The sequence below is a fragment of the Tenrec ecaudatus genome, chromosome 10, assembly GCF_050624435.1.
Source record: "Tenrec ecaudatus isolate mTenEca1 chromosome 10, mTenEca1.hap1, whole genome shotgun sequence".
Taxonomy (NCBI): Eukaryota; Metazoa; Chordata; class Mammalia; order Afrosoricida; family Tenrecidae; genus Tenrec; species Tenrec ecaudatus.
The window spans coordinates 108,105,880-108,250,058 of record NC_134539.1 but is presented as its reverse complement, the minus strand read 5'-3'; the positions used below and the strand labels follow the sequence as shown (position 1 = coordinate 108,250,058).

Sequence of the window (144,179 nt, the reverse complement as noted above, 5' to 3'; positions counted from 1 at the left end):
CCCTATTCCTCCCTCAGAATAGCTAGTGGTTTTGAACTTAGGATGTTGTGAATCACAGACATTATGGGTTACAGCCCAATATGTAACCACTAGGCCACCAGGACTCCTCAGTAGAGCTAAGTAAACATCAAAAGTTCAAGCTGCTGACTCCCTGAGACAATCACTCAGGGATACTTTTTAAACCTTGCACCAAAACCCTGACATCACCTTTTTGTCTAATTACAGGTTGGAACACAAAATAAACACCCTGAGTATGGGTGCTTCAGTTTTTTTTAAAAATCTATATGAGAACAAAAGTCAACAATTGCTCAAAGGCAAAGATGAGAAGATAAGGAGGCAGGGAAACTAGGGGACTGGAAATGGAACAACCAGAAAGATATTAAACAGAATGTTGACACAGAGAAGCATCCTCTAGCAGACCTCTATATGCTCATGAGTACACTGCTCTTCACCTTCCCACATCTGTTCAACTTGCATATGTACCTACCTGTAGATTATTGTGCATTGTAACTGTTATCATCAGTCTGTGTTGTTATTGATGTTGTTATCAGGTGCATTCCAGCCTGTTCTGATTCATAGCAACCTGATGTACAACACAACACTGCCCAGTCCTTATGATCATTCTTATGTTTCAGCCCGTTGTTGCAGCCCCTGTGTCAATCCATCTTATCGAGGGCCTTCCTCCTTTTCACTGCCCCTCCACATTACCAAGATCGATGCCTTGTTCATGGGCTGGTATCTCTAGATAGCATGTTCAAAGCACTTGGACAAGTCTCACTGGCCTCACTTCTAAGAACCACTGTGGCCCCACTTCTTCAAGACAGATTGGCTGCTTCGTTTGACAGTCCGAGCAGGTTTCCATAGTCTTCATCAGCACCATAATTCAAATGCATTGTTTCTTTGTCTGTCCTCCTTTTTCAACACCCAGCTTTCACATCCATACGAGGCAATTGAAAATACCATGGCCTGGGTCAGATACACCTTACTTCTCAAAATAATAGCCTTTAGAGACTTTAGAGAGGTCACCCAAGGCAGTGTTTCTTTTGAGCTCTTGGTGCTGGTTCCAAGAACATTGGGTGTGGATGTAAGCAAGGTGAAACCCTTGACAACTTCCATCTTTTCTCCATTGATCATGGTGTGTCCTATTGGTCCAGTGGGGAGAACCATTGAGTTCTGCACCACACTGAAGGCTGTATAAGTAATAGCATTCACCTTGGTTGTCTTTTCCTCTGGGGCACCTCCTGGTGTCATTCGCCTTGGCTGTGTTGTGCTGACTACCTTTTTACTGTATATTGCCTTTCCAGTCCTATACATCTCTTATCTAGATAGTGATTTATCCTCCCGTCCCCTCCCATCCCTGGTAATAGTAAAAGAATATTTCTTTCTGTGTGAAAATCTGTTCTTGAATTTTTATAATAGCCCTGTCATACAATATTTGTTCTTTTGTGACTCATAGGTTTCAAGAAGTATTGTGCACTACAGGCTCATCCGTGTTATGAGGTGCTTAGTGGAACCTTTCTTATGTTTAATGTATTCCTTTGTGTGTGTATCATAGGTGGTTTATCCATTCATCATTTTGTCATAGTTCATTGTTACATATGTATATATACATATATATTTGCTATAGTGAGTAATGCTGCAATGAACATGGGTATTCATATATTTATTCAGGTCATGGCTGTCAATCCTCAAGATTAAATACCTATTAGTGAGATAGCTGAATTATAAGGCATTTCTATTTAAAACGTTTTAAAGGAACTAATGCCACAAAACCATGTAATGATAACTCATACTTTTCAATCGGGAACACAAAGAGCAGCCAGTGGGTCACCAAGAACCCCGTATCAACCATAGTTCAACAACACAGTTCCATTTCATCTCTTTTATATATGAGAAATGTTTTACTATTTTATGACACCAGACATTTCCACGAAGATAGTAAAAAAAGTCTGAAATAATGTCTTAAATTTGATATCAATAAAACTAGTAATAGTGTCTTAAATTTGATATCAATAAAACTACTAAATAAAATAATGTAAATCCCCAAATCATGAAACAGAGAGAGATTTTCTTTTACAAAAGATTCTTCTCATGGCTCCTTTCATGTCTCTGTTCCTCAGGCTGTAGATGAAAGGGTTCAGCATGGGGGTCACCACAGTGTACATCATAGCCATCACAGTGTCCTTAATGGTAGAATTATCTGCCGATGGGCATAAGTAGAGGCCAATAACTGTCCCATAGAACAGGGACACCACAGAGAGGTGAGAGCCACAGGTGGAGAAAGCCTTGCGGATGCCCCTGGCAGAAGGGACCTTCAGGATGGAGGAGACGATCCGTACATAGGACATGATGATGAGTAAGAATGGGATGACAAGAATGAGTCCTCCCATGACAAATATCACCAGCTCATTCACCTGAGTGTCAGAGCAGGCCAGCTTGAGCAGAGCAGACATATCACAGAAAAAGTGGGGAATCACATTGTCCGCACAGAAAGACAACCTGGCCATGAGCAGAGTGTGCAGCATGGCATGGAATGTGGTCAGCACCCAGGACAGTGCCACCAGGGAGAGACAGAGCTGGGGGCTCATGATGGTGGTGTAGTGCAGGGGAAAGCAAATGGCCACGTAGCGGTCATAGGCCATGGCCACAAGAAGGAAGCTTTCCAGGTCACCAAAAAACAGGAAGAAGTACATCTGAGTCAGGCATCCCCCATAGGGGATGGATGGCATTTGGCTCTGCATGTTCTGCAGCAATTTAGGCATTGTGACAGAGGAGAAGCAGAAGTCAGAGAAGGACAAGTTGCTGAGAAACAAATACATGGGTGTGTGCAGGTGGGAGTCCAGGCGAATGATGATGATGATGGTGAGGTTTCCCAGGACTGTGGTGAGATACATGACCAGGAACATGGCGTAGAACAGGTTCTGCTGCTCTGGCTCAATGGGCAGGCCCAAAAGGAGGAACTCTGAGATGATGGTTTGATTCTCCCCTGGCATACTGTGTCACTAATATCTAAGCAAGACAAACAGTGTTCATTAAAACCTGAATTAAAATATACATATTTATGCAATATTAGATGTTCTGTAATAATGCTTGTTTTTCTCATGAAAACAAGGACAATTTTTATAGTCTCTATCAGTTTCTACAATTAATAATGATCTTTTTTCTTTTTATTTTTTTGAATATAAAACTATATTCCTTCCTTCCAAAATCATTCATATCTCTTAGCTTCTGAGACATTCAAAGTATTGGTCTCCTTGCTACTCACTTGGCCATTCATTTGTTTTTAATGATGAAAATTACCTTCTGCTCTATCTGTACTTTACCTGTTGTTCTCACAATTATTTCCTACGCATAGTTCCCTTATACAGAGAAGCTACCAAGCCTCCATATGTTGCCACTTAGTTCTCTTGTTAATTCATCCATTGTTTTAAATCCCAACTGCTACTTCCCTCCACCGAGCTGACATCATATCTTGCCTGGTATATGGAAATAATTGCAGAAATATCTCCCAGCTACCAGGCTTGCTCTACTTCCACCTTTTCATTCTCACTGTAGCATTTACTGATGAGAATCTGATCACCTCTCCTTCCTGTTAAACTTTCATGGCTCTCCTCGTTCTTAGGATCAGGGTTAAACTCCATTCAGGGCTACAGATATAGCACACAGCTAGACCCTTAATCTATTTCTATAGCCTCTCCTAACCACAAAAGGACACTGACATCCACTATTCAGGAATGCTGCACTGAAAACTCATTATTTTTTGAGATAACCTAGCTTTACGCAAGGTTTCAGTGCACCACAGTCTGTGGCTTCCAGAAAGACCTTCCCCACTGCAAAGATGCCCCAAAGGAAGGTCAGCTCTGCCAAAGGGGAAGTCAAGGAGCCCAGGAGGAGATCTGTAAGGTTGTTGCCAAGACCTGTGCCTGTAAAAATGGAGATGAAGCCCAAAAGGGCATCAGGAAAGGACAAATCCTCGGACAACAAACATGCACGTCCAAGGGGGAGCAACTGGAAAACGGGCTGGAGTAACTATCAAAGAAAGTGAAAGATCCACCTGCATAAAATGGAGAAAAAGGAAACGAAGAGAATCCAGCCTCTGATTGAAGCAGGAGAAAAAGAAACGAAGTCTGAATGTTTCTCTACTTATATCTAATCAGTGGGTCCTGGGCTCTCCCTTCTTATACAATCCAGAGGAACATTTGTATCAACAACTTCATAAATTCAAGATTTCTGTGGCTCTAGAAATATTTTTAAGAAAGAAGAAATCCCACTTCACCTGTGTAAATTATTTTTAATACATAAAATCATTTACCGACTGGTTATTTTTTAGTACAATCAGAAAATAGGAAGATGTTAAATTGTGGGAAGATTTGACTGTCTCCAGTATCAATGTAACATTTCATTGAATGGGGGGTGTTTTTATATTCCTAATACAAATACACTTAATGTCAATTTGAAGTCAACACCATGTGTTTGTATGACTTGAACATTTAAAAGTCAGTTTCCATGTTGTTGTTTTTTTAGAATTTTATCTGAAAACCATTCTGCCATCATGGTGTTCTTGTCAGAACTATGTGCACATTCAGCAACACCATTGATCGTGATAGTCCAGTGTTCCCAATATCTGTTATGTGCTGTGAAGGGTTGAACATTTGAGTGTGTGGTGTTTATGTGACATTACATTGTGAATTAGTGGGACTTAAGATGTAACACTTGATCAAAATTTGAAGATAATGGTGCTTGATATCCTCTTAAGGAAAATTTGCCTCCAAATTTAAAGCTGGAAAGTCATTGGAATTAGAAAATAGTTTAATCTGCATGTAATTTTAGCTTGTGAAGACTTGCATTAAGAATTGTGTACAGGAAACGGGGAATAAATGGCGACCTGACAGGACTTACCCGTCCGTAGCTCCTGCTGCCACACCAGAAAATTGGGAGGTAAGGAGAAGGACACGGGGAAGTGGTGTCCTGAAATTAGAACTAGGGCACTAGGGTCTCTCCTGAACCTCTTTTTTGCATGTTATTTCCACTCACAAAGCAAACCATGAACGCTTTAAAGCGCTGTCGGTTTGGCGAGCCCACAGGCGCCAGCTGCGCCCTTGCCAGGAGCAGAGATTTCTCCAGGTTTACACTCTAAAGGCGACAGAATCCCAGACACAAGGAGAACCACACGCAGGAGCTCTCCACTCGGTTGGCTGCCTTAAGCTCACAGTCTGGGGAGTGGCGGTGTCGAATAGTCATAATTTAGAGTAGAAGAAAAAGCAGATTTTTATCTGAGGTTGATCGCGGTGTGGGAGAAAATAGGCAGATACTCGGAGTCCAGGGAGTGAATTTTGTTCTAATTGGCCAAAGAGGAAACAACCCCTTCATAAGCTGGATATCCCCCTCTGGGAGTAAGCCTGACAGCGCCCAAATCAGAGCACATCACACGCATAATTTTTAAAAAGGTGAAATATATCTTATTGGTTAAAAACTCAAACCCCAGTCTGGTTGCTCAGCTCCAAGGAGCACATGAGGGGGGTGGGGGCGTTAACATAAATCAGCAAAAGAAGAAACATAGCTAAGGAATGCTAGAACTCAGCTACAGGGCCTGGTGACATTTTGCATAACAAAGACCCTCTGTAGTAAATCTCAGCTTCAAATAGCACAGAGTTGCAGCCCAGAGACTGTGGGAGACAACTTAATTTGATTTTATTCCAGCTGACCAGAGGGATAAAAAATTAAAACTTAAATTCTCCGATCTAGTAGAACACCAGCAGTCTAGATAGGACAATAAGTCCAGGTTCCCTCTCAGTGATTCTACACATAGCTGGGGAGGCCCTGCCTGTCCTGGGGCCCTAGCCAGGTCTGTGGGAACACCCCAGCCCCCACCCCTGCTGCAGTGCTACATACACCACAAGGCAGGTAAACCAGTGAACTCCAGCACTCAACTGATGCCTGGTCATGGGTGCAAACTTGCCTTTGAAAGCAACCCCACACAACATCTTTGGAACACTACATCAAAAGGGTACAACACCCCACTACCTTGAGGAAGAGTTGGAACTCCTCCAGCCTCACAGGCAGGTGATCGAGTGTCAGTTATCTCCTTACCTACTACTCTATTTCTTCCCACTTTATTCACTAGCCCTTTTATCTTTCCCACCCCTGTCAGTCTCAATGAGCTCAGGTTTGTATTGGGGTTTTTCTCTCTTTCTTCTTTTTCCCTCTTTTTTCCCCCTTTTTCCCTCTTTCTCCTCTTCTCTCCCACTCTATCCTATCATACACCATGACTGGCTTCCAGGTCACTAACCTCCACTTAGGGCAAATCAACCCAAATAGCAGGAGGAACTCCAGCCTGCCATCCGTAGGAGTGTTGTACACCACACAGGGAGCTGAGACAAACATTTACTCTGAGCTGCTGAGGAAACCTCCGTTGAACCTCTAAGGCGATCTTGTCAACTAGGGAAATTCTGCCAAGCATCACTGGGTCCCTGCATTTAAAGGGCACAACAACCTGCCATTGTGGGGCAGGGTCTAAACCCCTCTGGCCCCAAAATCAAGCAATCAGGGATCAGCTATTTCTTTATTCTTCATTTCCTCCTCTCTCTCTCCTCCCTCTTTACGATCACAGCCTATCTTAGTGAACACAGTTGGGTTTATTTCCCCTTCTTTATCTTTCTTCTCATTCTCTTTCTTTCCTCTTTTTTTTTTTTTTGTTTGTTTTCTTTGCTTCTCTCTCTGCTAGTATGATTCTCTATTCTCCCTCTCATTCTTTCACATGCTACTGCTGGTTCCCAAACACCTACACTCTGTCTGGGCAACCCTGTCTTCCCAGTGGGCAACCTGAATCCTATGACAGTTCTCCACACAGGAAGAGTCAGTGCTACACACAGCACAGCACGGGATCAGCTATTTCTTTATCTATTTTTTAAATTCTCCCTAATTCTGTTTCTTATATTCTTATTTTTCTTACTTTCTTTGTGTTCTTCTTGAACTTTTTCATCTTTTCTCCTCTTCTCCTAGCTCTTCTCTATTTCCTACCACAGCCTCAGCAGATTCAGTTCTCCCTTTTTATTGTTTTCTTTTATTTATTTATTTTTCTTTAAAAAAATTTCTTTACTGTTTTAATGTTTACTCTGTTCACTTTACGTGTGTGTGAGAGAGAGAGAGAGAGAGAGAGAGAGAGAGTTTGCTTGGCATTGTTGCTCCAGTCTGTGTCTTCTTCTTTCTCTCTTTTTCCTCTCCTTTCACTCTCTTTCCTGTCACAAGCCACTGGCGGCCTCCAGCCTACTCCCCTCTGCCTAGAGCAACTCTGAAGGCCCAACTGGGGGAGCTCCCACCTTCATTTATTAGCTTGGCAGGCAGCTGGGGAATTCACGCCGGTCCTCTTCCACACAGCAAGCACAGGGATTCTCCCCTACAAACAGTGAGAGCATCCCCAGTCTAAATTCCGAGGCCTTACAAGTAACTGGGGGAAACACCTGACCACCACTGTTGGGGTTCCACACTACTATGGGTACATACACCCAATCTCCAAGGCAATCTCTCTGTCTAAGGTAATTCTACTGCCAGCTACAGAGCTCTTCACCAAGAATGGTATACCCACTGGCCCATCTCAGCACTCCAGTTGCAGAAGAAAACACCACAGGCCAGCCTAGGTGCTCAAAGAACAGTGAAGTCTACTTAGAGATCAGACAGGGAAGCAACGCCTTCGTGGGCCTGCAACAACCTGACCTGTGTCACATGAAAGCAATATCCAACACACATTCCAAATAAAGGAATACTGGATGGCTCAGATAAGAGTGAAAACACAGGAAGATATAGCAATAGCCTGAACCCTCAATGCATCCACCAGCAGGTAGTTCATAGAAGTACTCATATGAATTCCCCAAGAGAGAGCCCAGGGCTCTTCAACTCAGGAAGATGGCTCCAGGCTCCTCTAAAACAACACGTAAACAACAACTAGTTCTAACAGCTAAAATGAAAAATCAGGAGAAACAGAAGACAATGACGGAAGAACTCATGAATCTAACAATGGGAATAGAAGAAGCAGATATTGACCTGCCACAAAAAGAAATTTTCAAAATGCTGCATGAAGTCATAAAGGATATGAGTGAAGCAATACAGGGGGGAAAAAGATGAAATGATAGAGGAGATAAAGGCAATTCACAAAAAGGTAACACAAGAATAAAAGGATGAAATAACAAAATACAGTGACAAATGTACAGACCTTGACAATAGGCTTGAGGAGGCAGAGAATCGCACCAGTGACCTAGAGGATAACCAAGCAGACCTCAACGAATGAGAAAAACAGTCAAATAAGACCATCAAAATAGCTGAAGAAAACTTGAGGGCTATGTCTGATGCTATGAAAAGACCATATTAGAATAATTGGATTACTGAAACAAGACACAACAAGAATGTCAACAGCGATAATAGCACGGGAATTCTTAGAGGAAAACTTCCCCAGTTTAATAAATGAAAATCAGGCAATCATTCAAGAGCCTTAACGAAAACCAGCCAGACTGAATCCCAAGAAGAAGTCATCAAGACACATAACTGTCAAATTATCCAACTATGAGGAAAAGGAGAAGATCATAAAAGCAGCTAGGGAAAAGCAAACAGTCACATATAAAGGTACTCCAGTAAGAGTATGTTCAGACCTATCACCGGAAATGAAGAAGAGGAGGGAATAGAGTATCATATTCCAAAAATTGAAGGAAAACAACACAAACCCAAGAATACTTTACTCAGCCAAATTATCTATTAAGATATATGGAGAAGTAAGAGTCTTCCCAGACAAAGACAACCTCAAAGAATACATAAAAAGAAACCCAGCCCTACAAAAGATTCTGGCTGATCCTGTATGAGAAGAAGATCAACACCCACTGAGGGAAAATAAGAGACCATCACATAGAACAACTCCACCCATAGGACAACAAGGAGGAGACATCTCCCAGGATAGCATCAGCTCAGTAGTGGAAAGAATGCAAACATAAACCACACACACAACACAAGTGGATATGATAGGTAGACAGGAAAATATCCAACACAAAAGGTACAAGATGACATCACAGAGACCACAGATGGATATAATAACACTGAATATCAATGGCCTGCACTCAGGCTTTAAAAGGCAGAGGCTAACAGACTGGCTCAGGAAACATAACCCATCGATCTGCTGCCTCCAGGAGACTCATCTCAACCTTGCAGACAAAAGCAGGTTGAGAATTAAAGGCTTGAGAAAAATATACCAAACAAGTGGTAATGCAAAAAAAAAAAAAAAACAACAGGGGTAGTGATCTTAATATCTGACCAAATTGACCTCAAGATACAGGCTATAACAAGAGACAAGGAGGGACACTAATGCTCAAGGGAACAATAAACCAAGAACCAGTGAGCATAATAAACATATATGCCCCTAACGAGAGACCTGCAAAATTCGTAAATCAAACACTCCAAAACATGAAAAAAGAGATCACAGGCTCAACAGTTATACTTGGTTACTTTAATACACCACTCTCTGAAAAAGAGACATCATTGGGAAAGAAACTCAAAAAGGAGGCCACAGATCTAAATAGCACAATTAGATGACTTGACTTGATAGATATTTTCAGAGCTTTCCACCCCCATGCAATAGAATTCACATTCTTTTCAAGCTCACATGGCACATATGTGAAAATAGACCACATGATGGGATATAGGAAAGGGCCATTAATGAAAGAATTGGGACAAACCTGAGAACCTTGATACAGGGAATACATAGGCTATCAGAAATAGGGAAGGATACAAATACAGAGGAGACACAAATAGACAAGTGGGATATACTGAAGATAAGACACCTGTGTGCATCGAAAGAATTCACCAAGAGAGTAATAAGAAAGTCCACCAACTGGGAAAATATCTTTAGCAATGACACATCAGACAAAAGCCTTATTACTAAAATCTACAATACTTTGCAAGCTTAAAATAAGAGAAAAACTAATTGTCCACTGAGAGGGGTGGTCAATGGACCTGAACAGAAGTGTCACAGAGTCTGAAGTCCAAATGGCCAATAAACATATGAGAAAATGTTCCCAATCATTAGCCATAAGGAAAATGCAAATTGAAACAACTATGAGATACCATCTAACACCCTCAAAGATAGCACAACTCAAAAAATCAGAAAGCAACAAGTGTTGGAGGGGCTGTGGTAAGATAGGAACCCTCATCCACTCCTGGTGGACGTGTAGGTATGTACAGCCACTATGGAAATCTATTTGGCGATTTCTAAAACAGATGGAAATTGAGCTACCATATGACCCAGCAATCCCCCTACTGGACATATACCCAAACATCTGTGCTCCAATGTTCATTACGGCACAGTTCACAGTTGCAAGGAGTTGGAAACAACCCAAATTTCCATCAATAGATGAATGGATTTTAAAACTGTGGTACATACATACAATGGAGTACTATGCATCACTAAAAAGCAGTGATGAATGCATGAATCATATCACTGCATGGGAAGAACTGGAGGAAATTATGCTAAGTGAAGTAAGCCAAACACAAAAAGACAAGTATAACATGAGTCCACTGAGGTAAGTATATATAAACATGAGTTCTCAAAGGGATCAGGTATCAGGCATCAAAGAACAAAAAAATCATATCATTGTAAATGTGGGTGAGTGCAGAGTGGAGACTCAAAGCCCATCGGTAAGCAACTAGACACCCCCTTACTGAAAGATTGTGAGGAGGACATGAGCCAGTCAGGGTGTAGAGTAGCAACGATGAAACATATAACTTTCTTCTAGTTCTTAAATGCTTCCTCCCCTACAAGTATCATGATCCCAATTCTGCCTTACAAATCTGACTAGACCAGAGGATGTACATTGGTACAGATAGCAACTGGAAACACAGGGAATCCAAGACAGATGACTCCTTCAGGACCAGTGGTGAGAGTGGTGATGCCTGGAGGGTGGAGGGAATGTAGGATATAAAGGGGGAACTGACTACAAGAATCTACATATAACTTTCTCCCTTGGGGATGGACAGCAGAGAAGAGGGTGGATGGGGGAGACGACTGACCATGTAACATAAGACAAAATAATAATAATTTATGAATTATAAAGGGTTCATGCGGGAGGGGGATGGGGAGAGAGGGGGTAAAGTGAGCAGCCGATATTAAGGGCTCAAGTAGAAAGCAAATGTTTTGAGAATGATGATGGCAACAAATGTACATATATGTTTGACACAATGAATGTATGTATGGATTGTGATAAGAATTGTATGAGCTCCCATTAAAATGATTTATAATAAAAGAATTGTGTACAAATTGTTTATAATGTCTCCGTACTCATCTCAAACAATAAATAAAATACCTGTTAAAATTTTTGACGTCATAATTTCTTGCCTTAGCCTTTCACATTTGCTATTCCTCCTGACTAGATCCTCTTTCCTCTGCTGTCTGTTCACTTAGGTTAGCCCAACTTCACCTTCAAGTATACTATCACATGCCATTTGCTCAGCCAAACCTGCCCTGTCTTTCAGATGAGGTCAGGACCCACTGCTATGTTTCCACTGCATCCTGTATTAATCCTGATAGCCCTCAATGCATTTGAAGTTACTATAGCATTTTCCCTACCAGATTGTGAACTCCACGCAGGAAAGGCCAAGTCTGAATTCTGGATTGCTGTAGCACCAACACCTGGCACAGTACCTGACACGAACCGATGTTTCATGATATTTACTGGGTGTTATTCCATTGTGATATGCATTGTTTTGAGTTTAAAGACATCCAAGATTATATTTTGAACTTTACTTGTTTTTGCTGCATAAGTATGATGATACAAAATTTGCTCATGGATTTGGACCACCCATCTAGAGGTTAGTGCCCAAAGCTTTCCCAACATCACCTCCAGGGCCCCCAGTTAGAATAACTGCTCCTATTAAATTCTCCCAGAACCGGTACTGGCGAACCTGAACCATTTTGCACTAAGTTTTGCCATTCTATTACAAACTTCACAAATGTAATGCTCATTAAAGAATTAGGGAACCTCAAACAATCTGACTCAATTTAAGCATCCTTATGTAACTCTCCATGGTGTCATTTATATGGTTGTGAATAACAATCTGATGGGGACTTTTGGAAATATGGGATGAACAAACCAAGAAAAGATAATTTCTACACTGATCGTCTCATTTTCTCCTGAAACCTGTATTCTTCCCCAGATATCCATACTTTGATATGCTTCAGAATTGGACAAAGAAAATCATAAAGTGAGTTAAGAATATGGGAATCTCATCACTGAAAAAGGCAACATTGAGTTCAACTACCAGGCTTTTCATCCTGAGGATGCTGTTCTATCCAGCAGCATTAAGAGTTGTATATTAAATATTATATCCGGACTCTGTGGTGGGAAGAAACATCTCGGGAACAATCCTATGAGTATGCTTGGTTTCTCATCATTTTGCTTCCCTGGTAAATGAGTAGGCTCCATCTCTACCGTCAAGAATATGACAAAGTATCACAAAGTAGGGAGATATCACGTCCAGACACTGCCAAGGGGGAGGTATATGTAAACCCATTAAAGCAACTAGATCTCAGCCTGAACTTCATATTAGAATCATCTAGGGCTGTGCTTCTAAAATGTTAACGCTCATGCAAATACCCTGAAGGTTCTGTTAAGGTACTGATTTTGACTCCATGGGAATGACTATACATTTGTTAACAGAGAGATACTTGTGTTAAGTGCTCAGCAGGGCAAAGACAAGACACACACATATTATCCAGATAAGGGAAACCATGAGCACAAAGCCGTAAGGTCTCTCTGATTGCACACTTAATAATCATCCAGAGCATCCCAACACTGCTGGTCCATTGACGATCCTTTGACATGCGATACTTTTAAAATATATAAATGACTGATGCTCTTCATTGACATGTAATCAGAATCTATGGGAGGGAAACCAGTGTAAAGTTTACAAAGCTGTCTACAAAATGGAAAGTTGGGTAAAGGTTTAACTGCCTACCTCCTAGACCTATTGTTATGCCAAAATGATACCATTTGGGGAAGACAGATTACATAGTATTTGATATTTATAAATGTTATCATTAACAAAGAGATTACAAATGATAAACATTAGTTTTTCATTGTTTTGTTGGTATAGAATTTACATATCATAGTTCAACCATATTAAGAGTAGTACAATCATTAGCACATACAATTTCAGAACATTTTTTCCTTTTTTATACTCATTGTTTACTCCCTATTTCCCCCCAACCTCCCCTGCCTCATTCTTCTCACTGCCATCAAGTCAATGGTGATCCTTAGTGAGTCCCTATGGGTTCCGAGACTGTAACTGTTTATGGGAGTAGAAAGCCCAAGATTTCTCCCAAAGAGCTGTTCCTGGTTCAGAACTGCTGACTGTGCAGATCACCTAGGTCATTATTAATCCAGTTATTGTCTCTATAGGTTTACCTATCCTGGATGTCACATAAAGAAATCCAGGATATGTAAATAAAATTCAAACAAGAAACAACAACAACAAAACAAAATTGGAGGGGGTTAATTTTAAAGAAAGCAGAACATAAGAAAAACTGAAACAACTTTAAAGTAGGTCCAAGGAAGGATCAAATGATAAGGTGTTATTTTTAACCTAAAAACATGTGCCACGATCTACTTTACCAGGCTCTTTATCTGGCAGCAAGGCTATTGACATCTCTGGGCTATGTTCAGAGGGGATTCGTGGGAGGCTTCATTTGTGTGGGGACCCTGTAAATGAATTTCGGGTTCCACCATCATTGATAAGCTACTCCAAATGAGGTGTCTATAAATTAAGCTCTGATACCATTCCCTCCTTTGGATTTGGTTTTTATTATTTAATAGCCATGGATCAGTGTATTTCACAGGCTGGTATACTTCTTCCAGGTGGGCTCAGTTAATTCCTTACTTAGATGAGGAAAAGGGTTTAAAGACAAATTTTTAAGACTCCAGATGCTATTATTTCGGATACCCAGGCACCATCTGTTTTCTTTCCCACACTTTGCTATAGCACCTATATCTTCCATGATCTCTTCAAGAGAAAGTGTATCAAGTAGGGCCATGTCATAAGAATTAACTGTTCACAGATGAGGGCTATGAATAACTGTGAGACCCAAATCCACTCACATACTCAAGGTTACATATGCTTCTGGTTCACGTTAGATATATTATTATCATGTTATGATAGTGATAATAATAACAGTTAGCAGTGAGATCCTTGTGTTAAGTGCTCAGCAGGACAAAAGACAAAACACAGACATATTACCCAGATAAGAGAAACCATGAGCACAAAGCATAAATCATCCCCATGAGGACTGAGGTATTCCTATTGATAGTATCATTAATATAGCCAATGGTATAAAATTTAAAACACTATTAGGAAAAGGAAATTATACATGCATAGGTCAGCAGGAATTGTTGGCATATACAAATTAAATGTTAAGTGACTGGTAACTGTTTATACGAACAGTGTGTGTCCATGGTGAACGCTAATTTTTAAAATATTTCTAGAAGGTTGGAAAGTCTTGGAAAACAGAAAACCGGTGGAGAGATGGACTATACTACCTAAAAATATTACCTGAGTAGCCCTGGTAACACTGAAGCACATCATACAACCTGGGAAATCAAGACCTTCAGAGGGACTCCAAAGGCTTATTCAACCCCTGTCCAACTTACCAGTGTGTCTGAGGGTAACACCAGGCCCCAACCCAAAATTCCCCTTCCCTTTAATTCACTGTAAGCTTGTGGAGCAATTGCCTTGCTAGTCGTTCATTGGCTTTTCTACACCATCCTTTCTTGTATCTCTTGTTCTACATTTCCCTGGTCCTAAGGGACCCTGGATCCCGGAGGAGTCTAGATCCTAAAGGAACTCATTATAGACAAAATAATTAGTAGATGTCCCCAGGACAATTTTTTTCTCAGAGTCTTGTAACAGTAAGTAATGATAGCCACTGATCATGTGTCTATACTTTCAGAAAAAGTAGGTAAGGAGAAAAGCTCGAGTGCTATTGGTCATTTTCTGCTTAGGGAAAGGATAGTAGTCCTGTATGGCTGGAGTCTACATTATAGGACATGAGGGCACATAATGGAAGAATCCATAAAGGTAAGCAGAAATGTGTAAACTGACCCTGAGTGACCTAAGGTAGCTTAGTATTACTGTTAGAATTTAAATTAAATCTTATGGACAACAAAAAGCAATCATTAGTTTTAAAGCAGAGAACCACCAGGAAAAGACCCATGTTTTGTAAAAGTTCCCAGGGTATCCGAATCTTTCGCTACAACCCAATCTCTCACGTGGCACTAAATAGACTGCACAAAAAGGCACTTGTATATGGGGAAGTGTCATCTTGTTCAGCCTCATGTTACATGCCATGTGACTAGAATCAATCATCACTCTCATGTATGCAAATGATCCTGGCTGCATTGCGAGCATTGATGTTAGAACTACAAATAAGTTTTAACAAGTAGCCAAATTTGGAAATTTGATCTGCAATAAGGACTCCAATTTGCGGATGAAATGGAAAAATTTCCAGAAAAACACAACTTATACAAAATAAATATGGGAGTCGTTTGTTTAATAACTTCACATCTATTAAAGAAATCAAATCTATAATTTAAAACCCTTTTGTGTCTATGCTTTCATGGGATATTAAAAATAGCTTTCTTGCAATGTCTTTGTGTGATCTTTGTATAATGGTAATTCTAGCCTCAAAAAATGAGTTGAGAATTATTTCCTTCTTTTCTATGTTCTGGATGAATTGGCACTAATTCTTCCTCAAGTGTTTGCTATAATTACCTAGTAAAGCCTACAGTTTTCTTTGTCACACAGTCTATACTCCATATTCAATTGCTATTTGAGTGATGAGCTATTTAGGAGTTTGTTGTTTCCTTTCCAACTATTTGATTTATGCTTTCTTCATGCCAAACATAAAAATCATTTCCAGACCTTGATCTATCCAGGAAAGGCACCCACAATACACGTGAACAATAATGTTGCTATCTGATAGCATGTGTGCCAGCGTAGAACTGTATTTCATAAGATTTAAATGGCTTATTTTTCTTTTTGTGTTTTTGTGTCATTTCACCCTTAACAGTAACTCTTTATTTTTTTAAAATCATTTTATTTGGGGTGCTTACATCTCTTATAACATTCCATACATCAGTTGCATCAAGCACATTTGTACATATGTTGCCATCATTATTTTCTAGACATTTACTTTCTATTGAACCCTTGCTATCAACTCCTCTTTTTTCCCATCCCTCCCCCACCCCAACCTCATGAATCCTTGTTCAATTATATATTGGTATTATTATTTTGTCTCCATTTGTGTTACTCTGAGCTGATTAGAGAAACAAATATGTGTGTGTGTGTGTGTGTGTGTTATATGTAAGGGAGAGCTTTCTATCAAAGAGTAAATGTTTATTGAGAAAGCATCCAACCTGGTCCAGTCCAAGCCCTTAAGTCTGATATTAACCCATATGCCCAACACCAATATATAAAGTCCTCTTAAGACTCACAAAACACAAGCAATGACAGGAAAATCACAGCCAGAGGGTGGGAAGTCTTGTGAATCCAGTGGCATTGTAAGCATCTCACCACTGGCAGGGGTCTCCCTGTGGTTTCTCCAGCACCCAGGGTTGCATCAGGGTAGGTCCATGTGGCTTCTCCTCCGGGATGTCTTGCAGGAAGTGAGCCTTGTCAGTAGAGATTCTCCAAAGGAGTGAACAGAGAAAGAAGGGTCTTCCACCTCCAAGGAGGAAAATACAGGAGTTCCCAGAATTCTCAAGAGAAGGCCATTGACAGACTAGACTCCAGACCTTCACTCTTAATCCTGTCAAGTCCCATATTGACACCAGAATTTGTAACTACCACACCTTTCACAAATAACAGAAACACCCTTTCTGTTATTTGTCCCCTTGTAGGGTGGGGGGAGAGCTACATGGCCAAATCTGTGAGGGGTTATCCTTTCTCCCCCTTTCCCCTCCCTGACCATCCCCCTACTCTTATGGTATTGCTATTCCCACTACTGTTCCTAAAGGTTAATATGTCCCGAATTCCATGTGTTAAGAACTCTTATCTATACCAATGTGTATTCTGAGATATAGCCAGATTTATAAGGTAGAACTGGGTTCTGGTAGTGGGGGAGGAGGAAGCATTCAGGAACTAGAGGAATGATATGTGTTTCATCAGTGTTATACTGCACTCATCTGTTCCTTATAAATGTTCTGTGGGGGATATCCAATTGTCTACAAATGGGATTTGTATCTCCACTCCAAGCCCCATTGTTAGCATCAATGGAGTTGCTTGTTTTGAGTCTTTTGATACTTGATACCTGATCATGTTGACATTTCATGATCACACAGGCTGGGGTGCTTCCTCCATGTGGGCATATTTGCTTCCCTGCTTGATGGCTGCTTGTTTAACTTCAAGCTTTTAAGATCCCAGATGCTATATCTTTTGATCGTAGGTCACCATCTGCTCTGTTCACCACATTTGCTTATTCACCCATCTTGTCTTCAGCGATCATGTTGGGAAGATGAGTATCAAAGAATGCTAGGTTATTAGAACAAAGTGTAATTGTGTTTAGGGTGGCCTTGGGTGGAGGTCCAAAGTCCATCTGCTATCTTAAAACTTAACATATATATGTATATGTATATACATATATAGGTGTCTATCCCTTTCATTATAAATTAGTATATTTTCATATATACATAGCTAAAGCTATAACTCTATAAATAGTTTTTGCCCCCTATTTCTTTCCTCTATTTCCTTTCACCTTCCTCCTATTTCACTGTCATACTCATCCTCCATATGGCTCTCAACAATTCCTGTCAGATATATTGTACTTGATTAAACCACACAAGGCATTATATACCTTCCTCACCATCAATTTTAGATCTCTTGTTGTTCCCTTATCTCTGAGTTTGTTGGCTCCACAGTCCCCCTTCCTAATCCCTTCTTTCCCATGTCCTCCAGGAGCCTCTGTTCCCATTGTTTCCTCCTCGGGATTGTTCATCCTGCCTTTCTTATATAGATAGACATAGGGCAAAAGAAAAAAGAAAAAAACAAGTCAGATAACAAATAAAAAAAGAAAAATAAATAGTCCCAGGTCTGTCTGCTGACCCTTATGTATGTTTTCCAATCAAGGCTGATGAGGTGCCACAACCTGTCTCCCAAGTCAGGAGTCTATTTTCAAGATTCTTCATGGACTTGGTTACTTTGAACCCCTTGCTGTCCTGTTGCACCCCCTTTGCATTTTACCCTACTGAGCATGGGGCAGGCCAGGCACACATTCTATGCAATGTCCCCAGTGGTGTCCCCCATAGCACTAATGTCAGTAAGGGAATGCTATGTTTCATGGTGGGCTGACCCTAAAACCCTCTCTGTGCATTGGCTGCTCTGAGAAGGAATGGTATCCCCAGGGCTTGGTGGACCATGATGGAGTCTATTCCCTCTCTCTCTCCCTCTTTGTTCACTCCCATGTGGTCTGGACAGACCCGCCTCTATCCCCAGACTATATATTCAGAGCTGTCTTCTATATGGCCTTCTTCTGGGGAAGGAGTCAACATACCTCTGCTCTGGCCTGGCTCCATCATCCTCCCTGTTATTTCACTGCTCCATGCCAGTGTATTGCCCTCAAAGCTTGGCGCTCTTGGATGTGGTCTGGTCCCTCTATCCCTTTCCTGTGGAGACATAAGCAATACCATTCCTGTGTGTGTACTAGTGCCCTGTTCCCCATCACCCATAGGTTTTGTTGTTGTTGTTGTTGTTGCTGTTTGTTTCCTTTTTTCTTCCCCCTATCTAATCCCCTCCTTTTACTTGGCTGCCATATGCATTCCTGAATTGGGTCAGACACCTGAAATGGCTTATTTCCTGAAGTAGGTCCTTGACCTTTATTTGATACACAACTGGGTGAGCTCAAATTTTGAACCTTTCAGTTAGCAGACAAGCACATTAAAAAATGTATACCAACCAGTGTCTCTTCTATAAGATAGCAAAAGAGAATACTATCCAAACCTTTGGGGGCTAAGAGGAATATTTAATTAAAAAATAATAAGAAACATCTAACTATAAGGAAAATTATTGATAAAATTACTACTCTAATATTTTAAAACTATCGTGAAAAACACCATTAAGAATGAAAGATATACAAGAGGGACTCTGCAGAAATCAGTGCAGAAAATTACTAAGAGAGATATTCCACACTGCTTGGTTGCAGGAGGAGCATCATAAACATAAACAGGCACAGACACACTGGGTTTTGAGGAGATGGGGTCTTTTGCCTTACCACAGTGACAGCCGGCTTGGATTTGACCTTAGTCCTGACACTGTCTTGGCTGGAGCGGGGATCATTTGGAGCCACCACAGGGGCGTTATCTCAACAAAACCAAAGCTTTATGCTGCCTCGGGCCGGGATTAAAATTCTCCAGCCCATGGTCAGGGATCCAGGCTCAGCTACATGATTATTTTTGTTTTTGTTTCTGTCTCTTCCCTCTATTGTCCCAAGTCTCAGTGGACTATATTTTTGGTTTTTTGAGGTTTTTTTTTTCACTTTTTCTCTTCCCTTTCCTTTTACATTTCACTGCCGACCTCCAAAGCACTCCCCTTAGCCGAGGGCATTTATGTCTGCCCTCCACCCAGCTAGGAGAGCCCTATCCTCTGAAATTTGATCTGAGGCTGGGTAAAGACTACACACTATTCACCAGGGGAAATACCACCCACCTTCTTCCTGGGGATATTCTACCACCCCACCACCCCACCCCACCACCCCCATACACACACTGCAGTGTGGCGGTATTTCCACACATGGCTGGGGAAATCCCACTCACCTTCTATGGGACATTTCCTGCCTGTATGATTTGGGGAGCTCCTATTTGTCCTCTGTGGTCCCACATGACTGAGGGAACTCCTCATGCCTGCCCTAGTGCCTCACACAGCCTAAGGCAGCTTGAACAACACTTCCCAATGTTCCAGGTTGCTGCGGAAAGCTCTACCCAAACTCAGCAGCGATCTCCCAGATCAGGGAAATACTGCCTACCATTCACAGGGCTCTAGAGAAAAGCGGGCGACACACCCAGTTTCTTTGCCACTCCCATCGCAGCAGGCACTCCCACATGTCTGCTGTGGTGCCACAAGATGTCATGGTCCACACCATCACAGCTTCTTGTGAGATTGCCCAGTGCAACATCATCCTTACGGGTAGACAACCACACAACCAGCATCCCCTGAGAGGACTGCTCAAATTGCCCACCAAACAACAGAATACTCAATGACTAGGGATGGAGTGAACCAGCAGGAGGATAAAGTGGTAGGTAAATTCCATAGTGAAAATAGCTAAAGGAAGTTCGAAGAAGCATTCCTACGAGTCTCCCAGAGAGAGCTAATGCTTCTTGACTCCCTGCAAACTGACACCTGGCTCCTCTAAAACAACGCAATACAAACAACAATCAGGTCCAATCAACTCAACGAAAAAACAGGAAATGCAAAAGGGAATGTCATAGATGTCCTGACCTAACAACATGCATAGAAGAAGCAGCCATTGGTCTGCCACAGAAATAAAATTTCAGAATGCTGTTTGGAGTTATACAAGATATGAGGGAAACAATACAGAAAAAGGATGAAATGATAGAGAAGATAAAGTTCATACACCAAAGGGAAATGCAAGAGTTTAGGGACGAGATAACAAAAACCAGTATCAGATTCACGGACTTCCCCAATCAACTGGAGGAGGCAGAAAACTGCAGCAGTGATACAGAGGTCAGCCAAGTGGACATTAACAAACGTGAACAAAAATCTAATAAGATCATCAGAGAAACAGAAGAACACATAAAAGCATTGTCTGAGGCTATGAAAAGGAACAACATCAGAATACTTAGATTACTGGAGGAAGACACACAAAGAAGTCATCTGCAACAATAGTGAGAGAATTCTTGGAGGAAAACTTCTCCAGCTAAATGAACGAAAACCAGGCAACTATTCAGGAGGCTGAATGAACACCAGCTAGACTGAATCCAAAGAAGAAGTCACCAAGATGCATAACAGTTAAACTATCCAACTTTGAGGCAAAGGAGAAAATCATGAGAGCAGCTAGGGAAAAACAAGCAATATCATTTAAAGTCTCCCAAATAAGAATATGCTCAGATCTATCAGCAGACACTATGAAGAAGAGGAGAGAGTGGAATAACATATTCCAAAAATTGAAGGAAATAGCATAAACCCAACAATTCTCTATCAAGTCAAATTATCTATCAAGATAGATGGAGAAGTAAGAGTCTTTCCAGGCAAGGAAATGTCAAGGAATATGATAGAAGAAACTCAGCACTACAAAAGAAGCTTGCCGGCGCAGTATGGGCAGAAAAACAGCACTCATCAAGCATAAATAAGGGACTGCCACATAAAATAACCCCAAGCTGAGGCCTACAGAGAGAAAACAGCCCCCAAGACAGCATTGGCTTAAGATTGGAAAGAAGTCAGGAATGAAACACACACACACACACTCACAACACACTGGTAAGAAAAGGAGGTAGGAAAACACCCAACACACAAGGTATAAGATGACATCACAGAGTCCACAGATGGAGATAATAACCCTGCATATCTATGTACTGAACTCTGGCATTAAAAGACTGAGACAAGCAGACTGGCTTAGAAAACACAACCCATCAATCTGCTGCCTACAGGAGACACAGCTCAAGTCTACAGACAAAAATAGGCTTAGAATCAAAGGCTGGACAACAGCATACCAAGCAACCACAATTCAAATTAAAGCACGGTTTGAATTCCTAATATCGGATAAGTTGACCTCAAAGTGCAAACCATAAAACAAAATAAGGAGGGACACTATATAATGCTAAAGGAAACAGTAGACAAAGAACCACTGGGCATTTTAAATACATATTCTCCCAATGAGAAACCCACTGAATATGTCAACCAAACACTCAAAATATGAAAAAATAAATCAGAGCTTCAACCATTATGGTACATGACTTCAATACACTGCTCTCTGAGAACGATAGATCACAGGGAAAGTAACTCAACAAGGAGGCTAGAGATCTAAATATTACAATTAGACAATTTGACCTGATAGATATTTACAGAGTTTTTCATGCAAATACAAAAAAAAATTCACATTCTTTTAAAGCCCACATTGCACATATTTAAAGATAGACCACACGCTGGGACATAAGGAAAATCTATATAAATTGAACCACATTGATATCACACAGACTTCTCCTCTGACCCCTGTTACATCAGGCTGGAATTCAACAAAAAGAGGATCAAGAAAACAAGAGCAAATAAATGGTGGATGAATATCGCTCTGTTGCAAAAGGAGTGTGTACTGGCCCAGATCAGAGATGAAACTAGGAAATTTCTAGAAACCAATAAGAATGAGAACACTATGTATCGAAACTTATTGGACACAGCAAAGGCAGTTATCAGAGGAATTTTCATAGTAATACATGCACACCTGAAAAAGGAAGAGAGACTCATGATTGATATGCTCGCACAAAATTTACAACAACTAAAGCAGAGTCAGCAGGACAATCCCACTAATAGCAAACAAAAAGAAATAATTAAAATCAAGGCTGAAATTCAGGAGAGTGAAAATAAGAAAACTATGGGGGTTGGGGGAATGCTGCTGAAAGGATAAACAGAATTGACACACTACTGCCAAACCTAACCTAAGAAAGGAAGGAACAAATTCCAATAGCAAAGATGAGGGATGAAACAGGGGACATTACAACAGAAACTAATGAATCAAAAGGATAATTACACAGCACTACAAACGACTGTACTCCAATGAATCCAAACACTTGGAAGACATAGACAAATTCTTGGGGGGGAAAAAATCCCTCCCTACACTATAGCATATGGATATAAAGAATCTCAACAGACCCATAGTAATAGAAGAACTAGACAAGGTTATCTGGAGATTAAAACAAAAAAATTCCCTGGACCAGATTAGTTCACAGGAGAATTCTACCAAGCATTTAGGGAAGAATTAACACCAATTCTAAAGAAAACTCTTCCAGAACATAGAAAAAGGTGGTAAACTCCTGAACTCCTTCTATGAAGCTAGTATAACTCTGATACCAAAATCAGGAAAGGATCCCACAAAAATTGAGACCTACAGAATAATATCCCTAATGATCATCGATGCAAATAGCCTTAACAAAATACTGGCCAATAGAATACAAAAGTATATAAAATAAATAATTCATAATGACCAAATGGGATGCATACCAGGGATGCAGAGATGGTACAACATATGAAGCACCATTAGTAACATTTGCCACATTAGCATGAAAGACTAAAACAACATGATAATATCTATAGATGTGGACAAAGCATGCGACAACATTCAATGCCAATTCCTATTGAAGACACTCAGGAAGACAGGAATGGAAGGGCAATTCTTCAAAATAATACAAGATATATATGAAAAACCAATAGCCAACGTGGTACTTAATGGAGAAAAGACAAACACAATCCCACTGAAAAGGGGGACCAGACAAGGATGCTCCTTCTCCCCACTCTTACTTTATATGATGCTGGAGGTTTTAGCTAACAGCATAAGGCATAAAGAGAAAAAAACATCAAAGGTATTTGCCTGGGTAAGGAAGAGGTGAAAATATCGTTATTTGTAGATGATATGATTTTATATAACGAAAATTCCAAAAGGTCCACAAGGGGACTACTGGAAACAATAGAGGAGTTTGGCAGCGTGGAAGGATTCAAGATCAACAAATAGAAGTCATTTGGACTGCTATACATATCAGATAAGACCACATAAGAGGAGATCAAAAAGGTGGTACTTTTCACAATAGCCAAGCACAAATTGAAATATCAAGGGATAAACCTGACTAAAAGAACAAAATATTTATATCCGGAAAACTACAGAACACTATTACAAGAAACCAAGAGTGACCTCAACAAATGAGAGAATACCCATGCTCGTGGATTGGAAGACTCAATATAGTAAAGATGTCAGTTCTGCCCAAGCGACTGTTTAAGTTTAATGCAATCCCGATACAATTTCCCTCATCTTTCTTCAGAGAAATGGAAAACCTGATTACCAACTTCATATGGAAGGCAAGGAGCCCCAAATTAGCACAGAATTCCGCAAGAAGAAGTACTCAGTGGGAGGGCTTTGCTTTACCTGACTTTAGCACATACTATACAGCCATGTGGTCAAACCACATGGTATTGGTATAATGACAGATACGCAGCCCAATGGAAAAGAACTGAAAACCCAGAAATACTATCATCATCATACAGACTATCAATCTTTTGGATAAGGGCCACAAAAATATCAAATGGGAACCTGATGCTCTCTTCAACCAGTGATGCTGGGGGAAATGGATAACTACCTGCAGAAAAATTAAACAAGACCCTTATCTCACTCCATGCACAAGAATAAACTCAAGGTGGATCACAGACTTCTAGGAAAATCTCAAAAGTATTAGGGCCATCAAGGAGGAAATTGGGACCAACCTGAGAACTTTGGCACAGGGAATACATAGGCTATAAGAAATATGGAGGGCGACACTATCGCTGAAGACAATGCGGGTGCATAAGCAAATGTGGTGAAAAAGCTGATGATGCCCAGCTATCAAAAGACATAACAGCTGGGGTCTTCAAGGCTTGGAGGTAAACAGCAACCATCTATCTCAGAAGCAACAAAGCACACATGGAAGAAACACACCAGCCTGTGTGATCACGAGATCTCAAGGGGATCAGGGATCAGGCATCATCAGAACAAGAAATCATATCATTGTGAATGAGGGAGAGTGCAGAGTGGAGACCCAAAGCCCATATGTAGGCAATTGGAGATCCTCTTACAGAAGGGTCGTGGGGAGGAGAGGAGCCAGTCAGGGTGCAGTGTAGCAACGATGAAACATACAACTTTCCTCTAGTTCCTAAATGCTTCCACCACACCCCCACCCCCACTATCATGATCCCAATTCTACCTTACAAATCAGGCTAGACCAAAGGATATACACTGATACAAATAGGAACAGGAAACACAGGGAATCCAAGGCAGATGATCACTTCAGGACCAGTGGTGAGAATGGCGATATGGGGAGGATGGAGGTAAGGTGGGGGAGACAAGGGGAACCGATTACAGGAATCTACATATAACCTCCTCCCTGGGGGACGGACAACAGAAAAGTGGGTGAAGGGAGACATCTGACACTGTAAGATATGACAAAATAATGATTTATGAATTATCAAGCGTTCATGAGGGAAGGCGGAGCGGGGAGGAAGGGGGAAAAATGAGGAGCTCATTCCAGGGGCTTAAGTGGAGATCAACAAATGTTTTGAGAATGATGAGGACAATAAATGTACAAATGTACTTAACACAATTGATGCATTTATGGATTGTGATAAGAGTTGTATAAGCTCCTAATAAAATGATTTTTAAAAAGAAAGCATGCCATATTGGCCAAATTCCATGTTTTCTTTTATAATAAACATAGTTTTCGCACACACACACACACACACACACAAAGAAATAGGGAAGGCACAAATACAGGTAAGTCACAAATTGACAAGTGGGATATACTGAAGATAAAACACTGGTGTACATCGAAAGAATTCACCAAGAGAATAATAAAAGAGCCCACAAACTGGGAAAACATCTTTAGCAGGAACATATCAGACAAAGGCCTTATTACTAAAATCTACAGTACTCTGTTAACTTACAAAAAGAAAAAAACCAATTACCTACTGAGGAGGTGGGTAAAGGACCTGAAAAGAAGTTTCACAAGGGTAGAAATCTGAAGGGCCAATAAACATATGAGAAAATGTTAGCAATGATTAGCCATAAGAGAAATGCAAATTGAAATAATGACATACCACCTAACACCCTCAAAGATAGCCCAATTCAAAAATCAGAAAACAACAAGTGTTGGAGGGGCTATGGTAAGATAGGAACTCTCATCCATGGCTGGTGGACCTGTATGTATGTACAGCCACTATGGACATCGATTTGGCGACGTCTAAAACTGATGGAAATTGAACTACCATATGACCCAGCAATCTTCCTGGGCATATATCCAGAAGAGACAAGAAGCAAGCCACGGCCAGACATCTGTGCTTCAATGTTCGTGGCTGCACAGTTCACAATTGCAAGGAATTGGAAACAACCCAAATTCCCATCAACAGATGAATGGATTAAAAAACTGTAGTACATACATACAATGGAGTACTACACATTGCTGAAAAGCAATGATGAGCTCATAAAGAACATGGACACATGGGAAGAACCAGAGGGAATTATGTTGAGCAAAGTAAGCCAAGCACAAAAGGACAAGTACAACATGAGTCCACTGAGGTAAACTTTTTTTTAAAAAATGCAAAAGGGACATAAGGAAAAGCTACTGTATACAAACATTCCTGAGGTGAGGTCCAGGTAGTATGGCAGGGGCAAAACCAAATCCAGGGATAGATATGGTAGCCAACTTAAAAGGAGAGGGTAAAAGGGGGTGAAAAAAGGACAAACCGATGCTCCAAGATGTGAATGCAACATACTGACATGGAGTAGGGAACCAGTGGAGAGGTCTGAGAGGCTGGCCCCTACCCCAACTATGTGGACAGCTTCCCCTCCCCCCAGAAGAATTTACTTCAGATGACAGCATTGAAACCACAGTTCAGGGAGAGGGACATGTCTGATTAGAGCACACAGGAGCAAATGAAGGGGGAGGAAGAGAGAGTGAAGCATATCCTGGCCCACCGTCTTGAGGATGATATTCCTGCTCTGAGCAGCCAATGCACAAAGAGGACCATATGGCCAGCCTCACTACAAGACAAAACATTCTTCGCTGACCTATAGTGCTACAGGGGACAACACTAGGGACACAGTGGGGGAATTGTGCCCGATCTGATCCCACCACACTGAGGCAAAACACTAATAGCATGCACAAGAACAGTGAGAAGAGTGGAGCAAGGAAGTCCCGAGGGAATACCAAAAATGGACTTTGGGACCAAGGTGTGGCATCCCAACAGACTGAATCAGAAAACACCCCTAAAGGTCAATAAACAGACCCTGAGGTATTTACAGGTTTTTCTTTTCTGCCACTGTTGGGGTGTGTTTGTTTGGTTGGTTTGTTTTGGGGTTTTTTGCTGTTGTTATTGTTTTGTTTTCTTTTGTTGCTTTGTTTTGCTCTCTCTTGTTTTTGTACATATTATTATCTCTGGATAAGACAGGCGGGATAAACCATCTACAGGAGAAAACGAGAGCGAAGTTTCTAGGGGGACATGGGAGAGGGGTAAGTGGGAGAAAGGAAGTGATGTTAACAAACAAAGGACAAAGGAACAATAAGTGATCAAAAATCTGTGGCAAGGAGGGTATGGGAGGCCTAGTAGGGATTCAGCAAGGGCAATGTAACTGAGAGGAATTCCTGAAACCCAAATGAGGGCTGAACATGATAGTGGGGAAAAAGGAAAGTAAAAAGAAATAGGAGGTAAAGCACATTTATAGAGGTCTAAATATAGGCATGTACATATGTAAATATATTTATATATGATGATGTGGAAATAGATCTATGTGCATATATGTATAGGTTTAGTAGCAGATGGAAACTGGGTCTCCACTCAAGTACTCCCTCAATGCGATAACTTTGTTCTATTAAACTGGCATTTCATGATGCTTACCTTCCAAACACAATCTCTGAAGACAAAGCGGATGCATAAGCAAATGTGTTGAAGAAAGCTGATGGTGCCCAGCTATCAAAAGATATAGCATCTAGGGTCTTAAAGGCTTGAAGATAAACAAGTGGCCATCTATCTGAGAAGCAAAAAAGCCCACATGGAAAGCACACCAGCCTGTGTGATCACGAGATGTTGATAGGATCATGTATCAGGCATCCAAAAAAAAATCATATCATTGTGAGTGAGAGGGAGTGTGGAGTGGAGACCCAAGTCTATCTTTAGGAAATTGGACATCCCTTACAGAAGGGTCATGGGGAGGGGATGAGCCAGTCAGGGTGTAGTGTAGGAACAATGAAACATACAACTTTCATCTAGTTCTTAAATGCTTCCTCCCTGCACCCCTATCACGATCCCAATTCAACCATACAAATCCGGGTAGCCCAGAGGATGCACACTCATAGAGACAGGAACTGGTAACACAGGGAGTCCAGGACAAATGAACCCCTTAGAACCAGTGATGAGAGTGGTGGTACTGGGAGAGTGGAGGGAAGGTGGGGTAGAAAGTGGGATCAGATTACAAAGGATAACCACCTCCCTGGGGGGTGGACAACAGAAAAGTGGGTGAAGGGAGGTGTCGAACCATGTAAGACATGACAAAATAATAATAATTCATAAATTATCAAGGGTTCTTGAGGGAGAGGGGTGGGGAGGGAGGGTGAAAATAATGAGCTGATACCAAGGGCTCAAGTAGAAAGAACGTGTTTTGAGAATGATGGTGGCAACAAATGTACAAATGTACTTGACACAATGGGTGTATGTATGAATTGTGATAATAGCTGTACTAGCGCCCGATAAAATTATTTTAAAAGAATGAAAAGATAAGCCACAGTGCAACACACAATGTTAAAAATGGCCCAGAATGAAAATCTACTGCAATCCAGAATTGATGAAGAACTCCTACTAGTTAATAAGAAAAAAGATAATCTAACAGAAAATGAATAATAGAAATGTGCATTTTGCTAAAAAGAGAGAGAGAGAGAGAATGCATCAAAATGATCAGTTAAGATGAAAAGATACTCAACCTCTTTAGTCAAAAAAGAAGTTCAGAGAAATAAGATACCGCTAAACACCCAGCAGATTGGGTAAAACTTATTTTTAAAAGACCATCACTATTAAAAACAAATAAACCAAACTCACTATCATTGAGTCCATTCCCACTTGTATCAAGCCTATAGGACAGAGTCGAACTGCCTTTGTTGGTTTGCAGTGTTTTTTTTTACAGGAACAACAAGCTTCCTCTTTCTCCTGCAGAACAACTGGTGGATTAGAAGTACTGACCTTGCAGTCAGCAGCCTAACACACAACCCCCTACATCACCATTGACCCTTCAAATGTTCATTAATATGCCAAGAAACTGGAAAACTCATATAGCTTATTGGTGGGCAAGTGAGTGTGTTTTTAAAGTCTTTTGGGTAATATCCCATATAATTCACCTAGAAGCCAACAAATTCACCCTTAGGTATATATACAACAGAATATGTATGTATCAACAATAGACACACACAGAGACACACAAAAGTCCTTAGCGGCATTATTTGAAATAATCACTCCGAAATGAAAAGGAAAAAACTACCAATACATACAATCACATGAATTTCAAAATCATACTGAGAAAAATAGCATTAAAGACACAAAGAATAGATATCATCTATATAAAGTTGAGAAATAGACAATTTAATCTGTAGTGATATAAACCAGATCCTTAGCTCGAGACAACGCATAAAAGGTTTGATTGCAATGGGTCACAAAGAATTTGTGGAATGAAAGAAACGGTCTACATGTGAGTTGTGGTTAGGTTGGGGTTACATGGGTGTTTACATTTAGCAAAACTCATTGACCTATACACTTAAAAGAAGTAACCTTTATGGCGCATAAATTGTACTTAAATTAAAAATATTTTGAAAATATACAAAGGAGTACCCTCACACACACCCCCAAAAAAAGACTTTTTGCAACAACCAAGCAAATGCTGAATCAAGAAAACGACTACAAACTATAGTTTAATTCAACTAGCAAAGAATTCTGCTCTGAGTATTCCACTATTTTAAGATCTATCTGTGTGGCAGTTACATAATCTGATGTTAACTTGTAGAGGGGTGGAGTCTAGCCTGTCAGGCAGGTCACAGCTTGATGACCTCATTTGGATGTACCACATAGATAAATAGCTCACTGGAGGCCAGATAGACACAGACTCTCTGGTTCGTCTTCCTCCAGACAAGTGACATAGAGCTAGGCTGATGGCAGGCAGAGCCTCGAAGCTGGAGAAGCCACGTGGGGACCCACGCCAGTGCTAAGATGCTTCTACCACCACTAGATCCACAAGATTTTCCATACCTGGCCTGTGATCTTCCTGCATTCGTGTCATTGCATGTGTTGTGTGGGTCTAAAGAGAAATTTATAGAGTGGTATTGGACATGTGGGCTAATACTGGAGTTATGGAGTTGATCTGGACTGTGCTGGGATGTTTTCTCAATATTCGATTGCTCTTGTGTATAAATCTCTTTCTTATACACATGAGTGTCTGTGAATTTGTTTCTCTAGTCAACACAGACTAGCACAATCTGTATACGGTCAAACTGACAGCAGCAACTCAAAAGATCAGACTGAAAGCTTACGGGGCTTTATGTCAATGCAGGAGGGCAACTTGAAAAAGGAGGGGGAGAAAGGTTTTGCAGCTGGAAGAATATAATCAATATAGATAAATTGTACATGTACAAATTGTCGCATTGTGTATGTTCTGCTGTATTTTCAACAATCGCAATAAAATGAACAATGTTTTAAAAGATACCATGAAGTGATTTTTGAAAAGAAAAAGGGAGAAGAGGAAGATGGCCGACAGGGACACCCGCATACTCTGAGAGCTCCTCCAAACAAAGCGGGATTGGCGACCAGGTAGCTGAATAGTAAGAGTCTGGTGAGTGAAATATCCCCCTGGGTCAGCACCCCAGTCCTACCCCACGTATTTGTCCGGAGCAGGGGTCTAGGTGAAAGAGGACCGGACTAGTGGGACATCTCAGGCCACTAAGCTGCCGTGAGCTCACTGGCGACCGGCTTAGGCTCCATCCCCAAACCCGGCGCCTAGCCCAGAGCCACTTGCCTGCCCTGCCTACTCCAGCGGCCCACTCCCCACTCCCCATACGCGGATCCCCACGGGGAGAGAAGCTTTCCTCTCCCGCAGTTCCCCTCTCCCCGCAGGGCAGCGATCTGCCCTCGGGCCCACGTCCCTCCCTCCATTCATCCAAGCTCAGGGGAGCGGACCCGCGGGTTGTCTGGCGACCCCCACGGGGGACCATCCACCCGCACCGCTGCCGCGGACCTCTCCACCTGCCCTCCGTGCGCTGGCCTCCCACCCCCGCCCGCCCCCGCCAGCCCCTGGCAGCCTAGCGCCAGCTCCACTCCTGGCGGGGACCCTGCGCTGAGCACTTCCCGCCAACAGGAGCCATAGCCCAACCCGCGCCTGTCCCGGACCCTGAGCTTCCGCGGAGCGCCGCGCCCCGCGCTGCTGAGTCTGCCCACCAAGGGCCCCCCCCTGCGCAAGGCACAAGAGTAGGTGCCCTCCCCAGGGTGCTGCGGGGACCCCGGCGGCCGCGACTCTGAGCCTGAGCAGAGGAAGGGCGCCATTGCCTCCTGCGGTTTCGCGCCAAGCCTACTTTGCCAGCGCCATTACCCCCTGCGGTTTCGCGCCAAAAGGGCGGAGAGCGAACACCATTGTTCCCTGCAGTGTCCCGAAGCTGCCTGCGCAGCTATCCAAGGGGCCCGCTCACAGCCCGGGCAGATCAAACACTCCACCTGCAGTCTCGGCTTTGCAGTCCCTGAGGAGCCGTCAGTGAGCTCCAGCCAGCTCTCACCACCTGGGGTCCTGTTGGGTCCCCAGTGCCAGCCCTAAGCCTGCCGCAGCCCGCCCCAGCCACCCCAGGAGACGGCACAGTGGCCTGAGCCTCCACACAATAAGGTTACTCCTGTCTCCCAGAAGCATGGGGCCTATTAAAGGATCAAGGAAAAATCAACAGACCACATCACTCCCAACAAAAAAATCAGAAAAACGAGGCACTTTAACAGACCTAACGTCACTCATAGAAGAAACAGATATAGATCAGCCACAAAAGGAAATCTTCAGAACTCTACTTGCAGTAATACAGGAGCTAAGAGAAGAAAACCAAAATAAGGATGCAACGATAGAAGGGATGAAATGCACAATAGAGGGGATGAAGTCCACAATAGAGGGGATGAATACTATCCACCAAAAGGAACTGCAGAAACTAACAGAGGAGGTAGCAGAGGCCACACAAAAGGTCACAGAAGCTATATCTAGGCTTGAGGAGGCTGAGAACCGTATCAGTGAACTCGAGGACGCTCAAAACAAACGAAGCAAGCGAGAAAAACAATCAGATAGGAAAATTAAAGAAACAGAAGACAGCCTGAGATCAATGACAGATGCTATGAAGAGGAATAATATTCGAATAATTGGTCTACCGGAACACAACATAACACACAAATCGACCGCCAAGATAGCAAAGGAATTCCTGGAAGAAAATTTCCCCAACCTAACAAAGGAGAATCCGACTCTCATACAGGAAGCAGAGAGGACGCCGGCTAAGCTAAACACCAAGAAGAACACGCCAAGGCATATAATTGTAAAATTATCCAACTTAGAGGAAAAAGAGAAAATTCTACGAGCATCAAGAGAAAGGAAGACAGTCACATACAAAGGAGCGCAAGTAAGGGTATGCTCAGACTTATCAGCTGAAACCATGAAGAGGAGGAGAGAATGGAGCAGCATCTTCCAAATTCTGAAAGATAAAAATGCCTCCCCCAGAATCCTATACCCTGCCAAGTTATCCATTAAGATAGAGGGTAAGATAAGGGTCTTCCAGGACAAGGAAGAACTCAAAAAATATACTGCAAGTCACCCGACCCTGCAGAACATACTGGCTGACTCACTATGGCCAGAAGATCAAGCTCCAACTAGAACCTCCAGGAGACCACCATATATCCCATCTCCATCTAGAAGCCAACATGCCAGCAACACGTACCAGGACAACACGGTCTCAGATGGAAAAGAGGACAGGATAGAAACCCTCCACTCAAACGCAGTACACTGATATGAAGGAAGATAGGCAAAGACCCAAAACACAAAACAGAATATGGCAACCATGAAGCCAGAGATTGTAATAATCACTTTGAATACAAATGGGCTCAATTCATATGTTAAAAGAAAGAGGCTGGAGGATTGGATTAGAAAACATAACCCATCAATCTGCTGCCTGCAAGAGACACACCTTAAGCAAGCAGACAAGCATATGCTGAGAATAAAGGGCTGGCAGAAAGTTTACCAAGCAAATGGTAACTCCAAGAAGGCAGGAGTGGCTATCTTAATCTCCGACAAAATGGATCTCAAGATCCAAAACATAAAAAGAGACAAAGAGGGACATTACATAATGCTCAAAGGCTCAGTAAACCAGGAAGCAATAAGCATACTGAATATTTACGCACCTAATAATGGTGCGGCAAATTTCGTCAAACAAACTATTAAAAAAATGACAGAAGAAATCACGGAAACAACAATAATAGTGGGGGACTTCAACACTCCACTATCAGAGAAAGACAGGTCACAGGGAAAGAAGCTCAGCAAAGAGGCCAGAGAGCTAAACAATGTAATTAGGCAACAGGGCCTGACAGACATCTATAGAGCCTTTCATCCAAAAGCAAAAGGTTTCACATTCTTCTCCAATCCACACGGATCTTTCTCAAGAATAGATCACATGCTGGGGCACAAGGCCAGCCTGAGTAAATTCAAACACATAGATATTATCCAGACGTCTTTCTCAGACCACCATGCCATAAAGCTGGAGATTAATAGAAGGGCACCCAGAAAAGCAAGGGCCACCAATTGGAGAATAAACAACGATCTCCTGCGACATGAATGGGTTAAGGTCCAGATCAGAGAGGATATCAGGAAATTTCTAGAAACTAATGAGAACGAGCATACAACATATCAAAACTTATGGGACACTGCAAAGGCAGTTATTAGAGGTAGCTTGATATCACTGAATGCATACATGAAAAAAGAAGAAAGGCGTATGACAGATATGTTAACACAAAACCTCCAACAACTAGAACAGAGTCAACAGAACTACCCCTCCAATAGCAAGAGAAAAGAAATAATAAAAATCAGGGCGGAGTTAAACCAGTGGGAAGACAAAAGAACAATGCAAAGGATTAACGCAACTAGAAGCTGGTTTTATGAACGAATTAATAAAATTGACACTCCCCTGGCAAAGCTTACCAAAGATAGAAAGGAACAATCATCAATAGCCAGGATGAGGGATGAATCGGGGGGCAATAACAACAGACCCCAATGAGATAAAAAGGATAATCACAAAGTACTATGAAGGTTTGTATTCTAATGAATTCAGAAACCTGGAAGACATGGATAAATATTTAGAAAAACAATCTATCCCTAGATTATCTGAGACAGAGATCAAGAACCTCAACAAACCCATAGCGAAGGAAGAAATAGAGAGTGTCATCAAAAACCTACCAAGGAAAAAGGCCCCAGGGCCAGATGGCTACACAGCAGAATTTTACCAAACATTCAGGGAAGAGCTGACACCGATCCTCCACAAAGTATTCCAGAACATAGAAAAGAACGGCAAGCTCCCAAACTCATTTTACGAAGCCAGCATTACTTTGATACCCAAACAGGGAAAAGACCCCACAAGCGTAGAGAATTATAGACCAATATCTCTAATGAACATAGATGCAAAAATCCTTAACAAAATATTGGCCAATAGAATACAAAGGAACATCAAACATATCATTCACCACGACCAAGTAGGATTCATCCCAGCGATGCAGGGATGGTTTAACATCCGAAAATCCATCAATATCATTCACCACATCGAGAAGAAAAAGGATAAAAACCATATGATAATATCCATAGATGCAGAAAAAGCATTTGACAACATCCAGCATCCATTCCTAATCAAAACACTCATGAAGATAGGATTGGAAGGTAAGTTCCTCAAGCTCATACAAGCTATCTATGAAAGACCAACAGCCAACATCATAGTCAATGGAGAAAAGACAAGAACAATACCACTGAAAAAGGGTACAAGACAAGGATGCCCCCTGTCCCCTCTTCTATTCAATATCGTTTTGGAGGTCCTGGCTAACAACATAAGACAGCGGAAGGACATCAAAGGGATCCAGTTGGGAGAGGAGGAGGTGAAACTATCGTTATTTGCAGATGACATGATCCTATACATTGAAGACCCCCAAAACTCCACAGTTGGAATACTTACAGCAATAGAGGAATACGGAAGAGTAGCAGGATACAAGATCAATAAACAGAAGTCGGTAGGGTTTCTATACACATCGGACAGGGCCATGGAAGAGGCGATTAAGAGGGAAGTACCCTTCACAGTAGCCAAGAACAAACTGAAATACCTAGGAATATACTTAACAAAAAATACTAAAGACCTATATAAGCATAATTATAAAACCCTATTACAGGAAACCAAAAGTGACCTTCACAAATGGATGAAGCTCCCCTGCTCATGGTTAGGTAGGCTGAACATAGTAAAGATGACAGTTCTTCCTAAAGCACTCTACAAGTTCAATGCTATACCAATCCAATTACCATCAACCTTCTTTAAAGAATTGGAAAAACTGACCACCAACTTCATATGGAGAGGGAAGAAACCCAGAATTAGCAGAGAACTCCTCAAGAAGAAGGACACAATTGGAGGACTCGCCCTACCTGATTTTAATGCCTACTACACAGCTACAGTGGTCAAAACAGCATGGTACTGGCACAATGATAGACACTCAGACCAGTGGAAAAGAATAGAAAGCCCAGGAGTAAAATCATCAGCATATAGACAACTGATCTTCGACAAGGGTCCCAAAAACGTCAAGTGGGAAGCAAATGCCCTCTTTAATAAGTGGTGCTGGAAACAATGGATATCCACATGTAGAAAGTTGAAACAAGACGTCTACCTCACCCCATGCACAAGAATACACTCAAGGTGGATCACAGATCTAGAAGTCAAACCCCAAACCATCAGGACCATTAAGGAGGGAATCGGGACTAATCTCAGAGCACTGGCCCAGGGAGCACATAGGCTCACTGCAACAGGGAAGGGGACACACACAGGTGATCTGGAAATCGACAAATGGGATCTAATAAGAATAAAACACCTGTGCACCTCGAAAGACTTTGCCAAGAGGGTGACAAGGCAACCCACAGACTGGGAGAAGATTTTTAGTAATGACACGTCAGACAAAGGGCTCATTACTAAAATCTACAACACCATCATGACCTGCAAAAAGAGGAAAACAGTTAACCCCCTAAGGAAGTGGGCAAAAGAAATGAGAAGAACTTTCACTAGAGAGGAGATCAATATGGCCAATAAATATATGAGAAAGTGCTCGAAGTCCCTTGCCATAAGAGAAATGCAAATCAAAACAACCATGAGATACCACCTAACACCCCTCAGGATAGCTCAGATCAGTAAATCAGAGAGCAACAAGTGTTGGAGGGGCTGTGGTGAAATAGGAACCCTCCTCCACTGCTGGTGGTCGTGCAGATTTGTACAGACACTGTGGAAAGCAATCTGGCGATACCTAAAGAAAATGGAAATTGATCTACCTTACGACCCAGCCATCCCTCTACTGGGCATATACCCGGTTGAAGCAGCAAATAAAACACGACCAGTCATATGCGCTCCAATGTTTATTGCGGCACAATTCACAATAGCAAAGACTTGGAAACAGCCTAAGTTTCCATCGATAGACGAGTGGATTAGCAAACTTTGGCACATACACACAATGGAGTATTATGCAGCACTAAAAAGCACCGATGAGCACATGAAACACGTTATTTCATGGGAAGAGCTGGAAGGAATTATGTTAAGCGAGGTAAGCCAGACCCAAAGGGACAGGTACAACATGAGTCCCCTGAGTTAAGTACAATCAGCATGACAGAAATGGGGCATTAATCCACCCAAGGGGAGGGTATGGTTTATATCTCCACAGGGAAAGTGGGACCAGACTTCAACCCAGTGTCGCAAGGTGTGAATGCAATATCACGGCGTGGAGGACGGAACCGGTGGAGAGGTCTGGGAGGCTGGCCCCAGCACCATAAATTAAGTGGATTCCTGCCCCTCCCCCGAAAAGAACTTGTTCCAAAGGACGACATTGACCCTGCAGCTATGGGAGATGGACATATTTGATCAGAGCACACGGGAGCAGATGAAGGGGCAGGAGGAGAGAGTGGAGCACAGCCTGGCCCACCAGGCCGTGATGATGATGTTCCTGAGTAGAGCAGTCAGTCCACAGAGAGAACAACATGGCTGGCCCTACTATGAGACATGATGCCCCTCAGTGACTAAGGGCGATACAGGGGACAGCACCGGAGACACAGTGTGGGAATTGCACCTGACCTGATCCCACCACACCGAGGCAATGCACTGGGGGAGTGCAGCGGAACAGCAAGGGAATGGAGTGGCAAGGTCCCCAGGGAATGCTGAAAGCGGACTTTGGGGCCAGGGCGTGGTGCCCCAACAGACTGGACTGGAAAACGCTCCTAAGGGCCAGCAAAGATCCCTGAACTAACTACAAGCTTTTCTCTTGTGAACTGTTTTGGTTCTGTTCTTTTTCAGTGGTTTGTTTTGGTTGTATTGTTGTCTGGTTGTATACTGTCGCTTTGTGTTCCTCTGTCTAGTTTTCGTGCATGTTAGTGACCCCACAGGTCTGTCTGAATAGGACAGGCTGGATGAACTATCTGGATGAAAAACAACGGGACCGACAGTTCCGGGGGGACTTGGGGTGGGGGGTAGGGGGGGTAAGGAAGTGGTGTTAACAAACCCAGGGACAAGGGAAAAACATGGGACCCCAAAGGGTAGAGAAGGGGGAGTGGCAGGCCTGATGGGAAATGATCAAGGGTAAGGTTGCTTAGAGAAGAGGTATACTCTAGCCCAGGGGGCGATGAAGCATGGTAGTAGGGCAGAAGGAAGGTCAAGGGAGATGGAGGAAAGAGCTAGGAGTCAAAGGGCATTCATGGAGGTCTAGACAAAGACATGTACATGCATATATATATAGGAGGTTGGGGAAATAGATCTTTGTGTCGATATTTATAGGTCAAGTATTAAGGTGGCGGAAGGACCTTGGGCCTCTACTCAAACACTCCCTCTATGCATGAATACCTTCTTTTATTAAATTGGAACTCTATGATGCTCACTCTCCCGACACAACGGCTGGAGCCAAAGTGTGTGAACAAGTAAATGTGGTGAAGAAAGCTGATGGTGCCCGGCTATCAAAAGAGATAGTGACAGGGGTCTTAAAGGCTTGAAGATAAACAAGCGGCCATCTAGCTCAGAAGCAACAAAGTCCACATGGAAGAACACACCAGCCTGTGTGATCGAGTGGTCCCAAAGGGATCAGTTACCAGGCATCAAAGAACAAAAAATCATATCATTGACTGCACACCTCCATGATAGGATCGCTGAAGACAAATGGGTGCACAAGCAAATGTGGTGAAGAAAGCTGATGGTGCCCGGCTATCAAAAGAGATAGTGTCTGGGGTCTTAAAGGCTTGAAGGTGAACAAGCGGCCATCTCGCTCAGAAACAAATAAGCCCACATGGAAGAAGCACACCGGCCAGTGCGATCACGAGGTGCCCAAGGGACCAGATATAAGGCATCATGCAAAAAAAAAAAAAAAAAAGATATGTGTGTGTATGTATGTGTATATATGTGTATATGTATATATGTATGTGTATATATATATTATATTAAATGAAGGGGGAAGTGCAGAGTGGAGACCCAAGGCCCAAGTGTCAGCCAATGGAGATCCCCTCATAGAGGGGCTTAGGAGAGGAGATGGGTTAACTAGGGTATGAGGTAGTATTGATGAAGAACACAGCTTTCCCCCAGATCCTGGATGCTTCCTCCCCCCAACTACCATGATCCGAATTCTACCTTGCAGGGCTGGATAGGACAGAGGCTGTACACTGGTACATATGAGGGTTGGAGGTACAGGGAATCCAGGGTGGATGATACCTTCAGGACCAAGGGTGTGAGGGACGATGCTGGGAGAGTGGAGGGTGAGTGGGTTGGAAAGGGGGAACTGATTACAAGGATCCACATGTGACCTCTTCCCTGGGAGAGGGACAGCAGAGAAGGGGGGAAGGGAGACCCCGAATAGGGCAATATATGACAAAATAACGAGGTATGAATTACCAAGGGCATATGAGGGAGGGGGGAAAGGGGAGGAAGGGGAAAAAAAGAGGACCTGATGCAAGGGGCTTAAGTGGAGAGCAAATGCCTTGAGAATGATTGGGGCAAAGAATGTATGGATGTGCTTTATACAATTGATGTATGTATATGTATGGATTGTGGTAAGAGTTGTATGAGTCCCTAATAAAATGTAAAAGAAGAAAAGAGAAAAAAATGATTAGGGCAAAGACTGTACAGATGTGCTTTATACAATTGATGTATGTATATGTATGAACTGTGTAAAGAATTGTATCAGCCCCAATAAATTGTTAAAAAAAAAAAAAAAAGAAAAGAAAAGAAAAAGACTACATTTTTTAAAAATCATTTTACTGGGGGCTCGTACAATTCTTATCACAATCCATACGTACATCCATTGTGTCAAGCACATTTGTACATTTGTTGCCATCATCATTCTCAAAACATTTACCCTCCACCTGAGCCCTTAATATCGGCTGCTCATTTTCCCCCTCCCTCCCCACGCCCCCTACCTCATGAACCCTTCACTATTCATAAATTATTATTCTTTTGTCATATGTTACACTGTCTGATGCCTCCCCCTGCCCTCTTCTCCACTGTCCATCTCCCAGGGAGGAGGCTATATGTAGATTCTTGTAATCAGTTCCCCTTTTGTATACCATATTCCCTCCGGGTATCGCTACTCACCACTGGTCCTGAGGGGTTCATCTGTCCTGGATTCTCTGTGTTTCCAGCTCCCATCTGTACTGCTGTGCATCCTCTGGTCTAGCCAGACTTCTAAGGTAGAACTGGGATCATGATAGTGAGGGAGAGGACGTATTTAAGAACTAGAGGAAATTTGTATGTTTCATTATTGTTACCCTGACTGGCTCATCTTCTCCCCACTACCCCTCTGCGAAGGATGTCTAGTTGTCTACAGATGGGCATTGGGTCCCCATCACACACTCGCCTCATTCATGATGATAAGATTTTACTCACCCGCCTTTGGTGCTTGAAACCTGGTCCCCTCGGCCCTTCATGATCACACATGTTGGTGTGCTGCTTCCATGTGGGCATTGTTGCTTCTGGGCTAGATGGCTGCTTGTTTACTTTCAAGCCTATAAGACCCCAGATGCTATATCTCTCAATAGCCAAGCACCATCAGCCTTCTTCACCACACTTACTTATGCACACATTCATTCAGCATTTATGTGGGGAAGGTTATCACACAATGATGGTTTTTGTTCTTTGGTGTCTGCAACCTGATCCCTTCAACACTTCCTGATCACACAGGCTTGTGTGCTTCTTCTCTGTGGGCTTTGTTGCTTCTCAGCTTGATGGCTGCTTGTTTGCCTTCAAGCCTTTAAGACCCCAAACACTATATCTTTTGATAGCCAAGTATCATCAGTTTTCTTCACATTTGCTTATGCACATTTTTGTCTTCAGTGATCATGTCGGGAGGGTGGGTATCATGGAATGACCGTTTAGCTGAGCAAGATGCTCAGGTATTAAGGGAATACGTGCGAGGAGGCCCAATGTGCAGGTGGACACTTTGTTCAGGGCACTGTACTGCCCCATAATATTATTACTCCAAGGATAGGTGTTCCAGCATCAGAAATGGTCTAATGGGAACCTATTCGCTGTGTAAACCCCAGTCACAGACATAAAATGAAGAATAAGCCACACACATCTTTGTTACATCATCTTGATCAGCCTTAATAGAAACAAGGGAATCGTTAGGACAACACCACACTTTTTATATGCTGCGCATGCCCCAATTCTTTCTTCTCTTAGGTCCTATTAAGCTATCTCAAGTCCAACCTCATTTGTACTAGGAATCTACTACCTACGCTCATTAAAACACATTGAGGGTATACTTATTCTACCTATACATAGATGTCTTTTACCCTGAGGAAGAAGTGTGTGAAGGGAAAGGAGAACACAGAGTAAACCAAGACAGGGCCTGGTTTCTTAAAGCAACCAGCCAGGCCTTAACAGAGTGAAATTATAAAGCCTGCTTTAGGTTCTAAATCAGTATGCCTGACAAAAATGTCATATATTCAAAATTACCTTGAAAAGACAGCAAGGTATCCCGTTATAGAATGACATATTGTTTATCAGTAAATCAAACCGCTAAGTTATACTTCATGCTTTAAGTGACTAGTATTTCTTTAGTTGAGACCAGATGGAGTATATGCCTTGTATTGAAGGTCTGTGGTATAAGGAGAAAAAGATAAATACCTCTACACACGAATCTCTTTCACAGCATGTGAACTATGCATAGTTCATTTCCATTCGTTCTCTCCCCCATCACCCCTCCCTGCCCCTCACTCCTTCCCTCTTCCTCTTCCTTGTTCACCCAGGACACTCTCATTGTATTCCTATATTTATGTCCCTTTCACTCTCAGAACGTATTCTAGTTTGAACTATAAAGAAGCATCACACAAGAGTCCCTTTGTGGTAATGGGACAGTTTTGTATCTTGGTTGTGGCAGTGGCTATGCAAATTTTTGCATATGATAAATTCATAAACAAAACAAAGGCATATAAAAAGAAATGGTGCGTGCAAAAACTTGTAGAATCCAAGTAAAGTGTATAGTCTAATTGAGTATTTACGTCAATGTCAATTTCCTGTTTAGAAAATGTTAGCACTGGGCGCAGTAGGGAAATGGGAACTAAACACCTCTCTGCACTATTTTTGAAACTTCCTGTGAGTCAATCAATAATCATTTCCAAAGAAGAAATTTAAACATATAAAATTGAGAGGAATAATATCATTTATAATATCTTTGTAACCATAAGTAAATGGTCCCACCGTTCTGAACTTTGTTGTTGCTTTATGGGGCTCTCCTGAGTTAATGTTGTCTGTGGAGCTAAGTACGTGTGAATAATAAGTTTATGTTCGTGACTTCTTGAGACTATCACCCATGTATACTTAAAACCTTGGACCAAACTCTGAGGTCACCTTTCAGTGAAATAACAGATGAGCACAAAAATAAAGGATATTGTCTCTGAGTATGAAGCTTCAGTCAAAAAAAAGTTTTTTAAAGACATCTAAATGAGAACAAAAAGTCAATGACTGCTCAAAACCATAGATGCAAAGTTAAGGGGCAGGGAAACTAGAGAATTCAAAATCAAACAACCAAAAAACAATTAAACAGAATGTTAACCCACTGTGAAAATAATAATAACGTCACTGAGAATTTTATATAGAAATTATCATGGGAACTTAATCTGCTATGTAACCATTCACCAAAAATACAAAATAATTATTTTTTTAAAGTTCATGCTCCTAGTCTGTACCATAAATTTGAATATACAAATTTATGAAAAGGTTCTAGCTCAACCATTCCCCCAACTACTGTTTTGAACCATGTGATTGTGTTCTGGAGAATGAAGGTCAGACTGATGAATATCACTCCCAGGCCTACACCGCAAAACCTCCCATGTGATCTGAGTTCTTTCAGCTTGATGTCAACACCTAGGGCAATGTTGTCAATCAAACGTTGAAGATGGCAAAGTCTCTATTGACTTGCCAGCATGAGACACAGTGCCCTGGATTTGAGCAAGAACACACACACAAAAAAAAACAAAAAAAACTTTGTCGTATTGTATTTCAGAGTTTATTCATTACAGTAACAAGTTTATCAAGTAACACATGGATAATATTAAATTAATCGGGAAGCAATGTTACAAACAAATGACTACATGGGCAATAACCTGGCTTTGTGAATGCACACAGAGAAAGAGAACGTTCCCTGGATAACTCAGGGGAAGGTAAACATTATGAATCAATATATGGGATGTAGAAAAAAGAGAAGGTTGATGCACACCCTCATAAAGGACGCAGGGAAGTATGAGTGCTACAGCAAAGTGTAGTGAAGAAATTAGATGGTGCCCAGCTATGGCAAAAAAATGAAGTCTGGGATATTAAATTATTTCTTTAAACAAGAAGCCATCTAAGTGAGACATCAGCCAAGCCCACATAGAAGAATCACACCAATGTATAAGAGTTTAAATTGTTAACTTCTGGTTTAAAGAAACCTGTGGATGACAGTGGAATCCCAAAACACATTCACCGATATATCCTTGCAATAAGCCTCCAGTGATTCCCTTCGTACCATAATTTAGAGATGGAAATAACTTGATTATCTGACAGAGAATATTAGAGCAATGATTGTAGTAGATTAAAACGATAAATCTGGCTCAAATGGTTAAAACCCTGTAATTTGATCTTCCTTGGGATACACTGAGCTTGATCTGGTTTTTAATATTTTCTGTTTTGTTTTTCAAATCTAGGCTTATCTCTGCTGTGTTTTGTTGTTGTCAGTAATGTTCTTGCCTCTCTGTTATATATGTATATTTCTATGTTTTTTCTGTAGATGAAACCCAGGTTGGGTGAATCTATAGAGACAATGACTAGATTAGGTTCCTGGGAGACATACCAGGGGAGGAGGAGGGTAATGTGGAGCTGATGTTAAGGAGTTCAGGAAGGAAGAAAATGTTCTGAAAATGATTGTGGTAGTAATTGTACAACACTACTTGATATAACTGAACTATTGAATGACATGATGTCTGGCTTATGTCCTAATAAAATAGTTTAGAAAAGGTAACAGACGGGACAAAATATGAATAATTCAATTTTGTGCATATTAAGATTGTGTATATTGAATATCTTACAGGACAACAAGTAGAATTGTTCACTAGCCAGATGAGAGCAAACATGGATCTGGAGAAAGACTTGGATTTCAGATTGAGATTTGGAAGACAACAAAAAAATGAGAGGATTAAAATGATAGATCTGAAGGCCCTGAATAAGGAAAACAATCAGGATACAAATAGAGTAAACTGTGCCATAACTGGAGTTAATTCTTAAATGAATTACTGTTCATATTTCCAAGCTAAGGGGAGATGAAGAAATCCCGGAGTCAGATTGTCTGGAATCTTAAATCAGCTCAATACAGACCCACTCTGGCCAGGTTTTTGATAAGTCATCAAATTCCTGATTTTTAAATCTGAAAAATAGATAATATTTCCTTTCTTTTTATGTAATCTTCACAAGGGTAGAATAGGATATGGGTGCAAACTTTGTTGACAAATTATAAAATATCAACCAAGGGAGAGGTCTTTAGAGATTGAATTCATTTGCCAGCCTCTGACGTCCTTCCTCCTACCTGTGGGAGTAATTTTCAGGTTCCCTGGGTATTAGTTAGCTTCCAGATAAAGACGAAGCAAACCACTCTAATAAAGAAGGTAGAGAGTTCCTTTCAGGTTCATATGATGGAAAAAGATAATTTGGACATAAAAAGACATCAGAGTCAAAGGTTAACAGACCAAATTGTGTGAACAGTTGTACAGGAAATTATATTAATATACTTGGGCTGAGAGGGGCTGAAAGTTTGAGAGGTTTCGCTTGGTATTGACTTGGAAGGACAGAATACAAATTAGTTCAAGTAGAGTTTTGGTTTTAAAATGTCAGCATGCAAAAAAATAAGTTTGAAAAAGTAAGGATGTTATTTTGAGGAGTAAGTTGCACCTGACCTATGCCTTCATAGATATTTTCAATCAATTCATATGCATGTGAAAATTAGACAATGCATAAGGAAGATGGGAGAATAAAAAATAAAATGTCAACATGCAATAAATTAGTGGGTTAGCCATAGGAGGCAAAAAGATTGCTCTGAATTGTTTTGAAACATGCCCCTCCAAGGTCTCTTGGGAGTAACAAGAAAGGAAGATTTTGCCAGCAGTTCTCTGAGAACTTCTTCATTCAACCAGATAGCCCCAATTCATCTCTTCCTTATTAGATGATTCTGTAATGTTCCATTTTAACAGAATACGCCATGATTTTTGAGTCTGAAATAATACCACAATATTAATATATCTAATAGATAAGATTACATGAAAACCCAACTGTTATCACCATACAGAGAAGGGAAATTTCTTTTTATGAAAGACTCTTCCCAGGGCTCCCTTCATGTCTCTGTTCCTCAGGCTGTAGATGAAAGGGTTCAGCATGGGGGTCACCACAGTGTACATCATAGCCATCACAGTGTCCTTAATAGTAGAATTATTTGCCGATGGGCATAAGTAGAGGCCAATAACTGTCCCATAGAACAGGGACACCACAGAGAGGTGAGAGCCACAGGTGGAGAAAGCCTTGCGGATGCCCCTGGCAGAAGGGACCTTCAGGATGGAGGAGACGATCCGTACATAGGACATGATGATGAGTAAGAATGGGATGACAAGAATGAGTCCTCCCATGACAAATATCACCAGCTCATTCACCTGAGTGTCAGAGCAGGCCAGCTTGAGCAGAGCAGACATATCACAGAAAAAGTGGGGAATCACATTGTCCGCACAGAAAGACAACCTGGCCATGAGCAGAGTGTGCAGCATGGCATGGAATGTGGTCAGCACCCAGGACAGTGCCACCAGGGAGAGACAGAGCTGGGGGCTCATGATGGTGGTGTAGTGCAGGGGGAAGCAGATAGCCACGTAGCGATCGTAGGCCATGGCCACAAGAAGGAAGCTCTCCAGGTCTGCAAAAAACAGGAAGAAGTACATCTGGGTCAGGCAGCCTGCGAAGGGGATGGATGGGACTTGGCTCTGCATGTTCTGCAGCAGTTTAGGCATTGTGACAGAGGAGAAGCAGAGGTCAGAGAAGGACAAGTTGCTGAGAAACAAATACATGGGTGTGTGCAGGTGGGAGTCCAGGCGGATGAGGATGATGATGAGCATGTTCCCCATGACAGTGGTGACATACATGGCCAAGAAAAGGGTGTAGAACAGGTTGTGCTGCTCAGGTTCAATGGGCAGCCCCAGGAGGAGGAAGTCTGAGACGATGGTTTGGTTCCTTCCTGGCATGGTCTGTCTTTCGCAGGTTTAAGAGGAAATAATGGTATCCATCAAGAACCTGAAGGAAATAACCATACTTCTGTGGCACGTGGTTTGTTGGGTTTCTGCAACAATACTTCGTTCACCCTCATCAACCACAACAATATCTATCACATGAAATATCATTCAATCCAAGGCATTCTTCAGACTTCATTTCTCCTTAGCATGAACAACATGGACTCTCCCCTCCCATCTAAAGTGTTCTCCTCTCTTAGCTTCTGCATGGTCACACCGATCTACCTGCTCTTTCCCTGGGCAGTTATTCTCAATGACCACAGTTGGCTTCTCCCCTAGCATTACCTTATATGTTAGTGTTTTCGCTAAACTCTGTTCTCTTGCACTTGCACTTTTATTCCTGTGGTTATCAATTGCAGCCTAATTCTTGAGGGCATAACCCTGTCTCTCACCTTCAGTACTATATTACCCATTTCCTAGTCAGCATGTCTCTAAGAATAGGTCACAAGCATCTTAAGCTCAATGGATCCCAAACTAAAACCCAAGACCTCCCTCTGCATTTCTCCAATCTACTTCTCCTCTAGTCTCTTATATCTCAATGAAAGATATTCCGGTGATCAAATAGAAACCTGGAAGCTTTCTTCTACTCTTTTCTTCCTTCACCATCAACATCTGATTTGTCATGAAGCCCTACAGAGGCTGACACTTCATTCTGTTTCTGTTATCCACTCTTTATCCTAGTTCTCTCTCTCCTAGCCTAGGCTGACATAGTATTTGTTCTGGACTAGTGTTTCTAAAAGCGGACAATACCACTCCATGGGGGGCTCTGAAAATATCCAGTGGGGGCCATACTTACCTGGCAGGGGAGATACCTTGATCACGAAGGTGGTTTTCCCAGGGTGAAGCTATCCATTGCACTCTGGATGTGCTGACCCCTACGATTTCCCCAAATGTGGGAGACTCGACTGCATAATTTGTGGTAGCAGGGGACTACATTCGCACTCTCCCCTGGGGAAAAAATCCAGTGGGGGGGGGGCTGCAAAACCAAATTATTTGCATTTACCCTGGATTATGAGCCATACTACAAAAGGGTTTTTTTTATTACCAGGGAGGCGCTGAGTAACTTTTTTTTCTGAAAAGGGAGTTGTAGGCCAAATACATCTGGGCATCTATGACTCTGAGCTATTAGACAGACAGTCCCCACAGGAACATGCCCCAGCTACCAGCCCCACTCTCCTTCAACCCCTTCAGTTACAAGGTGGCATTCTAAAATGAGAATCTGATCATGTCTCTCTCCTGCTTAAACTCTAGTGATTTTTCATTGTCCCTACGAGTATGGCAAAATTCCTTCTGAGGTGCTTCATGACCTTACCCTTGCCTGCTTCCACAGCCTTACTTACCTACAAAATAGCATTTGAATTCTCTCTCCAGCAATGCTGGACTTAAAAGTCATCATTTCTTGCCACCAGCCTTTCACACTTGCTATTCCTCCTGACTACCACCTACATCCCTCTTCCTTTGACTGAATCCTACTTATCCTTCAGATATAAAATCACACTTAATCAGCTAAACCTTCCTTGTCTCCCATATTAGGTCAGAACCCTCTGCTATGTTTCACAGCATCTTGGATTTGTCCCAATAGAACTTGGGATTACTATAGATGTTTCCCTAACAGATTGTGAGCTCCATGTAGGGAAATCCATACCTGCCTTCTTGATTAGTACAACACCACAATCTGGTACAGTACCTGGTAAGTAGTCAGTATTTCATAAATATTCATCCTGTTGTTTTAATAACCACAACTAACTCCTCACAGAACTAGAAACTCACTAGCCTTAAATACTTAGCCCTTGTTTCAAACATTTTATTATCAAATTCCTGGATGTAACTGAAGACCGATAGAAAATATTAGGCTATCTCACCACATCAAGCTTTGTCACAAACCAAACAGCCCAGAAATGCTGGCCTTTGCTTTTATCTTGAGTGATGTTGATGTGAAAAGGTGAATAATGGAGAGGTTCAACTATATAAAAGAAAGGGTATCGATGATTTTTACTCTTGAGATCTAGTTCCATACCTTCCCTAGATATCCATATCCCAATATGTGCCTCAGAAATAAGAAAGAGGAGGAATATTGTTATGGGATATGGGAAACTCCTTCCCTAAAGAAGCACACAACTGAGTTAAATTTCTGGTAATTTAACCCACTGATGCTGTTTAGCCCAACAATATTTGTGTTTTTTTTACTTTTACTTAGTGTGCTGGTGTTGCAATGAAGGGAAAGCATCAATTAAGGTTTTCATGCACCTGGTATCTCAGAATTTTGCTTCCTGAGAAAAAGGAGTCTTTGGTGTTAAGAGTCTAATATGGAATCACAAAACAGAAAGATGCTACCACTGATAAAGCATATTAGCTCCAGCTACTCCATTCATGAGACCTCTCATCTTCTTCCCTGAAAGAACTTCAGTTTGGAAAGATCTGAGGGACCAGCCTATTCATGTTCCGGCCCAACTTACCCAGTATGCCTGGGTGAGAATCCAGGGACTTGATCCAAAATTCCCCTTTTTTTCCCCTATCGGCATGTGGAGTAACAGCTTCAATAGCTGTCTGCTGCGTCTGCACCATCCCTTCTCAGAGCTCCTGTTCACATATTTCTAGACCTAAGGCCCTTTGATCCCCAAAGAGTCCAGATCCTGGGGGAGCTTATTACACACAAAGTAATTACCTAGGGTCTGTCTAGAGAAAATTCTCCAAGAGGACTGAAAACAATAACAAATGACATATCCAGTATATTTTGTGGAAGGGTGGGGTAGGGAAACCTCATCTATGGCTGTGAGGTCATTGTTTATTTAAGGACTTGACAGTAGTTCTGTATCATAAACACCAACATTTTGGGAGGTGGAGGAGACATAAAGGCAAGCAGGAATCAAAATATTAATATCCTAAAACAACTTTTTGTTGAAAAAGAAAAACAACTTTTTAAAAGAGCACAAATGATGACGATACACATGGGTTTCTCTAGATGGAATACAAAGAAATGAAATTAAGTTTATCTGTGGGAAGAAACAATGGAGGAGCTCAATCTCAGGGGCTAAATACAGGCCAGGGACTGACAACAGAGCAGACTATCAAATGCCCATGTGTAAGTTCAGGTTGAAGCTGAATAAAATTAAAGCAAGACCACAAGAGCCAATATATGACTTGAGTATAACTCATCTGAACTTCAAGGCCTTCTCAAGAATCAATCTGATGTATTCAACACTACTGCCAGAGGACTTGATAAATTGTGGGATGACATAAAATGCATCACACATGAAAAAAAAAGCAAAAGGTCATTAAAAACTAGAAAAGAAATAAAAGATCAAAGTGGATGTAAGAAGAAACCTTGAAACTTGCCCTTAACTGTTGCATATCTAAGGCAAATTGAAGATATGATGATGTCAAAGATCTGAACAGAACATTTGAAAGGGCAGCTCCAGGAGACAAAGTAAAATATTTTAATGAAATGTGCAAAGATCTATAATTAAAAACCCAAAAAGGAAGAACACTCTCAGCATATCTTAAATTAAAAGAACTCAAGAAAAGCTTAAGCCTTGAGTTGCAATATTGAAAGATTCTATGGGAAAAATACTGAATGATGCAGGAAGCATCAAGAGAAGATGTAAATTTATACCACTGGCAAAATTAATAGTAATACCATTAGAACTACCATATGCCCCGTGGTGATAATATGTAATACCCTTCAACAAAATAATAATGATGTCTTTAAGGTGAAACAGAGACATAAATAAATCATAGATATGTAAATGGATTTTGAGCTCATACCTAGGGCCTGTCTAGAGAAAATTCTCCAAGAGGACTGAAAACAATAACAAATGGCATATCCAGTATATTTTGTGGAACGGTGGGGTAGGGAAACCTCATCTATGGCTATGAGGTCATTGTTTATTTAAGGACTTGACAGGAGTTCTGTATCATAAATGCCAACATTTTGGGAGGTGGAGGAGACATAAATTAGTCTTCATGACACAGCCGTGTCCAATTCCTACCCCCATGAAGTGATCGCTAAAGATATGGGTGCTATAGCAAAGTGTGGTGAGGAAAATAGATGGTGCCCAGCTACTAGAAAAAAATAGCATATAGGTCTTAGAGGCTTCTCTTAAAAATAGAAGCTATTTAAGTGAGGCACCAGCTAAGTCCACACATAAGAAGAACACCAGGCAGTGCATTTGGCTTGGGCTCTTTAATACAAGTGTTGTAAATAATTAAAAATACAAATCTGGAAGAGGGAATGGTATTAGGGGCTAAATTCTAAACAGTCAGTTTGCAGAACGCTGGAGATGACTGTGAAAGCCCAAAAACCATTCATAGGGTCCCCCATGCAGATTAAGCCTCATGTGAATCCCTTCTGATTATAAATTAGTCATGGGAAAGATTTTATTATCAGAGTACATTGTACAGCAGATTAGTGTATTTTGGTCAAAATGTGACACCTGGTTATTTGAGTTTCCTCTTGCTCTAATGTATAATTGTTCCAGTTTTTACTATTTTCTACTTTGTTTCCTACTAAAGTTTTTTCTATTTTCACTCTGACATTGTTGTTGAGCCATTTGTTTGAGCTTTGTTTTGATTTTGTATGTTTTTCTGTGTGTAAAACCCAGGACAGTAAAAAGAGGAGCTGATACCAAGGGCTCAATGGGAGATAACTGTTTAGAAAATAATGATGGCATCATAGATACAAATATGTTTGATACAATTGATGTGTGGATTGTTATAAGAGTTGTAAGAGTCCCCAATAAATGATCTTTTAATTTTTTTAAAAACCATGATAGGTAAACCTATACAGACAACTGGATTATTAGTTTCAAAGGGACATGGCAGGGGAAGTGAAAGGGAAAAGGAGAGCACCTAATGAGTTCAGGGAAGAAGAAATATCCTGGTTGATAGTGGTAATGGTTGCACAACTCTTAGGGATGTGATTGAACTAGTGAAACATGTGATATGTAAATTGTATGCCAGTGACACTGATGTACAAAAGTGCTTGACATACTGGATGGTGATAAGAGTTGTATGAACCCCCAATAAAATGATTTTTTAAATGGTACTTATGGACAAAGAAAATCAGCAACCTAATACTAAAATAAACATCAATTTAATATGATAAAAAAGGAAAAATAAACTAATTAAAAACTAATGGATAATTCAATCATTTCAAGAGGTAGCATTGATTAAGAATCAATGGTACTGAAGGAAGCATGGAAAGTGAGACTTGTAAGGAACATTCTGACAGTACTTCCTCATGACAGATATATCTGTTCTTCTTGGAAGTCTGTGTTATTTTCAATATTCTTCACCAATACCATAATTCAAGTGCATCAATTATTCTCCAGATTTTTTTATTCAATGTCCAGCTTTCACAGGGATAGGAGGTGATTGAAAATACCATGGCTTAGGTCAGGCACACTTTAGTCCTCAAAGTGGTATTGTTGCTCTGTAAACTTAAGAAGGCTTGTGCAGCAGGTTTGCCCGATGCAATATTTTGTTTGATTTCTTGACTGCTGCTTCCTTAAGTGTTGGCTATGGAATCACATTTTTTTAAATCCTTGACAACTTCAATCTTTTCTCCATTTCTCATGACATTCTCTTTTGGTCCCTCTGTGATGGTCTTTGTTTTCTTCACCTTGAGTTGTAATCCGTAATGAAGGCTGTAGTCTAGATTTTCTTCAGTTGCTTGAAGTTTTCATCCCATTCACCAAGCAATGTTGTCTTCTGCACAGCATAGGATGATATGAGCCTTCTCCAATCCTAATGCCACATTCTTCTTCATATACTCCAGCTCCTCATATTATTTTCTCAGTATACAGATTTAATTACTATGGTGAAAAGATAGAGTCCCAACACACACGTTTACTGATTTTAAACCATGCAGAACCCCTAGTTCTGTTTGAATCAATGCTTTCTTTCTAGGTAGAGGTCCAGCATGAGCACAATGAAGTGTCCTAGAATTCTCATTCTTCAAAATGTTATTCATTTTGTTATGAGACACACAGTAGAATGCTTTTTATAGTCAATAAAACGTCTTTCTGGTATTCTCTGCTTTTAGCCAAGATCCACCTGACATTAACAATGCTATTCCTTGTTCCATATCCTCTTCAGAATGCAGCTTTAATTTCTTTTGAATGATCGTCATTAAAGTTTTACTTCTTTGTGATTTCAATGTTATTGTTCAATAGCATCTGCATTTTGTTGGGTCATTTTCTTTAGAAAGGTCACAAATATGAATCTCTTCCAGTTGGTTGGCCAAGCTTCAATCCATTTCATTGAGTGCCTTCCTCTTTTTTAAATGTTTTCCAAATTTCTTTATTAATCATTTTATTGAGAGCTCTTACAGATATTATAGCATTCCATAATTCAATTAGATCAAGCATAATTGTACAATTGATACCACCACCAGTTTCAAGACATTTTCTTTCTTCTTGAACTCTTTGATATCAGTTCTCCTTATCCCTTCCCCCACCCTACCCTCCAGGAACCCTTATATTATATATTAGGTTTTGTTTGTTTGTTTTGCTGTATCTTACACCATCCAATGTGCCAGTTCACCTGCAGTTCTGTTATTTGTTCTCAAGTGGGGATATACAGTCATCATTGCTATCAGCTCCCCATTTCCCCACCTCTCTCTGCCCCCTCTTCCCGTACCCTTAGGGAATCATTACTACTGTTACCGTTTCTGAAGGGTTATCAATCTTGGCTTTCATGTATAGGACAATCTTAATTATACAAATGAACATATGCAGGTCTAGCAAGATTAATGAGGAAAAACAAAGACCATAATAGTAAGGGGAGGAAATATTAAACAACTAGAGGATAGTTATGTGTTTCCTCAGTGCTATACTGCATCCTAGATTTATCGTCCCTTACATGTGGCCCTTCTGTGAGTCTGCCCAAGTATGCTACAGGTGGGTTGGGGTCTTCACTTTGTCCAGGCTCATTCACATCAATTTGATTGCTTGCTTTTGAACTTCTGATATCTCTTCCCATAGACACCTAGGCTACTGTGTTTCTTCCATGTGTGTTTTATTTCTTCCTTGCTCAATGGCCACTTGTTTAACTTCAAGCCTTTAAGACCCTCAGACCCTATATCTTTTAATAGCTGGGGACCATCAGCTTTCTTCACCACATTTGCTTATGCACCCATTTTATCTTCAGTGGTCATGTTGCAAAGGTGAGTATCATATAGTGCCACATTGTTGGAACAAACCATTCTTGTATGGAGATTTAAGTAGAGGTCCAAAGTTCATCTAATACTTTGTTGTATTGATATATATAGATATATATATACACACATAGACAAATACACCTACCTTGATATCTACTGGGTCTCTACTTTGTTTTTTATATATTCACATATTTATATATATTTACATATATACATATCTATATTTATACCTATATATATAATTTTTACTTTCTTCTTCTTTCCTCTTTTTCTTTTTTCCTCCTGCTTCTCTATCGTGTTTACCCATCGTTCACCTCTCAGTAATTCCTTTTGGATACATTTCAATTGATCAAACACAACCAGGAATGCTACACCCTCCTTGCCGTCAATTTTTTTTCTTGGCCACAAAAGTTTTTATTAAAAAAAGAAATTAGGACTATTAAAAAATGCATGCCTGTAATAAAACTGAAAGTAGAAATGAAAACCATAGTTCCAAAACATGTTCCTGGATTTCCTTCCAGTCTCTACATAGGCATCAATTTATTCTTTTTTTTTTTAGTCTTTTATTTTTCTTTATTTTTTAATCATTTTATTGGTAGCTTGTACAACGCTTATCACAATCCATACATACATCCATTGTGTCAAGCACATCTGTACATCCGTTGCCATCATCATTCTCAAAACATTTGCTTTCTACTTGAGCCATTGGTATCAGCTCCTCATTCCCCCCCTCCCTCGCTGCTCCCTCCTCACTCATGAACCCTTGATAATTTATAAATTATTATTATTTTGTCATATCTTACACTGCCTGACGTCTCCCGTTGCCCACTTCTCTGCTGTCCATCCCCCAGAGAGGAGGCCATATGTAGATCCTTATAATCTGTTCCCCCCTTCTACCCAGCCTTTGCTCCACCCTCCAGGTATTCCCACTCTCACCACTGGTCCTGAGAGGTTTATCTATCCTGGATTCCCTGTGTTTCCAGTTCCTATCTGTACCAGTGTACATCCAGCCTGATTTGTAAGGTAAAATTGGGATCATGATTGGGGTGACGGGGAGGAAGCATTTAAGAACTAGAGGAAAGTTGTAATTTTCATCGTTGCTACACTGAACCCTGACTGGCTCATCTTCTCCCTGAGACCCTTCTGCCAGGGGATGTCCAGTTGCCTGCAGGTGGACTTTGGGTCTCCAGTCTGCGCTCCCCCTCCTTCACAATGATATGATTTTTTTTTCTTGATACATGATCCCTTTGACACCTTTGTGGGGGGAGGGCCAGCCCCCCCACCACTAATCACGGGTTCCATAGACGCAACTGTACAGCGATAATAAGTAAATATTACAGTAAAGTTATAAAGAGCATGAGAGCTAAAAGAGATTGAAATAATCAAGTCAGATACATTTTATGGTAGCATGCTTACCTCAGCCCCGCTTAGTGGTCCACGTGGAGATAGAGGGAGGGGAAGAAGGACAAGGGGAAAGGGAACAGGTGAGTGAGAACAGGAGAGGAAAGGGGGAACCCTTGAGAGGTCAAGAGAGAAGCCCAAGAGAGCTCTTTATTGCTAAGTCACACCTATATACTTTGGGGGGCGTGCAAGCCCACAAATTACAGGTAAAGACACATATCACAGGAAAGGGTTGCACTATAGGTTATGCAACAATGAGAGGGGGACAATCTAGGGATATACATGCAATAGAAAAGGAGAGATTGGGGGTATACATGTGAAAAGAAGGGTGGATCCTAGATTCAGGGTGGCAGCCTAACTTTGGATGTCACTGAGCTGGTTTGACCTGTTCCCTGGCTCAACTATAGAGACCATTGTCAGTAGTGTGTGAACTCCACCTTTAGGGAGAAGTAGCCCATTGTCCTCAACAGCAGGGAGCAAGCCCTACCATCCTGGGACCAGACAGTTGTCTTGCAACTGACTGCCTTTAGGGAGGATGTTTCTAAGCATCTGACCTCCCACCATATGTTGGCAAAAAGCCCCTAATGTTTGGCATGTCTTCGAGGGAGACAAAGCTGGGGAAATGTCTCTTTATAATGCCACACACTTTGTGATCACAGTATGGCGTGTTTTTTCTATGTGGGCTTTGTTGCTTCTCAGCTACATGGCCGCTTGTTTACCTTCAAGCCTTTAAGACCCCAGATGCTATATCTTTTGATAGCCAGGCACCATCAGCTTTCTTCACCACATTTGTTTATGCATACATTTGTCTTCAGTGATTCTGTCAGGGAGGTGAGCATCATGGAATGCCATTTTCACAAAATAAAGTGTTCTTACATTGAAGGAGTACTTGTGTGAAGGCCCAATGTCCATCTGCTACCTTAATACTAAACCTATAAATAAAGGCACATAGATCTATTTGCCCACCATCATAAATAAGTATATTTACATATGTATATACCTGTATTTAGACCTCTATAAATGCCCTTTACCTCCTAGTACCTTTCTCTATTTCCTTTGACTTTCCACTTGTCCCATTATCATGCTCAGCCTTCATTTGTGTTTCAGTATTTCCTCTCAGTTACATTACCCTTGCTCAGGTCCTACCAGGCCTCTCACACACCCCTTGCCACCAATTTTAGATCACTTATTCCCTTGTCCCTATGTTTGTTAACACCAATCCCTTTCCCCCACCTCCTCCTCTTCCATGTTCCCCAGAACGATCGGGCCTGTTGCTTTCTCCCCAGGATTGTTTATCCAGGTATGTTCCCTTCTTGATCGGCTCCATTTTGGGGGGTTCAGACTGTGCTGCTTCCCCCACCATGTGACCCTGGAAATGTCCTCTGTCGCAGTCTGCTCCAATAAGAGGACAGTGTGACACATGCTATTGTCATTTGCCCAGTCCCCTGTGTGTCTGATTAGCTCCCTGCAGGGACTTCATCCTCAGTCTGTGTGCCAGCATCTCACCGTTAATTTTACCTTTCTATTCCCCTGTCCTGTTCCTAATGGCTCACCTCTCCCCATCTCCTCCCTTTCCATTCCTCTGGCTACCCATCCATTAGTACTATTGCTGTTTCCTCTGGGTTGCTTATCCTGCCTTTCCTATATATCTGGATACAAAGAGGGGAGTGAGAAAAAGAAAAAAAAAGATGATACAAATACTTCCAAGTCTGTTATTCTGACCCGGAGTAGATGAGTATCTCTCTGTTAAATAGCAAGAAAGACCTGCTAAAATCCATCAGTTGAATCCCCTTTTCTTTCAGGGTTCCATATCCCACTAACCTAACAGCACTTACACTCTTTTAGTCCTCAGCATTCGTGATGTAAAGTCATGCCTCCGAGAAGTCCCCATTGCTTTCTGCAGACAGGGATGGAGCAGTCTAGTGCCCTCCCCACCCACCCCACCCCACCCCGATCCCATTACACCTGTAGACATTCAGTGTGGTCCCCTTGTGAGTAATTCCAACCAGTTCAGATGAGGTGCCAAGTGCTGCCCTCAGAAGTCTACAATCAGGGTTCCTTGGGGACAATGTGGTTGTGCTCCCTTGCTGGTCTGTTGTACTGCTCTCGCCCCCCATGTGGGCGGGTCAGACTGGCCCCTCTCCCTGAACTGTATCTTCAGTGCTGTCCTCTGTAGTGCTGTCATCTAGGGAGGGAGCATCATGTCTTGAGCTGAGGCTGACATGGCAGTCCTCTCTTTGAACAAGCTGCTCTGAGCAGAAATGTTGTCCTCAAGGATTGGGGCATGAGAGAGCAGATGGAATAAGGTCTACACTCTCACTTTCCTTTGGAGACATAAACAATACTTTCCCTTATTGTATCAGTGTCCTCTTCCATATTGCCCTTTTATTCTTCCCCCATCCTTAAAGGCATATAAGAGGGGCAGAGGAGATATCTTTCAACACAGGTGCTATCTGCATTTAAAATTTTTTAAAATATTTTTAAAATTTATATGCATCATTGGATTTGGTCTGACTCATGCCAGAGTATCTGGTCCTGGGAACTGTGTTATTTGTGTTCGCTCCTATGGCTGTTCTACTATTTGAACTTACCTCAGTGGACTCATATTGTAGTTTTCGTTTTGTGCTTGGCTATTTTACTTAGCATAATATCCTCCAACTCGCTCCACAAGACAAGGTGCTTTATCTTTTCATCACTATGTTTAAGGATGCATAGTACTCCATAGTGTGTATATACCAGAGTTTTTTAATCCATTCATCTATTGATGGGAATTTAGGCTGTTTCCAATTCTTTGTGATTGTGAACTGTGCAGTGATGAACATTGGAGCACAAATATCTGGTCGAGGTCTGTGTATTTCTTCTGGGTATATGCCCAGTAGTGGAACTGCTGGGCTTTAAGGTAACTCGGTTTCCATTTGTTTTAGGTATCATCAATTTACTTTCTACAGTGGCTGTATGTATCCACAAGACAACCAGCAGTGAATGAGAATTTCTATCTCACCACACCCCTCCAACATTTGTTGCTTTCTGATTTTTTGAATTGGGCTATCTTTGTGGGTGTTAGGTGGTATTTCATAGTTGTTTCAATTTGAATTTCCCAGATGACTAATAAATGGGAAAATTTTCCAATGTGTTTATTGGCCATTCAAGTATCCTCCCTGTGAATCTTCTGTTCAAGTCTTTTGCCCACCTTCTCAATGGGCTAATTTTTTTTTTCATATTGTAAGCTTGCAGGATTCTCTTGAATCCTATCTTCTTGAGTTTCTTAATTAGGTATGGGTGTTGATTGTTGTCAAAGGCTGTGTCTATTGATATTATCATGTGGTTCTTGTCCTTTTTCTTGTCAGTGTGATGTATAATGTTGATGGATTTTCAGATGTGGAACCATCCCTGATATATGAATTCCACTTGGTCATAATGAATTATTCATTTTATATATTTTTGTAGTCTATTGGCCAAAATTTTGTTAAGGAGTTTTGCAGCAATGGTCATTAGACATATCGGCCTGTAGCTCTCTATTCCTGTGGTATCCTTGCCCAGTTTCAGTGTCCATGTTATACTAGCATCCTAGAATGTGTTTGGGAGTTTACCATTCTCTTCTGTGTTCTGTAAGAGCTTGTGTAGAATTGGTGTCAGCTCTTCCCTGAATGCTTGGTAGAATTCTCCTGTGAAGCTATTTGGGCCGGAACTGTTTTTAGTTGTTAATTCCTTGATAACTGTATCTCTTTCTTCTTTTCTATGGATATATTCAGGTTCTTGATCTCTGAGATAATCTGGGGAGGGTTTGTTTTTCCAGGTATTTGTCCTTGTATTCCAAGTTGTTGTATTCATTAGAGTACAGACCTTTGTAGTGGTGTGTAATTAGTCTTTTAATTTCATTAGGATCTGTTGTAATTCCCCATTTCATCCCTCATTTTTTTATATTGATGTCTGCTCCTTTCCTATCTTTTTCTAGGCTAATGGTTTGTTGTTCTGGTATTCCTTGAAAAGGACCAGCTATTTACTGAATTGATTTTTTTTGCATGAGTTTCTTGTTTTCCCACTCGTTTATCTGTGCCCTTATATTTACATTTATTTTCTTTCTTTCTTTTTTCTGTTTTTGCTATTAGAAGGATTATTCTGTTGTCTTTGTTCCAACTGCTGAAGATTTTGTGACAGAGTATTGACCATAAGTGTATTTCATATGTGCATTTATTGATATCAAACATCCTCTGGTAACTGTCTTTGCTGTATTCCATAAGTTTTGCTATGTTGTATTCTCATTCTCATTAGTTTCTAGGAAAACTCCTTAATTTTGTCTCTAAGTTGGGCCAGTACCCAATCCTTTTGAAGAAGAAAATTATTCATCCTCCAAATATTTTCCCTTGTTTTTGTGATTTTTCTTGTGTTGATTTCCAGCTTTATGGCATGGTGGTTATAGAAGGAAGTCTGTGTAACCTCTATATGTTTGAATTTACTCAAACATGACACATTTCCAAGCATGTGGTCTGTTTTTGAATATGTATCATGTGTACTTGAAAATAAGGTGAAGGTGAATTTTTCCGCCGTTGGGTGGAGAGTTCTGAATATTTCTATTTTTAGAGTTCAGTTCTTAGCCTCTTTGTTAAGGTTCTTTCCTACTGATATTTTTCAAAAAGCAGTGTATCAAAATTTCCTATTATGATTGTTGATCTTTTTTTTTCATCTTTTGAAGGATTGTTAAATTTCACGTTCTCTCAGGTGCATATAGATTTATTATGCTCACTGGCTCTTGGTCTACTGATGCCTTAAGCATTATACATTGTCCATACTTATCACTCATTATATCCTGCACGTTGGGATTGATTTTGTCAAAGATTAGAATTGAAACTCCTGCATTTTTAAGATTGCCATTAGTTTGTTATACTTTTCACCATCCTTTGAGCCTTAACCTGTGTTTGTCTGTGGGCCTGAGATGTGTGTCATACAGACAACAAATTGATGGGTTTTGTTTCCTAAGCCAGTCTGCTACCCTTTGTCGTTTAATGGCTGAGTTCAGATCATTGGGCCAGCTTCACTGCAGATTCAGGCAGCATTTCTATTTCACTGAGGTTGACTCCTTCCCAAGACAGCCAGAGCTATCTATTTTGAGGGCAGTGTGGGTGGCTCTCTCAGGCAGCGCAGGCAGAACTATAAGGGTGGTACTGGGAAGGCCTATCAAACACAGTGTGAACTTATACTCACAGGCTGCACGGTATAGGTGGGGTGGGGTGGGGAGGAGGCTACTTATGGGACCTGGGTAAAGACTGGTCGCAGGTGCCAGTTCAGAGCAGCAGCTCCAGTCTGATTGCAAACAGCAAGGGAAGCACTAGACAGGCTGGGGGAAGGAAGATCTCAGCAAGGTTCCACTGCATTCCCAATGGGCAAAAATCTGGGTGGGAAGTCTAAATCACTCCTGCAGTGTCCTGATTAATCCAGTTTCTAAATTCCCTGAGTTTTCCTGATTCAGGGACAGGGTCGGTGGAGGGCATGAGAGAGAGGAGGAGCTTCAGCCAGCACTAGAGGGAACTACAATGTGCAGGGAAAGGAAGACCTCAGCGAGGTTGCCCTGTGTTCCTGGTGGGAGAGAATCTGAGTGGGTCACTCCCGCAATGCTCTGACCTCATGTTTTCCCAATGCAATAGTTGAATGTCAACCATTCTTTGGGTACATGGCTCTCTAATTTCCTTCCACTTAAAAAAATCATTTTATTGGTGCTCATAAAACTCATCACAATCCATACCCTTCCACTTTCTTTTGATGCTTCCTGCATCACTCAATATATTATTCATAGAATCCTTCAGTATTGAAATTCAAAACTTGAATGTTTTCTTCAATTCTTTCAGCTTAACATATACTGAATGTTTTCTTAACTTTTGGGTTTTTTAACTACGGGTCTTTGAAATTTTATTATAGTGTTTTACTTCTTGAGCTGCCCTTTAGAATGCTCTGTTCAAATCAAATTTTCAGAGTATCTTCTGACTTCCACTTCGGTCTTTTATTTCCCATATTTTTAATGAACTCTCATTTTCTTCATGTGTGACATTCTTTGTTATCTCACAACTTTTCTTATTTTTAGCCATTCGTGTTCAATAAATCCAATCTGTTCTTGAGATATATTCAAGGTTATATATTGGCTGTAATTAACTTGTTTTAATTTTCTTCAGCTTCCACCTGAACTTGCATATGACTCATACTACCCCTTTGGAACAGAGTAGAACTGCTCTGCTCTGGGACTGTAAATCTTTATGAGATGAAACAGTCTCAATTTTCTCCCATAGAAGGGCTTATAACTACAAACCTTTTATTTAGCTGCCCAACACCTCATTCACTATGCCACCAGGTTCCTGTCTCTTCCACAGATGTAGTCAATTTGATCCCCGGGTATACCACCTGATGAGATATTATGTGTATAATCACCATTTATGTTGAAAAAGATATGTGTAATGAAAAAAAATCATTAGTCTTGCACTAATTAGTCTTTCTATTGTTATTTCCAACTTAATTTCTATCACCTAGGCTACATGTTCCAACTATTGACCCTTCCTCTGTTTCCAACTTTCACATTTCAATCACCAGTATTTATGAATACATCTTGATTGCATGGTTGATCATTTCCAGACTGAAGACGTTAGTGGAATTTTCAATTTCTTCATCATTGATTATAGTGGTCAGTGTATAAATTTGAACTATAGTTGTATTAACTGGTTTTCCTTACAGACGTAGATACTTTAATAGAGATAGCATTTTCCCTGATAGACTCTTTTTATGATGAATATGACACTATTCCTTTTGAATTTTTTATTCTCAACATAATAATTCACATGATTATCCAATTTAGAATGGCCAATACCAGTCCATTTCTGCACATTAATGCCTACCATAGTGATATTTATGCCTTCAATTTCAATTTCTTTCTAAAGTCAACCCCTTCTTCATAGTCTGTTCTTAGTCTGGAAGTTCCTCTGAAACCTGTTCACCATAGGTGAGTGAACCTGCTAGTATTTGAAATACTAATGGCAGAGCTTCCAGCACCACAGCAATACACAAACCACCACATTATGGTTTGATAAGCTGAAAGATGAGTGGGGCGTTATATTTCTAGGAAAACCTTAATGCTATCCCACCACCACCACCACACTTCCTACTCTCCATATATGCCTGGTGCCCTTTATATTTCTTATTATTTTAACTTTTACTATTTGGCACTAAAGTCTTAGCATTACCCCCAAATAATTTCTTAAATTCAGGTATGGTCCTCCCTTTCCTCACTTTTTTTGAGGAAACCCAATTTCCTATTGTTAATTTGATTCCCATATAGTATATTATCCCGCTTTTTTTGCCTATTTTTTTCAATGACATGACTAATGCAAAAAAGTGGCAGTCTCAATTTCCAATTCATTGGAGCCATTGACGTATTCCTGGTAGAAGCATTCCTCTTGTGGAAACTACTGTCTATATATCTTGCATGATACTTCAGATTATTTCAACCATCATCTCTTAATACACACAAAACTGTTGTAATCAGTTCTGCACAAGCTTCAACTAACTTCACCTGGCAGCATTATCTCAGGTCCACTTCACCTGCTTGTTACATTTTTCCATAAGTATTTCCATTACTCCACAGAGTAGAATAGCATGGGAAACCTGTTCAGTATTTAAACATGCACATGAAAAGTAGAGAGGAATTCATGCCACATGAACCAAGTCTTAAACAAATGTGATGGAAGCTGATGGATATATGCATTTGAATTATGATTCTGGGGGGAAATATGAAAGTACCATGGGCTACCAAAGAGCAAACAAAATAGCCATATTGCTTCTTTGTAGCCAGGATGGCAAGACTTTGTCTCGAGTACTTTCCATATGTTATCAGGAGAGATTAGTCACTGGAAAAGGGTAACACCCTTGGTAAAATACAGGGTCAGCATAAAGGAGAAAGGCTGTCAATGAAATGGATTGTCACACAGGCAGCAACAATGGGTTCAAACATAACAATTGTGAGAATGATGCAAGACCTGGCAGTGTTTCATTCTGTTGCACATAGGATTGCTATGAGTCCAAACCAACTCAATGGCCCCTAACAACAATAAAAATGTATGAAAATGTATTATAGCATCACCTAATGTAGAATGATTAGATTGAATCCAAATTTTGCTATTATAAGTAACACTGCAAATAATGTCATCAAATATATGATCTTTTCCTTACTTCTGTATTTATTGCCCTAAAATAAATTCCTAAAAATGTGATAAAATAAAAGTCCTTCTTATGACTTTTATATGTTACCTATATCATATATCTTCTAGAAGCACTGTACAGATATACCATAAATGAATAGCTATGCAAATTTAATATCTTTTCTTCAACAGTGGTTTAAAAACTGTGGAAGATCTTTATAGATAAATCTACCAAACATTACTGAAAGAATTTTTTAAATACCTAAATAAACAGGCATGCTATATTTCTTAGTAGGAAGATTCTCTATTATAAATATGTCCATGCTCTTCAAATTAATTTACAAAATGTGCAATCCCAATAAAAATCCCAACAGGAACTTTGGTTTGGATGTCTTGCCTTAAATGTGCCCCATGAATGGTGTCACAAGACTACCACATACTATTTTAATGTCATCTTTGATTTATTATGACATGTATTAATTCAGTAGGTGTGGTTCTGTTGTGAATATTATTGAAATATTTTCCCTATCACCAACTTCCATTGTTTGTGTAAATAGTGTTTAGTCACTGAAGAGTTTAAACTGTGCAAGTCAACAACTTATGTAATACAGGTCATAGCCTGATTGTACTTATATAATTCCCTTTTCTCAACAGTGTTTTAAATTCTGTACAACTGGCAATATTAATGACAATATCAATAGAATTACCTTATGCTCCATGAGTATGGTTGATAATATTCTCTAACATAAAATGACAATTATGAACCAGAGACATATACAAATGAGATATACATAAAAGGATTTGGAGCTTGTACTTAACTGTAACCCAATCTAAGAACAATTAGCTCTATGGCATGACCCTGCTTGATGTTCGCTCTCATGAAGAGATCACTGAAGATAGAAAAATGGGGACCTAATAACGAGGACAAGAAAGAAGAACATGTTCTAAAATTTACTGTGGTGATGATTGTACAACTCTTTTTAATATGATTAAACTATTGATTGTATCAGACATGAATTATATGCCAATAAAACTATTTTGAAAAGACAGAATTCAAAACAAAACCCTTGACAGAATATCCAGAAAAAATTTGAAGAATAGTGCAAAATCAGTCCCATGTTTGTATGTTTTATTTTATGGGAAAAATGGTATTTCTAAGCATTCAAGAGATGGAGTTAAAATAATTAGCCACCTAATTATTTGAGTAACAAAATCAAAGTTAAACTTTTAATACCTCCCATCCTGCCCAAAAATAAATTCCAAATAAATTTAAAAAACTGAATATACAAAGTTTACAAAAGAATAAGAATAGGTAAAACCTTAGTGTAAAGCTTAACCGCAGCTTTGCTTTTTTTCCCCCCAGATGCTTACTAGTGGTCCCAACACCATTTCCTTAAATAGTCGATATATTCTCCCACACTTTTGAGGTAGTGTTATTATCATACATTTAGTTCTCTGTGTCCTTGAGTCTATTTTTATACTTAAATTGGTCTTTCTGTTCATAAACCAGGACTATTTAGTGCATGAATAAATATGCCTTTATGTGTTGTTGGTTTTAAAATGTGTCTACACAGAGTGCCAATTTGGCACTCTTTCCTTCAAATGTTGGAGTCTAATTAGTCCCCCTCTAAGTATGAGCCTGACTTAGAGGTTCACTTTTACTGAATAAAATGTGCAGGAATGATGCTAACAGGGGTACATCACAAAATGGACAGTTTCCACCTGATTAAGTCACCATTGGATTACTTACTCTGGAGGAAGTCAACTGACATGTTGGAAGTAGTCAAGTAACCCTAGGGAGAGGCCCACAGGGAGAAAAACTGAGGTCCCTTACTAACAGCCAGCACCTACTAGTCAGTCATGTCCATGAATCACCCTGGAAATGGATCTTCTTAAGAGGCCCTAAAGCCAGAGCTGATGCTCCTGAAAATTTATTAACTTAAACTATGAGAGGTAATGTTTGTTGTTCAAACCGTGAAGTTTTGGAGAAATTGATTATGCGGCAAAAGATAATTCATGTAATGTTTAAAGTGTTATGATATCTAAGAAGACTATCTTCTCTTTCTGTTGTTGTTCTATTATCAGAGTTTTCCTGACTTTTCTTATTTATTTTTGTGTAGATTTTAGTATCAGTTACATACATACTCTCACACACACAAAGAGAGAAATAACAATAAACATAGTTAGAAATTCATCTGAGTTACATTTTCTTTGGGGAAAATCAGCATCTTTGTGTTGAGTCTTCTTATCCAAGAAAATTATGCATATTTCCATTAGTCTAAGTCTATATCCTACAACAGTATTTTAAAGTTTATTCATATAGTTTCCACACACAGTACTTAATCTTGGTTAAGTCTTAGATGCGTTTTTCTGTTTTTCTATTTAAAATGGTATTTTTATCTATTATACATGAAAATTATTGAGGGTGATATGTAAATAATATCTACTGATTATTTGGACTTACTAAGTTTTCTACTCTATTTCTTTCCCAAATAAGCTCATGTTTGTGTCTCAGTTGAGTTGCCAAGGTTTCTAAACACTGAATTATATCTTCTGCAATTAGTAATAATTATTTTACTCAAATTTTTGCCTTTTGTCTAATGAATATTCTGGGTCCCAGAAAATAAATTCTAGAAATTCATATATTTTGCTAGTTTAACAAATGTTTTGTCTCAGTATTTGAAAGAACCAGTGATTGGCACTGAGCAGATACTCATTAAATATTTTAAGATAATTACATAGAACTAAAAGCTTCAGTACAATGTTTAATAACAGCCCTTGAAGTAGAAACCCTTATTTTATTCTTGAGTTCTGTAGGAATGCATCTAGTGCTTCTCCATTAAGCTTGATATTGGCTATTGGGCTGAGGAAGGTGTAGACTTACCTATCCCTACTTTATTGAGTGTGTTTATTTGAAATGGCTGGATTTTAGAAAATACATCACTTTTATAAAGCACTAAAATTACTTTTCAAACACTCTCCACATTTAAAGAGATTGAAATAGTTTAATCCAACAAGTTAAATACAGAGAATACTATCTATAAAGCCATGGAGAGTATAATTCAAGCAACAATAAAAGTAAATGCTTTAACATATTCTATTTCAACTTCCATCATTATTTAAGTCTCATTCATTACATTAATATAATACCTCATCTCAGCATCTACAATTTTAACAAATGCTTGGAATGTTTTTTGTTCAGCAATAGATGCTGCTCTGACAGAAACACATTTGAAAATGTTCTTTTTCTGGTCATAGTTTCCCACACACCTATGAATTCGGCCTCTAATCAGTCTTGGAAGTTCACGATCCTGTTTATTAAAAATAAATAAATAATGAGTTATTTAGTTTATCTTCATTTTAATTTTTTTAATAGTATGCTCAATCAGAATTGAATCATTCCAAAATGCTGCAATTCCCTTATATGAGCCAGGGTTCTACTTCTAACAAGACTAGAAATAGCTAGGCATATATGAGTATACTACCACAGAGACTAGGGCTCATCTGGTTAAGGCTTCTTATAAACTAGTTAGCTGCTGCTTCTTAAAACATTAATCTCCATTGTAATGACACCTGAATTATCCACTCATATCAACCATCATTCCACTTCTAGTAGATGGTAGAATAGATAGTTCAGACCAATTTTTCAGCAGAAAACTAGAATAACTGGTTGAAATACATTGTTTGAAAGGTCTCCAAGTAGGCATTGGAAACCAAAGCAGTGAGACTACGAAGGAAAGGAGCTCGGAAAGGATGAATGTCTAAGAGAAGACTTAATATTTGAGGGTAAGCTGAGCTTTTAAAAGCAGCACTTGTAACAAACTCTTGAGCTCGAGAAAGCAAAAAAAATGGAGTCAGAACCTCAAAGGAAAAAAACATACTGGTAACCTGTCCTCTACACCCGTCAGGCTTGTATCTTCATGCCTGACTTTTCCATTAACAGCCTCACACTGAACCCACCGTGCCACCAGGAATCTTTCATTCACCATTAAGAAGATAGAATACAAGACCAAAATGAAGTACACCCATTAGAATGGCAATGATCAAAACAATGGTACACCACTGTAGAAATCAAATCTGTGGTTCCCCAAAAAGTTGATAGAATTACCACGTGACTCAGCAATTCCAACCCTAGGTATATACCCCAAAAAAGTGAAAACAGGGAGGTTCTTTCATTTTTCACAATACACAAAATGTGGAAACACCTGAAGTGTCTATAAACAGATGAGTGAGGATACAAAATGTGCTGTATATATATATACAATGGAATATTATTCAGCCATAAAAAGAAATGAAGTCCTAATATATGCCACAGCAGAGATGAGACTTAAAAACATGCTGAGCAAATTCAGCCCGTGGTCAAAAAATAAATACTGTATGACCTCACTTAAATGATATAATCAAATATAGGGAACCAAAAACTCACTGCCATCAAGTCAATGCTGACTCAGAGTGGCTCTATAGGACATGGTAGAACTGCCCCTGTGTATTTCCAAAACTGTAACTCTTTATGGAAGTAGACAACCCGGGAGCAACTGGCAGTTTGGAACTGCTGACCTTTTGAATCGCAGCTTAACTCACAACCACTATAGAAGGCAACTATTAAAAAATTTTTAAAATAAATTTTAAAAACGAAAGCAACTATTATTAGAGGTTATAAGCAAGAGCGGGGATGGAAAATTTCTGTTTAGAGGGTACTGGGTTTATATTAATGATGTTTGAATGATTAGGAAAAGAATAGCAATAATAGGTGCTCAACATGAAGAATGTAAACAGTCACCAAATTATACATGTAGTAGTTATTGATTTAGTGAATGTTGTCTTTTCACCTCAATAGAAACTAAAAAGAAAGAAAATACACCACTAAGAGTGAAAAGGAAAATTGTGGACTATGAGAAAACAATATATAATATATAATGATGAGGAGCTCATATCCAGACTAGCTTCTTTTAGAGCTCCTTTACCTCATTTTTAAAAGAAAAAAAATAGAAAAATGAAATTAATAAGATACTTTACAAAAGAAAAAACTAAGTGATCAATAAACAAATGGAAAAGTTCTCAACCTCAAATAGCCAGAGCACATATAAAATGATACTCTTACCCACAAGAATGTGGTGGTAAAAAATTTTTAACTGTAAGACTGACAATATTAAGTGTTTGGCAAGAATGTGGAGAAACTACAACTTTCTTACATGGCTTGTGGCTATAAAATGATTCAATTCCTGGGGAAATTATTTGGCAGTAACTACTATATTAGAACATATGTGTGCACTATGACCTGGCAATTTTGCATCTACATATGTACCCAACAGAACCACTTACACAAGCACAAGATAGACATATAAAAGAATACTGCTAAGAGAATTATCTATAATAGGCTGGATAACTAAATTGATATATGTTCATATAACTTAAAACTACACATAGCAAAATATGAATGAATGCATGATAACTACATGAAATGACCTAGATGGATTTTATAAGCATTATGCTAACTAAAAGAATTAAGACAGGAGAAAAACATACTATAAGATACTGTTTATGTAAAGTTCAAAAACTGGCTAAAGTAAGTTATGACATTAAAAGTAAGGATAGTGGTTACTTTGAGGTGGGAGACAGAAAGAGAAAGGGGTTATTAGGGGGTTTCTGGTTTGGTGGCAAGCTTCTACTTCTTAACCTGAGTAGTGTTCACTTTGTGATACTTCAAAGAGGTGAATACATATGGTCTATGCATTGTTATATATGAGAAAAGATATTTTTTAATTTAATCAAACCAGAGAAAATGAGGAACATTCAAAGTATTACAAAATTAATAACAATTACTATTTCAAAATAATGTACTATGTCCATTGCTTATCATTTAATCTCCATAACAGCCCTACTTTCAAAGTAAGAACTAGTTTTCCCATTTTACAAATAAAGAAACTAAAGCTCAGGATATTAAGTAGCTTGTGTAAAGTCACAAAACTAGCATGGCATATTAAGAACTGGAATCTAAGACTGACTGTTGCTGAAAGGGCAGAATTAAGGCTAACCTCTAAAAATTATGTTTTATGCAGTCCTTTTAGTGATCTCCAGCTTCTTGTGTTACCCCAGTCTTTTCTGTCACCAGTGCTGTTCCTTATACCCCAGTGCGCTCTCTGCCTTGCCTCAGATCCAGAACCATGATTATTATACCCCATCTCCCCCATCATTCTACACTCAGGTGATTAGAAACTACTTGAACAAAAGTTAAGTTCTCGCTTAGCTTAGTATCTTGGCATATGACACTCCCTAAGTTGAGAATGCATTCCTTCCCACTCTTTCCCTCCCCCATTACCCTTTGGTTTAGTTAACTCTCATTCATCCTAAAGATCTAAGATAAGGCAGGTTACAACCTGTCTCAGCCCCATCCTTCCTATCTATATCTAATTACACTTTGCATATAGTTCTATCATACCATTTATCATATTACTGTGCAAGATTTCTTTATCTGGTCCTCCTACTTGAGACTAAAAACTTTGAGTGAAACAACGATCTATTCCTTGGAATCTGCTGTATATATATTGTATAATATATGCTCCACTTCAGTCAAATTAATAAAGAAACTTTAATGCCCAAGTAAAGCCAAACAAAATGTTGAAACTACTAATAACTGTTAACAGAATGTGCATTATACTAGATTTACAGATTGCACATGTATATTTTATTGGTATAGGCTTTGAAAAGAATACTTAAACAAATACTCACTATTTCATAAAATACACAAGGCAGCGTATTTTTCCCATCTCTCAGAAGAAAAGTCTTTGAAGAATATGGGCCAGGAATAACAGCTGAGTCAAGGACACCTAAAAAAAATAGAGGGGAGAAAAATAAATGCTCTAAAGTGCCAATAAAATCTAAGAAAATAAGTTTATATTTAAAATAATATTGTCATGGAAACTTATCCATAATTATATTTATACAGTAATAAAGTATCTATTTTATGAAGGAAAAATACTTCTGAAACTGGAATACTAAAGAAAACAAAGTTTTTGGCCCTGTCCAACATAGAAGCAAGTTATGTGCCAAAATTCACACAATTGAAAATAATTGGTTATCTGGAGCTTATTCCTTAGAAAATGTTATATAAAGTAGTTAACTCTGGGCCAGTCTATATAATAATAATAAATACCAAAACCCACTGCCAGAGAGCCTATTCTCACTGTAAATCTTTATGGGAGCAGGTAGCCTCACATTTCACTCCCAGCGGCTGGTGTAGTTGAGCTGTCAACCTCACAGTTAGCAATCCAAAGTTTTGCTCAACAGCACTACTAGGACTCTTTATAAAAATAAATACATATTTAGAATAAGTATAAAGGTTTAATGGGAATACAAACATTCAATTGAATCAGAAGCCATGCATTGGGTCTTAGATATCCAATTTATTGATAGCTTATATTGTTTAACTTCTTTCAAATCTACTTCTTCATCCATCACATTCAAATAGTAATGCATACTTATCTTGAGTAATTGCTATCAAATGAGATATGACAGTTCAATTTATTGTAACACAGTAAAAAGAATATTAGATTGATAATTGTGAGACTTGGATCACAGATTCATTTCTGGAGCTAACTAGCTCTATAGTCAAGTCTATTTTAATTAACTGTTCCATTTCCTGGCCTACTTGAAACAGTTGGATCAAATTATTTGTAGGATTCTTTCTACTTTTAACATTGTTAATCAGAACAATATGGATATAAGAAGAAAAACACTCTTAGTTCACATAAAACAAAAGACAAACAAGTAACTAAAAAATCTTATTAATTCCTTCTGCAATTTTTTTATTTTTCTCCACTCACTGCTTTTGAGTCCATTCCAAGGCATAGCAACCCTATAGAACATGGTAGAACTGCCCCTGTGGGTTTCCAAACTTTAGCTTTTTATGGGAGTAGAAAGCCTAATTTTTCTCCCACAGAGTAGTTGGTAGTTTTGAACCGCTGACCTTTCAGTTAGCAGCCCAATGTATAACCACTATACCACACACACACAAAAAAAACAATTCTGACTCATAGCGACCCTTCAAGACAGGGTAGAACTGCCACAGTGAGTTTCTGAAAATACAACTGCTTATGGGAGTACAAAGCCTGTCTTTCTATCAAAGATTGGCTGGTGGTTTCTAGCTGTTGATGTTCCGGTTAGCAGCCTCCTCTTTTTCTTAAAATTCCTCTAAGTATACCTATTAAGAACCCTGGTGGCACAGTGGCTCAACTACTAACTCAAAGATCAACAGTTGAAACCTTCCAGCTGCTCTAAAGGAGAAAAGGGCTTCCATAAAAAGTTACAACCTTGGAAACACTATGGAGCAGTTTCACTCTTCCCTACATGGCTGCTGAGTTGAAATCAACTGGAGAGCAATGGATAGGAAGTACACCAGTTGATGCTCAAATAGTATTAATCTCATTGTTGAAGTATTTTTGAAGTATAGTCACATGCATCATGCGTCCACAATATGTTCTGTGAGGTAAGATGTAATTTGGATATTGTGCAAGCACCATATTATATGCAGGCAAACCAAAACCAAACTCACTGCCATAGAGTCAATTTGGACTCAAAGCAACCTTATGGAACAGAACTGTTTTGGGTTTCTGAAGCTATAAATCTTTTTTTTTAATTAAAAGATCATTTTATTGAGGGCTCTTACAACTCATTACAATCCATATATCAATTGTATAAGGCATATTTGTACATATGTTGCCATCATTCTTTTATAGACATTTACTTTCTATTGAGCCTTTGGTATCAGCTCCTCTTTATGAGAGAAAAAGCTTTGTCTTTGTCTTTTTTTTGTCTCATAAAGCTCCTCTTTATGAGAGAAAAAGCAGTTGGTGGGTTTAAACTATTGAGCTTGTGGTTAGTAGCCCAAGTACTACCACTACACCAACTGAAAACAAAACCAAACTCACTGCTATTGAGTCACTTCTGACTTGCTCCTGTGGGTTTCCAGGGTAATAATTGTTTACGGGAGTAGAAAGCCCCATCTTTTTTATATATAGGCAATCACTGAATAACTAACACATTTTGTTAAGTCCGCCTTTATGTAGAATGTGCATGAAAACTGAAACCCTCAGGATATAATTTTCAGGTAATTAGTCAAATGGTATTCTTAGTTTATAGTATGTAATATACCTTTCTATACATATAAAAAAGATCTTTGCAGTTGCACTAAGACATCTTTAAAATAATACAGAAATAATAACAATGTTTTGGTGAGCATCAAAAAGTAGCACCCATCTATTATAGAAAACCATTGTATACAAATTGAATTTTAATATAATGGACTTTACAGGGGTTGGGAGCATGGGAATATATATGGTTGGACATTGCCCATACATTATGTAGCATATAACTATATTTTACTTACCCAATATTTCAAAAAGAAGTATAGCTTTCTGTGCATGTTCACGCCAGTACTTCATGCTTTCAATGACCACAGATATAATTCTTAAGGAGTTATCTTTTTCCTTAAGTTTTAATTGATATGATGATGCTTCCTTTTGAGGAAAAACCAAACATTGCATTTATTCTTTATTTTTTTCATCATACACATTTACATTCTATATATAGATTCTCAATATAGGTTCTTCTACCCTAGGAAATGGGCAGATATGCATAGAGAATTCTGAAAACTTTTAGCAATTACTTCCTTAAATTAAATGCATCTTTATTATGTTACAGGAGAAGAAAACAGGTGCACTTGGGAGGTAATTAATCAAGAAGAGACTTATATGAAGATTCATTCATTTGTTCATTAACTAATTTTAAAGTATCATGGGCCCAAACCTGTGATAAACACAGAGTTAAACATAATTTCTTCCCTCAGTGTTCTTATACTCTAAGGTAGTCAGACCATTTATTCATTAAGTCTAAGATATTATAAAAATTAACAACATGAAAATGACTATTTCTTGATCACCTGCTATGTATCAGACATATCCATTGAGGAAAAAAGTGAACAAAACAAAGTAGCCACTCTTTATAAATTTTAAGCCTAATGGGGAAATGCGGAAAATAACTAAATACACATAATATCAGAAATTAGTATATTCGATTCATCTTTAAAAAACCTCACTGCCATTGAGTCAATTCTGATCATGGAGACAGAATAAGAGTTAGAGAAAAATAGGGTGCTATTTTAAATGAGTCGTTGTGTGAGGACAGAGGGAACAACAAAAGTAAAGGCCCCAAATATCATTCATATTTCTGGAGGTCAGTTGGGAAAAACACATGGGTAATCAAGGTACTGGTTTTCAAGGCATGGGTGTTGCTTTATGAGGCGAGAGAACAGCAGAAAGCATCTCGTGGAACACTTTTTTTCAAACTACAAATACCTTCCCTTCCTTCTCCTGCCCAAGATTCTAATATGCCTCCATTGAGGATAATGAACCGTTGTTGCTGAAAGCATAATGTTGAGAACCACTATGAAATATGCTGTATTAGTCAGATTTCCAGTAAAAAAAAAAAACAGAATTTACCAGAATTGGGCTCTTGTTTTATAATCAAAAAGTTGGGAGTTCAAACCAATCCAGCAGCTCAAGGAAAAAAGACCTAGCAATCTGTTCCTATAATGATTCTGGCCTATAACCCTATATAGGGTTGGTCTACTCTGTCACATGGGATTACTGTGAGTCAAAAATCCACTTAAAAAAAACTCGGGTGGAAAGGGGGAACCAATTACAATGATCTACATATAACCTCCCCCCCACTGGGGGATGGACAGCAAAGGGGTGGGTGAGGGGAGACGTCGGATAGTATAAGATATGACAAAATAATAATAATTTGTGAATTATCAAGGGCTCATGAGGGAAGGCAGAGCGGGGAGGGAGGGGGAAAAGAGGAGCTGGTACCAGGGCTCAAGCGGAAAGCAAATGTTTTAAGAATGACGATGGCAACAGATGTACAAATGTGCTTGACACATGGATGGATGTATGAATTGTGATAAGAGTTGTACTAACCCCCAATAAAATGATTTTTAAAAAACTCACTGCAATTGAGTTGATTCCAACTCATAACGACTCTACAGGGCAGGGTAGAAACTCCTGTACGTTTACAAGGCAATAGCTATTTACAGGAGTAGAAAGTCTTGTCTTTCATGGAACACCTAGTGGTTTCCAATTGCTGACCTTGTGGTTAGCAACCCAATGTGTAACCACTACACCACCACAAAATAATAATGTGCAAAAAACTGTTTACACACATGAGCAGAGTTCCAAGAACAGAGTGGTTAGACACCCTATCTGCTTAATTAGCAACTATAAGAAGTTACCACTCCTGGGCTGAAAAGACAAAGGAATGCAACTACTTCCAGAAACACAACTTTAAAACAAGCTGGAGTGAGACAGCCCAACCTTTCCACCCACCTTTTGATGTCCTCCCAGTGACTTCCACCAAATGACCCCTACTAGAAGCCAGTCAAGGTTCTCAAGATGATGCATGCAGTCAGTAGGACAAGTCAACCTCCCAGACACAGGTAAGGGCAGAAGGTGAATAATCTACTGGGTCAGAAACTGGCAAAGCGGAGAGATAGAGAATAACCAAGACATTTAATATATAAAAGACATTTGAAAAGATTGAGAGCATTGAGCAAAGAGAAGAAGTAAAGTAAGTATCAGGAAGAATATGAACCAGAGACACATTAGAGTTGCATGCCATTTTTAGAAAACCGTGAAGAATATAAAATGTCTAAACCACTGGAGAAGTTGTAAAATAAGAAAGATAAGACTGGAAAGGTAGGATAGGACCAGATTATAAAGCAAAGGGTTTTGTAAAAATTTTAAAAACAATGCCATGCCCATTCAGTTATGTATTGTGTATGTATTATGTATCAAAAACTCTGCTTTTGAGTTATAGCAGAGTTGAGTGGAGTAGTTGAGTACCATATTTTTACATAATTCACCTATTATATGTTTCCCTGAAAACTCACATAACCCAGCATTATTTTTTTTAATCATTTTATTGGGGACTCTTACAACTCTTATCACAATCCACAATACATTGTGTCAAGCACATTTGTATATTTGTTGCTATCATCATTCTCAAAATATTTTGTTTTTACTTGACCTCTCGGTATCAGCTAATTTTTCCCCTCTCTCCCCACCTTCCCACGCCCTAGATAATTTATAAATTGTTATTATTTTGTCATGTCTTACACTGTCCAACATCTCCCTTCACCCACTTTTCTTCTGTTTGTCCCCCAGGGAGGAGGTTATATTTAGATCCTTATGAATAGTTCCCCCTTTCTACTCCACCCTACCAGTATCGCCACTCTCACCACTGATCCTGAGGAATTCATCTGTCCTAGATTCCCTATGTTTCCAGTTCCTCTCTGTACCAGTGTACATCCTCTGGTCTAGCCAGATTTGTAAGGTAGAATTGGGATCATCATAGTGGCAGGCGGGGGGCCGGGGGGGCGCGGACACAATAAAGAACTAGAGGAAACTGGCTTGTCTTCTCCCCATGACCCTTTTGTAGGGGACGTCCAGTTGCCTATAAATGGGCTTTGGGTCCCTACCCCACACTCCCACTCATTCACAATGACATGATTTTTTGTTTTTTGATGCCTGATACCTGATCCCATTGACACCTCGTTCTCACATAGGTTAGTGTGCTTCTTTCATGTGAGCTTTGTTGCTTCTGAGCTAGATGGCCGCTTGTTTATCTTCAAGTCTTTAAGACCCTAGACACTATATCTTTTGATAGTACCACCAGCTTTCTTCACCACATTTGCTTATGCACCCACTTTGTCTTCAGTGATTGTGTTGGGAAGGTGAGCAGCATAGAATCCCAGCTTAATAGAACAAAGTGTTCTTGCATTGAAGGAATACTTGAGTGGAGGCCCAATGTCCATCTGCTATCTTAATACTAAACATATATATATATATATATATGCACATAGATCTATTTCCCCATCATCATATATAAAATATATTTAACATATGTACATGCCTGTATTTAGACCTCTATAAATGTCCTTCCCCAGCATTATTTTTATAAGCTCACTATGTCACCTGTTATATGGGGGAATTTATTTACATGGGCACATCATCTTCAAAAAATATATGTAGTAGTTACAACAAAGAACATATGGGCCTCAAAGCCAGAAGGATTTTCTACGTGGCCTTATACAGAAAGTTTGCTGATCCCTGTTGTAAAATACATAGAATGCCATATGAAAAGTTTTAATATTTTCTGCATACAACAGCTCAACTGCCATAGTCTCAATAATTAATAAATATTGTGAGTTGGAACCTGGTAGGAAACTTTAAAGCCAAACTCACTGCCATTGAGTCAATGCTGACTTATAACAACCCTATACAACAGGATAGAACTGCCCCTGGGAGTTTCTGAAATTGTAACTCTTTACGGGTAAAAAAAACCTGTCTTCCTCCCAAGGAACAGTTGGTGATTTTGAACTTCAGACTTGCAGTTAGCAGCCAAACGTGTAGTAATTATAAAAGAGAGCAACAGTTCACACCCTCTAAGAAAATCTTTTGAAAACAGTCTTCTACTCCAATGGAATTAGATACCTGTGTTAAACAAGTAATGCATGCTATGGATTTTAAATGGACGTGTCTCTTTTATTTTCCCAGTATTTCCTTACTTCATATTTTAAAATATTTAAATAAGTTATTAACTTATATTTAAGTTTTACCTTGAGAGTAGTTTCTTCTGGAGTATCAGCCAACATTTTTTTCTTCAATTGATTCTGCTGAAAATTGGGCTTAAATCCCTGTAATGTACTATTTTTGTCTTTAGCTCTTACTGTGGAGCCAGATACATTTGATGAATGGGTTTGTCGGAGAATATCAGTTTCTCTTTGGTGAGATAACTTAGGATGGTCAGAGACTCTTAATTGTTTCGGTTGAGCTCCCAGACTCATTGGGGAAGAATTCATTCCATCATTTGCAATCAGATTTGTTTTTTGGTACTGAGGCTTAAAATCATTTCTATCGCAAGTTTTCAAACTGGTATTTTTGATGCCATCTCTGTAGCTGTAATAGTTTTAAAAGGAAAAAATATTATTTGTTTCCATATAATTTATGTTAATTAAAAGAATGAAAACTTGCATTTATATGACATTTTACTTATAAGCCACTTTGAAACGACTAGTTATAAATTCGAAATACATCATCACAACAATCCTAAAGTAATCATCTCTCTTTCCTGTTGAAAGAAGACATAATTTACTTGAAATCAAATAGTAAGTTACTAAGAAATGCAGAACTCAAAGAGCCCTGGGTCTCCTAACCCTGAATCCAGTGCTATGAAGTGAATTTTTAAAGTTATACCAGATTTCATCCAAAAACCAAACTCACTATGATCAAGTTGTTGGCATGTCCTATATAAGACCAGGGCAACATGCCCCCTGTGAGTTTTTGAGACTCTATAACTCTTTACAGGAGTAAGGAGCTTCATTTTTCTCTCTTGGAGCAGTTGGTGGCCTCGAACTGCTAACTTTGTGGTTAGCAGTCCAATGTACAGCTGTTATGTCACCAGGGCACCTTACCAGCATTCACATGACAGCGAAAATAAATACTGGCAGGGTAGATAGCTAATTGATTCGTTTTCCATTTTTAGTATATAGTCTGCTGATTAATCTGTTGCAACATTTTATTAGCTACATTAGTCTTGCTGGGTGTATAACTGATCAGAACATGATAACAAGGCCAAGACCAAAGATATAATTTATTAACAAACTACCTAGTTAAGTGTTCCACCAGGAAAAATTAATCCAAGTCATGAATTCTTCATCCTAAATTACTGTCCAGAAAATATTACAAGTATCACAAGATGACAATCAATACAACCTGAATCTTATTTGGGACGATAATCTATAAGATCTAGGATAAATGTGGTTCACTAGTGACCAGGAGACGATAGAGGTTTTATGGGACCTATAATTTGAGGAGACCTCTTTAGGTAAAATTAGGTACAAAATTAGTTATGAAAATACTGAGAAATAAAATTGCAACTAATTATACATTCATAAAAGCTGACAAATACACCACTACTACAATAGTCAGAAAAAATACATTTAGTAATATTATTTATTGTCTGATATACCCATGTAAGACTTTTTCCCTTACATTATTCACCTCTTCACCTGATAACAATTGATAATTTTATTTTCAATAACAGGAATAAAAGTAGTTGACAAAACTTATTATTATTCATAGTTTGAGAAATTTCTTTCAGCTTCCCACCTCCTGACTTGGAATAACTAAAAGAAAAGTTTATTGCCATCAAGTTGATGCCCACTCATAGTGACACTATACAGGGCAGGGTAGAACTATCTCTGTGAGTTTCCAAGACTGCAACTCTCGGTGGAAGTAGAAAGCCTCACTTTCTCCCATGGAGCAGCTGTTTGTTTCTAACTGCTGACCGACCTCTCAGATAGCAGCCCAACCCATAACCACTATACCACCTGGACTCCTGAAGCAGCATACCTGAACACACTCCAAAGTTTTTGCTCACAAGATGCTCCTAACCTGGAGACAAGCCATGGGAGAACTATAGGCCGTTGTTCTCAGTGGGTGTGCTTCCAAACACAGATGTTGGCTCAACAGCCAATCCAGCCTGACTAGGTTCTGAGCACCTTACCAGGTCATAAGGTCTAAATTGAACAGGGAAAAATCTTTCTGCTTGGCAAAAGAGATAGGGTTCAAATGTTCAATGAGATTCCCCAGGAACGGACTAAATGCTAGGATTAGATGGATATGGGAGTAGGGTTACCCACACATTGGCCCTACTCAATATAATGGATGATATCAGCACTTCATTAGACCTTCTTGCTGTTCAAGCTGCTACTTTCGCCTTTGGCCCTTGCCAGAGAATATGCCTTTAAGGGAAACAATGTGAATGAGGCCCTGGCACACCATTATATTAAGGGTAAATTCTGTGCTAACTCAAAACTCCTAAACTATACAGACACATGCAAGGGAACTTCAGAAAATTCAGCTCCCCACTTTGGAGGAAGAAGCCGCTAAAAACCTTATGCATAGCTTCTGCTAGATATTGAAGGTTTAAAGAATGGAAGCAGAATTTATAGCATAAATCCAGTTAAAAGTCTTTCAGATTACCGACTGCTTGCTTGGTTTTTCTAATGTTTTCTGCTTTTGGATTCTCTGTTGTATTCCAACTCTCTGATAATAGATATCTTTTTATTAGTTCAAGTTGGAATATATAATAGTGGTTGCCTTTCCAGATGACAATCCATTTCCTAATTATCTATTGTGCCAGCAGATGAATTTATCCTGACATCTGCAGCTGGAATTCTCTGCAAGAATCAGCCCAAACCACTGAAGAGGCCTCTTCAAGCCCTGATCCTGAAGAAAGAGACTAGTGCTGAGGAAGCAGCATGAATATTAGAAGTATGATTCTATTATACTTATTAACCACTATATAAAAAGTAGGATCCCTGATGGTTAAAGCAGTCAGCTTGCTAAGCAAAAGTTCAAACCCACCCATCACTCGGGGCAAAAAGGATGTGATTGTTGGCTTCCATAAAGATCTCCGACCTTAGAAACTATGGGGATAGTTTTACTCTGTCCTATAGAGTCACACTGAATCAAAATTGACTTAACAGCAACAAGTAAAAAAAATAGTTTCTAGCTTTGCACAGTGGCAATATCGTAGCCAGTGAGGTTTATCTGAGGTGCGATTATTGCTAATCAAAAACTTTTCCCGATACCCTGCTGTGACGACTTGAAATATAGTAGGCATTGGCAATTTTTGACAGTCTCTACGGAGACAAAGAAAAAAATAGTTTCTTTCTTTTTATAAAATACAGTATCTTTTTTTTAAATGGGGATAATACTTCTTTCACAAGATTGTAAATATTAATAACAATGACTGATACATGAAACGTGTTGGTGAGATTCTTTCTAAAATTATTTCCTTCAACAGTCTCCACTTATCAATAACTAGTAATAGCATAAAAATAATCCATGTTCCTTTTCTGCCCTAGTTGTTTTTCACAATTTTTAGATCACAGGCTTAAATCCCGATGGCCATGGTCCAAAAGTACCCACACAATCTTTTGGATAGCCCTCTTCATTTTTCAAGCCCCGACCATGGTAGATACAGTTGCATCTCAGCCTCCATCTTTCTTTTTCAGTCTTGGATCCAACTACCTTACTGGGTAACAATGAGCATTCTATTTGATTTTCAATACTCTTCTGTTAACAGTGAGAAAATTCATGTTCCATAAACAAAATAATAAACTAATAGTGACAAATATTTGCAGAAATTTTACAAAACAAGAAGAATTCTTTGGAAACGTTATCACTGCTAAATATATCTATTTTTAAAGTTTATGTAGCATGGCCTCTTAGCTTCTTTTATAAAACAATGCTTGTAATATTGCTGAAACTAGTTAAGTTTAGAATTTTCCTAACTATATTTCTTCTTAAGAAAGAGGAGCTTTAGAGAAGAGCAGAAGATGAGGACAGAGGAAAGGTAAGAAGGAATAAAGTAGAAACTTAAAAAAAAAAAAAACTTACCTCCAACCACTCTGGTTTCTTTCAGTTTCTGGCTGAATAGGTTTAGGAGTCGAATCCTGACTTCTCAAGGGACGTGAAATTGAATGTGATATTTGCCTACAAAGAAATACATCTTATTCAATATTAAAACTTTGTTTTCAAATTGAAAAATGTAACATATACACAGAATAATAGCATCAGCCAGTAACAGACATTCAATTCACTGGTTTATATATTTCAACATACCCTGTGTTCACTGTTTTTGATAAAGGAGGCAAATCTGTATTCATAGCTTCCCAGGCCCAATCTTAAAAGATAAATAGCAAAAATACAAGTAAGATAATTATCTTCAAAATAATTATTTCCTACTTATTTAATTTGTGTGGTTAAAAACTTTCAAGAAAAATCTTGAAGATTTAGACTTGTTCTTCAGAGTACATTATTATTTTTTCCATAAGTCTATATTTTAAGTGTGAAACTAATACCTTAATCAGTATCTTTCCTATAAACAATACAAGTATAATGCTTTGTACTTTATAACATTAATTCAGTCTAATCCAATGTTTCTCAAACTGGCTCTGACCCATGTGTGTGTGTGCGCGCATGCGCGCAGGCAGAAAGAAGATCTAGCAAAATGTTCACCATCAGCTCTTACTTTTACCTGTGAATGCACTCTGGTATTTTATACTCTATTATACTCTAATTTGTTTCTGAGGCCCCCTAGGGTGCAGTGGTGGTTAAGTACTCAGCTGTAAATACAATGGTTGGCATTTTGAACCTACCACCGGCCACTCTGGGAGAAATATGTTGCAGACTGTTTCCATAAAGATTTGTAGCTATTATCAATCAGAATAGTCCTGGGGCCTTAAGCAGCCTTCTAAGCAAGGAGTCAACTAAGCCCACGGGGAAGAAGCACACCAGCTTGTGGGATGACAATAACAATATTCAAATATGAAGGAAAAAATATCAGAGCTAGAATTATGAACAACCAATTGGTAAAAGGCTAGGAGAACAGTGGGAGCCCCAAACCCATCTGCAGAGTAACTAATTAATTAAGCTGTTGACCCGCCACTAGCCACAGGCAAAGGTAGGGATCAGCCTTACTATCAGACAGAAATGATTGTAATCTCGATTATGCTGGATTGAATTGATACTTGGTCAGCTGACCTCCCTATTGACTCAACCTGAATTTGCTCTAGATGCAAGTGTTTCTTGCGTGTTCCATGACAAAAAATGTCTTCCTGGATTTTTAAATATTGAGGGAGGTCTTTTCTTTCTTACTCACTATTTGTACTTTTATTTGTATATTATTATTTTTTTTATTCTTACCACTTTATTTCGATTTTGTTTTTGTTTCAAATTGGGTTTCCCAGTTTATGAAGTGACAAAAGGAGTGGATGCATAGAGATTAATAACTAATGCAAGGGTTTATAGGGAATTTCTGTAGCAAACAATGAAGGCAGGAGTGGGGCGAGAACACTAGAACTGATTGTGATTACACAGCTCATTTTAAAGGTGATTTAATCATGGTGGGGGGAAGCTCTAAAATTGATGTGGCAATGATTTTACAATTCTTCTCCATATAATTGAACTATTGAATTGTATGATATGTAGATTAGGTACCAATAAAATATAAGAAGGAAAAAAAGGATAAATGGAAATGGAAAAATAAATATTTATAGCCTTGGAAACCCTATGTGACAGTTCTACTCTCTTCCATAGGATAACTATGATTATAAATATTATTTTAAAGGTTGGTTGTATCTCAGCCAGCTTAATATGTCAGGGCAAAAAATCTGAAAAATTCTAAAAGTGAAAATGGTTCAACACTGAACTACGAAGTAAAAGAGGGACAGTTCGAACCCACTCACAGAAGCCTCAAAATAAGAGCCTAGTAAAAGACCACAAGTCTGAACACCCTCTGGGGTGCAGTTCTACTTTGTACACAGGAAGTTACCATGAGTTGGAATCAACTTGATGGCAACTAGTTTGCGTTGATTTAACCCTATCACCTGCCCCCATATTAACCTCTCAGCTTTAAACCTGGTCAGAGATGGAGAGTTCATTGCTCCAAAAGGAAGCACATTTCCTTATGGAGCAGCTTAAAACTGTTAATTTTTCAAGGTTAATATTCATTCTGCTTTAAAAAATTTTTAATAATGGAGAATTTTTAAAATCATTTTATTGGGGCTCGTACCAGCTAATTGTTGAGCCATCTATATAGTCATTTGAATTTCTAATTATTTAGCCATTAATATGAGATTTATATTTTCTTCCTACCTCAAATTCCTCAAATGGAGAAGAAAGAAATAATTATAGATTTAGAATCAGATTAATGTCCACAGGTATACACAGATAAAATTAACAATATATTTATTGCTTTAAGTGCCACTGAGTCAGTTCCAACTTATAGTGACCCACTGTACAACAGAACAAAATAAAGCTCAGTCCTGTGCCATCACAACTGTTCTTATGTTTGAGCCCACATATTGTTTTATAGAGAATTTTTCATTCTAGTTGCATAAAATTCTATTAATATTTTAAAGCCTTGGGCTAGCAAATATAAATGTGTATAGCTAGCATGTACCAGGCCTATTTCTGAATATCTGCTTGTTGATGTCTTCTTCCAGAGTCAGCAAGTAAGTAACATAATTGGTTCAGAGGTGGATGGCCTGCAAATGTGCTTGACACAATGGATTTATGTATGGATTGTGATAAGAGTTTTAAGAGCCCCCTATAAAATGATTTTAATAAATAAATAAAATAATTTTTTAAAAACATGAACTGAACTAGAAGCTTTCCCTATCTCTAGGATTTTACTCAAAAGATGCAGAAGTCATTCAACAATAGACTCAGAACTACAAGCAGTCTACTCTCAAGTCTCAGAAACTCATGTCTGCTCTTTCTGATGTCTATTCTTTTCTGTTTTTCCTGTGTTCATAAGCACTTATTCCTGCTCCTGAACCAACTTTAATCTTTGTTCTTTACCATAAAATGTCTTAGTTGCAACATCAATATGTGCTTTATACAAAGAGGGAAAAAATGTTTAATATGAAGACTATTACTGGGCCACATGTGTAAACAAAGAAACTAAAATTCTATACAGAGATGTTGAAAAGTTAATTAATCTGTATATTTGGATAATAGAAAAGGCAAAAAATAGTAAAACACACTTTCTTTTTTCACTATAGTAAAACAAATGGTGAGTTTCTTTACTTCTAGTACTTGCTTTCTAAAAATTTTCACAGTTCTCTTTTTCTTACCTGTTGGTAAAGGGGGAAAGTCATAACTGTCAAAAGCAGTACTGATTCCTGGATCATTTTTAAGTGGATTTGAAGTTAATGGTTGTCTGCTCCTCTTTTTCTGATTGAACAATGGTACAGGCAAACAGCCTAAATTGAACATAGCAATAAATCAGAATGTCATTGACAAATAGATCGAGTTAAAAAAATTACTATGTAATAATATATCATTGATTTTTTTTCTATTTCTTTATGTCAATTTATATTTGCCACAGGTATTTCTATACTTTTAACTTTACGTTATATTTTAAATCTTGAAAAGTCTCATTTGACTCTTTACAAAGTCCCTTACTGTTTGACCATAATATTTATTCTCATTACCTCTATTTGAAAGTAATTCCCATCTCCTACCTCACCCCTGCCCCCATCCTTTCCAAACTTACATTTTATTTTATTTCCCTACTCTGTGTTTTCTATCACCATCTCAACTAAAGGAGACCCTTCAAGTACAATGGAAAAATCACATGTATGTTTTACAAAATCCTCACCTATCTTTGGACTATAGTGGTACACCCTTCATAGTTCTCGAAATTTAATTTACCTAGGACTTATATTTCTACTGAACATACAAATTTGTAGAAATTCACCTTCACAGATTTTATTTAAATAGACTTGATCTTGCACCCAAATTTTAACACACTCTATGCATCTGAAATGCATGTTCTATGGATCATTTTGAGAATGTTCTAAAGAGTGATAATATCCATACCAAAAGAGAATACTACCACTACCCTCTAGATAAGAGACGTAGATCTCAGGTGATACCAATATTAAGAATTCATAAACTTCAAAACTAGAAAAAATATTCCAGAGGAAAAAGAAGGCCAACAAGCAAGTCAATGGGAAAGCCTAGATTAGGGTTCAAACTTCCTAAATTTGTCCAGATCTCTTGTCACTACACTGCTCTGGCAGCTCCACCGCCACTTGTGCAACAAAAGAATCAATAACCAACTCTCTTACGAAAGTTGGGAGATTGACAGATGTTTCTGTTGCTAGATTGCCTGGGTTTGAATCACACGTTCAATGTATGAGAACATCAAACTGGGTTTGAATTACAATTTTAAATATAATTGACAAGTGCTCTAAAATCTTTGGGCTAAGATTCTACACACTGAGGGAAAAATGGCCTAGTATTTAAGAGCTTGACTACAGAGCAAAATTCCTAGGAGCAAACTAGGTCCTGCCAATGACCAGGCTATTTATTTTACCTTCCTGTATATCAGCTTCTCTTCTGAATGAGACATCACTCACTCACCCACTCCCTGCCATGAGTAGACTGCAACATACATGAGATATAGGATAATAATAATATTGATCTCAGAGGGCTAGTACAAAAATTAAGTGAATTTATATGTGTGGTTAAACATTTAGGATACCATACATATACCAGGAGCTCTGCTGGTGTTGATTACACTTTGGGACTGCTTACCTCATGAGCAGTTCAAAACAAGCAGCTGCTCCAGGAGAGAAAAATGAGGCTTTCTAACTCCCATAAAGACTTAAAGTCTCTTAAACCCACAGAAGTTCTACCTTGTTGCTATGAGGGGTGCTATGAGCCAGAATCGACTCAATATATACCACATGAAATACGAACAATTATATTATTGTTATGCTAATAAAATAGTGAAGTAGAAATGAAAGGGAGGAAGCTGCTAAAGAGTCAAGCATGTTTCTAAAAATATTCTGAATTAATAACTGTTTTTAAAAGAAAGAACACTACCATTGAGTTGATTTGCAATTAATCCCAATTTGTAACAACCCTACACAAATAAATATCCATTTCTTTGTTTCCAGTTTAACATCACAGAACAACTCAAGCATGTAAAGTGTGCAGGAAAAACACTAAAGTCCAGGAGATTTTAATTCAACTTCCATCCTTGCTACTAAATGTTTTACTTTGAGAAAATAATTTCATTTCTTCAAATAAAGAGGCTAGACTAGAAGGCCAATGTTTTTTAACATTTCTTCCAAAAATTTCTTCTATAACCTACCAGAAACATTAAATATACACATAGGATTTGTTCAATACCTGCTGTACTTCGAGTTGAATTTTCATTTCTCTTCATCTTCTTTACTATACCAAGGTCTATAATTTCTTTCTTCAGCACACGAAGTTGTTAAACTAAACCATAAAAAAATTAACTTGATTAAAATTACATGAACAATAATGAACTAGAGCACTGGCAAACTTATAAGGCAGAAAGTATGAGAGATTATGTCCTGTGTTCCTGTGTCCCACTTTAAAACGCCATGCAGATTATCAGCTTTGGCCATCAGTTGGAGACTTGTGGATTGTTCGAGAACACTTCAAAAAAAAAAGTCCATTATCTTTCAATTCCACTTTTCTGTCGACTTTTTGAAGCCCCTTTGAATCATATCTAGACCTAAGGCATGCAGAATAATTGTAAATTTCCCTTCCTTTTCTATAATTTCAACAAATAAACCAAATGTTTGGTTTTCCCTTTCAAAACCAAAATTCTGTTGTAATCCCCCACACACATTCACCTCTTAAATGTATTTAAGCCCCAACATAACTCAAATATCTGTGTGATAAAGCAAGACACAAACATAAATAAGATCATCGTGGCTTGCGACTTCAATGAGGCAGACAGATAACAAACACAGGAACTCTGGTCAGACGGAGGTCAAAACTATTTCTTAAATATCTTTTTTAAATGTATATATAGAAAACCTGGAAAGCACACGGTCATGGACTGCTTCTGTTTTGTTTCCTGGTCTCGGGCTCTCTACTGGGGATAGCGTATAAACAGTCACCCTTTAAAAATCTTGTGGATGTCAAGGCGAGCCACCCAACAGAGATTGCTTGGCTTTTTCTCAAAAATAGTAAAACCAGTGTCATTCACGGCCTAAGGCGAGGACACGGGAGGGGATACTACATAGGTCTCTGCGTAGCAACGAACACGTGCGCTCTTCTCCCCTGGACCAAATGACCCTGCGCTGCCCCCCCCCGCCCCCCACCCCCTCCCCCTCCGAAGCTTCTCAACAAAGCCTAACGGGTCATTTATGTCGATGGTGGCCTCGCGGTACGCGACAACGGTGCTCCGTCTGCAAACACAAGGAGAAAGAGAGGCGCAGTCACGGGCCTCATGGCGGGAAGGAGGGCTTCGTTGGGCCCGCATGAGAGAAAGCTCTAGAAGGGCTGCGCGTCAGTCGGTCCGGTCATGAGAGAAAGCTCTAGAAGGGCTGCGTGTCAGTCGGTCATGAGAGAAAGCTCTAGAAGGGCTGCGCGTCAGTCCGTCATGAGAGAAAGCTCTAGAAAGGCTGTGTGTCAGTCGGTCATGAGAGAAAGCTCTAGAAGGGCTGCGCGTCAGTCCGTCATGAGAGAAAGCTCTAGAAAGGCTGTGTGTCAGTCGGTCATGAGAGAAAGCTCTAGAAGGGCTGCGTCAGTCCAGTCGGGCGCGTGTTCTCATCCCTCACCCTCCCGTCCCTGGGCTCGGGGTCAGTTTGAGAACTAGAGCCGAGGCCCAGTCTTCCCTTCTTGGTCCCTCAGCCAACACAACACGTAACTTTAACCTTCCGGTTCCCTCTCCTCGGCCAACCGTCAACTGCCCCCGAGGCCGTCCAGTCAGCCAGCCCTAGCTTCTCGCCTCGCGCAAAGCGCGGGAAATCGGGCACTGCGCAGCCGCAGTGGGAACCGGCCAGTGCGCATGCGCGAGGCGTGCCGCCCTCGAGGGGGCGTCCGGGCGCGCGGGCCCCAGAGGCGCTGCGCCTCCGAAGTAATTGCTGTCATCTGGGAAGTGTCCGCTCTTCTTCTGTCTTAGAATACAGCGTTTTGTTAAGAAATTAAGCCCCTTGAATTCCCTTCCCCGCCCCCCACGCACATTTGAAGCGCTGGAAGGGATTAGGCTTCGTCTTTAAAGAATTGTGAAACCTCAGTCACCCTAGTGACACAACTGGGGGACAAAGTTTACTCTGTGTACTTTCGCTTTCGCACCAAAGCCGAGCAGTCTGCAGGCTCTGTGGGGCCCTGTGTGTTGGGAAGCAGGGAGTTAAAAAATCTTTTCGGAAGTTAACTTGGTCCAAGAGCGCGAGAAGCCTCTGGTGCGCCAGTTCTGAGGAAATGCCCTCCCTCCCTTCTGGCTTTCTAATCCGGCGGGTCACTGCAGCCCACCTCTGTACGCTGTGAAGACGGTAAGTGTGGACGGTGGTCGCTCATTAACTCCGCACAGCGGCCTAGAGAGAAGCGAACTCTCCGAGGGGGTCCGTGCGCTGCTGCCAAGGGTGGACTGATGGGCGGCGATGGCATCGACCCAGTCGGCTGGTGCCAGCTGCGGGCGGAGAGCCCAGGGCAGTGGGCGGAACCACGCCCGAGGGCACCGGGCACCACACACAGTCCTTGGACTTGACCCTTCCTAAACCAAAGTGGAGGGGACGCTACGACCCCCATCTGTCCATTGCCTCGTGCGTCTGTCTCATCAGGGTCACCTCCTGCCAGGTGTTTCGTGGGCAACGATGTGAGCAAAGGCTTGTCGGGGCTTTTTGCTGGACCAGTCAGTCGTGTGTGCGTCTGTGTGTGTTTCTAGTTGGCTGCTTCATCGCTGCATTAATCTCAGGGAGGACATAGGAGTTAGTTGATTAACTGTCACAAAGCATTTCCCTTTTGTTTCTATCCTGTATTTGATTGGTAGGTTTGTCTGTGTCCTGAGCACACTGTAGTGTTGGCGTGGGGGTGGGGGGACGGGGCGCTGTTGGATGAAAACGCTGAAAGGGAAAAATTAGAACTTTGGGGGCAAGTCAGAAATCATCGGGAGACACTCTATTGTCTTAGGAAAACTTTTGGAATGTGAGTCTGAAAAACTTCGTTTCCAGGCCGGGTTCTGTCCCTGCGTTTCTGCAGAATCTTAATCGTGTTGTTTAAGCCACGCTTTGTTTTACTACTTCGGGTACCTGTAGGATTTCTATGAGCCAGAGGGTTCTGGTTCCCTTTGCTGCTGCGGAGTAGGAATGTCAATATTTAACTATCCACCCTGTCTTGCAAAAATAGACGTATAAATAAGCTGAGATCGCATATGCAGAAGACAATTATAAATTAAGCCACTCTGTAATTGTAGTGATCTCCTCTTGTACCCTACCAAATAACACGGGGATTGCAAGTACATACGATATTCAGTACTCGGGTGTATTTGCTGTTATGGCTTGAGCATGGAATCAAATCAGATTTGGCTCAGAGACGTTTCTCTGATCCACTTAGTGTTCTGAATAGAGATGTGATCCACTTAGCGTTCTGAATAGTTTCGCCCTGACAAGCCTCCCTAATGAGTAGCATATTCCGGTGGAGAGTCTCACTGCCTGTAAGCTGGGGCGTGTCTGTATAAGCTCGTATAATGTGTTGGCAATATATGGCATGTCCCAGGACATGTTCAGGCATTACAAACACTAGGAAAGTGCTCCCAGTTACTTTTCCTTTATCAATAATTCAAACAGTGAGGAAGAGCCCAGAAACAGTTCCCAAGGAAGGACCAAAACTTCATGATAAAGATCATCTTAGAGACTCTTTGAACATCTGTTTTTAGTCCCAGCGATCTTTATTTATTCTTTCATCTCCAAAGTGTTCTGATAAATAGAATGTTGCTTCAATGGAGACACTTCTGAGGATATGCCTGTGGTTGCTAATGAAGATGGGACTAGCAGAAATATAAATATTAAATAATCATCTGTACATGTATGGGTCACTTCTTTATTTTTTATGTTTTTCTCTTCATTAGAAATGTTTTTTCCAAATAATCTTGAACCTACCTTTAAATGTCAGGGAAGGAAGAGCAGAATTTGTGTAGGAGTCTGATGCTGATTAGTAGTGTATTTAGATCTACTGACCATCTGAGGGAGTTAGAAGTCAGGGTAAACAGTTATATCTGTAGTTCATCTCTTGCATATTTTAAGCCAAATATGGTAAAGGGCGGGGCTAGATTGGAATGTTCATAAAGTAAGCAGAGCTCAGAACTTGTAACAGAGTTAAGATAAACCCAAGGGAACTTTGCACTTTGCACTTTGGTTACAGACTCCTTTTGATTTAAATTTGTAGACTTTTCTTCAGAAATTAAATTTAACTGGATCGCCTCTCTTCTGAATTGCAGAACTCAGATAAAACCACTTGGTAAAATGACCTCTTGTCACGTTGCTGAAGAGCCTATAAAAAAGGTTGCTATCTTTGGAGGAACGCATGGGAATGAGCTAACGGGAGTATTTCTAGTTAAGCATTGGCTAGAGGATGGCGCTGAGATTCAGAGAGCAGGGCTGGAGGTAAAGCCATTTATTACCAACCCAAGAGCAGTGCAGAAGTGTTCCAGATACATTGACTGTGACCTGAATCGAGTTTTTGACATTGAAAATCTTGGGTAAGACTTTGCTTTTTTGTTGTGGGTACATGCATGTATGTGGAAAGTGGTCTGTGTGAGAGAGATGACACATATGCACTTTATAAAAATTCATGTTCGTGGGGAGGGAAGAAAATGTATAAAAACTGATTGTGGTCATGATTGTATAACACTTCTTGATATGATTGAACTATTAAATTGTGTGATGTGTAGATTAAGTGCCAATAAAATCATTTAAAAAAATAAAAGTCTTCCAAAATTAAAAAAAAAGTCAATCAGTCACATGATGAAAAAAATTCATGTAATTGGTATCATGAATGAATAAGATTGCTTTCATTTTTATCATATTCCACTATGAATTACATAAGTATTTAAATGAGGCAATTATGAAATGCTCTTGTATGATATTTTTAAAATACCAAACTCTTCTCAACTGATTTTATAAATGTTTCCTATATAGACCGGAGCAACAAATAACAGAGGTTTTCTTTTTAAACCATGTCTTGAAAGAAACACATTTAATAATACTTTACATTGAATTAAGATTTGACCAATCTGTGTACAAGTTTGTCAGCTTCCTAGGTAATTCATTGCTATTTTTTCCATGTAACAATGTTTATGATAGAGCATAAAGTTCTACTTTTAAAAAATGTCATGTTCTAATTAATATGTGACTGAAAGAATGAGTCAATGCCCATTATCGTAACACCTGACTGCTCTGTCAGCGCTCCATGTCCACTGATTACCTACCTACCTGCAGATTCAACTAACCTTGGATCAAACCTTTTTAAAGAAATAATGGAAAAAATAATAATGAACTATATCAAACAAACAGAAAAACATGGAAAAGTCTGACAATTAACTGTTTGTCCCCCACCACACATTGACCTTTTACCATATTTCTTCCCAATACTTTATAAATAAATAAAAATAGATAAATTGGGAAATGATAATCAAGAAAAAAAACATTTCCAGAAAGTTCCAAAAAGCAAAAGCAGTACACGAAATCCATGCAAATGAAGTGATGTGTGGCCATGACCTGTCATGGCCTCTCGCCATTTCACAGATCAGGGGTCCTCAAACTTTTTAAACGGGGGCCAGTTCACTGTTCCTCAGACCCGTTGGTGGGCTGGACTATAGTTTTTTTTTAAAAACTATGAACAAATTCCTATGCACACTGCACATACCTTATTCTGAAGTAAAAAAGTAAACGGGGCAAAAACACCCGGCGGGCCAGATAAATGTCTTTGGTGGGCTGCATGTGGCCTGCGGGCCGTAGTTTGAGGACGCCTGTGTCAGATCCTCCTCTCTCCCGCACCTTGTTTAAGCACTATTCCCCTCCTGTTTCATTCACTCACTACTTGTGGGCGCTCTCTGTTTCTGTGGGAGACAGAGGGCTCCTAAAAGGCACTTAAGAAGTCAAAGCAATCCCTGAAAGGGACCATGAAGTACTATGTGCATGGTATTTACCGTGATTTTAGGTACTGTAAGTAACCTAGAAGTGATTTGAAGTATACTGAAAGAGGAGCGTAGGTTGGGTGGAAATACTACACCATTCTATGCAAGGGACTGGCGCATCCTCTGATTTTGTTTTAAGAAAGGTAAGGCTGTCCTGGAATCGCCCACGGGTGTGAAGGATTGGCTATAGGTCCATGTCACATCAATAGCATGTTGCCAGTGATGGGAATGAGAGGCAACTCACCTGGCTTTAAATTACTGTCAGTCATACAAGAGGCCTTGAAAAAGCTCGTGGAAATGGACTTTCGTGGAATGCAAAGACAAGGTTCCCATGAACCTTTCGATGCCCGCTTGTACCTTGAATACACGATATGTCACAGCAACACTCTGGGTATGTCCTTGTTAGCCATCTTTCCTTTTGCATAGATCATTGTAGCTACCACTGTGACTTCCACCATTGTTTTGTCAGCATGTCAATGTAACCTTAGTGATAAGTAACAAAACAGAGGAAAACTGGGATTTCTTTATTTATAAAGTTCCACGCGTTTTCACTTCTCTCACAGGTTTTTCATATTAAGGGTTTGGTAACTGTACACTATATTTCTATTGTATATTTATGTTGTCTCGGCCACAGATGTTGTTAATCTTTTTCTTTCCACTAATACCAGCAAAAACAGGTCAGAAGATTTGCCATATGAAGTAAGACGAGCTCAGGAAATAAATCATTTATTTGGTCCAAAAGATAGTGAAGATGCCTATGACATTATTTTTGACCTTCACAACACTACCTCTAACATGGGGTGCACCCTTATTCTGGAGGATTCCAAGAGCGACTTTTTAATTCAGATGTTTCATTATATCAAGGTAATGCTAATGCTAACTAATTCGTAAAGTAGTATGAGATCTGGATTTTTAAGTTTATTCGAGATGTGAAAATACCAGAAAAGGGTTAGGAGGAAGGGCCCAAGAGAAATGAGCGGTGTGAATATGCCCCACAGCCAAGCTTGGGTGAAAGGGGGTAGTAGCAGAGTACAGGGAAAGTTGTGACAATTGGGAGAAAAGAGAATGAGTAAACATACAAATACAATGAATAAAATAATTAGCTACTTGTAGGTTCTATAAAATTTAACTTTTTTATATACAGACAACTCGGAAATCATGGGCTATTTGGTAAAACCAAGTCAAATTAATATCAGATTTCAAATGTCTGGTTGAAGTAGTTCAATTTTAAGAAGCTCCTGAGAATGTCATTCAATGTTGATGTGTGCCCAATGATAAAAACGTAGGCTTCCTTTAGTTCTTCCCTTGCCCCCATGTTATTCAGATGCCCCAGTACACATCCGTCAGCACTAATCACTTCAAGGTCCAGCAGCCTGCAGAATGAAAAATTCAGTAGTCTACAGCCTACTCTGTAGCCAGAGAAAAAGTACTGGAAATTAGCAAGCAAGAAACACAAATAATGAATTGTATGTATACATCTGTATTATGACTATCCATCCTTCCTGAGAGGCAGTACGACTTAGTGGAAACAGTTTGTCCTAGGTAGTCATGAGGACTTGGGTTCTAATATGGATTTTCTCAATCACTAGCCTTGGTCAAGATTTCAGCTCCTAAAAGTTTGCTTTCCTTGTTTTATAAAATTAACATAACAACCCCCTCGATAGCTGTTAAAAACAAAGCATTTTAAGACTTTAGCCCAATAATCTACCAAATTGTGAAGGTTAACTATTATTTTTTTGTTTCCCTTGAGTTGTGTGACAGTAGCTATGTAGTGGTTCTTAGAGAAGGCAATAATCAGGTTGATCTTTGTTAGAATTGAAGGGCTAGTGGGATGCTTTGGTTGGCAGATGGAGAAAAGCAGCAAGGTTGTCAAAACTGAGAGGCCTGTTTTAAATTGTCAAGGAAGGGAACCACTAAACATCTGTAGAGAGCTGGACCACAGGAGTAGAAAGAGAATTCCTTAAGAGACCGAGGCTAAGCTACATAGTGATTCTAGCCAGTGATGAAAACAAAAATAATCAAATCCATTGGAAGAAATTTTTATTTTATATTCTTTAATTGTGGTTCTGGAGACTTGCTTAATGTACATTTTACTAAGAAGACTATGCATAATTTGCTTTTATGTGTAATTATTATATATGTTTTCAAAACTAGAATAATAATATTGGGTTTGAGAATCCACTTCTTAAAGATGTTTTACTAATCTTAGTTGATGAAGTGAAACATATTGAAAGTATTTTTGAGCCTGGAGCAGCAAAGAGAACAAAACACATGGTCTTCACTTAATAAGAAAGATATTTTGACTTCTTTTTCAGATGTCTTTGTCTCCATTGCCCTGCTATGTTTATCTTATTGAGCATCCCTCCCTCAAATACGCAACCACCCGTTCTATAGCCAAATATCCTGTTGGTAAGTCAGATTTTCCATAGTCATAACTGAACAAAATATGTTCTAGCTGAAACGCCAAGAAAATTATTTTAAGGCATGTTTATAGCCACTTGCATATTATTATGACTTATAACTTTCAAGTCAGAAGCACACTAGCTCCAGGTCTTCAAGCACTCCAACTACACAGTTCCTCAGTTTCATTGAGCGGCCTCTTGTTTTCTGTTGTTGTCATACTCAGTTCTTTTAAATTAGCCTAGCAGATTTCTTGTGTGTGTGTGTGTGTGTGTGTGTGTGTGTGTGTGTGTGTGTGTTTTAAAGAACAGTTTATTAAAGGATTGAGGCCTGCTGGTAAATTGCATATGCTTCAATTGCAATGAGAAGCACACGGCATCAAGAAGTGCAGTACTTTAGCAAGGCCAGAGAAAGGCCTGTGTAAAGTTGTTGGTTTTTTTTAATGGTTTAAATATATTTTCTCCCTTTTTATAATTGTTTTATTAGGGGCTCATACAATTCTTGTCAAAATCCATACATACATCAATTGTGTAAAGTACATTTGGATATTCATTGCCCTCATCATTCTCAAAACATTTGCTCTCCACTTAAGCCCCTGGCATCAGGTCCTCAGCAGATTTCTTCTCATCTGCAAGGTTCAGTTCAAATGTCACTTCCTATAGAGCTTTCCCTTAGTTGAAATTTCCAATGAGTACACAATTAAAACTTACAAACGATTGTTAGTCACAGTTTTAATCCCACATTCTGGCAAGAACAGTCCCTCCACATATTTCTTTAAACGGTTAGGGACTAGGACTGGTCCTCCGACAGCAATTTAAAACAAAGGGACTATCGTGTACAATGGCTCCTAAGTTCTCAATTGATTATAACTCCATAGAGTTCTCTGTCCTTGGGCCCTTCTGCCGCCTCATTATGTATGTTTAATAAGTGTTAGTTGAAATTTTCCAGTGAGTATATAATTAAAATGTATAATTGTTCATCACAATTTTAATCCCACATAGATATATACATTCCTTATCATACAATTTCGATAACTATGACTATATAAGAGGGCTTAGAAATTCATGGAGAAATAGAATTAAAAGATAATGGGAATTTTTCCATGAACTTTTCTGTTGTTTAACTTTTTTTATTAATTGGGATTGATACATATATCAACTCATTCCATAGTTCAATCACATCAGCAGAATTTTACATTTGCTACCACAATCAGTTCTCAAACAGTCTTTTTCTATATGGACCCCTTGACGTCATCCCCCCTTTCCGTGAGCTTGTTGAAATCCCTTTGTTCAGGCATCCCTTGGAAATCTTACAGATCTGATTCCAGAATACCCACTACGATAAAGAGAATATTCCAATTAAGCAAGTCACATGGATGGTATTTTCCGCTATGGATATGAAAGTTATGTTTGCACTATACTGTAATTTGTTAAGGGTGCAATAGTATTACGAAAAAGTTTGAAATATTGTGAGAATGACTAAAATGTGACACAGAGATAAGAAGCGACCACATGCTGTTGGGAAAATGGCGCCAATAGGCTTGCTCAACACAGGGTTGCCATAAACTTTCAATATGAAAAATATCAGCATCTGCAAAGTGCAAATAAAACAGAGCACAAATAAACTGAGAATTGTCTGCATATTAAATATTAATCACCTAGCTTTGATAATATGAGAGGCCTTAAAAAGTTTTCAGGACAAAAATCTAATTAAGAAATAATGAAAAATGTCCATGAACTATTGGAAGCCCCAGAATCCCTGGTAGTATAGTGGTTATGGGTTGAGCTGTGGTCCGCCTGGTCAGCAGTTCAAATCCACCAACAACTCTGCAGGAGAAAGACTGGGCTTTCTACTCCCATGAAGAGTTACTGCCTTAGAAACCCACAGGGGGTCACTATGAGTCAGCACTGACTTGCTGGCAGTGAGTTTTAAGACACTGGCATACACACATATATGATTATTAAAAGTGGTCAGGTTTGATTGGAACAGAAAGACAGTGGATCTGCTTCTCCAAAGCACTAGTTGACCCAGAGGTCTTACCCAGACTGCTTTATGGTTCTCTCTTTGTCAGTGGGCTATAAAACACCTGAGATTGTAATCTACCTGGTAGCTAACAAGCTAGTTTTCCATTGTTTTGTGGATGCTGGTCGAAGATATGGTCCTCCTAGGTCAGAGACAGTAGCAGAGTGTCATCATTGCTTTGTGCTGGTTTCCAAGCCCCACTTCCATGGGTATGTGACAAGGGCCAGATCACACCTACATCCCACAGGCAAAGACTGAGCTAAGAGAATGTAAATGTTCTATAATGGGCAGCAGGGACACCTGTCCTTTGCTGTCAGGAAGACACCGTCATTGCCTTCCAAGGCTGTTGACCATGCAGACATCTTTGTGAAGGAGAAGGTGGTGATTGAACGGATGAGCGTGGTGAAGGACGTGAGCAGAAGGAAAGGGACTAGAAGCGTGACTGAGAGAAAGAGTTTTCAACCACAGCAGTACAATATCACAATAAAGTGAGTTGCACACACTTTTGGGTTCTATTGCTGTAAGAATGGGTGGAAGGTTGACAGTCACAGGAGGTAAGCCCAATAGTACAGATATAGTTGTATTCTTGTAAGACAAAAGGAGTGCAATTTTATTTTTCTGTGGAAAATTATAACAGCACTATCATATCAGGGTGTATTTTGATGTTAAAGGCAATGCTGCCACAGCATTGCCTGAATTTTATATTGATTTAAGTCCATTATTCATCCAGTCTTATTTTCTGACTAGATAGCTGGCCTTTGTTCTGTCAAACGTCTATGACAGTTTCTCGTTATGTCCACTTACTACTTTGTTTACATCAATTTGTCTACCCTTTTTACCAGTTTGTTTTTAATATCGTGACAGCGCTGAATACAATTTAAAGTAAAAAGACATTAGTATCTTACTACTATCACACAACTCTGATGTTTTCTATGTTGTTTTCCAGTCTTTAATCATTATTCACATAATGTGTACATCTAAATGCTCTGCTTTATATTTTACTTAAACATTTTGTTTTAAACATCTTTCATAATGCTATAGATCTACCTTTTAAATGATTTTTTTCTTTTATTTTTAAATAGTTTTATTGGCACTTAATCCACATTTCTTTTTTTTTAATCATTTTATTGGGGGCTCGTACAACTCTTATCACAATCCATACACACATCCATTGTGTCAAGCACATTTGTACATTTGTTGCCATCATCATTCTCAAAACATTTGTTTTCTACTTGAGCCCTTGATATCAGCTCTTCATTCTTCCCCTTCATCCCTGCTCCCCTCTCCCTCACGAACCCTTGATAATTTATAAATTATTATTATTTGTCATGTCTTACACTGTCTGATATCTCCCTTAACCCACTTTTCTGTTATCCATACCCCAGGGAGGGGGTTATATGTAGATCCTTACAACTGGTTCTCCCTTTCCACCCCACCTTCCCTCCACCCTTCCGGTATCGCCACTCTCACCACTGGTCCTGAAGGGATCATCCACCCTGGATTCCCTGTGTTTCCAGTTCCTATCTGTACCCGTGTACATTCTTTGGTCTAGTCGGATTTGTAAGGTAGAATTGAGATCATGATAGTGGCGGGGGAGGGGGGGAACATTTAGAGGAAAGTTGTATGTTTCATCGTTGCTACACTGTATCCTGACAGGCTCATCTCCTCCCCGCGACCCTTCTGTAAGGGGATGTCCACTTGCCTACAGATGGGCTTTGGATCCCCATTCTGCACTCCCCCCTCATTAACAATGATATGAAATCCACATTTCTAGAAGAGTTGTATAATCATTACCACAATGCATTTTAGAACATTTTCTTCATCCTTATACTCATTGTTATTAGTTTACATTATTGTTATTTTAATTGTGGCAAAAATACAAACAACAAAGCACTCTCCAACTCAACAACTGCTGCACATATAATTCAGTGCCATTTATTATATTCTTTGTGTTGCACAACTATTATTGATATCTTTTTCCAAATTATTCTACCATTATGAATACAAACTCAGCTCCCCTAAGTAATAAATCTTCCTCCTTCACTCATGGTAACCATTGGTCAACTTTGGTTTCTTTTTTGGTTCTTCTTGCCTTTTTTTTTCTTTTCTATTTTTCAATAGTTTGCTTGATATAAAATTCACATATCATACACTTCCATAGATAATTTTCAATAAGATTATTGATCTTCATATATTAAGATTCTCAATTTTGCAATATAATCTAATACTTACATAGATTTAACAGTTTACCCTTCTGTGCCTAGGTATAGAAGTTGGACCCCAGCCTCAAGGAGTTCTGAGAGCTGATATTTTAGATCAAATGAGAAAAATGATTAAACATGCTCTTGATTTTATACAACATTTTAATGAAGGTAAGTAGTGGTGGGTATTTTTCCTTAATCATTAGTTCATTTATATAGATGCTTAAACAGATCAGAAAAGGGAGGTGAGGTGAGCACACATGATGAACATTGAAAGAGCAACGTACACCTCAATCAAATCTGCCATGCTTATAATCTGAGTTGCCTTTTAAAATTTGTCTTCACTTGAGCTATTCATCAATAACCAGAATACACATCTTTAAGAAACACAGCTACAAGATAATTCTTCCCAAATCAAATCCTTATTTTGCATACTATCCTCAAGTTTTAAAAGCTAAGAAATGTCTTATAAATATGAGAGGACTTCAGAATTTCCATGGAGGCCTGCACCGGAAGCTCACACCAGAAGATGGTGGCAGCCAAGGATTTGACGCTGGTTGAGAAATCCCTGGGATTGAGTACAAGGAACAAAAACAGTGCCCAGGGTGAGCGCCAGATTCCAGTTCTTCAAGCAAACAATGGTCCAAGTTTAAGAGGATTAATGACAATAGCAGTTCATCTAGTCAGGCAAGTCAACAAAGAATCTTTGCTGAGGAGCACTGCCAAAGAGAAAGCAGTCATGCAGCAATGGTTGGAATACAGGGTAACGAGATGGACACTCCAATAAAGACGACATCCGCATTCTGCTAAAGGATCTTAATTCATATCTTGAAGACAAAGTCTACCCATGGGCTATAACTTTACTTTAGCCAATATCCTGTTTCACTGTGAACTTCACCACGTTATAGTTGACCTGACAACTCAAGAAAAGGTGAAATATCTTAATGTGCCATGAAGCTTTACCCCAGTATCAAACAACATCTGCCTAGTGTTCACCGTCAACAGGAACATACCAATTCCCATTAGAAGATTCCCAGGCCTCCAGACAGCAGCAGGCCCCCTTCCCAGAGGGGATGCTCAGCGCTCAGGCGGAGCCGAGAGGACAGGAGAGAGTGGAAGCTACTCACCGTGCTCAGGGTGGCTTCATTGGGAGGACACAGCCCTTCCTCGATCCAGCTCATCCAGGGCTTAATCAATAAATGGAATTGGTGACACCAAAAAAAAAAAAAAAAAGAAGAAGAAGATTCCCAGGCCATACAGAAGGTTTTTTTTAATGTTTCAGATGAAAAATGTGTTCTGGACCACAGGACTAACATAAATTGATAGACAGCCATTACTTGTTGACAGGAGCTAAAACTTTAAAGTGTGCGCTTGTGTTTGAATGTTTTACGTGCTCTGGTTGAAATTTTGCAATTTTTTATGTACAAAGTCAACTGTTGTCAAAATCACATCATAAACTACCTTACAGGTGAAATTTTGATAAAAGTTGCAAATCAGTGGCTTAATCTATAAGGAAAAACAATGTTTTCCATGAGCGATATATTTGGCTTTTTAATGACCTCTGTTTTATATTTTAAATTCATTTCCCCCAATGGGCATTTAGCTAGTTTGACATCATCTATAATAAATTGTGCCGAGGAAAGGGAAAAAAGATGGACTTGTTTTAAAATATTTATGTGAGCTAGTAAAGGTGGTTTAAAAAGTAAAAAAAAAAAATCATGGAACAATGGGATTAAAAGATAATGAAAGTTCCGTTTCTGGTGGTGATGACCTCCCCACGCGATGGTGCCTGTGAGTAGCCAGGACCAGGTTTCAGCAGAGGTCTAGCTCTTCTGCCCCATGCTCCCCTCAGGCAGATTTTGGGATGCAGGGAGCCCACAGGTCCCCTCTGTACTTTTTAGGACGTTAATTCACAAAGGATCTCCTTCACCCCTCTCCTGAAGAGAAGAGAAAACACAAGAAGAAGCGCCTGGTGCAGAGCCCCAATTCCTACTTCATGGATGCCCAATGCCCAGGCGGCTATAAAATCACCACAGTCTTCTCCTGTCCTCTGTCAGCCTCCAGGAGGGAAAGCAAGGCTCATAGAAGGATGCTCCTTCAGACGGAAGCAGCACTAAAAGACTCGATCAAAATGTGTGGGAAACGATCCCAATAAACCAATTTTGGAGTTTTAAAAAAATTAATTTTTTTCTTTTACAAAATTATAGAAACCTTTATTAAACAAAAATCTCAAAAGTGAAGCTATTGTTTCTCAACATAACCTCCATCTAGGTCTATTCTGTTTTTTTAATTAATCATTTTATTGGGAAGCTCTTACAAATCTTATAACAATCCATCATGCAATTGTATTAAGCACACTTGTGCATATGTTGCCGTCAACATTTCCAAAACATTTTCTTTCCTTGGTATCAGCTCCTCTTTTTAACCCTCCCGCCCCCACTCTTCCACCATTGTGAACCCATGGTCAATTATATATTATTGTTGTTATTTCGTGTCTTACACTGTCTGTTGTCTCCATTCACCCACATTTCTGTTATTTGTCCCTCTCTGGGGGGGGGTGTATATATCCAACCTGTGATGGGTTACCCCTTTTGTCCCCTTCCCCCAGTCCCCCACCATTCCTACCTTCATGATACTGCTACTCCCACTACTGTTCCTGAAGGTTGAACTCCATGTATCAAGACCTCTTATCTGAAGACATGAAAAAATTATCATAATTCATAAATTATCAAGGGTTCATGATGGAGGGAGTGGTTGAGAAGCTGCTACAAAGGGCTCAAGTAGAAAGAAAATGTTTTTAAATGATGGCAACAAATGTACAAATGTGCTTGGCACAATGAATGTATATATGTATTGAGATAAGAGCTGTATGAGCCCCCAATAATTTTTTAAAGAGCTCTTAACCTGTACCAACGTGTGTCCTCCAGTCTAGCCAGATTTGTAAGGTAGAACTGGGTCATGGTAGTGGGGGGGGGGGGCATTCAGGAATTAGAGGAAGGATGTGTGTATTGTCGGTGCTGTACTGCACCCTGGTTGAATGGTCCTTCCTTGTAAGTTTTCTGTGAAGGGGTATCCTATTTTCTACAGATGGGCTTTGGGTCTCCACTTCAACCCACCTCATTTAAATCAATATACTTGTTTCTTTGGGATCTTTTGATACCTGATATCTGATCCCGTCGACACCTCATGATTACACAGACTGGTATGCTTCTTCCATGTGGGCTTGTTTGCTTCCCTGCTAGATGGCTGCTTGTTTAACTTCAAGCATTTAAGACCCCAGATGCTATATCTTTTGATAGCCAGGCACCATCTGCTCTCTTCACCACATTTGCACCCATTTTGTCTTCAGCAATTGTGTCAGGAAGGTGAGTTTTTATAAAAGAGTACCAGGTTATTAAAGTGTCCTCCAAAGTCCATCTGTACTCTTAATACTTAACTTATAAATATTCATATATTGGCCCCCTATCCCTTTTGATAATGAAAATTTTCCATGAACTTTTTGAAGCATCCTCATATATAAAAGACATTGAGCATCACAAGTAATTATAGAAATGCAAGCAAAGATGAAAAAATATTTCCCCACATTAGATTCAGAAAATTTTAAAATCTAGTAATAGTCAATACAGGTGATGATGTCAGGGGGAAATAGATACATTTATTCTCTGCTGGTGAAAACATAAATTGGTATAGACACTGTGTTTGCTGTGGCTGCTGTCACTTCCAAGTCGACACTATATGGCCTGGTGGAACTGCCCCATGGGATTTCCCAGGCTATAATCTTCCCAGGGGCAGATCCCTAGGTCTTTTCTCTACAGAACGGCTGGTAGATTTAAACTATCAACCTTTCAGTTATGAACTGAATGTTTAACCATTGTGCTACCAGGGTTCCTTAAGACATTTTAGAGAGTAATTTTGTAGTGCATTTTTAAATGCACAAATCCAAGGACCCAGCAATTTCACCTCTCAAGGAAAATAAAAGGCATCTATAAGCAATGTGATGTATAAACAGATGGTTATTGTAGGACTGTTTGTAGCAGAAAAACAATGGAAACAATATGAATTGTCATCGATTGGGGAACTGCTAAACAAACAAACATGGAATAGTCTTCAAAGCATATTACTAATTTTTAAAAAGCAGTGTGCAAAACAAAACATATGCTATAACTATTTTACAATGTAAAATACTAGGATATATATATATTCATAAATCCAAAAAACAAGCTCACTGCCATCAAGTCAATGCAACTCATAGAGACCCAAGAGGACAGAGTAGAATTGCCCCTGTGAGTTATGAAGATTGTAACTCTTCACAGAAGTAGAAAGCCCAGTCTTTCTTCCTCAGAGTGACTGGTGATTTCGAACTGCGGACCTTGCAGTTAGCAACCCAATGTGTAACCACTGTGGCATCAGAGATCCTATATGTTATGCTGACAGGAACAGTTTTGTAAGAATAGATATCAAACTTTTGGCAATAATTATAACTGGGAGAGCAAGAAACAAGTCAGGCTAATTTTGCCTCACTTATTTTGAAGAAGAATGTGTTCATGTAGTATTTGTGTAATTAAAAATTAATCATACACACAAAAATCCATTTTAGAGGAAGACATCTTAAAGGCTCCTCAGAGGCGAGTTCAGCCCTGCTGCCTTTCCCTTACTCTTGGCCTCTATAACCAGGCAGCATCAGGGTCCTAAAGCTCAGCCATCGCCAAGATCAAAACACAGGACCTTCGAGGCAAGAAGGAATTGCTGCTGACAGCTGGACGATCTGAAGGTGCAGTTTTCAGGGCTGCAAGTCGCCAAAGTGGCAGGTGGTAGGCATCCAAACTCTTCTGCACATCTATTGCCAGAGTTCTCGTCGTCGTCACCGACCCAGGAGAACCTCTGGAAGTTCTACAAGGGTGCGAAGTACAGGGCCCTGGATTTGGTGCCCAACAAAACACATGCTGTTCACTGCAGGCTCAAAAACCACAAGGAGCACCTGAAGACCAAGCAACAGCAGCCAAAGGAGCAGCTGTACCCACTGCGCCCATTCTCGCAGTCCAGGCAGGAGCCGTGCCCTTCCCTTAAACACAAACTGGCTGACTGGTTTAAGAAAAAATCATCTGAGCTGCAGCCATTTGTCTGTCCCTATCCAGGGGAAAGAAGAGTGACGCAGATTGAAGACACATGGAAACAGCTAGCCTAGTGCACTAATGGTTGACCCCGACAGCAGTGACCAGGAAAACTAGAAGGTGCTCTGCAGAGGGATCACAAAAGAAGACCCCAGCTAGAGCAAGAGAAGGCTGGGGAACAAAAGGAAAACTCATTGTAAAAGATCAAGCTTAGGGTCAGAGAGAGACTTGGGTGGACTCCTAGTCTCTGGACTTTGGTCACCCTTCAGCTCTGGAAATAAACTCAGCCTCATGAATCAGTTCTCAGCCAAATAATAGAAAGATCTAATAACACTAGGGAGGTACACACACTTTAGGAGAATCAACCATTTTAAAATCAAAAGGGCAGCATCGACCCAAGGACGAAGTTCTAAAAAGGTTAGGAAAGATGGAAACTGGAAACACAAGGAGGAAGTAGAATAAGGGATGTTACAGTGTAGCGATTGTAATCAATGAGATGAAACAATGCTGTGTGAATTGTTGCGTGGAAAACTGACCTGCTCTGTACAGCTTCATCTAATTCATTGGAAACGTGCAGCTCTAGGAACTTTATTCTGTGCACTGGGTCACAGAAAATACAGTTTTCAACCTAGCACTTATGAAACTGAAATAAAACTGTACTTAAGCCATCTTTTTACCAATCCAAATATTCTTCGCTTTATCCATTAATGTTCTATGTGGCCAGTAAATAAGCTATGTGAAGATACTTTTTAAATTGTGAAGCTGTGTTTAAGTTTTAGAGCAGTGGTTCTCAACCTTCCTAATGCTATGACCCTTTAATACAGCTCCTCGTGTGTGGTGACCTCCAACCATAACATTATTTTCGTTGCTACTTCATAACTGTAATTTTGCTACTGTTATGAATCTGGAGACCCCTGTTAAAGGGTCGTTCGACCTCCCAAAGGGGTCACGACCCATAGGTTGAGAATCAGTCTTAGAAATTCTTCTTAGGTTTTTTCAATCCCTTCACCATTCTCAATCCTCTTCTGTGGCTCTGCTCTGCTTGATAGATGTCCCTCCTGACATATGAATTTTAATTCAGTTTGAAGTTAAATGCATCAGAGACTGAGTTTTGTTCTTGTGTTCCAAAAGATATCTCAAAATAAGGGAGCCGATGGTCTTTTCTTCCTTAAATGAATTCTGGAGAAGCTCATGAGGTTGTTCAACTAGGAGGAGGAGGAGCACTGGGCCAGAACAATATGGAGCATGGGATGAGAGTTAGGCTACTGAGGCTGCCTGCCAACTCTGAGATTCTAAAGCAGAAAACTTGCTCCTCTGTGTTCTACCACTTTTTCCTTTCCTCCCCACAGACCTTCTTGGTTAAAGATAAAGGTAGGGTGGTTTGCAAAATGACCCCAAATTCTCTTTGCAACGTAATGATTCATACCTATCAACAAATGGAGTATTCCTCACCCCCTGAATCTGAGTTAGCCATGTGACTTGCTTCATGCCACAAAACAGTTTGAAAAGCACTAACACATTGGGGCATTGTTCTTAAGCACCTGGTACCACCACCATGTGAGTAAGTCCAGGTCAACCTACTGGATAAGGAGAAGCTGTGAAACACAGAAGTCAGGCATCCCGGCCAATAGCATGTAGCACCAGCTGACTGACTGCCAAATGTCAATTCCCATTAAGAGATTGCGGTAGTTACATAATTGTCAATTTAAGGATTAAGCATGTAGGGGTGGAGTCTAGCCTGTCAATCAGGTCATAGCCAACAAGGCTTTTTTGTGGGTATAGCCTTCCCCTAAGGATTCTGGGAAATCTGGTATTTCCTCCTTGGAGGTGGAAACGCTCTGCTAACACCCTGGGAGACGTAACAGCTGACAAGACGCATGGATCCATCCTGATGCAGCCCTGGGTGCTGGAGAGGCCATGTAGAGTCCCCTGCCAGCGATGTTTCCAAAGACTTTCTACCCACTGGCCTGTGATCTTCTACATTCAGCATCATTGCATGTGTTTCGTGAGTTTGAAGAGGACTTTATAGATTGATATCGAACGTATGGGCTAATATCAGACTTATGAACTTGATCTGGGCTGGAATGTTTTCTCAATGTTCAATTGCTCTTGTATATAAATCTATTTCTTATACACATATCTGTGTCCATGGATTTGTTTCTCTAGTCTACCCAGACTAACACAGATTACTTGCCTCAATCATAAAACTAAAGCCCTCAGATTATTCAACCTCCAGACCAGCCAATTCACCATAAGTGCATAAGCAAACCAAGCAGTAATTAGCCAAGCCAGCCCAGACCAAAGGAACTGTCAACCCAACCTACATTATCTTGAGTTAAATTAAAGAATTGTTGTTTTAAGCTTTTAAATCCAAAAGCAGTATGTTTTACAGCAAAAGCTAATTGATACAGAAGGTGTCAAGGAGTATCCTCATTCCAACTCTGATTGAACTTTCTGCTTTAAGGGAAAGGGGTTGGAACCACAGCACATTATAGGCCCTGTACTGGATAAAAGGTCAACCCATTTGCTCAACAGTTGTCTGGTATAGATGTAAACCACCCCTTTCCAAGTGTCCGGTATAGGTGGTTTTGTGTTGCTGCATCTGTGACAGTTGGGCTCCACTGTTGGCAGTGTACCTGCATCCCAAGATCGCACTGCTCAGGAACAGTCCTAGTGTTTGATGCAGATATAACCTAACTTGCTGGAAATTCCCCAGAAAATATGCAAGCACATAGGCTGATCCTTCATAGATAAGGTAATTTAAAGCTTTCCTTTGACAGATAAACAAAATGAGCCTCAAAAAATTAAGCAGATAGGAGGTTAGAGTCCAGTTGTCCTGATACCCAGTCCCCATTTGCGTTCTGTTTTATACTTTTGTCCCTCGGCCTATTTGTTGAGACTGCTGATCAGAACAATTCATCTTCTGGCTTAGTGATGTTTATGAATATTCTTAACTAAATGTGTCCTGTTCTTCCCCAAATCATTCATCAGCTTTCTTTGGAGGGTAGAGGCATGTCTTCCTTAAAATATGCACTTCCTTTTCAGGACCTTTATCTGTACTTCTTTTTAATTTTATTTTTGGTCATAGGAAAAGTGTTTCCTTCCTGTGCTCTTGAGGTCTATAAAATAATGGAAAAGGTTGATTATCCAAGGAATGAAAGTGGAGACATTGCTGCTTTTATTCATCCTCATCTGCAGGTAACATTGACCAGTTCTTTAGAATATTGAAAATAAAATAAATAAAACTGTGTAATTCACAAAGCACTGTACATATGATATTCTTAAAAACATTGCTGTGTTTTCAGGATGAGTGAAAAGATTCAGACCTTCGTTCAATACTATTTACTGAGTACATCCTGCACTGAGTTCTGGGGGGTCCATTAACGAATGTCCTCCCTGCTTTAGTGTAATGTATAACCTACGTATACTCTGGCCCACAAAGGAAGATACGGAACCAAGCTCTTTAGCAGAATAATGAAATAGGAGAGGGAGGGGCCAAACAAGCCCCCTCAGAGAAGGTGAACTCCCTACTCGAGTATAACAGATAGGGATTGATATATCTACTTTATAGTAGGGAACCTGAATTCCAAACGGTATATCCTTCCTACAGCCTGTCAATGGCAGACCCAACTCTAATGTTCCCTCAGTTGGCCTCCTTGTTGTTACGTCCATTCTGTGTGGAGGCAATTCCATTCTGTTGATCACCATTCTGTTATGATAGGGTTGCTATGAGTCAGATCCAATTCTATGACATCTACAAGCAACATGACCTTTTGATCACCACAGAGAAAGTAGAGCAAAAGAAAACCCAGAAACTCTTTCTTTAAAAGGTCTTCTGCCACCATTCTCTGCCTCTCCTCTGAACTTGAATATGTACTTGCCTGGTTTGACCATCCCACTTTTTATCATCCTGTTCAAGGCAGAGAAGCCCTGTCTCTTGGGCAAGTGTAGGGGACTTAAATGTGTAGGAAAAAAATGAGAGAGAGAGAGAGAGAGAGAGATTTAAAACAAACAAACAAAATACACGTCACACAACCCAATGCTATGATCTCATTTATTCTTGTTCTGTGAGATAGGCACTTGGCCATTTGGCCCAGATTCACATCATCAGCCATTAGAATAAAAGTCAGATGTACTATTACAAACCATGACCAAGCATGCTGTGAGAAACTGGGGGTGATAATACCTCTGTCCTGGCTTGTCCTAACATGTCCTTGTGGAGATGCCCCATGGGCCACCTTCAGAGTCTGTTCTCTCCAACCTAGAATCCTTGCTCTCTAAATTTACCACCCTTCATGAAGCTTTAGGTCGCAGGGTGCTGCTCCCCTAGAAGTCCTTGCCACTGTCATTCCTCAGAGTCCCACCATCCTGTGACCTGAAGGCTTTCTGTACTTGTTGTATCCCCTTTCTGTAGCCAAAGAGGGAGGCAGAAGCAATAGGGCTGTGCATCACTTTCTGGAAAACCGCTTGTCTCAGCCACTTGAATGCAAGCTCTCTAGAGACCTTGACAGAAGTTGTGGAAGCCTCTCTAGCTCTGCCTGTCAGACCACAGCCTTGTAGTCAACCCAGTTTCTGGTAGAAAATGCACACCAAGCACAATGTGGGAGGACGTATGAGAAGAAATGGCACAATCCTCGAGAAGATACGTGGACTAGACCTAGGAGCCTAATGCCCTGCTCAACGAGACAGACTGGCAGAGCAAGTCCTGCTTGGTGATGTAGTAGGATACAGGTGGAATCTTTGAGATGAAGCCTTAGGCAATACTTTAAAGACAGGGAAGATGAAAATTGAGGGAGAGGAAGAAGGGAACAGAAACGTAAGGGGGTGGGGGGAATTAACAAGTACAAGAAGCAGAGACCAATGTAGCAGTATCATAGAAGACTACAACCTTTGGGTCTTTTTGAGTTTTGTGTTCCTTGAGGAATTGCTTTTAGTCATGTGTCTCTCAATACATCTCCCTTTGGCCTAAGACTGTGTGAAAGTTGTTGAATTTAGGAGAAAGCATACCAAATGGAGAGAATAGACCTCAAATACAGGCCCTGGAGCAACTCCACAGAGAGTTTTTGGGATGAGCTAGTCCTCATTTTAAGATCCCCAGTAATGGAGTATCTGCCTGCAGAAGGTTCTTCATCAGTATTTACCAAATCTTGCTGAGCAAAGGTAGAATTTAATTGAACATGAGTTTAGTCTTGCCTTTTAATATTATGAATCTCGTTGGCAACGCTGAACGCAAACCTGGCATTGAAGCAAACTTGAATTATATGTGTCAATTATAAAAGTTTAAAGGGAATGCTTTGAAATTCTGCCAAGATTAATTACACAACTTCAATTGTCCTATCATTCCTACGCTTGTCAGCACACTTCTCACGCATCTCTTTTTAAAATGGAAGGCTTTAATTTGTTAGTTGTCTGGGGGCTAACATAAAAAGTTTAAAGACAGAGAAAAATCCATGTAATTTATTTATGTTCATTGTTTCCTGAGAGGATCAAGACTGGAAACCACTGACACCTGGGGCGCCTGTGTTTTTAACTTTTGATGGAAAGACTATTCCACTGGATGGAGACTGTACCGTGTACCCTGTGTTTGTAAACGAGGCTGCGTATTACGAGAAGAAAGAAGCCTTTGCGAAGACAACTAAGCTGACACTCAATGCCAAAAGTATCCGCTCCTCTCTACATTAGAAATCACTCTGAGCTCACTTCTTACACGGTACTGTGGAGCACTCTACTAGTCTGTAAGCTCCTTGAGGGCAAGACCGTGCCTTAGTCAACACCCATACCACTTACCTGAGTGCCTTGCACACAGCTGACATCCATGCAATCTTTCTAGAATGAACGAACGAATATATTTTAAAGCTATCATATTTTACATGTCACCCCTCAGTGAAGCATATTTCCTATTCTCATCAGTGAAGCACATTTCCTATTTTACACATTTTACTTTAAAAGTCAAATTTTTAATAAATAGCCTTTAAATTCCAAATATACAATTGAAATGCATTCAAAAAATTATTAACACGTAGAGTTTTAAATGCATGTTTTCAAATAAGGGACAAATGCTATTAGAAACTGATGGCCTTTAATGCTTGTACTTTTTATATTTAAATTAATGATAATATTAAGTATTTTGTCTAACTTTAACAACGGTTGTGATCATCTTAGGAAAACTTTTAAGTGCTCTTTTGCAAATGAAATGTGAAAGTCAAATGGGGACTGATTATAAAGGTGCTATTATGAGTTAACCAAGAAACTATGAATAGTCCTTTATCCTCAGAAAAAGACAGCCACACCAAACATCCCTACCCTGGCATGTTCATTTTGTGAGCAGAAGGCCTCTTCCAAAAGTTTAGCATTAGAACTCCCCTGTCCACCCACCTGCTCCACGCACACACCCAACCTCAAGAGAAGCTAGCATTCCTTTCAGCATGGCACGTTTGAAAAGTCACCTGCCGCACACCTGCACTTTATATTTTGTAGGAATCTAGGCCCTCTCCCTCCCAGTCAAGGTGTGAGGAGCAAAAGGTATGGCTCCAGCAGCCACCAACATAGGTCGCAAAGAGAGAAATAACAGAGTGTGAGTCGGAATCAACTTGATGGCAGTGAGTTTGGTTTTTAGAATTCCACGCACGCTATTGGAAAGGTGATTCAAACTCATGTCTCTGGTTTATAAATTCATTCTCTCAAGAAATACACCCATGTCCTAAATGTCCAACTTCTTCACCTCCCAGGAGTCTTCTCTTTAAAGGTCTTCCAGCTGAATGCTCTCTTCCTCCCTCTATCCCATAGATTTCCTCCCTCCCTATACAGTCAAGAAAAGGTCATTTTTATCCCATAATTTGGGCCCCAAGCAGCCCTTATTTATTGTTCCAAAATTCAATTATCAAAGCCAAACTAATATTATCTTTCAAAGAAAATTTCATTGAATCCATCTCACTCCAGGTACAGCACAATTAAACTACATCTAATATTTTCAACACTTTATTTTACAAAAATTTTTTAATTTGAATTGATTCTCTTCCTTCTGTGTTTCAAAGTAAAAATATAATTTATCAGTAAATTTTTGTATATTGAATCTAATCAACTTTTATTTCCCACTATGCCTGGATCTTGACAATGTTCAGGAAACATAGATGCAGATTAATTTATAGGTTTAGTGGTCCAAAATTGAAGGTGTTTCCATCTGATGGTTTCTGTTTTCATTGTACAGTAGGACATAAAGCCCACTACAGTCCTGGTGGGGTAGTTGGTTACATATTGAACTGCTAACCACAAAGTCAGCAGTTTGAACCCACCTGTCGTTCCACAAAAGAAAGACGAAGTTGAACAACAGAAAAGTGGGTGCAGGGAGACATCAGACAGTGTAAGACATGAAAAAATAATAATTTACAAATTATCAAGGGTTTGTGAGGGAGGAGGACAGGGAGGGAGGGGGGAATGAGGAACTGATGATACCAAAGGCTCAAGTAGAAAGCATATGTTTTGAGAATGATGATGGCAACAAATGTAAAAATGTTCTTGACACAATGGATGGATGGATGGATGGATGGATGGATGGATGGATGGATGGATGGATGGATGGATGGATGGATGGATGGATTGTGATAAGAGTTGCATGAGCCCTGATAAAATGATTTTGAGAAAGAACGATGAAGTTATCTGTTCCCACAAAGATTTAGAGGCTTGGAAACCCAAAGAGGCAGTGCTCTATCCTGTAGGGGCACTATGAATCAAGAAGGCACATTCCAGTGAAGCACGTTATTATGATAATCTTTTGAATGAAGTAAATAATTAATCACATACTAATTAATGATTTACAAGTTCTTCAACTCATCAAGACGGCAAACACTCAAGTTGGGAACTGTCATCCTTTTGAAATGACTAAAACGAATGCATAGACATTCTCATTGCCTGTTCACAAAAGTTCTGTGATCTAGAAAATGGGGACTTGTAAATTCCAGGTGGAGCTGGGACTTTACAGCCTGTGTCTCATGTGCAAAGTTAAGAGCCAAAGCGGGTGACAATAAGCCACTTCCTGGAGCTCACGTAGCTTCTAGCATTCTCTGACTAGGCCTGCATGGGAATTTCCCTTAAATCCCGGCTGCTTCCTGAGTTACTGGGGTGCACACTTGTAATGCAGGAAGCCAACAGGTGCGTCTGCATGCTGGATATGCTGTGACCAAGCATAATGCTTCAGGTGTAAAAAGTGGCCTTCCTTTACTGACTCCTGGGAAGACGTTCTGCTCAGTCTTCACAGCTAGACAGCTACGACGAGGATAAAACAAGGCCATAGCAAGGCAAAATAAATATTTATTAGAAATTTAGAAAAACAATTATTTGAGATCACTAAATATTCTCTTATGATTTCTTTCTTGAACATAGAGCTTCACATACACACAGAACACTGAGAAAAAGTGTGTAAATTAGCACGTACAAGGATTGGCACATTCAATGAGGATGAGGTGACAATTCTGGGTTTTGGTCCAAGATCACAGTAAACACATGTAAATCAACACAGAAATCAAGTATGGTGTAGAGGCCTGAGTGGTAGTCAATCTACCTGGACCTGCCCAGGACGAAAGGGTCTGGGCCACCCACACCTGGAGGAAGGAAAGGAATGTCCGTGATACTGAGCTCTCCGGGCAGGTGCCCGCTAAAAGCCTGATGACTTCACAGTACAACCTCGCACACTGTCTCCCACAGCCCAAGGAAGAGGGTAAGCCTCATTTTTATTCCAAACAGATACTTTTCATAATGTTGGCCATTATTCCTGAGTAAAGTTTTAGCTAAAAAGAAAATTCCCAGCCAAAAACTGTATCTAAGCATAGGAGATCCAATCTTTGGAAAACACCCTAAGTTACTGAAATGTAAATCATGAACTTTTAGGTTATCTCAATATGCCCGTTGGTTAAGATATGGGGTGCATGACTGTGCACACTTGAGTTTTATACCAGCTATTAGGATCATAGAGATACTTCAGGTGGCTAACATGAGTCCTCTGGGCAAACGACCCTAGACCCATGGCACAGGCCAACCACAAATATAGACTGTGACCCATGGCATAGACCCATAGCCTAGACCCATGAGAGATGCCAAACACACAGATATAACTGTGCTTTAAGAAAAAGAAGAAACATGGTGCGGAGAGAAATTCATGGACCAGGAATCAGGACAGCCCAACTTAGATCAGCTCTGATTTCAGTTCTTGCAGCATCAGTGTCTTAAAGCAAGTCTGCTTTCTAAACTATACTTTGCCTTGGGAAACCTGCCTATGCTCAAAGATGATCTAGGCTGAAAGCTCTTTGGGATCCGCTGCTGGGACGTCTATCCAGAACAGAAATGGTTTTGTCAAAAAATATATTTTCATCCAGATTCACAGAGTGCTAGCAGCATGTGTGAAGAAGCACCAGAATGTGCGAAACGATCTGATTATTGACTTCTATTTGCCAAACCATCTAGCTTTTGTCCAAGTGTAAACTGTAGAGTTGTGTGTCTTAATCCATTAATACCCCAAATAACACCATTCTGAAACTCCCAGTGCCAAAGTTTGCCATTGACCCAATATTTCCCTTCAACCCAAGACATAACATGACTTCAGGATGGTAACTGCAGGCACGGGGTCCTTATTCCTAGATTCTTCCAGGTTAACAGAGCAGAAAACTCATCCAGTTGTGATCCTCAACAATATCCCAAATAAATGCTCAACTCGCTTTTCCTTAAACATCTCCAAGATCTAGATCAGCTATTGAACTGAATGTTCCAGCCTTTACTACTAGTTACACCTATCTGTAATGTATCTGCTCCCTTGTCTCCATGACACTCATTCACTCACTCACTGCCATTGAGTTGATGCCAACTCATCGTGACCCTATAGGGCAGGGTAGAACTGCCCCTGTGAGTTTCTGACACTTAACTCTTTATGGGAGCAGAAAGATCCGTCTTTCTCCCCTGGTCTCCATAACAGTCCCCCATAAATTTCTCTTTAGAATGGCACATCCATAGGCCCTTCTACTCTGCTCACATCCAAACTTGGTCTACCCACTACCATGTATAGCATTGGTTGGCTCCAAACATCATTTAGACAGTGGTTCTCAACCTTCCTAATGCTGGACCCTTTCATACAGTTCCTCATGTTGTGGTGACTCCCCCAACTATAAAATTATTTTCATTGCTACTTCATCACTGTCATTTTGCTACTGATATGAATCGGGAGACCCCTGTGAAAGGATCGTTCACAACCCCCAAGGGGTCGTGACCCACAGGTTGAGAACCAATGATTTAGGAATATAGTGAACTACACCCTTCACCCTCCCCCAGTTGTCCCCAGCCAAGCAGGAAAGTGGAGCCTCTAAAACATAGACTATTAAGGGCACAAGGCCAAGTTCCTATCACCCAGCCACGCTAGCACACAGAGGGCCCAGAACAGGGAAACTGGCCCAGACTGACTGCTTAGCATGGACTTCTTAGTTTACCTAAACTGAGATGAACTAGCCAACTGTAAAGTATGTAAAGGCCATTTTTGTGCCATTTAAAATTAAGTTGTACAATAAATATTTTTATAGTCTCACCTCAAAAAGTCTCACCTGAATCCTTTCACCAGAAAATAGAGTGGATTTTCTAACTAGTTAGGCTCTAGTTATTTAGAAAATGGCTTTAGCTCTACACATCACATCGGTCCCCAAGTTGACTACTTAATTTGTGGGAGGAGAAATAAAAAGAAAACCCAGAGGATGAGAATCTAAAAACAAGCCCCAAGTCTTGGCAAATTTTTTTTTCTCACAAGCCTTCCCCGTTTCAACTTTAAATTTCACAGTTTAAAAAGATTATGTACCTAGGGCATTTTAGGTATTTTGTTAAATTCCCCTCAGTGAGAAACACGTATGTAATAGTAACTTCTGGGACTTTAAGCCTTATAAATAGATCAGTTGCTACTTCTGTTTCAGATTAAGCCACTGCCGCTGCTCGGAGGCATGCGCTATTGCAGAACTGGGACCAGGACAGGAGCCAAGCCCTTTCACCCAGATCACAGCAGTCCCATTGGGACCAGCTTGGCGTGTCCCGTGAGGACCTTTGTGTATATAAAGAAAAGCTTTTGTCCTTGTGGTGGCCAACGTGAAGCCAAGTACATAATACTTACATCTAGCCCAGAGGCCCAAAATCTGCGTCTCGAATTCTAAAAGGCACACACTTCACTTGAAGTAATTTTCATTCAAAACTTGAAATGTCCTTCCTACATTGAAAATAAGAACTCCGTCTGAATGACGCTAGGGAAAAATGACTCTCATTGTGAGACAGTTCGAGCCTTGGGGTACCAAGGACACTCATTCCAAGGGTCTTATCCTGTTCCCTGAGGGTGTCCAAAGGGCATTTCCATAACTCACCCCCCTCCTTCCCTAGGATGTTCAGCTTAGCTCAGCCCCTTGAACATTCTAGAACATTCTGGGAGGGAAAAGAAAGATTCCCACAAAATCAGACCTACTCATAGGAGGGAAGTGTGGGTTGGAGTGTAGGTGGTGCAGGGGGCTGTCAAGGTGAGATTGCAGGAGAAAAGACTCCCTTTCCGCCCCCCCCCCCATGCTCCTGCCCATTCCCCAGCACCCCTCTCTTCTAGCCAGGCAGATCTGCATTTGGTGAAATCAGGGACCTTAGGACTGCTGGCCATGGGGTTACACAGACCCTTTGCAGAGTAACAAAATCCAGGATGTTCCCCATTCAACAGACACCTGCCTCTGAGCACAGTTCAGTGGCCCACCCAGCATGAGGGTGTATTCTGCTCTCAGGCAAGTGGCGTCCAGATAGCTCAGGCTCACACCAGCTCTGGGTTTGGGTTCCGCTTCTACACCGACGTTTCTGGAAAGTCATCTATTTCATCAAATGCATTGAGAGTGGCCTTGCTGTTGCTTCTGGACAAATTTGGGACTTTGTTGAAATCTGCTATGAACAAAAGAAAGAAATTTCTAGAAATACAGCCCTTTACCCTGGGTGCCGCCACATGTTAGGCACATCATCTGGTTTTTAAAACGTAACCCAACTAAGGTGATAAAATATCAGAGCTCGGGAGGAACCTAGGAAGCAATTTTAACTCAGCCTTCCCATTTCACAATGGAGAAATCAGGGCCCTGGGAGTTGATTTGCTCAAGGTCATGCCATCAGATAGGTGCAGCCCACACACTGCCTCACAGCAGCAGTACCTGTCCGCCTTCCAGGTCCTGGGTCCTCATTAAGGAAGGAGACGTGCGTTTTCCATTCCGTCCACTTGACCTCATTGATCCTGAGAGTGTGATAATTGTTCTCATTACTTCACAAGGGCACCACATTAAACGCAAACAAGCAGTTTCCTATTTCTGGACAGACTCCCCAGCCTCCTTCTGCCCAACCCGGGATCCAGACTCCCCCTGCCCCAGCTGGTCAAAGCAGCATGACTAGGGTTTGAAAGCTGCCCTGAGTGCCCATTTCCCTGGCTCAAGAGATCATGTTCCGCCTACAGTGGAGAGACTGCCAGTTGCTCAGAGAGATGTCAGAGGCGCATCTTCAGACACCAGGAGCTGGTCTGGAGGGGCAAAGGGAGCCCAGCAGGGGAAAGAGGCAGGCAGTCAGGCAGGCTCAGCTGAGAAGAAGTGAGTGAAGCTCATAGACGGACAACTGGAATAAGGTTGCACTAAAGAGGTTACAGTTCAAACCAGATGCCTAAAGGCTAGTGATTCAAACCCACCCAGTGATGTCGCTCAAGAATGTCCTGGTGACATCTTCCATAAAGGTCACCGCTAAGGACACCCAACAGAACACTTCTACTTGCTAGCACATGGAGTGAACTGGACGGCAGCTAAGAGAGTCCCAGCCACCGGTCGAATGGGCAGTGTCCGGGGGGGATGGGATTACAGCGAGAGGCCTCCGGTTGCCTTACATTCATTCACATTCAGAAGGAAGCAGTCCAAGTCAGACACATTTGTGAGGCCAACAATTACAGTCAGCAGCAATAACTTCCTGGGAACAGGGCTTTCAGTCAAAAAAGTAAGTGAAGATAAGGTTATACTCCAAGAAGGTGCACTGTAGGGTCAGGTAGTCTGGTAAGGGTACAGGAAGAGATGGAGATGATCCAAAAACATGGCACTGGAATGTGTGAGTGCTTTTTTGCCAAAGACACAAAGCTTGCTTGAAAACTGTCCAGAGTCACTGTCTCAATTTCAGTTTTGCCAGTGACAAAATGTGCCAGCGATTCCTGGTGCTACAGGAACCCACTCAGAATAGACGAGGGAGCCATGAAGGCCAGTCCTTTCTAAGCCAAGCGGGCAGAGAGGGAGTCTGCTGGTGGCAGAGTCTCCATCCCTCCTGCTCCTGAAACTGGGGAGCCCTCATCCAGCAACACCCCCCCAAAGCAAACTCCACCTTCTGAAGAGACCAGGACAGACAGTGGCTGTGGTTAAGGCAAACATTGTTGCTATACCATCCTGCCCACCCCCTCCCCAAACTCCTCTCTCTTTCTCTAACCTCAAAACAACCTCCAAGGAAGGGACTTTCTCTCTCTTACCGCAGGCACAGTCGGAAATCCTCCTCTGCTACTTTACATAATTCTCCCATACGGAATCTGCTTCTCAGCCATTCTGGTAACATTTTCTCAAACTCCAAGATTGTTCTGGCTCTCTGGGGAAATAAGCAAGACTGAGCATGCTGCTGAGGAGCGGTGATTCAACGCTAGCCGGGAGAGCACAGCGCCCTCCGAGTGCATGTGCACACAGACACGTGCACATGCACACAGTCAGCCCACTGAACTTCCACTGGGTGCCTAATGCATACACAGAGCCTGAGGAATCAACTAATTACAGAATTCAAAGGTGGAAAAAAAACAGCAAGGTGTTCAAATCATTTTAAGTATGATATGATTGTTTCTGGAAGTCCAACCAGTCCGAGCTGGAACCCCAGAAACGAGAAAGGTTTCAAAGCCATGTCGTCCTACCCATGCCAGTCTTGGGATCCCCGTGGCAGTTTTCCTGGAAACGATCTGTCTAATCTCTCCTGACTCTTATCAGCAAGAAACACAGTATCTCATTATGGAGATCTGAATTGCTAGAAATGTCATGTCAAATGAAAGTTTTTCTCTCTGTGGTTCCCCCGGCACATCTCTTTTGTTCTCTTGGGTCCTCCAAAGGGAGTTATTCAAACTCACTGCCATGGTTAGTAGCCCAACACACACTATACCACCAACGCTCCATGCTTTCACAGGCAGCTCTCCCCAGATGGCTGCAGCTTTCGCTGGTTCCCAACCATTCCTCATGAGGTATGGTTTCAGGGCCTCTCGTCAACGTGACCCCTACCGCTGGACTCATCCTGCGGGATAATATCCTTCAGTATGTGGGGCTCACATACTGAGGAGTATTGATCCCACTATGGGATAGAGCAGGATGTCCCCTCTTTTGTCTTAGACTCTACTCCTCCCAAAGCACCCCAAGGTCATAACTCAACACCCACATCACACAAGTGATTCTCAACCAAGTCCTCCATAAGCTCCAGTATTTTCCTCACCTGTGCTGTCATGGGAACCCTAGACCCTACCCTCAAGGACCCTCGATGAAGGCTTCGGCCAACCCGGTCAGTCACCAGGTGAGCCGATGCAGTCACCAGGGTCCAACCCAGACCACCGGAGCTGATGGTTTCAGTGATCATGAGCTCAGCAGAGTCCTCCATCCCCCCCCACCCCCAGTGGCCCCGACCCACCTGTAGGCGCCAGATGCGCTCACTCTCCTGAGAGATCTTCTCCACGGTCTCTCCCATGAGGGCAATGAGCATGTTGAGGAGGAGGACAAAGGTGAGGATGACGTAGGTGATGAGCAGGATCAGAAAGAGGATGGGGTACTTGGAGTTCTGCTGGATGTTCAGGTCCCCCAGGCCAATGGTGAGCTTGAAGAGCTCCAGCACGGCGTCGCTGAAGCTGCCGTAGGAGCTGCAGTCCCTGCTGTCCCCGGAACACTTCTCAATGAGCGAGGCCAGGGCTGGGACGACACAACGGGGGATTCCCTTCAGCCACTCCGCCTGGCTAATTACCCAACCCGTGCGTGACTACTTGCATGTGCACACAAAACACGCACACACGCACACAGAACGCCTGCTGCTTCCCTCTCCCTGGCTACTGTAACCCCATCACCAGCCTTAGCCCCTCTGGAAGCCACATCAGGCTGCTTTCTCTACTCTGATTTCCTGCAGAAAGGGCCTCTGCTAACAAAGCCGTACTCCCCTCTTCCTCTTCTACCCTGCAGTGCAGCCCACGGTCACCAATCATTGTGCGTGTCCTTGGCTCCCCCAACAAATACCTGTAACCTGGGTGTCCTCCCCGTCTTTCCCCAAGACTGCAAAACCCCAAGTCTCTTCATGTGAGTTCCTTATGGGCAAGGTCCAGCACTCGCTCTTCTCTCCTTTCCCACACACCCCTGTAGTTACTCATTGCTGGTTGAGTGGATGGAAGGATGGATGAGCAACTAATAGGTGAATTAAAGAGCAGCCAACAAGCCAATAGGAAAATTTGGACCCAGGAATTCTAGACAGATGGAAAGAGCTATCTATAAATGCCAATGATTGCTTTTTTAAAAAATCTGGCCAGGGGAAATAAAGCTATATTTCTCTATTCAGGACCTAGAAATGCACTTGGATGTGCCATTTCCTGTGCTGTAAATGAAGGGTGTTCGAGAAGGTTCCTCACCCCAGGCCCCCACCAGAGCAGAGGGTACCACCGAGACAAGAGGGCTTCAAAAAATTCATGGGGAAAGTCCATGATCATTTCACGCCACTCTGCCAGAAACCTTGGCAAGTCCACCGAGAAATGTGAAGCAAACTGCGGGAAGGGCGGGATGTGGAAGGGCGGGACCAAAGGCAGACTTAGCTTCCATTTTTCAAAAACCATCCATCCAGTTTCTACAAGCTTCAGCTTCCCTCTCTATACAAATGTCTCTACAGCTGTGAAAGTGGAGGGTGGGAACAGGGCATGGCCTGGCACAGAGGAGATAACCATGACAGACCTGGCATGAATCTGTGCATAAGTGACACCAGGCAGGGGCTCCATACCCATATATGTGCATGGGCACGATGAAGATCGAGTGAACGAGATAAGGCTTGCAAAATGCCACCTGGCACGCAGCAAGGTGTAGTTGCTCCTGAAACTTCTATGTCCTTTCGCATTGCGATAACTGTAGAAAGTGCTCTATAAATGTGGCAGCTACAAGTATTTAATAAATCAATTACCTACTCCAAATCCAAGTAGGAACACAATATATACAAACAAGAACTTCAGGACATCATGCAAAATGACCTATAAAGAAGAACAGATGACACAAGTGTAAGTCTGAGTGCATGTTCATCCCACGCTGGCCCCTTACTCCATCCCAGGTCCTCCTAGTCCCCCTCTGCCCAGGCCTTCCCTCAAGTCGCACTCCCCTTTTCTCTCCAGTGAGCTCCTCCAGCTTTGCAAGGCTCAGCTCTGGGCTCCACCTCCTTTCTGTGCCTTGCCTGCTCCAGCCCACATTCTCTCCCCCCTCCCTCCATCCTCAAAGACCATGATCTGTCTCTGCCCTTGCTGGTTCACCCTGTGCTTGGGGCCCTTTCTTCCTAGGGCTTCACTCCTCCTGAGGGCAGTGGTGTGCTGGGTCAAGCTTCTACCAGCCCACATGAGCTGACTGATACATTTCCGTGAATCTCATGAACTGGTGGTTAAATATAGCCATCATTAAAAATGAAATTGTATGCCAAACCTGAAAATCCAAACTCGCTGCCATGGAGTTGACTCTGACTCATAGCAAACCTATAGCTAGGACAGGGTAGGACTATCCCTGGAATTTCCAAGATTGTAACTCTTTATGGGAATGGAAAGCACTGTCTTTCAACCAAGAAGCAGCTAGCGGTTTTGAACTGCTGGCCTTGCGATTAGTGAACCAACTTGGAACCACTATGCTGCTGGAGCTCCTCAAATCATATACAGTGATAATTAAAATAATTCATATTTTAAATATTTTAAATAATAATTTAAATAAATAACATTCTACACACATCACTTTCTGGTCATGGCACTACATTCTACTGCTCTCTCTGCTCTTGAAGTTGCCTATGTCCATCATATCTCTAATGGAACTAGCACAGAATGGTGTGGTAATGCATCTCTCTTCCTCACTAGGTGTTAACTCCATTCTGGTAGCTGGAAATTGACCATGAAGGAAGTATTTACACTATGGAAATTGGCGAGTGGTAGAATCAGCTCCGACTCACTGTTTTATGGATTGTCTCTAGAGCCAGAATGAAGAAAATGATAGAGGAACCTTTCATGCAGATGAACCTTAAAGTTATCTTCTGTGTGCACTCATTTCATGTAAATAGAGCAAAGCTATTAATTGACAATGATTGCTCGCATCCTTGGCCAGGGAGTGCTATGTCAACATTAGTCTCCATCGTTTCCCTTTCATCTTATTCCTCAGACGAAAGGAAACTATCTCCCAACGTTTGGACCAGAACACCTCTCTTCTGTCAGCTGCAGCCATGGGTTGGCAACAGGCACGTGAGTTCAGCAAAGACCAACAAGCATTCAGTTGGCTATGTGGAATTTCCAGTAAAAAGTAGTGTGTGTTTTATTACTTGTAAAATGTGTGATAAATAAACATTTACATTAAGATATTTTTTTCATCAAGTCAGCTCCGATTCATGGCAACCCCAGGTGTGTCAGGGTAGTTGTGCATCGAAGGCAGGTTTTCCGACCTCTCGGTTAACAATTGAGTGCATTAACCCCTTGTACCGCCCAAGGACTCCACACGTACCCATACACATCTCTCTATACCTATAGGTTTTCCCAGAGAACCAGTTCTGAGGTATCTACCAGCACACCACTGCCTGAGGGGCGCAGTTGCCCTTCAGAAAGCAGTCCTCTTCCCAGTGTTCAGGAGATGCTGGGTGGGCATCGAAAGCTTAACCAAAGGTGAAGGGAGACCATGCATGAGGGAGGAAGAGCAGCGGTCTTCCCTTTGGGCAACACCCTTTCTCTTCTCCAAACCTCCATTTCCCCATCTGACATTCCCCGAGGGTCCTCCCGCCTGCACATCTCTGACCCGCAGCCGCTCCCAACGCACCTTCTGGATCATGACGCTGTACATGCCCATGGACTGGAAGCCCCGCGTGTAGTAGAGCATGTTCGCCCAGCCCAGGGCCATGGCCAGCACAAGGCAGGCGAGGTACTCTTTGTAGGCAAACAAGTACAAGAAGACAGAGAGTATCACAAGCACAGCTTGGACAAAACTGTTTAGGAAACACAGGAGACAGGGCCTTACTTACTTCTCCTCAGTAGCAGGGCAGAAAGAGTCAACCCCAGACCCCCCTGAAACCTTGTGAGCTGGTTCGTGGCCTTGGTGGCTAAAGAGACAATATGGCTTCAGATCCACTCAGCTGTAACCCAAACCCAACCTGGTAGAGCATGTCACCAAAGGCAAATCGGAGTCAACCATGTGCTGGCTGTGACTGATAGAGACTTGTTAAAGGTATAGACACCATCCCCTGGACCCCAAGAAGTCTGGGGTGCAGCCCAAGACATGATATACTTTGCAAGTCACCCACTAGACCAAACATGTGGCCAACGGTAACTTTTTAACCAAAATGGCAAAGCTGTAGCTTTCTATAATAATAAGCCAATATCTATACAATATTTATACTAATAACAAAAATCCCTCAAAATCAACTTCATTTTTAATTTGTTTAAAAACAGGTCCACTATATGCAAACATAAAATCAAAATCTGTACACCATGAATCATTCAGACATCTGAATAAAAACTCAGTTATAACATCAGGCAATCCCCATGATAAAATTATATATATATATCCACTGCCATCAAAGCAATTCAGAGTAGATAGCCTCATCTTTCTTCTGTGGAGAGACTGGTGGGTTTGAACTGCCCACTTTGAAGTTAGCAGCCCAATGCCTAAACCACCAGCATCATAGATAACTTAAGGTTCAGACACTGGCAAACTTGTTTTTCTGGTACAGTAAGAAGAAACATTTGGATGATCAACCACATTTGGGACTGAGGAGAGGAAGGGCTAGACCTTCTTAACTAACGCAAACAAACAGAAAGCAGATGAGTAAAACAATGCACTTTGGTTGGCACTAAAACCAGTGGGCACATGAGGGGGCTTCAAGAAGCTCATGGAGAAATGTCATGATCTTCTCATCCCATTTTTCAACAAGCACTTTGAAGCCCCCTGATATAAATAGGTGTTTGGGAATCATGATATTTTCCCCAAAAGGACAGATTCCCAGGTGTTTTGCATCACACCCCATCGATTTAATGCAGCAGCCACACCCTGCCTACCCATTTACTCCAGTAGCTGGGTGACACATGGGCCCACAGGGAGACATAGTGGAAGACTGGCTCGTGCCTCAAGCCACTAGAAGGCAGGCACTTAATGAAGCATTTAGAAGTATTTAGAGCCATGAAACCTAGATGCATCATTCTATGGGCCCAAGTCTTTCCGGGGCTCACAGGAGGAACTTAGATGGGGTCTGCAGAGCCACGGAGCCCAGGATTGTCCGTCCTAAGCTGCAGCTCCTGTTGCATTCATGTGGCAACAATGCTGAATTGGCCTTTGTTCGTTTAAAGACAGGACTCACACAGCCTTCCGGGTCAGCTGCCTCTGACCTCATTCAGATAGGCTGCCAAGCTGGGCTTTCTGGCGAGTGCTCTAGAGTAGTCAGCCTGGGTTGAGCCTGGAGTGAAAATGATGAGGCCAGGTTCAATGTCACCAACTCCACATGCATGTGACTTACTTTCCTGCTTTGAGCCTCAGGGGTCATGCCTACACCACGACTTCGTGGGAACATTCTAGCTCTGGCCTGCCAGGGTCCGAGATGACAACTTCTAGATGCCAGACATCTAAAAGGGGCTGCCGTTCCCCACCCCACTCCCGAAGGGGCAAATAATAGAAATGTGGGTGAAGGGAGACAACAGACAGTATAAGATACGAAATAATAATAACAATATCTAATTGATCAAGGATTCACGAGGGTAGGAGAGTGGGGGAAAGGGGATAAAAAAGAGGAGCTTAGTCTTTTCCCTCCATCAGGAGAAAGGGCGGCACTGTTAGAAATTTCCTGGTGAACTGCTGCCCGAAAAGGAATATAGGCGCCGGGATTTTCGTTCTCTCTCGCCCCTGCTCACTAACTCTGGCTCCTGCTTTCGATTTCTGTCCCCTTTCGCCCAGCCCCAGCTCTTTGCTTTCCTGCCGTCCCTAGACCCACCACTTTCTCTTCGGTTTACCGCTTTCTTGGCTCTCCTCGCTACCCCTCCCTGGGGTCAACAACTAGCTACTTCCAGCCCTTCCCGTTTCCCTTCCCTTCTGAAAAAGGTCCGTGGTTCCTGTCTCTGAGTAAAGCCTGGAACTGGTCCCTTCGCTTCGGAGGAAAAAAAAAAGAAGAGGAGCTTATACCAAAGGCTCAAGTAGAAAATGTTTAAAAATGATGATGGCAACATGTGTACAAATATGCTTGATACAACTGGTGTATGGAATGTTATAGGAGCTGTAAGAGCCCCCAATAAAATGCTTTTCTAACATAAAATAAACAAATAAACCTCAAAGAGGTAAAATTAAATAAAAGGGGTTGCCGAGCACATCCCCCTGTAACAAAGCAAAACGGACCGTGAGGTCTCTTGTGCCTTCTCCACGCAGCCTGCTGTCGGAGCTATGTGACGGGGGGGAGGGGGGGGGTGATCAGAGGGTGGTCGCTTCTATGGTTTCCTCTGTTCCTCACCATGGGAATTCACATGGGAAGCCTCTCACTGGAAGGGGAAGGGAGGCTCTGGCCTTGTGACTATGGCAGAATGAAATGGACTTTGGTGACGACGTGGCAAGAGGCCACAGGGGGACACAACAGTCACCACACAGGATTGTAGCCTGGCCTAGGAGTTGGTAACAGGAGGACAGTTCTACTTACAAGACAAAGTGAAACCAGGCATCGGACAGGATGGACTGCAGATCCGAGGGCCTCAGCAGGAAGATGGCGATGCCCTAAAGCCAGAGAAGGAGGGAGAGCTGTGCCCTCCAAGGGGGACCCTTTGTGCTGATCACAGGAGAGCCTGAGAAGCTGTTTCCCAAGGACTAAGCCTGCAAGCTTTCCGGAATCCCTCTCTCCCTCCAAGAGCTAGAGAGGGCCATTTCCACAGTCTACCTCAACGTCTGCATGTCTGTATCCATGTCTTAAATCCCCTACCAGACTGTGAGCTCAAGGGTAACCAACTCCCTCTATCTTGTATGTGTGTATATAAAACATATATACCTCTATATATGTATCTACCTCTATATATGCTAGGCATATGTGTATATCACACATGTCATATGTGTGTGTGTTTGTCTAGAGAGAGAGGTAAAGGGACTTCAAAAAGCTCACGGAGGATTTTAATTAAAATATAGAATTTTTCCACAACATTTTTGAAGCCCCCTCATACCCACCCATATTAGAAAGCATCCAGAGTATATATGTGGAGTACTGGAATGCATGAATAGATGGATGACTAAGCTGATTGAAGATGGTTGGCTGGATGAGGGATGGGAGGGTGGGTAGATAAGTGTCAGTGGATATTTAAATGGATGAAGAGAACAAAAATGGCTGAAGAAGTATGTGGATTGTTCGGTGGAAGTTGGGGTGCAGATAAGCTGTTAGGTAGCTGGGTGAGGGAGAGAGGGTAGATGGTTGAATGAGTAAATGGTAGGGAAGAAGGAAAATTGGTTATGGAGTGACTGGGATGTAGATAAATGACAGCTGGATGCTGTGGCAGTTACATAATCTCCTGTCAACTTGCCAAGGGGTGGAGTCTAGCCTGTCAATCAGGCCATAGCCAAGGAGGCCTCCATGTGGGCATGACCTTCTCCTGAGGATTCTGGGAACTCCTGTCTTCCTCCCGGGAGGAGGGAGACTCTCTCTGCTTCATCTTCCTGCTGACAAGTCTGATGGAGCTACACTGATGCAGCCAAATCCCTGGAGCTGGAGGAGCCACGTAGAGGCCCACACCAGTGCTGAGATGCTTCCGCCACCACTGGATCCAAAAGACTTTCCACCCACTGGCCTGTGATCTTCCTACACTCGGTGCCATTACATGTGTTGCATGAGTCTGAAGAGGAATTTATAGACTGCTATCCCACATGTGGGCTAATATCAGACTTATGGATTTGATCTGGACTAGACTGGGGTGTTTTCTCAATAGACAAGTACTCATTTATATAAAGCTCTTTCTTACACACATAGGCGTGTCTATAAATTAGTTTCTCTAGTCCACCCAGATTGACACAGATGGACAGAAAAACAGATGGAATTGAGAAGATGGATCTGTCTTATTTATTTATTCTCACTTGTATTTAAGTGATTAAGTGTATTTAAGGCTTAGGAAGAAAGGGCAGCCCCAAAGGCCCCCAGCAGCCCAGCAGGAATGGCAGGGCAGAAGGGGCCTGGCACCAAGGCTGCTCTCACCCTGCCTGCCCCTTGGAGCAGTCCCAAAGGGCTTGGTGGCCCACTCACCTCTTTCACCGAGATGCACGTGGCCCAAATAAGCACAAACATCCTTCCTAAGAGCTGCAGCCACCCCATCTTGTGTGTCAGGGCTAAGGGGTGTGGGAGTGCCTGGCAGGGAGAGAGAGGGGAGGTCAGGGTGGGGGGAGGAGGCTAAGAGGAACACCAGCTTTGGAGGGACCAAGCACAGAAGCATGAGAACCCTTGAATGGAGCCAGCAGTCAGCAGGAAGCCGAGTTCTGAATAGAAGAAGCAAAGCATTGCCATCACCCTGCCCTTGCCTTCCTCACTCTTGGTGGGCACCCAGAACTGTGGCAAGGAGCAAAATCCCCTCACACCTGACATGCCCTCACACCTCGTGGCATGTGTCCTACCCAGCTCATCCATCCCCAGACACCCACAGGGTTTCTGCAAACAAAGCGGAGGCTCTGTGCCCAAGTGATGGGTGGCAAACCAAGGACCAAGGTCATTTGGGAGAAACTTGTTCAAATGACCGAGGCAGAGCATGTGACCTGCCCGCTTCTCCACTTCCCCAAAGGAGTGGGGACTCAATGGGCCCCGCAGCAGAAAAGCCTGGATTCAGACAGTGAGCCGGGCAGGATCTCTGTCTCCTCCAGCTTGTTCCTAAAAGGGACCAGGCAAGGCTGGGCATCTGGGGCTGAGCCCAACTAAGCACTGGGAAAGAATGTATTCTGCTTCCCTGGAAATTGTGGCAAATGCCATTTGGGGTGGGGGGAGCCCTTGCAAGTCTCTTAGCTTCTCTGGGTCTCAGTTTCCCCATATGCACTTGGATCAGCTTCAGGCCCCTCCAGCTTTGACCATCCCATGCCCAGGCACCCCCACAAAGGGGCACACTCACCTCGTCCTCCCGGGGGCGGTAGTATGAGACTAGCGTCAGGGTGATGTTGTAGAAGAAATAAAAACAGAAGGACAGGAAGAACATGTACTTGGCAAACTTCTTCCACTTCATCCGCAGCAGCGTGTGCAGGGGCTCCAGCGTCAGCATCTCATGTCGGTTCTGGGGATGAGACAACACCAGTCACCTCTGGGGATGAGACAATACCAGTCACCTCTGGGGATGAGACAACACCAGTCACCTCGGAGAAGAGGGAGGGAGGGAGGGAGCGAGGGAATGGTTTCCAAAGGGCCCACAGGGAGCCCTGAGTCAGCACCACCTCCAGGCAGAAGGGAACAGTGGTAAATGAAGAAGTCCCCTAGACTGGTTTGGCTGGAAATGCTGGGAGGGTAACTTCCGGTTGCCCCATTATATTCGGGTAGCAGCCAAGCACCAGAGGAGCCTGGCACTCCCAGTGAGATCGGGTACAAAAGGGAGCAAGAGCTAGAAGTGTAAGGTGACTGAATCTGTCCCCAAATTGGTTCTCATCTTGTGTGACCTAAGGGCAGCCCTGGCCTTCTTCAGGCCTCAATCTTCTTGTCTGCTAGATTGATGACAAACAGCTCCTGCCCTACCGACCTTCCAGGCCACTAAGGATGCAGAGAGATCAGGGCAGGCAGGTCCTGGAGAGCTTAACTCTCAGGAGAATGCAAAGACCCAGTCTGCTGCCTTCTCACTGGTAAGCCTCTCTCTCCCCCTCCAGTTTTATTGAGGTTCCGCTCTCACTTCCTCCAGGGAGGCCTTCCCCAACTGCTCCAGCTATGTACTCCATGACCCTCACATAAGTTCATGTCACAGAGAGAGAGTGGGTTCTAAGCCTGGCCGTACAATACCAGCAGCGGAGAGGAGGGTAAACAAGATGACAAGATCAACAGCAACCATCCCCACATTCAAATGGGACCAAGAGACCTCTCATCATCAGGATCTACAACTGAAGGTTAACAAGGAACAATGAGCCCAGCACCCATCCTAAGCCTTGACCTTCTAGGCTGGACTTTACCCAGGGAGGCAAAGGAATGAGGGCTCAGTGGGAGACTCCAGGCACAGCTACGCTGGTGGCACAAGATCTTCCTAGTGCTCTCAGGCCCCTAATCTGAGATCTAGCCCGTGGGCCCCTGCCCTTGCCCCGGCCCCGCCAGGAGACCTACATCTATGTTGGTGTTGTAGACAATGATCTCCAGCACAGAATTGTCTGTCGTGGTGTCCACATTGGTGAGGTCATAGAGGGAAGACGACACGGGCCCATACGCCCAGTCAGTGAACTTCCTGGACAGGCTCCGCAGTGGCTTCTCCTTGATCTCCCGACTGAGGATGTACTTCAGGATCTGGGGCAGGAAGAGGAACAACCATCAGCTTAGGAACAGCTCCCCGGGTGACTCCAAAGGGCAGGCAAGATCAAGAGGCACCACCCTCCAGCCTCCTCCTTCCCCCAAGCTGAGTCATGAGTGATCCTAGCATGAGGGCCACGGCTTCCTGGGACACTTAACACAAGACCCAAGAGGATGGTCCTGTTGGGGAGGACAGTGTTGGCCAATGGGATGCCCCATATTGAGCCTGGCCCGGGGGGTGAGGGTGGGGGCAGGGCAGGAACAAGTGTAAGTCTGTGCCTCTTAAAGAGGTCTGGGCCCTCCATTCCCAGCTGGCTAGTATTCAGAAATAGGGAGTTTCCAAGTGATATGGAATGAAGAAGAGAACAAGTCAGGGGATGAGTGGGGCACCTCTCCATGACTGACCATGGAGCAAGGCTCCTAATGCCATGCTCCCTGCAGGGGGCTTCATCCCTGGGCTGGCAGGGTTGGGGGGGGGGAGGAAGCAGGGCAAGGAAAACATGGGCCACAAGGACATGTAGGGAAGAGGCTGAAACTGCAACCACAATCTGACTCTCCCTAAGAGTGTGGTCCTAGGGTAGACCAGAGAGGGGGAGGCAGGCACACAATTCCTTCTCTGTTGAAACCATTTCCTGTGGCCTCCTCCCCATGAAAGAGAATAAAAAGGTCCTTTGTGGGTCCCAGCCCTGGTCACTGAGACAAGACCCAAGGGACATAGGGCCCTGCCTACCCATCAGCTGTGCTGAGGCTGGCACAGCTGGGGGCTGGGCTTAACAGCCCCCCACCTACCCCCAGACTCCTCCTGCTGCCTCCCAAGAATGACACTTACCTCTTGGGAGCCACAGTCAGCTCCCAGGGGTCAGAAAAGGCAAGGCACAGGCTTAGACCCCAAAGAGCTTTCTCCTAAGAAGCTAAGCTGGCCTGTGACTCCAACCCCAACCTGCATCTTAACCTGGATCTTGGAACAAGCCAGAACTCCATCTCCCAACAGACAGAGGTCTAGACACGCCCCGGTCTGAGTTCACCAGGATTCCAGGCCAAGCCTGAAGTTAGGCCATCACAAAGAGCCCAAGCACTTCATACTCTGCGGGGGACTTGGCTCAGAGCCCAACCTGACAAGCAAGCCCGATCTCGCCAGAGATCCCTCCTCCAGCCAGCCATCTTCTGGAACTCCTGACCTCTGAGGAGACTGACAGGCCTGCAGGTCACTCAAGCTCCAACAAGACACCTTTGTTCATATGAGTCACGGTCAAGTTCATTTTGACTCATGGTGGCCCCATGGGGGCAGAACAGAGCTGGCCCATATGATTTTTTGAGGCCTGGTTTTCCAAGGTATCTCTGGGTGGGTTTGAACTACAAACTTTGAGCCAGCAGCCAAGTGCTCCACCATTCGTGCCCCAGAGGGAATCCTTCACCCAGAGAATCCTTGCTACTTCCTTTACCACGCAGGAGTCCTGAGCTGCTAAGCATGCAAGAAACTGTCCCGTGGCCCCACACCGGCCCAGGAAGGAGAGGGTCAGGCAAGAGAGAGTGCCACGTAGTGTAGGGACTGAAGCCCAGGGCAAGATCCCCTGTCCCTGTGCGGTTCCTGTGCAGCGCAGCTGTATTCCCAACCCCTCCCAGGGCCAGAGCTGAGACCCGTCAGATCCCAGGGCTGGCAGCGACAGCTGTGCCACATTTCCCTGCCCATCCACCATCCCCGCAGTGCCCACCTCGGCCTTGCCCATCTTGGCCGCCAGCTGCAGCGGGTTGAGGCCATCGTTGTTGCACGTGGTCTCCAGCTCCCAGTTGCCGCTCCTGAGCAGGATCATGTCGTACATGCGCTTCACGAAGTCATTCTGCGTCTTGAAGTCCTCGGACACTGTCACCAGTGCATGGAGGATGTTGTTGCCCCGTGAGTCCTGGGAGGTGATGTCCGTCTGCTCGTTCTCCATCAGCAGCTGCACAATCTCCGGCTGGTTGGTGCACGCTGCCAGGGCCAGGGGTGTCTCGCCTGGGGGGAAGGAAGTACCTGGAGTCAGTTCTCACCTGGACCAGAACCAGCACTCCTTCTCCAAGCCCCAGAACCTGCGCCCAAATCCGGGCCACGGCAGCAGGACAGGTCATGAAGTTTCCTTCTTTCTCTTCCTTGTACAGGAGAGGAGATGGACGCTCCTCCTTGCTAGACTCCCTGCTTCCCCCTGGCCCTCCACCCTCTGCACCCAACATGGCAGCCAGACTGTGCCAGCTCAGGTGGAAGAAAGGCTTAGGTTTCCCCAATGGACCACAAAGCCTAAGTATTCTGGCCCCTAGCTCCTCCTCTTCCTCTCACGCACTCTCTACCAGCCACAATAGCCTTCTTTCCCCAACACTCAGGTACTTTCTGACTCACCCCAGGGCTTCTGCACAGGCTGTTCCCACAGCCTGTCATGTTCTCCCCAGATGGTGGCTGCACCTCCTCCCTCCCCTCCAGCTGCTCAAATGGCACCTTTTCCATCAGACCCACCCTCCCTCTGTTGTTGTTGTTGTTGTTGTTGTTGCTGCTGCTGCTGCCAGGTGCCACCGAGTTGGGTCTGGCCCATAGCAACCCAATCAGTGGACAACAGAACTAAACACTGCTCAGTCCTGCACCATCCTCATCATTGTCCAGGGCGCTGTAACAACTTGAACTTGCCTCCCACATCCTAGAGCTCCGGATCCCCCTGTCTCTGCTTTCCCTTTTTAAAAAAATTTTCTTCAATATCACTTAAAATCTGGAGCCCTCGTGGTGCTGCGGGTCAGGTACTGGGCTAGGTCAACAGTTTCAACCTTCCAGCCGCTCTTCGGGAGAAAGCAGAGCTGTCTGCTCCCACCAAGACTGGAAGCCTCAGAAACCCAAGGAAGCAGCTCTTCTCAGTCCTATCGCTTTATTTACCTCTTTCCTGAGCTTTATTTTACTCAGTGGTCCAATTCAAGCCTGATACAGGCGGTAATTGTTAGGTGCCATCCCTGTTGTCTGCAGCAGTTGTACAGTAAAGGACTGTGAAGGGGGGGGGGAGCCAGATGATTCACACGCGGTCCCACAGCAAGTCCAGGACAGCAGCAGGACTGGACACCAAGCCTCTGAAGTCAGTCTTTGGTTATCAGACTCTGGCCTTCCCCAGTCCCCTCTCATCTTCCCCCATCTGCCCCACTCTCCATCCCAGTCAGCAAACACAAGGGCAGGTCAAAACGTTCATGGAAAAATGGACTTAAAAGTTGATGGAATGTCCCCACACTTTTTTGACCAAAAGCCAAACAAACTCACTGCCATCAAGTCGATGACGACTCAGAGAGACCCTCTAGGACAAGTGGAACTGGCCCCTGTAAGTTTCCAAAGCTAATTCTTCACAGGAATAGAAAGCCCCATCTCTATCACAAGAAGCAGCTGGTGGCTTCAAACTGCTGACCTTGCAGTGTACCCACTGTGTTTTTTGAAGCCTCCCTCATAGTTCCCAGCGTCTGCTCCAGCCAGATCCTTTGTTGGGCAATAGGGACACAGACGGATTTATCCTGTCTTCAGGAGAAGGGGGAACTCTACCGAATCCTGCATTTAACAAAACCGCCAAGGACAGAAAGCAGATCTGGGGTGGACAGGGCATGGGATTCAAGGAAGGGTTGACTCTCGAGTGTGTGGGGCTCTGGGGTGGGGTGGGTGTTGGCAGAGAGGAGCACCTGACTGTGGCAGGCTTCTCCAATTCTCTGCATTTGTTAAAATAAAAAGAACTGCTATACACTGACAGCTGAACGAATTTCCCTGTATCCGAGTGATACTTGCAACACCATGGCTAAAATTCTCACCCAGAGCTTCCTACCCTGATAGCCTTTGGACGCCATAGATTGGTCCGCACGCGTGCGCGCGCGCACGCACACACACACACACACACCCTCCCCCCCACTCCCCTTCCCTCTCTGGTCAGCCCGGGCTGTCCTGCCACCTCCCTGCCCCAGTTCTACCCACAAGGTCTAGTATGCATGGGTCTCCAGGCTCAGCCTGCCAAGATTCACAGTGGGGTCTCCATCCTGAGCAGGAGGTGGGAGAGGGGGGACGGGGACAGGAAAGGGATGCTTCCAGCGCCTTGAGGGTCAAGGTCAGTCTGGAGGCAGAGCTGGACAGGCCAGCATCTCCCTCCTCAAGCCCCACCCCTACCTCACCCGCCTGAGCCTGGCCAGACTCAGGGCGACACCCACCGAAGTAGAAGCCTTCATGTTGGTACTTGGGGTTGAAGAAGAACCCCTTGGCGTGGGCATTGACGTCTGCACCCGCCGCGATGAGCTCAGCCGTGATGTCCCCCTGCCTCCGTTCGATGGCGATGTTGAGCGCCGTCTGCCCTGTGGGAAGGGCATGGGTGGAGGAAAGGGGTTGCTCAGAAGCCCGGGCTCACTCGGACCCCTTTCACCTCTCTGGCCTGCGAGAATAAGCTGGGGCGTATCAAAAGCAGCAGTGTCTCTGTGGGCACAGTATCCCCCACCCAGCCAGCCAGCCCTGTTCCGCACTGCCCCTCGGCCAGGCCATACCTTCGTAGGCCTCCTCGGTGTACTCCGCATTGATGAGCCAGTCCAGGATGTCGTTCTCCTGGGCGAAGGTGAGCAGGATGCGCACGATCTCCTTGGTGTTGGGGTTGATGTTTAACAAGGCCTTCATCAGGCAGGTCTTCCCCGTGTCCGAGGCCGTCAGCTTGTGCATGAGGAAGTCTGCGGACAGGCCGCAGGCTAGAGCCGCAGGAGCGGCCCATGGCAGTGCCCTAGGCAGCCTCCAACCTCCCCAACCTCCTCTGGGCCAGTTGGCCTTCCTAAGCCCCACACTGTGGCTCTCCAACCCCTGCAGGCCTTAACGGAGGCCTTGGTCCCTCTGCACCCTTACCTGGCACAGAGCGATCATACTCACTGCCCACCTGGGTGCTGACACTGAAAATCTCACCTCTGAACTCGAACTCACCTCTCCCTAACCTGCTCTTTCTCCTGGTCTCAGAACATCTAAGGCTGGTATCCACCGAGTCCAAATGATGCCCTCTGGAACAACCCCCCCCCCCATCCCCTCACTCCTCACACCCATATGTCTCCCAAATCCTGCCCCCAGTGGTCCTCTCGTGGGCTTCAGCTCTGTCCTCATCCTGCACACAGTAGCCAGACCATGACCCTTACCTGCCAAAACCCTCTCAACAGCAAAACCTTAGCTCTGCATCCACTACTTGCCATGCTCCCATTGTTGGGGTTGGGGGGTAGGGAGGGGGTGTCTCCACAGCACTGACCAGGCACGTCCAGGCCACGACGCCGTCGACACAGCTCCTGCAGCTCCATCAGCAGCTCCACCACCTCCTCCACGCAGCCCTCTGACACAGCAGCAAAGAGCCGCTTCTTCAGCCGCCTCTTGTTTCGTCTCTGCTCTTCCTTGGCCAGGTGTGCGCTAAGGCTGGGAAGCGTGTCCCCGCTCATCACCCAGGCCCCACCACTCCCAGTCTGACCTCTTCCCCATCAGAACTACTGCACCTGGCAGGGGCTGCACCAATTTACCCTCACCCCACCCCATCTCGCAAGTCTGTCACTGCAGATTTCAGAGCTCCAGGTCCCAGGCTGTGTGCTGCCCTAATACATATGATTACATCGCATCACATGGTGCATTTGGATGCACACAGTAGCCATCGGCGAGGAAAACTGGCTAGTGGCTCGTGGTGATTGAGTGTGGAAGTGGGCAAAGGGAGAGTTCATGTTCCCACTTTTTGTGTTCTGAATTTTCAAAACAGATCCGTCTCTACTTCCAGGCTCCACCTGGGGACCTATGGTAAAAGTGGTGATGGGCATCTCTTTGTTTGCAATGTATAACCATTGTAAAGTATGAATGTGTTTGTAGGTATGCTTAGAAAATCCATGCTTGTGTTCTATACACTTTTTAAAAAATACTTTTGCATTGTAGGCTGGCTGAAAGTTTACAGAGCAGATCAGTTTTCCACTCAAAAGCCTTTCCACTCAGTGAGCATTTTGGTTCATCTCTTGGAGGCAATTCTCACACTATAACATCACTTATCCCACTCCCCCCCCCCCCCGTGCTTCCCGTTCCCATTCTTCCTTCTTCCCTAACCCCTCTAAACTTTGTCCTCGGGCAATACATGTATCTTTAATGTTCGTTATTCTGTAAATTAAACTCAGTGCCTGTGTAAATGGTATAATTCTTTTCTAACTGTTGTTTATGTTTAATGACTTTATGAAATGCCCTGCATGTCACAATTATGGACCAGGGCCCTCAGACATTTGTCCTCACCTCCCAGGGATGATGGGTCTTTCTCTTTCTTGCAAGATTCTGATGCCTGTCCTTCTGACATATGCCCTTGAGGGAAGGGAGCTCACTGGGAGGTGAGCAGAGCCCGGCTTACCTCGGGCTGTTGGGGTTGGATGGGGTCTCTGTTACATCATCCTGGGGAGACTGAGGGGAGTCCATGTCATCACAGTTGCCAGAGATGCTGGGGTGGGGGTACACAGGTGAAGACCAGAAGGAGAGAGGGACACATTTAGAAATTAACTGTGCTAGCAAGCCACAGTCGGGATGGGCCATATTGCCTAGGATGGGTCACTAACCACCCACCTGGGAACTCAGCCTCCTCATCCTGGAGCTCAGGGCTGAACCCTGGGCTGGTACTCACCACTGGCGGATGTTGGAATCCATGGGCTTGGAGAAGATGGGGGGCGAGGCCTTAGAGATGATGGGGTTGGGCTCAAACCCTTCTATCTCCAGGAAGAAGTGTGCGCTGAGGGAACACCCAAGCAAGGTCATTAGAACTAAGACAGGACCTGTCGACCTTGGTGGCCTGCAACCCTGGGTTCGGACCCCTGCAGTGCTGCACTGAGTCCTCGAGGGACTCACCCACGGGCCAGACCCCATCTTTGCAGCACTCTCTGGGGTGGATCAAGCCATCATCACTCACGGTCCCAGATGAGCATTTGAAGCCCCAGAGAAGCAACTTGACAAGGTCACACAGCTGACAGATGGCAGAGCCTGAATCCAAAGCTGGGCCTGGGAGGCTCTTGCCCTGAGAATTCTGGGAGGATGAAACCAGGACTCTAGTAGAGCTGGCCTGACGCCCTGAGCAGGATTTCCCCCACCTCAGCAGTGGCCCCGCACCAACTTCAAGGAAACACTAGGCTCGCTCAGACACACCCACAAAAGCAGACACACCTGCCTTCATAAACCACAGTCACACACGTAGACCGGCCTCTCATGAGGCCGGGGTGGTAAGCACTCTGTCGAGGGTGACTTCAGCCTCACCAACCCCCACTTCTCACAGCTGCTGCAGCATAACTTCTGACCCTGAGGGCCTGGCCCTGGGAACAAGGTCTCCCAACCAACCAGGCCTCTCTTCTGGAGCACAGGGCCCCAAGCACCTGTGTTATTCTGGGAACTTTAGAGAAACAAATCCACAGAAACTCATGTATAAGAGAGAGTTTTATATAAAGGGTAAGTGCACATCAAGAAAACATCCCAACCCAGTGCTGCCCAAGCCCACAAGTCCAACATTAACCCGTATGTCCAACATCAATCCACAAAGTCCTCCTCCATCTCACAAAACAGACGGAATGATGCTGACTGCAGGAGGGAAGCTGAGTCAGTGAATGTGTAAGCATCTCAGCGTTGGCAGGGGTCTCCACACGGGTGCTCCAGCACCCAGGGCTGCATCGGGGTAGGTCCATGTGACTTCTTCTCAGGGATGTCTTGCAGGAAGCGAGCCTTGCCAGCTAAAGCAGGGAACTGGTTAAGGCAGCTGCACCCTGGTCCAACCATCAGAAAGTAAAAGACCTGAGAACTAGAAAGGTGAGGCTCACCAAGCCGTTTATCCCTCCACCCTTCAACTAACCCCATGTGTGTTTATCGGCCAGGTTGGCACAATCAACTAACTACCTCAGCACCTTTCCCCCTGCTTCCTTTCCAGACCCAGATGGGCCAGCAACCACAGTCCCCACCTCACAATGCCAAAGAGCAGCCCCTAAAGGGCAGTCCCAACCTTAAAACATTGGATCTTCAGAGTTGAAGGGAAGGAAGCAAGAAGGGACTATGGCCCCATTCTTCAGATGGGGGAAAAAACGGAAGGCTCAGGGAGGAAGCAGCTCATCCACAGTCGCCCCACAGGGACGAAACAATGTGAGTCAGAGAATGTGGTCCCAGATGTCCAGGCTCACAGCTTACACTACCATCCAGGCTGCTCTCTCTCACCTCAACCTTCTGGGTCTGCTTCCAGTCAACCAAGCTTTAGAAGTTCACTGAAGAAGGAACCCACCCCATGCAGCCACTTCCCAAGGTGGGGCAGGAGGTAAGGAAGCCTGGGGTTTGCCTGCAGAAATCCCTCTTCTTCAGACCTAGAGGAGGCCTGAGAGGCTCAAAGCTCTTCCAAAAATGGGACATGGGATGCTGCTGATGTCTCATTGGCCCTTCCCTTCTTGCCCATTAAAGGGAGTCTTCTGACCTGGCCTAAAAATCAAATCCTTTTTCCAAAAGTGAAGGTAAAGGAAGGAGTAAAGCCTAGAGTGGGAAGTTATATCCTGGGTTCTAGTTAGGCTTACTCGGCCTCTGGCTCCTGTATGACCGCAGGTGATGACTTACAATCTCTGGGTCAAGTGTCATCACTTGAATGGAGAATGATTGAACTACTAGATGATCTCTAAGGCTTGAATTCTGGAGTCAGGACCATTCCAGAAACATCCATTTAGGGGATGACCACCCAAAAGGAATATCAGAGCTCTTCCAGTTCGATCACCATACCTCTGCACCCCCACAGCACACCAGAACCTCCATCTCAATGTGATCCGTGCTCTACCACACAGCCCTGGTACCAGGGCTTTAAACACATCTGCTGGCTCATTTCCAATCCCCATATCTGCCGTTGGTCCAGCCCTTCCCCTGTGCCTCACCCTGTGTGGATATCCTCAGTAAATCATCTATGCAACAAATACTGGGTACAATTTCATTGCCAGATACTGTTCCAGGAGCTGGGGCTACAATGGTGAACAAATAAGCAAAACTCCCTATCCTCATAGAACTGCTATTCTAGTGAGTTAGTCCCAAGGGTCAGACCAGGGCAAGCGCAGCACAGCCATCCCTTCCTGTCCTCTGGACAGCTCTGTGAGCACTTCAATAATGGCACGTGCATCGTCTGACGCCCCAGCACCCAACGCTGGTTCTGACACTCGGAAGACCTCACCAAATGGGACAGCAAAAGGATAAAGAGGTGCTGAGTGAAAGGATAAATTAATGGAAGTAAGAATGACTGTAGGCTATATGGGCAGATGAGTGGATGGATGGATAGATAGATAGGGAGTACGTCACTGGGTGCATAGATAGGTGGCTAGGGGAAGAGATTGATGACCATGACCAATAAGCAGAAAGACCAACACAATTTAAAACTTGAGATATTGAGCAGGTTATCTCCTTCAAGTGATTTCCCAAGACCCTCACTATTCTTAATTATACCATCCTCTTCCCAGCCTTGCATAAGAAGCTGAGGGCAGGTCCTATGACTCTTCTTCATCTTCCTACCTTCTCAGGGCCTACCCCCAGAGGTCCAAATACCCCTCCCCAATCCAGACTTCTCCTACTAGTGCAGTGCATACTTCCTTAATGCGTAGTATTGCACTCATTCTTTACATGTAATTGTTTCTCTTTTATTTACATATAATTTTCTCTCTGCCAAAAGCCTCAAGGAAGCTTTAGAAAACAAGGGCATGAGGACAACTCTTCACTCTAGGCCTGGAGACTGAGGGCCAGGGAAAGTGAGGGCTAAGGAGCACTTCTTTACATCACCATGCAGTCTATCCTCATTCAAAATGAGCCATGGGGTGCATACTCTTACACTCGTTCATTTCAGTATTCATTGACTTGCTCAAAAATGACTAATATACCCTGTACAAAACCTCACAGTAGGGAGGGAAGAGGTGACCCTTCCAGGGTCCTAATGAGAGATTTCAACTTGAGCTAAGCCTTAGTCCCCAAAACTGGGACAATCTCTTCAGAGCCAAGTTGAACTATGGAATCCCAAGGGAAGGTGAAGTACTTACAGTCAAGGGTAGGGATCGGCCAAGGCTCTATCGGGGTGTTATTTGGTCTGAGTATAGAAATGGATTTGTGGGAAAGCACTGGATACTGAGAGGGCAGAGTGGAAAATATCCCTGAAGTAGGAAAGTCAAGGCAGTGTTGGGAAAAAGGAGGAAGATCTTCTCACAGGGTGGAAGAAAGAACATGGTGAAAGCTGGGCTGGGGAGAACTTCAATTTCTGTAGAAGAACCTAACGCTGGGACTGGGGAGCTGCTAGACCATGAGGTCGCCACCTTATACCTGTCCTGCTTGCCACCACAAACTCTGCATTCCATCCACCATCATGAGCAGCTGGCAAGGTCTTAGCCACATGACATCCTGTCTCCTAACAGGGAACAGATGCTATTTGTTTTTTTTGCTACCTTTGGCCCAGACCAGAGGACGCCTCCTGGGTATTGACTCATGTGAGCAGTTAGCTCTGTATCATATCTTCTGTATTTCTGTCCCTGCAAAGGCCAAAAAAGTCCTCAATCCCTAAGAAGCTCCTACCCCAAAGAGGAAGTCTATTTGGCCACCAACTTTGTCCCAAGAAATGCCCTAGGGTCCAGAGTTCTACAGTTCCAGCTTCTCCACAGCCATCAATAAGCTGTGTTTCTGTCCTCGGATATAGTCCCATGGAATAACCTGATGGCTCAGGAAAAGCTCCCAGGTCCAAAAATCTCTTCCCAAGGTAGACTCCTAGAGTCTCCACTTCCACCATTAGTGCATATTTCCTGAATGTCCAATGTTGCTCTCTTTTGTTACATATAATGGTTTCTCTTTTCTTTATGTACAAATTTCTCTCTTCCCCAGGATGAGTACTACACTCGGTTCTTAAGGAGATGCCAAAATCTTAGCAAGATGTCTTCTTTTCAAAGGAGGAGGCCACCTTTTGGAAGACAAGGTCACTACTTATAATCTTTGGCTCAAAGAAGGAAGGCAATCTAACTGATCCTACTATGGAAAGAATTTAGGATTTTACTAGCGCTCTGTCTTCAATAATCCCCTAAGACCCAAACCTCCCCTGGGAGAGCAGAAAGGGAAGGAGTGAGGAATGAGGAAGACAGGAAAGGCTCTTCTTGCTGGCTTAGCTGAGGGGTATCTCAGCTCTTACCTGGGCATGTCCCTCAGATCCAGGTTGGCCTGTCTGATCTCCACCTCCATCCAGGTTTCTCTCCTATGCTCCAGCCAGTGCCTTCTGAACATCTCCTCTTGGATGTGCCTCAGGCACCTCTCCACCAACATGTGAACTTGGCACCTCTCTCCTGACCTTACTCCTTCTCCTCTAAGGTGCTTGTTAGAGCCCTGCCCTCCCCTCAGCTTCCCCCACCTGAAAAGATCGTATCTCTTGACTCCCCCTTTTTCTTTCCCTCCCCTAGTGATCCTGAAGATTTTATATACTAATACCTCTCAGATACATCCCTTCCTCTTCATTCCTGACCACCTGGCCTCAGACCTCATCGCCTGGACTTCCCAAGAGCCTCCACAACATCCCTCTACCCCAGCCTTGCCTCCAAACCATCATCCACACAGATACCCCAAAGCAACTTTTCCAAAATGCAAACCTATGCCCTTCCTTGTGTAGAAAATCCTTCCATCGCTCCCACTGCCCTCAGGATTGTTCAAGCTCCTTTAGTGACCCCCTACAACCTCACCCCAGACAGACTTTTATATCTCTAGCTACACTGGTCTTTGCCCTGAGCATTTGCTCCCATGTCCCTCTGTCCAGACCTTTCCCTTCCTCTCCAGCTGCCAACACCCACTCTAATACCACATCCTCCAGGAAGTGCCTCAATATTGTCCATGAGCTAACTGACTTCTCCTCAGCCACCAGCCCTCCCAAGTCACCCATTTTCTGGGCTCTTCCTACTTTCTTTTTGATGTCCCCCTCCCCAGACTGTAAGCAACGATGGCTGTTGTTCTCTCTGTCCCAGTCTTCCTACTATAGACCCAGCCTCGGGCCTGGAGATTAGGTGATCTGGGTGATTCTTACTCAAAACAGCAGACAAGGAAACACCGAACTCACTTCTGATTCAAGAAGAGGCATAGGCCAGAAGCAGGGGAGACAGGGAAGATGAACTAAAATACATCAGGGCCCCAACCCAAGTCAAGCACATCAAGAGCTGGAGTGGGAAGGGCTTCGAATGGAGGGGCACAAAATCGACCGGGGCATGGAGGCATCTCCAATGGAAGAGACTAAGGCCTCAAAAACTGTGACACCCAAGAAGGCTCTGCTCTGCCTTCCAGTTGTAAAGTGGCAATCACCATCCTAGCCATATCCAGTTCCCAGGGGGCCCTGTGGGATGATTGATGATTATGATGATCCAACAGAAACAACAACGATGCTGACCCATGCTGAGCACTCGGTCAGCGTAATCCTAATTATTTTCCATCCTTGGTGCCCTCATTGCACAGGTGCAGTTAAATGCTGAGTAACCTGCCCATGAGCACAGCAATGGGAGTTACTACGGTTGGAAGGAAAGCCTACCCCTGGGAGCGCCAGGTCACCTGGATCTTCCACCTGCCTTTGTGCTGCTCATTTCAGACATGGCCCACCATCGTCTTACCTCCACCAAGGGCCTCTCCCATCACTCCCATCCAACTGCCCCCTGACACCTCCAAGCAGGCCCCCTAAGAATGCAATGCTCTCCTGCCACAGGCACTCAGCATCCTAGTTCAGAATCAGAATCTCGTACCCATCCCCCAAGCCAGGAATACCTCCTGTGTCCCCACAGCACAGAGCTCAGGCCCCAGCCTGCATGTCCTACCTCTTCTTGGTGGGAGTGAGCTCGGTTGCCCTCTTCTCCTGCAGGATGGCAGGATTCCCACTGGGGACCACGGTTCTCCTGCCCAAGAGGGGCACCATCTCTTTGGGGTGGGTATTCATGGCTGAAACACAATCACAGAGCAGATGCTCAAGTTGAGAGGGTGAAGGTCATCACCAAGGGCTTCAGACACCCTCTGACTCTTGTCATGCTCCCTGAAAGCGTGAGCTTGCGTCATTTTCCCGGGCAGCCAGTCCCTCTCAGAGATGAGGAGCCCATTTCCAGTTTTCCCCTCTCCCTTCTTCAGCACCCCTGCTTTGTGATCCCACAGGAGAAGCTATCAGAGCTTCCAAGTAAAGCTTCATGCCCCCGGATGGTCTCAAGACAAGACACCATTGCCAGTCAATATCACTGCTCCATGCCATCTCAGATTCCTATTCAGAGCTGACCTCTTCTTTGCTCTAGATAATTGGGTCCTGGTCAGACATCTTCCAGTACCTCTGGTGTCTTGGCTGTGTGAGCACCCTGGTCATCTCGGCAACTAGCCCTCTCTCATCTCTTGCCCACTCATAACTGCCCGCCAGATTCCCTTCTCTGCCTGAGATCCAAGAGCCTGCGAGAATACCCCAAAGCAACAGGGATTGTGGCTGCCGTCTACCGTACCACCAGGGAAGCACTCCATTCCAAGGTGCAGGAAGCAGTCCCCTCTAAACCTCTAGATCAGTGGTTCTCAACCTATGGGTCACAGCCCCTTTGGGGGGTCAAATGACACTTTCACAGGGGTCACCCAATCCATAACAGTAGCAAAATGACAGTGATGAAGAAGCAACAAAAATGGTTTTATGGTTGGGGGTCACCACCACATGAGGAACTGTCTGAAAGGGTCACGGCATTCGGAAGGTTGAGAACCACTGCTCTAGACTGGCTTTGATGCTCTGTCTGGGTTCTGTGCGGAGCTTGGAGGAGTACAGAGATGCTGGGGAGATAGGCCAGATACATCTCCTGAGGAGAATGGGAAGAGGGATTGATTGAAAGACTCCTGTGTAGAGGGCCCAGAGGAGCCCTGGTGGTGCAGCGGTTACTCGTGGGGCTGCAAGAGGGAAGGTCTGACGTTTGAAACCACCAGCTGCTCCAGAGAAAGATGGGGTTTTCAACTCCCATAGACAGTTACAGTCTGAGAAACCTATCCGGCAAGTTCTACCATGTCCTTTAAGGTTGCTGTGAGTCAGCACTGACTTGATAGGAGTGAGTTTTGTGGGGGGTTGTTTGTTTGTTTGTTTGTTTGGTGTGGAGGATCCAGGCACAGGGGCTGCCTGAGAAAAGGGCAGAAGTCAAGAAAGTTCTGTCTGTGACTGATATGGCTAAGGTATGGTGTACCTTGTTCCCAGCAAGAGGCTCAGGAACAGGCAGAGGCCACGCTGCAAGGGCTTCAAACACCAGGGAGGGGCTGGGGTTTATTCTGAGGGCGCTGGGGAGCTGCCGTTACATAGGAAATGGCCATTTTAGAGCGTGAAGCTCCTTGTAACCAATCAGAGGGGAAGGGACCGGAAGGAGAAGCCTTTTGGGTGGAGCAGAGCCAAGTTGGCCGTACACGATGAGATGGGCAGAAGGAGGGTTACATGGACAGGTGACTCAGCCGTTAATGGTGGTCATCCCCAGCGTGCGTCATCCTCAGGGAGCTACCTCAGAGACAGGGGAGTGGCAGTGGAGAGATGAGTTTTGGTAAGAGCCCAGCTGGATGAGGTGGAGGTATGGCCTCAGGTCCTCCTGACCCAAATTCGAAAGCTTCCTAGAGGAAGTATCCCAAGTTGCTGTCATCAATGAGTTGAGGGAGCCTTGGAGTTGGGGAAGATTCTCTTTCTCCCAATAAAAGTGAGTCGCCTGGGAGGGAGGTCATTCCAAGGAGGGTATAGACATCTTGAGGAGAGAGGTCTCAAGGCCCCACTGGTGAATGGCTCCAGTCCCTGTCCATACCCACAGTAGGATGATGATGGCACTACCTGGACTGCCCTCTTCATTCTGAAGTGACCTGTGGTCAGGTAGCGCCAAAAGGTGAGGCTGGACCAAGCATACAGGAGTGGTAGGGTGAGCCTGTCTCGTACCCTCCCCTGGCCTTCCGTCCATTTTCTCATCCAAGAAATAAGCTCCATGGACCCCCATGGCTCTGACTGGTGACATCTGACTATCTGTCTTCCCAGGCCTGGGCCTCTAAGTGTGGGTCAGCCAGGGCAGGAGAGGGTCATGAACAATCTTGACTGGGTCTGTTCCAGCTATTATTAGCTCCCTGAGTCAACTCATAAAACTGTGTTCTCACCTGCTGGACTCTCTGAAGCCCTGGGCCTCTCTCTGCCTGTCTCTGTCTCTCTCTCTGTCTCTCTCTCTGTCTCTCTCTCTCTCTCTCTCTCTCTCTCTCTCTCTCTCTCTCTCTCTCTCTCTCTCTCTCTCTAACTCTCTCCCTGGAATTTGGTTTCCCCATCTGGAAAGTAGGGTGTTAACAACCCTAAGACCTGATGACTGAAATGGCCTTTCTGGGAGAGAGTTCAAGCTCAGGGGTCACAGGGATCCCCCTGGCCCAGCAGATGGGCCCTCATCCCTTGAACCAGTAATCCCTCTCAGGTTCTGGGGCCACCTTACCCCATCATGAACCCCATCACACACCTATCCCCGGAAGTCAATCCCTGGAGCCTGTTTAGGGAAAGAGGAGTCTCACCTCTTCCCCTGGCAACTGTGAGACCCTCCCCCTCCCCAGGATTCCCAAACCTCAGGGAACATTCTGAGCCCATCACAACCAGTGCTCCCCAAGGCAAGAGTACACGTCTCATTTGCTTTCCCAGGGGACCCAGCCCAAGCTCCCTCCCAAGCTACTCACAAAGCCCATCAGCAATGGACAGTGGGGACCCAGGGGATCCTGGGGCTCCAGGCTCCGGCTCCCCCGGGCCGTGAAGGCCACTGCCGCTAGTGCTGCGAGAAGACTCACCCTGGCGAGGCTCTGGCGGCAGAAGCAGCCCTTGCTCTGAGCTCACCGCATGTCTGGAGCCGGTGGCTCCCCGGCGGGTCTGCTGCCTAGAACAAGCAGCCACCCGGAGACTCTCATCGCAGGCAGAGGGATGGCTGGAATGAGGCGTCAGAGGCAGAACTGGCTGGGCCACCTGCCCGTGGCGCCAGGCAGGTCACGCCCACCGGTGCCAGCAGCTGGTCCGCCCGCCCACGTGCCCTCCATGAGTCACCACGTGCACCCACACAGCAGCCTCACCCTGGCTGGAGAAGACAGCAGGTGCCAAGGCCACAAGGGACATCCTCAGTTCCCCTTGACGGGGGTCCTCCGTTTCCCCAATGGTGGATTGGGAATCAAACCACGGACTTCTGGAGGATCCCAGGAGGATCCCAGGAGAGCCTGGTTGTGGAAGACTCAATGAAGGGTCAGATGCTCTGCCTTGAGGCTTGAGAGGCAGGATGACAGCTGAGGGCTGACCTGGCTGACCTCCGGGTAGCCAGCCCTGTGATGTAGCATCTGCCCTTCAAGGTCTGCCCCTGAGATCTGGTCCTTTTCTGTACTTTCCACCACCGACCTTGGTGTCAGACCACCACATGCCTCCTGGGTGGATAACCTTAAACAAGTGAAACGGGCATAATCACACCCAGTTTATAGGGTTGGAAAGAACCCTGGTGGTTCCGTGGTTAAACACTTGG

General features: G+C 42.3%; 5 protein-coding genes, 2 non-coding genes and 2 pseudogenes across 10 annotated transcripts; 4 read left to right on the top strand and 5 right to left on the bottom strand.

The window, feature by feature from the left end:
• The window catches only part of LOC142458643 (glyceraldehyde-3-phosphate dehydrogenase-like), a 3,992-nt pseudogene extending 3,487 nt beyond the window's left edge, over positions 1 to 505 (bottom strand).
• A 1,543-nt stretch (positions 506 to 2,048) lies between these two features.
• On the bottom strand, positions 2,049 to 2,993 carry LOC142458641 (olfactory receptor 1E2). The gene has a single exon (XM_075559598.1). The coding sequence runs from the start codon at positions 2,991 to 2,993 to the stop codon at positions 2,049 to 2,051; it is 945 nt and encodes a 314-aa protein (XP_075415713.1).
• A 41,876-nt stretch (positions 2,994 to 44,869) lies between these two features.
• On the bottom strand, positions 44,870 to 45,817 carry LOC142458640 (olfactory receptor-like protein DTMT). The gene has a single exon (XM_075559596.1). It carries the CDS (start codon positions 45,815 to 45,817, stop codon positions 44,870 to 44,872), a length of 948 nt encoding a protein of 315 aa, XP_075415711.1.
• Positions 45,818 to 46,650: 833 nt separating this feature from the next.
• LOC142460262 (U1 spliceosomal RNA) lies at positions 46,651 to 46,813 on the top strand. The gene has a single exon (XR_012786506.1). It is a non-coding gene; the product is annotated as a U1 spliceosomal RNA (small nuclear RNA).
• Positions 46,814 to 65,718: 18,905 nt separating this feature from the next.
• SPATA22 (spermatogenesis associated 22) lies at positions 65,719 to 85,468 on the bottom strand. Of its 3 annotated transcripts, none has more exons than XM_075559209.1 (8): positions 85,432 to 85,468; positions 83,364 to 83,492; positions 80,347 to 80,407; positions 80,122 to 80,217; positions 76,272 to 76,611; positions 71,985 to 72,114; positions 69,329 to 69,426; positions 65,719 to 65,910 (listed from the first exon to the last, which is right to left on the bottom strand). In XM_075559209.1, the coding sequence occupies exons 1-8, from the start codon at positions 85,466 to 85,468 to the stop codon at positions 65,719 to 65,721; spliced, it is 1,083 nt and encodes a 360-aa protein (XP_075415324.1). The 3 variants fall into 3 exon arrangements, with proteins under 3 accessions (XP_075415324.1, XP_075415325.1, XP_075415326.1); XM_075559210.1 differs by having other exon boundaries at positions 83,406 to 83,492; XM_075559211.1 differs by lacking the exon at positions 83,364 to 83,492.
• Positions 79,230 to 79,370, top strand: LOC142460349 (U4 spliceosomal RNA). The gene has a single exon (XR_012786568.1). It is a non-coding gene; the product is annotated as a U4 spliceosomal RNA (small nuclear RNA).
• Positions 85,469 to 87,147: 1,679 nt separating the features above from the next.
• Positions 87,148 to 109,899, top strand: ASPA (aspartoacylase). Its single transcript, XM_075559208.1, has 7 exons — positions 87,148 to 87,554; positions 89,498 to 89,758; positions 91,864 to 92,059; positions 93,511 to 93,604; positions 97,882 to 97,989; positions 106,018 to 106,127; positions 108,414 to 109,899. The coding sequence occupies exons 2-7, from the start codon at positions 89,523 to 89,525 to the stop codon at positions 108,609 to 108,611; spliced, it is 942 nt and encodes a 313-aa protein (XP_075415323.1). The 5' UTR covers positions 87,148 to 87,554; positions 89,498 to 89,522; the 3' UTR covers positions 108,612 to 109,899.
• Positions 98,061 to 98,922, top strand: LOC142458158 (eukaryotic translation elongation factor 1 epsilon-1 pseudogene; annotated as a pseudogene).
• Positions 109,900 to 114,762: 4,863 nt separating the features above from the next.
• On the bottom strand, positions 114,763 to 140,611 carry TRPV3 (transient receptor potential cation channel subfamily V member 3). Of its 2 annotated transcripts, none has more exons than XM_075559205.1 (17): positions 140,493 to 140,611; positions 134,306 to 134,410; positions 134,039 to 134,125; positions 132,920 to 133,074; positions 132,186 to 132,362; positions 131,859 to 131,999; positions 129,383 to 129,663; positions 127,491 to 127,667; positions 126,307 to 126,465; positions 125,457 to 125,558; positions 123,879 to 123,952; positions 121,025 to 121,190; positions 119,157 to 119,223; positions 117,639 to 117,913; positions 116,455 to 116,567; positions 115,118 to 115,197; positions 114,763 to 114,860 (listed from the first exon to the last, which is right to left on the bottom strand). In XM_075559205.1, exons 1-17 carry the CDS (start codon positions 140,609 to 140,611, stop codon positions 114,763 to 114,765), a joined length of 2,376 nt encoding a protein of 791 aa, XP_075415320.1. The 2 variants fall into 2 exon arrangements, with proteins under 2 accessions (XP_075415320.1, XP_075415322.1); XM_075559207.1 differs by having other exon boundaries at positions 114,763 to 114,857.
• Between the last annotated feature and the right edge of the window lie 3,568 nt (positions 140,612 to 144,179).

What these genes read in the sequence shown, in the direction of transcription:
- LOC142458640 (XM_075559596.1), bottom strand. Translation starts at nt 45,817, where the DNA reads ATGCCAGGAAGGAACCAAACCATCGTCTCAGACTTCCTCCTCCTGGGG.
- TRPV3 (XM_075559205.1), bottom strand. Translation starts at nt 140,611, where the DNA reads ATGAATACCCACCCCAAAGAGATGGTGCCCCTCTTGGGCAGGAGAACC. An exon ending in TCGTGGCCTGGACGTGCCTG is followed by an intron (nt 132,363 to 132,919) that starts GTCAGTGCTGTG and finishes GCCTGTCCGCAG; the next exon opens with ACTTCCTCATGCACAAGCTG. An exon ending in CGTGCATCTCGGTGAAAGAG is followed by an intron (nt 123,953 to 125,456) that starts GTGAGTGGGCCA and finishes CTCTGGCTTTAG; the next exon opens with GGCATCGCCATCTTCCTGCT.
- SPATA22 (XM_075559209.1), bottom strand. Translation starts at nt 85,468, where the DNA reads ATGAAGAGAAATGAAAATTCAACTCGAAGTACAGCAG. An exon ending in CAGAAGAAACTACTCTCAAG is followed by an intron (nt 72,115 to 76,271) that starts GTAAAACTTAAA and finishes TTTCCTCAAAAG; the next exon opens with GAAGCATCATCATATCAATT. An exon ending in CTTGTGTATTTTATGAAATA is followed by an intron (nt 65,911 to 69,328) that starts GTGAGTATTTGT and finishes TTTAATAAACAG; the next exon opens with GATCGTGAACTTCCAAGACT.
- LOC142458641 (XM_075559598.1), bottom strand. Translation starts at nt 2,993, where the DNA reads ATGCCAGGGGAGAATCAAACCATCATCTCAGAGTTCCTCCTTTTGGGC.
- ASPA (XM_075559208.1), top strand. Translation starts at nt 89,523, where the DNA reads ATGACCTCTTGTCACGTTGCTGAAGAGCCTATAAAAAAGGTTGCTATC. An exon ending in TTTGACATTGAAAATCTTGG is followed by an intron (nt 89,759 to 91,863) that starts GTAAGACTTTGC and finishes CACTAATACCAG; the next exon opens with CAAAAACAGGTCAGAAGATT. An exon ending in TATACAACATTTTAATGAAG is followed by an intron (nt 97,990 to 106,017) that starts GTAAGTAGTGGT and finishes TTTTGGTCATAG; the next exon opens with GAAAAGTGTTTCCTTCCTGT.